Source organism: Parasteatoda tepidariorum, chromosome 5 (genome assembly GCF_982258835.1).
Source record: "Parasteatoda tepidariorum strain Cologne lab strain chromosome 5, Ptep-v5.0, whole genome shotgun sequence".
In the NCBI taxonomy this organism is placed as follows: domain Eukaryota; kingdom Metazoa; phylum Arthropoda; class Arachnida; order Araneae; family Theridiidae; genus Parasteatoda; species Parasteatoda tepidariorum.
The window spans coordinates 112,849,113-112,971,008 of NC_141759.1; the positions used below are offsets into that span (position 1 = coordinate 112,849,113).

General features: G+C 30.2%; 2 protein-coding genes across 22 annotated transcripts in view; both read left to right on the top strand.

The window, feature by feature from the left end:
* Nucleotides 1–15,411, top strand: part of Polr3F (RNA polymerase III subunit F) — a 15,959-nt gene extending 548 nt beyond the window's left edge. The window contains exons 3-9 of one of the 2 annotated variants that reach the window (XM_016065159.4): nucleotides 759–823; nucleotides 3,616–3,683; nucleotides 5,361–5,473; nucleotides 8,628–8,771; nucleotides 10,992–11,096; nucleotides 11,648–11,815; nucleotides 13,177–15,411. In XM_016065159.4, coding sequence (XP_015920645.2) covers nucleotides 759–823; nucleotides 3,616–3,683; nucleotides 5,361–5,473; nucleotides 8,628–8,771; nucleotides 10,992–11,096; nucleotides 11,648–11,815; nucleotides 13,177–13,254 — 741 coding nt within the window. In that variant the 3' untranslated portion in view covers nucleotides 13,255–15,411. The remainder of the gene's footprint in view (nucleotides 1–758; nucleotides 824–3,615; nucleotides 3,684–5,360; nucleotides 5,474–8,627; nucleotides 8,772–10,991; nucleotides 11,097–11,647; nucleotides 11,816–13,176) is intronic. The other variant, XM_071185724.2, reaches the window with a different exon arrangement.
* A 21,734-nt stretch (nucleotides 15,412–37,145) lies between these two features.
* Nucleotides 37,146–113,257, top strand: LOC107449585 (uncharacterized). Of its 20 annotated transcripts, none has more exons than XM_016065142.4 (23): nucleotides 37,152–37,454; nucleotides 52,042–52,184; nucleotides 55,959–56,034; nucleotides 56,113–56,215; nucleotides 61,969–62,008; nucleotides 62,087–62,143; nucleotides 64,464–64,575; nucleotides 66,890–66,996; nucleotides 70,476–70,517; nucleotides 71,998–72,042; nucleotides 73,584–73,675; nucleotides 75,235–75,397; nucleotides 77,333–77,383; nucleotides 81,572–81,923; nucleotides 84,564–84,635; nucleotides 89,963–89,998; nucleotides 92,312–92,359; nucleotides 94,958–95,875; nucleotides 97,052–97,223; nucleotides 100,064–100,211; nucleotides 105,091–105,180; nucleotides 108,923–109,073; nucleotides 112,079–113,257. In XM_016065142.4, the coding sequence occupies exons 1-22, from the start codon at nucleotides 37,325–37,327 to the stop codon at nucleotides 109,055–109,057; spliced, it is 3,132 nt and encodes a 1,043-aa protein (XP_015920628.3). In that variant the 5' UTR covers nucleotides 37,152–37,324; the 3' UTR covers nucleotides 109,058–109,073; nucleotides 112,079–113,257. The 20 variants fall into 20 exon arrangements, with proteins under 20 accessions (XP_071041525.2, XP_071041534.2, XP_071041535.2 ...); XM_071185422.2 differs by having other exon boundaries at nucleotides 84,564–84,629; XM_071185428.2 differs by having other exon boundaries at nucleotides 75,295–75,397.
* Nucleotides 113,258–121,896: the final 8,639 nt, after the last annotated feature.

The following is a 121,896-nucleotide window of genomic DNA, read 5'->3' on the forward strand; positions in this document are numbered from 1 at the left end:
GGCTTAAAAATTTGTCAAAGACAAAAATTACTTGTCAACAAAATAAAATTAGTCTTATATGCTGTCTAACTGTTATCTTTTCGTTCTAAAAAACAAAGCACATTCTAGATCAATGGTTATGTGTTTTTTTTATTCAGTAAAGATTTTTTTATTCAGTGTAATGTGTTGGCTTTTCTATGTAATTATGTAATGTGTTGGCTTTTCTATGAAATTAAACGATTTAAAAATATTGAAAAGAAGAAATTATATTAAGGAAACAATGAGAATTAAATTGTTATAAAACAATAAATTGCAAAATAAAATTAAAAAAGACATTTAAAATTATGAAAAAGATAAGTTAAAAGAATCACGTTAGTATTTCCGATCAGATATTCAAAACAAAACAACTGAAATCAATAATAAGAAAGTAAGCTTCCCTTATAATTATTCTTTACATTTATTACAGCTCTTATTCATTTTAATTTCAATAAAAATAATTCATTTATTTTATTCTTAAAAAAAAATATTTTTCATTTTTCCCGATCAGATATTCAAAACAAAACAACTGAAATCAATAATAAGAAAGTAAGCTTCCCATATAATTATTCTTTACATTTATTACAGCTCTTATTCATTTTCATTTCAATGAAAATAATTCATTTATTTTATTCTTAAAAAAAAATATTTTTCATATGGTAAATGCCATTGCATAAAATTACAATATGCTATTGCATCCAAAACATCTTATTTTAACATTCTAAATCTTTATTATTATTTAGGACAAAATACAGATTTTTCATAAAGGGAAGCAGTTGGTCTATAAAATGAAAGAAAGTGTTGCTAAGTGAGTACAACATAATCTATAAGCTTAAAAAAATTTAGAAAAATTCTTTGTTAAATTATTCATTGATTAACTATAGGTATACCTATTAAGTTATTCATAGCCCACTCGATTGTATTGAAATATGATGATTTGAATAGAATATCCCACTTAAAATTCACTCAATTCATATGTTTTTTTAATTTTGAAATCAATTTTTGCATAATTTTTGAAATAAAAGATTTTAAAAAAAAAGTATTTTACCTGTTTTATCCCTTTATTTTATTCAAATCTTTTCTCTCTCTTCAATTTTTTATTCATAGTTTGTTTAAGGGATGCAATAGATCAGGGTTAGCAATCTGCTTGCTAGTCGAACCATTTTTCAAAATTGAATAGGTAATTTCAGCAATTAAATAGGTATATTTAAAAGGTATGCAAAAAAGGTATTAATTATTTTTTTTACAGAAATTGTATTTATTGAAAACATATATATAAAAGTACAAAATATGTATATTGAATTTAAATATTAAAAATTAAACACCTGTATTTTACTTCTCTTGATAATTCTTTAAAATTTGGTGAATAATTGGTGACAGCACTTCTCAGTAATTCTTTGAGATGCTGGCTAGTTAATACTGATCGGTGTTTGGATTTCACGAATTTTAAAGTGGAATAAAAGGATTTACATAAGTACGTTGTTCCGAACATTGAAATAATTTGACAAGCAGACTTTTTTAATTCAGAATACTTTGATTCTGGTTCAAATTTCCAAAATTCAGTAATCGGCGTCGACTTATATTTTAATTGTAGAGCTTAATCTTCTTGCATCTCTATTAATTCTAATTTTTCAGATGCTTTTTGGGTCATAAATATATTGGAAATGGAAAATTCACCTTGAATTATGTTAATTTCAAATGAATTCAGAAGGAAAATCAAGATCAAATTTAAAGTATTTCAAGTCTTGAAATCTATTTTGAAATCTATTTCACAGTTTTCGATGAGTCATATCATTCTTAACATTGACAGAAATGAAATTTGTTACATACAACGTTGCACTTAGTCTTTCATATTTGTTGTCAGTAATTTAAACGACATTTTGAAGCACATACGGAACAATAATAATTTTTAAAAATATAATAGCACAAAAAGGGAACTCGTGAACATTTATCGAGAGCCACAAATAATCCTTCAAAGAGCCGCGGGTTGCCCCCCATCCCCCTGCAATAGATCTTGCATTTTCTGTGGATGACTAGTTATCTGGTCTGACTTTGAGCTGGATATTTATTACTGGCAACAGAATCTTTCCTTTTCTTTAAGCATTGATATTTAAAAGTATGAGACTAAAATAATATTTTCTTTTTTGTTCATATTTCTATCTATTTGTTTTAAATAAACTTTTAATTTAAAGTCTGTATATTTTAAATCTCTAAACAACCTCAATATGCAAATATAATCGTAATTAGATTATTTGATGACATAAATTATTAAAATATATTAATTATTCGATTGGCATGCAATTTAAATTTTAAATGCATCCGTGAATTTTATAAAAAAATATGCACATATTTACTGTTATTAAAATAAATTTGATATTTGTCACATTTTATATTAGTCTCAGTAAAAAGTCTTTTTTTTTGTCATTGCTAAAACAGAGTTGCTATTCCACAGGGAAAACCTGAAAAATACAGGAAATTTATTAATCAGCCAAAAAAAAAAAAAGAAAAAAATGAATGCAGGGAATTTTGACTTTTTCCTTACAAACTGGAAAAAACAGAGACTTTTATTTCTTATTTTTGTCTTTTAAAAAATGCAGGCCTCTCAAAGCGAAATCTGTGGGATATTTAAAAATGATAGTTCAGCTATATTATATTTAATTTATTATAACATTATTTGTTTTATGTGCAGCTGTTTCTTATTTCTCCAAGTTTTTCCTGCAACTAAAACTGGCATCTTTATCATAAAATGGTTTACAAGAGCACAGTGATTGTGTGTTTCCTCTCAATATATTGTGTATAATGTGTACAGGGAAGGCACAGGGAATATTTATTTACAGATATCTGTGGCAACTCTGTCAAAGAATTTCAGTGCAAATTTTTCAGGCATCTACACCGATTTTTGGCACATTCTTATTCTTATAGTTATCGAAAGTGCTATTGAATGTATAGAATAACAGGAAGAGGTGACACCAACCTTCCTGTTATTCCAAAAAAAATGGCGAAACACTGCTGCAGAAATTGCCAAAGTAATGTAAACCAAAAAAATGTTAGAGTCCTTTTTTAAGTAAAAACTTCTTAATTCTCGTGAAGTATGCTCCTTAAGTGTTTTTAAGTAATATTTTTAATTATAATGTGAATTGTATGTGGTGTACTCGTATAAATTTTGTATTTGTTAAGTATAATACATTTATACCTACTCTTTTTCTTTCCTTTTATATACTCTTCAATCGAGTTTTTTGGTTACCCGAGTTAGTCATGCTCCACATTCACTCGGATAATTGGGACCCTACTCTATTGGATAAAGATTACATCGATGGGAATATTTACATCAGTGGCTGTTTTAATCATAGAAGAAAAAATTGAGAAGAATTTCTCACCTTTTTCCAAAAACAGAGTGAGATATCTTAAAGTCAGCCAGTTTCAAACACTCAAAATAAAATAAGTGAAAGAAAATCATGATCCTGACATTTATATTATATTAACCTTGTTTCATATGAACAAATGAGTTGTTAAGAGAAGGAATCTTAGTGCAAAATAAATATAATTCTACTTAAAATTTTTTATGCATAATTGTTATTATTTGCTCTAAAAATGTTTCAGATCTTGTAGAAGTGCAGATATTGAAGAAAAAGTTATTTACCAATTAACAGAAAGAGCGGGTAATAAAGGTAAATTTTTTTGCAGCATTTTATTTTACTTATTATTTAGTTGGACATAAGTAGTCGTAAACCCAAAAAATTGGATCTGCTGTTCGACGACGCTTTTAAAAATTCAGCCAGTAAAAACAAATATATAAGGGAAGTATATCACAAAACTCAGAAAAACTATCCATAGCATGAATCAATTCAATAAAAAAAAAACCAATTATGTTAAATTTTAACTCTTATCATTGTCAAACAACCCAAAAATGTATGTAACCGATTTAAGAATTTCTGTGTGTGGATCCACACTCAGCGTGCACGCATACGTCTACGTTAACTAGCTCGGAACAACACTATGGTTTCTTTGGTAAATATAACTAAGTTTCAGATTCTAATTTGTGCAATCATTATCAGTTAATCATTTATTTGAAATGTTTTATGATGTCAAACTGTATTAACAGGGCTGGGGAAGGAATAGGTGCCAGGTTAGGGGGCTGTGCCGAACTAAACTCAGATTTAACGTTCTTTAAATCATTCACTTCCTCTCCTTTTTTCAAAGTATATTTAAAAATATATTTATAGGTATTTTTTTTCATTCATATATTTTTAGAATAATTTTATTTATGGTTAAGTTTCTCTAAATTTGTTTTTGTGAAGATAGAAAGAAAAGTGTATAGTAGAAAAATTAATTTTGTGTCAATGGAGTGTGGGTGTCGAATGTGCTCTTAATATAATTTGAATTTGCTGATACAAGTCTTGATGTTTTATATAAATTTAAGTTTTTCATCCAAATCTTGGCAGATTTTTTGTGAAAATGGGACTATTTGTAAACAAGACCAAAAGTTTAATTTTCAAAATAATTACCGAGATCTTAATAAATTTTCTCTTAACAACAAGGAAACATTTTTACATATTTTGTTCTTTAATGTATAATTAAAATAGTAGTTATAAAAAAAGATTTTCTGAGAAACTGATGTAAGACTTTTTTTCTATATAATAGCAGGCTTGATAACTTATTTATTCCTCTGATTTTGTTCTTTAATATATATTTAAAATAGTTATTAAAAGATTTTCTAGGAAACTAATGTAAGATGTTCATTCACATGTTTACCAAATCAACATTGAGATTTTATAATTCTCCGATATAAATATTGTAATAGTAAATATAAAAAGCATTTTTCTGCTGCATTATGACTACACCAACAAGACAATTCAAGGATATTTTAAGAAAATTTGAATTCCTTTTCCAAAATTGAGTGAAAGGCTTTTTTTTCAATATTGCTTGGTGACTACGTCTTCTTCCGAGACTTTATATTAACTGTCCCAAAACTTTAACCAGTCTTTTGATGAAAATATTGTGACCATATATACAAAATTAAGGCTACCTCGTTTACTTTGGACGTCATAAATCAAAATTACGCAGAAAAAAAATGAAAATAAGGGAAGTTTTTGTAATTATTATTTACTCCAGTTGATTTACCTATTTTAGATGAGTTTATTAAGAATGCACCATAGTACCAACCATTAGATCAAAGTTTATTCGAAGTTCTTTATTTTGCTTACAGCTCATAATTCCATTAAGATTGATATTGATTCACAGGCGAGTAAATAAATCTTATTTTGAGCTTCAAGTTATTAGTAAATAATAGATTCCATATTCTTCTACAATATTTTGTTTCATTAACTAAGATTTTTTTTATCTAGGCATATGGATAAGAGATTTAAGGCTAGCCAGTAACCTGCCTCAAACACAAGTTAACAAAATTGTGAAAAGTTTAGAAAGTAAAAAGTTAATAAAATCTGTGACTTCTGTAACAGTAAGTAATACAATTAAATATATATTTTTTCCATCATGGTTCATGTTAACTATACTTTCATCTCTGATTTGTTTATGTAGTTTGATTTGTATTAAGTGCTTTTAATAATAGCATTAAACGATAAAAACATTGAATTTTTAAGGTGGCTTACAACAATAACATGGTTACTTATTTAATCATGCTCTAACTTTTAAATTTGTTTTGAGTATGTACAGTGCGCAAAATAAAAAACAAACTGCTCTGAGCTTGATCTAATGTATTCTAAACATACCTCTTTTTTGGAAGAATGAGGATTTCTGATCCATTGGCCCCAATCTGGGAAACATAGTCCTAATAGTTTGGTCAGAAGAGCAGTCCAAAGTTTGGACCCCTTAATGTTAATTTTATTTTTTGAGTATTTCGTCTTATCGCGAGAACTTTTTAAGCGAATTAAAAAAAATTTCATACTGTTTTGAAATTCAGTTATCCAAACATAATTCTATGCAAAATATCACTTTTAGTAATTATTTCTTATATTTTATTATTTTATTTAATAATTGGCAAAAAAAATTTGAATTGTGTTGTATAAAAACTTTTACATTGTTTTAAAGGATTTAATTTTACAAAGTTTGAGTGAAATCGCTCAACAGTTGCTGCGAAATTGAATTTTTAACTTAAGATTATTTTTCACTTTCGATGAATTTTTAACTTTTCGATTTCTCAGGCACTACTCGACCGATTTCTGTCAAATTTTGTATTTTGCCATTTAAATTTACATTCTTTAAAATGATGTAAAAAAATTATATACCTTACAATTCAAAATCTTTTCGACTATTATTAAATAAAATAATAATAAATATTTAATAAATATTGAATTATCTTTAGATGAGCTTATTTTATAATTGTGTAAAAAAATTCTATTTGCTTTGAAAATTCTCGAGATAAGGCAGAATGCACAAAAAAATAAAATTAATATTAAGGGGTCCAAACTTTAAACTGCTTCTCATGAGCATACTATGTGGACCATATTTTCCAGATCCTGGCTACCCCTTATACTTTGGAAGTCAGAAAATCTTTATCCGTTGAAAAAAGGTATGTTTATTCAGAGAAAATACGTTTTCGTGTCTGATTTTGTAACTTAAATATCGTCTGCACTAATCAGTACACTGTACATTTAAACCTCTTTTTCTCCAGATTTAAGCCCTAAACTGCTTTTGGAAGGAAAAAAACTTAGTACTAATGATCCAAAACTGTTTTTAACTGTTAAAGTGTGTATTCAAAATTATAAATGTTGAAATCTTGATCTTATTACTTAAAAAATATCTAACAATGTTTTTTTTAAATTTTTTTCTGGTGTTTAATTTTAAAAGTTATTTCAGTAATAATTAAAATCCCATAATTCGTTGTGTGATTATATTAACAAATTATATAACTATATGGATATGGCGCACAAATTAGATTAATGTCTTTACAAAGCGCTTTGTACTTAAAGTTCATAATAGTTTTGAACAATGCTTACAAAATGCGAAATTCGTGCGGAAACAACAGCGGAATTCGTATCGACCAGCTATCTTTATTGTCGAGAGTTCTATTAAAATAGTTTTGTTATATTGCTGTCTTATCGTAATTTAATAAATAGGGGAGCTTGTTCAGTTAGTCACCAAATCATTAAATTACGATAAAATGGTTGATAATAACTATTTGAAAGCAGTTTTTGAAAATAATTAATAGAAAACAATGACAATAATTGATAAATAAAAGTACCTCATGTTCGATGCCACTCAAAGTGACAGTCCTTAATAGGAAAACGCCCCTAGCGTCATACGATAACATTTACGGATATGGTTTCCTTGGTGATTCTTAATCCTTTTGATGTGTCTTACTTCCCCCAGCAACATTTAAAGGACACCCTGTATGGTTACATGGATGGTTGACTGAATATAAACAATAACAAACTGTCTAAAACCGGAAGAAATTTAGAAAACTTCTGGTGTATCCCTCCGCTTCCCTGCAAGTTGCTTACGAGGCGATGCGTGAACAGGCTTAATATTCTAGGAAGTTTAATTGACGTGATTTGTGTTTAAATTCACACCTAATTTTACAACTCATATGAGTTTTCTGTAATTTATAAATTCTAACTGGTAGTGAGGGTAAAACAAAATTTATATTACAATATAAATTAAGTGTAAGGTTTGCCATGTTTTGAGTGTCATCCATTATTTGACTATAATTACGTAAAATATCACCGTTTGTTATTTTTTGGGTAGTATCATAGAAAGCTTGCCGGGACTTCCAAATTCATTTGTCATTTGTTTCATTGATATTGAAAGAACACATGATATTGAGAACACTACGAGTATAATAATATTTAATGGCTTTCCAAGCTCAGTAATACAAGGTGCTTTTTTCATTGGGTGTTTTTGAAAAGTGCTTAATTTTCCCATTTTAAAAATGAGATTTTTTTTTCATTACCATGTCGATTTTCGCCACGTATGCAAAAGTGTACTTTTCACATTGTTCTATTCAACGTTTTCGCAATTCATTCAACCACAATCTATTTCAGCATACCATCGGTCCGTAGCATATGAAAGCGCCATTAATTTTACATGTTTGATGAACTACTTACGAGTTCACATGTGTATATACTGAACTGGGTTCGGTGAGATTCTTGCACTCTCATGTACAGCTCTGCTGCATTTTGCAAGACATTCTCAATTTCAGGCTTCATTTCTACCCTTTGACATCAAACCAAAAAATCTCTTGATCTTTTTATGATGGCTAATGTAATCAAGAAAAGAGTTCTTTGTCAGAAACTAGTTATTTTGTCATGATCATTTAAAGTCTTTGAAAATTATTTTGTATTTTGTTAATGTATATAGTGCTTGAAAATATTTTTGGGTGCTTAAAAAGTACTTAGAAAGTGCTTATTTTTTGTTGGGAGATCTGGATCCGCATACTGAATAATCAATCAGGCATATCTTAAAGTATTCTTCGTATTTCTGACTTTTTAAATCAATCAGAAGTAGTAACCCGGTAGTCTTGCGCCATCTGTTCTTAGCTCTAAGTGGTCAGCCATCCATACATTTTGATTCACCTTATTTTTTGAATTTTATTTAGGGACATTAATTCATAGAAATGAAACAAATTGTTGATTGTGAAATGTTTGTTTTAATAGGCTTCTAAGAAGAAAGTGTATATGCTCTACAATATTGAGCCAGATCGATCTGTTACTGGAGGGACCTGGTATAGTGATCAAGAATTTGAATCAGAATTTGTGGAAGTTCTAAACCAGCAATGCTATCGCTACTTGTCTCAGGCAGTGAATATTTCATATTACTATATAATACTAGTTAAGACTTCTACTAACCAAAACAATTATTATCTAGTTTTCAACACAGAAATTGTAGCATTAAAATTCCAAAATCATACCTGCCAAGTCTCCTGTTTTTTGATGAAGACTCCTGTATTTTAAGACTATCTCCTGTTTACCTGTATATTCTCAAATTTCTCCGTATTTGTGGAAAAAGTTTTTAAAAAAAATTAACAACGAAATGTCTGTGGGTGTCAAAAATACTTCTCTTAATCCTCTACAGATAGTGCTTTTGCCAGTACTGCAGTATGATGAATGTTTATAGTATAAGTAATTATAAAAAATGGTTTACAAAAATCTTCATACATATTAAGATTTTTATACATATTTTTTGCTTCACTAAATGTAAGTGCTTATATTATTTTTGTTTTTTAATTTCTCCTTTTGACTTGCATTATTATGCATGACGTATTAAAACTTTACTCGTAAAAAAAATGTTGCAAGTGAAATCTCCGTCATTTTATTTATCTAATGTTGGCAAGTATGCAAAATGCATACTTCAAATGTCAAGATATTTAAAATCATTTCATCATCATCAATGGCTCAACAGCCTAGGATGGGCTTTGGCCTTCTCAAAAGGTTTTTTTTTCCAGGCTAATTTTTTTCTTGCTTCTTTTTGTTGCTTTTTTTTTCTCTTTTCCACTATTAAAACTAATAAATATAGTTAGCCCAATATAGCTGACACTAGAGCACAGTAATTATTGTATTCCTCTTAATATATTGTGTATAATATGTGCAGGGAATTTTTCTCTCCAGATTTACAGAGGAAAATGTGTGCCAAACTTTAGACCTCAAAATATAATACTTTTTAAATAATCTAATTAAACCTATACAGTTTTTGTTTTAATAATTTTTAAGACAAATTCATATTTTTCCGAATAAACTAAGAAATCTTTACATTACTAACTGACATAAACATTGAGTTTCATTGTGGTTTTTAAAAGATAAATTATTTTTTCTTGTACCTCTCCACTAAAAGCAATTAGATATTTCATACAACTCAAGAATCTTGATTTTAAAAACTGTTAGTAAAAATGAATTGAAACCATTTTCTATTGAAAATTTTGAATTTTAGTTAATAATTCAAAATATATTAAAAACCTAGCATCAAATTTTTATGTAAATTGCAAAAGCTGCTCTGCATCTATTCCACACTGTCTTTCTTCTCTGAGGCTCAAATCTTTTACACTTTGAAAATGTATATGAAAATTTTGTACCTTTTTAGAACTACTTAAGTTTCCACACATGTGAGGATAAGCCTTCCTTTCTTGCTTGGACGATACCATATAAAATTTCCTAATCCATGTTGTAGTTCATTAATTAATACAAAATATAGGATGTTAAGTATCACACAGTAAAAAAAAATTATAATTTTCTTCTATTTCAGATTTTTTTGACCTGATAATGTTAAAATAATTTATTTCAGTAATGTTCTCCCCGTGGCAACACGACACTGTCACAAAGCGTTACCGAGTTCTTGCAAAGAGACTTTTCCCTTTGGAAGTAAAAAATTTCTGGTTTTCTCTTTTGCAGAAGTTTCCATTCTATTTTTTAATGTAGTTATTACTATTGATTTCCACATTGTTTTTAAAATCCTATATTTTTAATTCGATATTATTTATCACATCAACTGAATCTCGAAATGAAAACATCCATGCAAGAATATTGGCCGTAATATTAAAATAAAAAAATATTAAATGTTCAAATAAGAATTTTATATTATTTTATTTTAACCAACAAGTTTTTTTTTTTTTTAAGTTGATGCCTCTGTTGTATTTTAAATTAGTGGCATGTATGTTTGTTATTTTTAAAAGTATTTTGCAAAGAGATATTAGTATTAGAGGGAATGTCACAGAAAGCCCAAAAAAATTCTGCCTCATTGACTGTTCTACTAATTATTTGAACAAGGAATGCAAATTGAGAATATGTAAAATCTTCAGCAATTTAAATTATTTTTTCAGCAATTTAGTTGCGAAACTCTTACATTTTAAAAAAAGAGGTTGGCATTCAAATAATAATAATAAATATTTTTAAGAAAATATTGAAGTAAATTTATTGTCAATAGTAAACAGAAGAAAATTGATGTAAATTTATAGTTAGTTCATAATAAAACACTTGCAAATTATAAAAAGTGATTTAACAGTGAATTTGTTCTGTATAAATTTTCAGAAGGCTATGACTGATAAAAGCTTGGATCCCATATCTCAACGTAAATCTTCATTTAAAACATCTGAAGAGATTTGCGATCACATAAACAGTCTGAAAGTGAGCAAAGTAAGTGAATACATATTGTCATGCCATTTTAGATGGCCTAACCTTTTAATTTCCTTTTTTTAAAATAAATTTACTTGTAAATTTATATTGTATTTAAATATTCCTATTTAATCATTCCTAATGCAGAGTTGCAACTCCGCAGGGAAAACCTGGAAAATACAGGGATTTTTAAAATCACCTGAAATAGCAGGGAAAATCCAGGGAAATTTGTTTTTTTATTTTTGTCCTATAAAAAAAATGGTGACTACTCAAAGCGTAATCTATGGGGTGTTTAAGGATGATATTTCAGCTGTACTAAACTATTTTATTTGCTGTAGCATTATTTAAGTAAGTTCAGCTGTACTTTTTTCCCCCCAGCAATTAAAACTAGTATAGTTAGCCCAATATAGGTCACTCAATAGCACAGTAATTGTTGTGTTTCCTCTTAATATATTGTGTATAATATGTACAGGAAAAACACAGGGAATTTATTTTACAGATTTGAGTGGCAATCCTGTTATTAATAAATGTGTATCTCATTTATCAAAATGACCTTGTAAATGTATTTTCAGGTTGTCTTAAGCATGCAGGACATTGAGACCATCTTGGATACTTTGATTTACGATGGTAAGGTTGAAAAGTGTCTTTCTCCTTCCAGTAGTGACAGATATGTGTACAGAGACGTCAAACCTTTAGTCACAAGTTGTGGTCTAATGAGGGTACCCTGCGGAGTATGTCCTGTAAGTAATCCTTTCTTTACATTCTATATGCTTGGAATTAATACACTTGCAAGTTATACCGATCTATTGCCAACACAAGCTTTTGTCCCCATAACCGATAAGTATATAAGTCCTATAGCTGATTACTATATAAATCCTATAACCGATCGGTTTTAGAGACCATGTATTTCCGATCTATCGCCAACGGAGACATTTGTTCCTTTAACCGATAAGTATATAAGTCTTATATCCAGCCTGCCGAAAACTCCACCTGTAGTAAATGGTGACCGGTGCACCCTAAGTCTGTCAAAATTGCGATCACACCCTTTGCCTTAATGGTCTACTACAGCAGCAACAACCGATTAGTGCAAAATTAATTAAACCAACTTATTTTATTTTTAGATAGGTCAATATTTCTGTTACATTAATAAAATTTCTAACACTGGTTTATTTAATAATTAACATTACATATGAGACTCGGACATGATTACATTTGATAATAATGACCGAGACATTTTCATAATTGATACGTATTGTTATCTTTAATGATGGCAGTATGACCCTATTTGGTATTCCTGTATGTATTATTGGTTGCCTGTGTAAACCAGACACGTTTCTACATGATGACGAATCTTTGCTTCATGGTCCCTGTAGCTGATTGGCACACTTAGATAAAGTGGAAAAATTGCTGCAACTGAAAGCAATTTGCTGTCTATCGCCAACGGAGGGAAGGCCTATGAAAGGGTTAAAAACTAGTTTTAACCCTTTCATCCCCACTTAATTTCAATGAAATTACTTTTTTTCTTCTTCCAATTAATCTAACCTTTATCAAAATCTAACCTGACAAACAATAAATAAAGATAACAATAAAAAACAACAAATAATAAATTAAATGAACCATGAAATAATAAAGAAAATGTGTTAATGCAAGGTTGCTACTCGACAGGGAGAATACGAAAAACCTGGAAAATGCGGGGAATTTCGTTTCTTATTTTCATCTTTTAAAAAATGGTAACCACTCGAAAGTGCAATCGTTGAGTTATTTAAGAATGATATTTCAGCCATATTAAACTAATTCATGTACTATAGCATTATTTGTTTTATATATGTTCAGTTATTCCTTTTTTCAGAAGTAATAACTGGTATAGTTAGCCCAATGCAGCTCTCACAAGAGTGCAGTGATTGTGTTTTTCCTCTTTATTTATTGTGTATAATATATACTAAGGTAAACACAGAGAATTTTTTTTCCAGATTGGAGTGGCAACCTTGTGCAAAAAAAGTAATGACTAAAGTCATTTTGTTCCTCGAAGCATGTTAGTTTCGACAAGTGCACAAAATTAAATTCTTGTTACAAAAATGACACGATTGTGTTTATTTTTCAGGTGTCTGAAGACTGCCAGGAGGGAACAATTATTTCACCCTCCACCTGCCCCTACATGAAAGAGTGGTTAGACTTTTAAATACCTACTTTTAATGACTTTTGAGTTATCTTCTCTCTCAGTGAACACTTTATACAAGGTTTTAACCTTGGCAACTGGGACTCAGTGGAGTGAACTGTCATAGTGGAGAACTTATCTCGAGTGGCCGTTTAAACCGCTCTGGATACCTGGTTGTCTGGAAAGTAAAGTGGTGCACAAAGATGATCCTACCGCTGGTCATAAAATTGCAGAGACATACCCTCTATGACTCACTAGATATTTCAAAAATGATTTACTTAACGCTGCAATGAAACTGAATAATATTTTCTTTATACTGCAACTTAGTAGAAGAGCAGATATCGACTTGTCTTTTTAACATCACTGACGAAAGGAACTGAAATTTATATTAGCTGGCAGTCCAGTGTGGTGTTGTCACGATGTTTCAGAACAACTTAGCTGTATTGAATGTGCCAGTCTGTGTTTCAGATCTAATTGATTTTGTGTCTGTGTGTTGCAGATCAAATCGTTTTTATCTGTGTGTGTTGCAGATCAAATCGATTTATGTATGTGCATTGCAGATTGATTTGATTTTATGTGTGTGTGTGTTGCAGATCAAATAGATTTTATGTGTGTGTTGCAGATCGAATTTATGTGTGTGTTGCAGCATGCAATATCATCAAGGTCTTCAGGGGGCCAGTAAGGAACATTAATTGTCCATCAAAAGAGTTGCAAGGTGGTAACGAAATTAATGAAATTTTATCACTGGCCAGGTATAGCTTTTTTTAGCAGTTGTCATTTTTTAACGTATGTGGCCATTTTTAAATTATCAAACATTTTTTAAATGTTAATTATTAATGTATAGCATTTCTCATAACATAGTTAACATTAAATATCGTGAAAAAGTAATTTTCCAATATTATAAAATATCCATAATGATTCCATATTTTTACAAAGAAATAATAATAAAACGTGCTTGGAGTGCTGCATTTTCATCAAAAAAAGTGGTGATTTGCAGAATTAAATCGCCATTTGTTATATTTTGTTGCCCTATGACTGATGGTCATTTTAATTATGCCCTGTACACAGTTGAAGGGAAAAGTATTCAACAAAGGAAGCCAAAATGTACCATCCAAGTTTTCCTTGTATTAGGGAAAAAGGGGATCAATTAGGTTACTTGATTTCTAAGATGAAGGTGCCACTTCATACACTATCTGTCCAAAAGTATGGGGTCACCCAGTGGTATAGACTTAGAGGCGCATAGTAATAGGATGTTGGTTTCCCTTTTCCATCGATGACAGCCTTATGGGAAGACTTTACCACCAGTTTATGAATTCCATCACAGCTGTGCTTGCAGTGAGGATGGTTACGTGATCTGCTCTCTTTAATTCATCCCAAATGTGCTCTGTGGGATTGGATATGTGAGAAGGCCTTTTGAACACCCATTTCGTCAAACCATGTCTGTGCAGGCCTCGATGTGTGAATGCTGGAAGAGAAATGGGCCCGAAATATTGCCATAGAGTGCAGCATTGTCTACATGTACATCTCAGAATTCATGTTTCCAACCACAGGAACTAATGGACACAGGCCAAACCACAAGAAGCACGCCCACACCTTTATGCTCCCACCACCTTAACAACCGGGTGTCCGGATACTTTTGACCGGTTAGTGTAACATTCACATTGATTCTGTTCTGGAGATTTTTCACGCTTTAAACCATTCTAGAAAGGAAAAGAGCTAAAAAATATCCTATGGCTTCCAATAACGCAGAGGTTTCCAATTTTTTTTACCCCCTCTGAAACAGCAAATGATTGCCCTTCTTTTAGCAAAACTCCAACTTCATAAATTAAGTTCATGACCCATTGTTAACATATTAATAAATATTTTTAAATGTTAAATATTTTTAAGTGTTTTCCAAAATACTTTTAAAATTAGATTTAATGTCAGACAGTTGAACTGGTTCTTGTCTGGTTCTGAATTTGTTTTTGGTGTATGCAGTTGATGAAAATAAAGTTGAATAGTGTTCTAAACATTAAGAATAGTTAACATGAAAATTTTAATTTAAAAGTTTGACGAAAGGAAATTTTAAACTTGTAAAATTCAATAGTAAAAAGTGATGCAATTTCTTTATAAATGCATATCCTGCTCTTAATTTATTCAATTTATTGTTATTAGAAAATAAACGCATGTTTTTTTTTAAAATGCATTTTTTTTTTTGTTCTTACTGCCATTTTTCTTAAATATTTTCTTAAAAATAACCGAAAGGATATTAAATAAATGATTATTGATTAAAAGTTATTGATTAAAAGTTTTTGATTAGATATAAATTGAATGACGGGTCTACAAACTTGGAAATAAATAAAAAGTCCTAACTCGCCTACAAGGGTGCCAATCTTCAGTCCTGGAGAAAGGGGACTGAAATCAGTCTTAAGAAAAGATCAGTAGACTAATTTTCGTCAATTAATATTGCTTTTCCATTTGTTTTTTGCATTAAAATCTTGCAGTAAATACTTTATATTAAAATAAAATGCCTTTTCATGAAAACATTATTTTTTTAATTCTTGCGAAATGATCAAGTAATGACATAATCAACAATGACACAAGTATTCTAAAATAGTATTCTAAAATTACACAAATATTCTAAAATATAAAAATTATACAAAAAATGAGGGTCTATGAGCACAAAAGTTGTACTATTGTTGTGTTTAAATTTGCTTTAGTTTTCGCTTTACCCCAGTGTTTTGAAATGCTGACCAAAGTTAAAATATTTGTTGTTTTTTTTTCCCCCTTAAAAAAATGGTGTTCCACAGAACATCATTTTGGAACCACTGTTTTAGAGTTACAAAACTGCTCTATGACATAAAATAATTCTTGTATAATATATATTTTTGTATAGCATTATAATTTTTATGTTGCGTGTATAATAATTATTTATATGCATATCCATAGAAATTTGCATATCCATAGACAGTTGACTTACTTTATAAATATAACTTTTTTAAGAATTGTTTTTCAGTAATTATTTGTTTAATGCAGTGTTCCCCAACCTTTTTATCACCGCGGACCTGTCAACGTTTGATAATTTTACCACGGCCCGCAGGGGGGGGAGGACGTTGATTGTTACGTTGCATTAAAAATTGCATTAAAAATTGGACGTTGCATTAAAAATTATTTTAGATAATTTTTAATGACATATATTAATTTTAATATATAATATTTTAATTACATATATTAATATTAATTTACATCATATTAATTTTAATTTAATTGTTGTTGTTAATTTACGTCGCACTACAGCTGCACAATGGGCTATTGGCGACGGTCTGGGAAACATCCCGGAGGATGATCCGAAGACATTCCATCACAATTTTGATCCTCTGCGGAGGGGATGGCACCCCCGCTTCGGTAGCCCGATGACCTGCGCGCGAAGTCGAGCACTTTACGGTAGCGCAGTTTAACGAGGACCAATACCGCACACCCTCGGTCCCTACGCAGACTGATCCAATTGGTCACCCACCCGCACACTGACCGTAGCCAGTGATGCTTGACTTCGGTGATCTGCTGGGAACCGTGTCTTAACGATCAGTCTACTGCGGGACTAATTTAATTGTATTTAAACATGTCTTCAAAACAAAATACAGTTACACCAAAAAATAAATATAACGTTATTTAGCATTTTAACTTACTAGAACATTAAATCAGTGAGAACCCTAAGCTTGTTTCTTTGCAATGAGACGGTTCCATCTGGGGGTAATCGGAGACAATGATACATTACAAAAATTTATGTCACTATTTTCGGGGGCCCCTTTTTTTTAAATAAATAAAATTTTAATGGAACACAGATATTTTTAATTTGGGGTATAAATTCAGTTTCAATGAAATGGGCGGCCCGGTACCATTTGATTTACGGACCGGTACCGGTCCGCGGACCGGGGGTTGGGGAACACTGGTTTAATGTACAAAATAATCAGTGTAAATTTATTCTCTGCCTTCACCAGTACTAAATGTAATATTTTTTTTAGTAGTGCAGTAAAAGATCTTTACAACACAACTCTTGAAGCTTTGCATTTTGTGTTACCATTTCACATATCTACAAACTTCTTTGGGTTGGGGTTTTGGATATCCTAAACTGGTTTTGGGCACAAGTCCAAAACCTTAAACATTTGAAAAGGGAAAAAATTCTATATGTGTAACCATTGTGCACTTAATAATAACATATATTAATAAATATTTGATACTTTTTATACAATTTAATTTATTAAAGGAAAATTATATAATGTAATAGGAAAAGATTAATAACTTTTGAAACTGCGCAATTCATTAAATGACAAAAGTGAATACCTAATCCTTTAAATGTGCTTTTAATTCTGATAAAGTTTTTGCATAAGGATAAATAATGCAATTTTTAAAATAATAGGAACGTTTTTAATAAAACAAAAACTTGTCTTCATTTTGTTTCTTGTTCAAAAATTAATCATTTATTTTTCACAATTATTTTTTTTTAAATGTGTCATAATTTGAATAAAAAGGTTTTGGACTAGATTAAACCATTCTGTCCTAAACCTTGCCAACTCTGCTATGAAGGGATTAATGTTATAAAATAATTTTTAAGTAAAAATAGTTTAAAAAATATGAGTTTAAGCATTTATTTTTACAGAAAAACTTTTAATTTATAAGAGCATTTGAACTAAAAATGTACAAAATTAAGGTTTTTTTTTTTTTGCTTTTAAGTTTGCGAAAATAATATGGTTTATGGAATTATTTCTGTCATAAAAAAGAAACACCTATTTCAAAATTTTTTTAAAAAACCTAACCCTATTATTTTTTATTATAAACAAATTAATATGCTTTTATCTGCTAGAGAAAACTGAAGTCGATAATTTAGAATTACTCTACAAACTTCAATAATTTATCTTATTTCTTTTCTTTTAAGCAATTAATAATGTTTTATTATTTAATTACAATAGAAATGAATCATTGCAAATTAATGTCTTTATCTGTAAGAGAAAACTGAAATGGAGCTTTTAATACAGCTACAAGATTCAATAATTTATCTTATTTCTTTTTTTTTTTTAATAATTAATAGTGTTTTATTATTTAATTATATTAAAAAGGAATCATTGCAAATTGATGTCTTTATCTGAAAGAGAAAAATAAAATCGAGCATTTAAAATTACTCTGCAAACTTCAATAATTTATGTTATTTCTTTTTTTAAAAAAAAATGATAATGTTAAAATTTTTTAATGGAAATAAATTATTACTAAGTATTTATCTCTTTAACTGCCAGAGAAAAAGGTATAAAATTAGTCTTCTTTAATAGATTATTAGAAGTCTTGTTCTTAAAGTCTTTAATAGATTATTTGTTTAATATAAAGAATTTATTAATGTTTGTGTTAATTTATGATAAAATTAGTTAAGTACACAGAAATAAGCTTTCTAGAGAAGATTGAAGTAATGTGTTTTAATTTGCTCTACTTTAGTATTTCCCATAATATTTTAAATGTTGTATTTCAATTATGAAGTATGCACGTAAATATGGCTTTTATCGACTCACCAAATATTGATTCTCCAAGCTCATTTTAAGAAATGCTATTGTAGATTATAAAAGTATTTATTTTAAGTTTTACTACTTAAATTTCATAAAAATTCATTATGAATTCAAAAATATTTCTGAAATATTATCTTGAATGTTTATTCGATCTGAATAAAAATATTTTTGATGCATTGTTGTATTTTATTTTCAGTTAATGCAGAGAAATGTTAAAAATATTTAAACATTTATCATAGTATTTTTTGTTACATTATTTCACTCCCTATTTATTGCTATTATTTTTTACAGTTTTGTAATGACAGTAAATGTGAAAACTAAGCATATATGTTTTGCTTTTTAAATGTTTACGTAAGTATCAAACACGTCTATTTTGAACACTTGTCACTCATATTTGTAAGTTGCATGTAGCTTTTCATGTGTTTGCGCCAAATACTGAAGTATCAACCACTCAAGATTTTCTTCATATTCATCTGAGTTCCTAATACAGGGGGGAAGGGGGTATAAAAAACATGAAAATGAGTGATTTCTGTAAATGTTTATTATTTTGACATACTTTTTCTGAGCTTGTGATAGATTTGAAAAGCAAATTATAATGAAAATAGTAAATTCAAGAAAGAATTATATATCATTACAATATGTTATTTATTTATAGATTAATTAAAATTCAGTAACAATACCTTTTTTTCAAGTACTTACAAAGTTGTGAACTATATTTATTAAAAATAATTATTAAAAATAAAAAAGCAAATTGATCACAGATACTTTTTTTCCAATTTTATTTTGAATAAATTGTTTAAAATGAATGTTTTAAATCAATAAATTGTATTATCAAAAGAAGTTCAGTTCAAAAATGAAATTATATCATTTTTGTGCTGTCTCTTTGTATTGCTAACAAACTTAAAGTTAGAATTATTGTTTATTTACATAGCTCTTGTTTATTTCTTTTAATGTGAAAGTTTTTTTATGTGAAAGTTAACTATGAAAACTAAGTTTACTATGAGAGTTAATTATTTTTTATTGAATGTTAATTATGAACATATTTTTAATGTGAAATTTAATTATGAAAACTGAGCATTATAAAGAACAATTGTAAATGAGAGAGACTTAGTATTGTATAAAATACTGCTATCTTGACAAGTGAGGTATTTTTCCTATTTTACACTGCATCGCATGAGATCAAACTCCAGTCAATAAGACTAATAGTTTAGCTGTAGTCAATCTCTTATGTGTAAAAAAATACATCTTTGTACTCATACCTATATTTACGCAGATAAGCAAGTTGCTTTCTCTGTATTTTTTTTAATGCTGAATTGAGTAATCAAAACAAAGTTGAAATATAAGTACAAAATTATGAATGTTTTAAGAGCATTTGCACACAAGCTTGCTTTAGAATAGTGGTAGTAGTTTTAAAACCCACTATTAACCCTTTGAGGTTGTGTGTCTACTCTCAGCCACCAACGCTCTTTTACTATTCCAGTCGTATATCTGCTCTGAGCCACAAGAACCATACTGATCTTATATTAAGTCAACAAGCTTCCAAGATACGGAGAATTCGAAATAATATTTTATAAATTGTGTTAAAGTAAATTAATTCCGACCAGCATGACAACCAAGTGTACACTTAATACGACCGCAAAGGGTTAACTGTGTTTTCGCCAAACAAGCGTCCCCTGGGAGTTTGCCCTTTTGCTTTCTGACCCCATGTTGTGTGAAAGTTTGGCAGTTCTAAGAACGATAAATTTTATTTCATCCTCTTTATTAAAGCTTATTAAATTGTTCGAATAGAAAACACTAAACTTTCATTTTGAATATTAATATTATTAAGAAAAATTACTATATTTCTGTAAATACTCTAATAAATTGTAAAATTCATCCCACCAAGCAGTTTGTATAAAGTTTTTTAAATAAAAAGTATATTTTATTATACATATTTTTTTCTATTCCTACTACTAGTTCACATTCTCTCTATACTCTATATCTTGTTCAAATGTTCAATCGTTAATAAAATACTTTTTAGTCATCCACTCAACTTCAAATACATTTTTTTAAAACTTCTACTGGATGACACTTGATGTTAATACACTTTTTTCAAATATTAATTCATTCATTAAATAGGGAAACGAAATTGGAATTTTCTGATTGGTTAAGCGTTAGTCATTGTTTTAAATTTAACTATAAGCGATTCATTATTTCACATATTTGAAAGATAACATTAGTGATAATTTCTAACTTATAGCTCTATTTGAAGAACAAAAAAATTAGTTTATTGCGCATATTTAAATATTTGATTATTGTATCAGCTGTGTCAGATAAATGCAGTAAAGAACATTACGTGGTAGCATGTGTGGGTAACTGTCACCAAATATATACTTTTATAGTTGTCTATGACCACATGCCTTTTTTTTTTTTTTTTTTTTGTTAAATTTCTACTATTAGTTCACACTTTCCCTATATATATTTATATATCTTCATTTCCCCAGATCTTTTAGAAACTTTTCTTTTGTTATGTAAACTTTTAAACAGTTAAAAATTGAATTTATTTATCTTAGACAAAATTTATTTTCTACAGCAGTCAACATAACAATAAACGAAGTTTTTGCTTCCTTTTATTATGTAAGGTAGATTCAGTTCTTGATGATAGTGTGCAAGCTTGACAGTTACTGAGCTGACAATTTGATATATTTATAGTTTGTTTAGGGTAAGAACTCCCCCCGCCACAAAGTCTGAAGACGTCTACTGCTATGGAAACAAGAATAGTGTATTTCGGGGAAGGTAGCTTTTCTTTACTCTATGGCAAACACAATAGACGGAAGAAAAAGACCCTTTCTCTCGCCGAACCGGGTTAAAACCTTTCCTAAACAATGACCCCACACTTGAAATAGTTATACCTCGTTGTCACCGTCACTGGTCCAGACGAATGGCTAGGAAAGTTCTTACTTTACACAATATATAACTGTATTTATTTTGTTTTTACACTCTTTGCAGGGTTTCATTCAGAATAACTCTTGATCTAATGATCACTTTCTAGGACTCAATGTTTCGAAGGATAACCTCAAATATGCTAATTAATTAGGGCAGGCGATATTTTAAATTACAAAAACTTACTTTCTCTGAATGAACATACCTTTTCTTTGGACGGATTTGGATTTCTGATTCCCTAAAATAGGAGCCGTAATCTGGGAGATGTCCCAATAGTTTGGTCAGGAGGACGATCCAAAGTTTGGACCCCCCTCAATGTAAATCTTACTTTTCGAGTATTTCGCTATATCTCGAGAACTTTTAAATCAAATTGATAAATTTTTGCACACATTGATGAAATTCGCTTATCCAAAGATAATTTCTTTACAAAAACCCACTTTTAGTGAAGATTTATTATTTCATAATGGTCGAAAAGATTTTGAAATGTAAGTTATGCAACTTTTTGCATAATTTTAAAGAATACATTTTTGCATGATAAAATGCAAAATTTGAGCATAATCTGTTAAATAGTTTCTGAGAAATTGAATTTCAAAAAAGTCAGTTATTTAAATTATCTTTGAATAAGTGAATTTTATAATTGTGTGCAAAATTTTTTGACTCGCTTAAAAAAGTTCTTGAGGTATAGTGAAATACGCAAAAACTAAATTAACATTAAGGGGTTAAATTTTTGGAGCGCTCCCCTAACCAAACTATTGGGACCCGATTTCCCAGATCGCTGCTACTTCCTATATTTTGGAGGTCAGAAATTCGAATCCGTCGAAAAAGAGGTAGAGGTCCTATGTTTATTCAGAAAAAATACTTTTTTGTGCCTGATTTCGTACCTTAAATTATCCTCTGCACTTATTAATTAGCATATTTAAGGTCAAACCATTAAGATTGAGTCCTGGAAAGTGAAGATCGAATCATTACATCAAAAGTTATTCATGGTGGTCTTCTTTTTTTTTTGTGTACACTGTACATGTTATATGATCTGCGTATGAATATGTTCAAGGCCACAAACTGTCCCATTTTCCCGAGGCGAAATAAAATGGGACACAAACACAATTCGCGTACAATAAGGCATAGATAGTTAACATGCAATCACCATCTTCATCAACACCTGCGCTATAACTAAAAAAAAGAAGAGGGATTGATGAAATATCGAGTTTCACCATGACCCCGAAATAACTGTTATGAAATTTTTTTTTATTATCTTTAGCATCGTTCAGTTTTATTACTTCTAGTACGTATTTTGGATTACCTCCGGTTGGTGTAGTGTAGCCTCATCCTTGTAGCCAAGCAATTGGTCCACTTTCCGGTTCAGCGGCAAAATTTAAAATAAAAAAAATAAAAAAATTTAATGGAAAAAATATTCCTTGATCCAAAGTTCCAATAGTTACTAATTTTTCTATATATTCTCTATATATTTTTCTATTCAGTATATTGTTTATTTTTGATAACATCGTTCAGTTTTATTACTTCGAGTACATGTTTTGGAAAATTTTTACATCGAGTTTGGCGTACTAAAACAGCATGCTGCTCTGGTGACATTAAATTCTAGATTCAATAGATCCTTTTTCAGAGCAGACGCACATTAAAACTAAATGGCTTCAGAGCAGTGGCGTAAATAGCACCCGTGGTGTGTGTGGGGGGGGGGGGCTCATGAGGTTTCAGGGCCCACGATCCAGAAATGATATGCTAGCTATATGATGAGGATGCGCTACCTACCGCCCGAAAGCTCTTGATGAGCGGCCCGTGGCAGCATCTGAAAGTAATAATAATAAAATACTGTAATTTGTTTTGAAAAAAAGAAAATATCCGAAATTTTTTGGATTTAAGTTTTGGATGCGCCAAATCTAAATCAATGCAATTTTTCGATCGTTTTTTTTTTCCCCCTCTTTTTTTTGGTGGTTATCACTACGAATTTCTATAGTCTTAAGTTAATTTCCATAGTTTTCGAACATTTAGATAGTTATAATAGTTCGATAGTTAGAATTTCTATAGTCTACAAATTTCCATAGTTTTTCATAGTTAATTTCCATGGTTTTAAAAATCCCAATGTTTTAAATACGAGAAAATTAGGATGCGTGAATTTCGAATTTTATTTATCACTTTTGTAGCTCTTTATTTGTGTATTTATAGATCATATAATATTTTATAGTTGATCCAAGCGACTTTTCAATCCTGCTTCTTACCGGATTATAAATGCCCGAGTGTCTCTTCATTGTGTTCGTTTCATATTATAATTTAAAAGAAAAAAAAAATTATAAGTCTTTTTTTTCTATCTTGTAGAGGGGACACTTAAGTCCCCTCTACACGATAGAAAACGTCACTGTTTCTTCTTTTTACCCATTGGCAGAATGGGTTTTAGTTTGGATTTGATGGCGTCCTCACTTTTCAACTACAATAATTCAGAATAATAGTAAACAGTGCGCATGCGTTGTTATGGCTATCTCTGCCATTTGATAATTTTCTTAGAATTCTTTTTTTCACTTTTAATTTTGTTATGCATTAAATGGGTGAGTTTATTTTTGAGATAGGGGACCAGAGAGATCCCATAAATACTTCTTGAGTTGTGAATAAAAGAGAATTTCATCATTTGAACGATATTTTTGTTTTAATTAAGAATCAGAAATTCTGACCTATTTTGATACTAATTCAGGTGAATATCATAAATAAAGAGGGTCTAAACTGATTGACAATGTCCCAAAAGTTAGAGTGGAAGCAAGAAAAAAAACGATGCCAAGGCCTAAACTTACCGAGGCTGAAAAAGCCAAAGAATGTAGACGGGAATACCTTAAGCGTTACACACAAACGGAAAAACGAAAGGATTCCGTTCGCAAACGCAAGCATGAAGCCCGTCCCTAACAAAAGTACCTAAGTGGTTGAGATAATTGAACCCAACCGAAGAGCGAATAGTGGCTCTCCGAATCCCTTTCGTGCAAATGCGAGAACTGGGTGTTGATCACCAGTTAGGGATAAAAGGATCCATTTTCAAGCTATGCGAAGATAGCCCCCGAAAATGAGGAAATTCAAAAATTCAAACTGCATTCGTTTGACCATTTTTTGACCACAAATGACCACCTTTTAAATTTTTTTGACCACCTTTATTTTGGACATAATCCAGAAAATTAAATTCGGGGGCTAACTTCGCATTTTCACGCCAAATGAATAAAAATCAAATTTTTATATTCTATTCGTTTGACCACTTTTTGACCACAAATGACCACCCTTTAATTTTTTTTGACCACCCTTATTTTGGACACAATCCGAAAAATTAAATTCGGAGGCTACCTTCGAATTTTTTCGAAAAATATATAAAAATCCAATTTTTATATTGTATTCGTTTGACCACAAATGACCACCCTTCAATTTTTTTTTGACCACCCTTATTTTGGACATAATCCTGAAAATTAAATTCGGGGGCTAACTTCGCATTTTCAAGACAAATGAATAAAAATCAAATTTTTATATTGTATTCGTTTGACCACTTTTTGACCACAAATGACCACCCTTTAATTTTTTTTGACCACCCTTATTTTGGACATAATCCTAAAAATTAAATTAGGGGGCTAACTTCGCATTTTCACGCCAAATGAATAAAAATCAAATTTTTATATTGTATTCGTTTGACCATTTTTTGACCACAAATGACCACCTTTTAAATTTTTTTGACCACCCTTATTTTGGACATAATCCAGAAAATTAAATTCGGGGCTAACTTCGCATTTTCACGCCAAATGAATAAAAATCAAATTTTTATATTGTATTCGTTTGACCACTTTTTGACCACAAATGACCACCCTTTAATTTTTTTTGACCACCCTTATTTTGGACACAATCCGAACAATTAAATTCGGAGGCTACCTTCGCATTTTTTCGAAAAATATATAAAAATCCAATTTTTATATTGTATTCGTTTGACCACTTTTTGACCACAAATGACCACCCTTCAATTTTTTTTGACCATCCTTATTTTGGACATAATCCTAAAAATTAAATTAGGGGGCTAACTTCGCATTTTCACGCCAAATGAATAAAAATCAAATTTTTATATTGTATTCGTTTGACCACTTTTTGACCACAAATGACCACCCTTCAATTTTTTTTGACCACCCTTATTTTGGACATAATCCAAAAATTAAATTCGGGAGCTAACTTCGCATTTTTTCGAAAAATAAATAAAATTCCTATTTTTATATTGTATTCGTTTGACCACAAATTACCACCCCTTAATTTTTTTTGACCACCCTTATTTTGGACATAATCCCAAAAATTAAATTCGGGAGCTAACTTCGCATTTTTACGAAAAATAATTAAAAATCTAATTTTTATACTGTATTCGTTTCCCCACAAATGACCACCTTTTAGTTCTGGTTGACCACCCTTATTTATGCCGTAATCCTAAAAATAAGACTTGGGAGAAGCATGAATTTAGCCCCCGAAAATAAGAAAAATTACTTTCTTAACAACATTCGTTTGGCCACAAATGAACCATTTGAAAATGAGAAAAATTAAAAAATTTCAAGTGCATTCGTTTGACCAATTGTTCGTTTGATCAGTTGTTTAAAGTAACTCCATCAGCAATCGAAACTGGCATGTGTCCTCACTGTGGAATTTTGAAGAAAGATTATACTTTGATTGAAATTCCTTATGATGAAATTATTGAGCTATGTTTGAAGGAGTACATTGAAACCTTTGTGGAACAATATTTCTTGGATAAAAAACTGAAATGTCCCAATTGCGAATCAGATATGACAAAGAAAAAAAAGCCTGGTATCCATATATTCTGCGACATAAACTGCTGTTTGTAGAAAATGCAACACCATGAAGGAATCATCAGAATCAAATGAAATTCGCAGCAAATGTCAATTATAGGATATTATGCAAATTAATAAAGTTTCAGAGCCATCGCGCGTGCGTGGCGCGCGCAGCGCCCTCTGAATTGATGCTGAAAGCGTATAAATAAAGTGCTGTAGCGGGACGTTGAAAATAGTCTATGATTATTTGTTAGTGGTTTAGTGAGACCTGAGTATGCCTCCACGACGGAAGAATAAGAAATTCAAGCAACTTACGGAGTTTGAACGAGGGAGGATAATCGGCCTTCGAGAAGGAGGATTTTCCTATCGCGCAATAGCAGCTCGTATGCAGCGGAACAGTTCCACAGTGATGCGAGTTTGGAAGCAGTGGACCGACGAGCACCGAACAACTCGAAAAACAGGCACTGGACGACAGAAGGTGACGTCAGAGCGCGATGATCGACACCTGCTCCGCATGGCGGTGAATGATCGCACAGCTTCCTCCAGGCAGCTGGCAGCACATTGGTCTACTGCTACAGGTGTACAATTGTCGGCTTCGTCAATTCGTCGTCGTCTGCTGCGCCGTGGATTGCGTGCAAGGGTGCCATTATACAGGATTCCCCTCACGGCGGATCATCGACGGCTGCGTCGGCAGTGGGCTCTTGAGCACAGAGACTGGCGAGCTGATTGGCACCAAGTTGTCTTTTCAGATGAATCACGCTTCAATTTGTGGACCCATGATGGCCGTGTTCGTGTTAGACGTTATGCCGGTCAACGCTGCCTTCCTGAGTGTATTATTGAACGACATAGTGGTCGAACACCCGGAGTTATGGTCTGGGGTGCGATTTCGTATCATGGACGATCCAATTTGATACGAATTGAGGGTAATCTCAATAGCAACAGATACGTCCGGGAAGTGCTACAGCCCGAAGTCGTTCCTTTCCTTCAAGGCATCCCTGGAGCTATCTTTCAGCAGGATAATGCACGCCCACATGTTGCGCGGACTGTTAGAGACTTCTGTTCAGCACAACGCATGCAACTTCTTCCTTGGCCTGCTTATTCGCCGGATATGTCGCCTATTGAGCACGTGTGGGATATGGTTGGTCGGCGTCTCACTCGTGATCCGCGTCCTGCAGTTTCCAAAGACGAACTTTGGTTGCGCATACAAGCGATATGGAATTCTCTTCCTCAAGCAGATATTCAACATCTGTTTGACTCCATGCCACGTCGTATAGCAGCACTTATTGCAGCGCGTGGTGGCTGCACCAAATACTGATTTCGGACGCTTAATTTGTTTCTTTTGTTTTGAAAATTTCATCATTTATTTGTATCAGTACAAGTCGTTTTTGCATTAAATTTCATTTGATTCTGATGATTCTTTCATGGTGTTGCATTTTCTACAAACAGCAGTTTAGAAATTGTTCAACAGTTTCGCCAACATCACAATGAACAGACGGTACTTCAAGATATACCAGAAAAAATATTGATTCAGAAACAGCAGTATATATTAGCTGGATTCGTACAGTATATGGGACCAATCGAACACAATTCAATAGGACATTATATTTCCTTTTGCAGACGAATACGGAATTCCTGGGAAATACGAGATGATATGCTAGGTGAACGTAAACTTTTAAATGATTCATTAAATAAAAAAATTAATCCACATATTTTGGTCTATACAAATTATGAAGATTAGTCGAATTAATCTTTTTAAATACTGTTCGAATTTTTCATAAGTAGTTGTTTAATGTAGTGCACAGAAAGAAAACATATTTTCTTAATAGCTAATGATCATTTGATCGGATTTTCAATTTGATCATAAGATCAAAAGATTTCAAGGTGTTCGCTTTCTTAACAATTGAAAATTATTTAAATTGTAAAATACGAAAAAGAAAGTTTTGTTATTAAATTATAAATATTAAAATATTTGTCTTTTCTGAAACTTAAATTTCAATGGGTCTACGAGACTTCGAATTTTTCAATTGTTAAAATAGTAACGAAATGATTCATAAAAGAATACCTTTTGAAAAATGTGTTAATACACGATTGGATTTACTTCTATTTCATGTTTTTTTTAGTGCTTTTAACAATCTGTCTTTATCTCATTTCATTTGTACATACTTTACATATGTTCTTACTTGTATTAGAGTAATTATTTAACACATTTATTTGGTTACAACATTGTGAAAAAAATACCTTTCTATTTGTAATTGCTAAAATTCTAATAATGATTAAGACCCGATTGTAAATAGTATTGGTAAGTTTTGTGCAGTTTGTTTGAAATTGTTTTCTCCATTGTTTTTGCATAAATTAAAGTTATGTCAGTTTGAGAATGTAATTTAATATAGTGATAAGATATGTGTTTCTATATTGTATATAATTATTTCTATATTTTACAAAAATCAATGTTTTTAAAAATAAAATGCCTAAATGCTAATGAAGAATTCTTAGCTACTCTAAGATTTGAGAATGTAATTTAATATAGTGATAAGATATGTGTTTCTATTTTGTATATAATTATTTCTATATTTTACAAAAATCAATGTTTTTAAAAATAAAATGCCTAAATGCTAATGAAGAATTCTTAGCTACTCTTAGATTTGAGAATGTAATTTAATATAGTGATTAGATATGTGTTTCTATTTTGTATATAATTATTTCTATATTTTTCAAAAATCAATGTTTTTTAAAATAAAATGCCTAAATGCTAATGAAGAATTCTTAGATAGTAAAGCTAAATAATACTTGTTATTGTATGCTAATTTAATATATAACTAATTTTATGTACCATGGCTAAAGAAGAATAACTATTTACTATCTATATATATATAATATTGATGAGAGCTAATACACTACTGGAGAAAAAGGTGTTATGGTTGGTTTCTAAAATAACTTTATTGCTATGAAACTATTTCTACTCTTTTATAGAGGAAATATGTTAAATTTTATATATCATTATTGAGAAAAATGTTTTTAAACAGTATAACTACTTAATTATTGTTTTAGAAATGTTTTAGATTTACTACATCTTATTAAACTTTCATTTTTCTACTTGTAAAACAATTTTAAAATAACATTGCAGAAAATAAAGATACGATTAATGTGAACAAAACTAATACATATAGTTTTTAGCATTCCTCGTTTTTATGGATTATAATCATTGCATTTGAAGTACATAGTCATTTTGGAATTTATTTTTAAAATTTTTATATTGCAAGAAAAAGTTTTTGATCATTACTACGTTTAGATGTCAGCTATAATTTAAATATATTATATTGATATCGCTAAAAGAAAGACTGAAATAAGAATTGTCGGAAAAACTTCAAGGTCGTCATTTGTAGTCAAAAATGTTGTGCAGTTAAACGAGTTGAACGAGTTCAGTTGAAATTTGTTATTTTCCTGAATTTTGAGGACTAACTTCACGCCAGTTTTATCTTTAGGAATATGTCCAAAATAAGGGTGGTCAAAAAAATTAAAGGGTGGTCATTTGTGGTCAAACGAGTACAATATAAAAATTGGATTTTTATATATTTTTCGAAAAAATGCGAAGTTAGCCCCCGAATTTAATTTTTGGGATTGTGTCCAAAATAAGGGTGGTCAAAAAAAATTAAAGGGTGGTCATTTGTGGTCAAAAAGTGGTCAAACGAATACAATATAAAAATTATATTTTTATTTATTTTCGTGAAAATGCGAAGTTAGCCCCCGAATTTAATTTTTAGGATTATGTCCAAAATAAGGGTGGTCAAAAAAAATTAAAGGGTGGTCATTTGTGGTCAAAAGGTGGTCAAACAAAAACAATATAAAAATTGGATTTTTATCTATTTTTTGAAAAAATGCGAAGTTAGCCTCCGAATTTAATTTTTGGGATTGTGTCCAAAATAAAGGAGGTCAAAAAAAATTAAAGGGTGGTCAATTGTGGTCAAAAAGTGGTCAAACAAAAACAATATAAAAATTGGATTTTTATCTATTTTTTGAAAAAATGCGAAGTTAGCCTCCGAATTTAATTTTTGGGATTGTGTCCAAAATAAGGGTGGTCAAAAAAAATTAAAGGGTGGTCATTTGTGGTCAAAAAGTGGTCAAACGAATACAATATAAAAATTATATTTTTATTTATTTTCGTGAAAATGCGAAGTTAGCCCCCGAATTTAATTTTTAGGATTATGTCCAAAATAAGGGTGGTCAAAAAAAATTAAAGGGTGGTCATTTGTGGTCAAAAGGTGGTCAAACAAAAACAATATAAAAATTGGATTTTTATCTATTTTTTGAAAAAATGCGAAGTTAGCCTCCGAATTTAATTTTTGGGATTGTGTCCAAAATAAAGGAGGTCAAAAAAAATTAAAGGGTGGTCAATTGTGGTCAAAAAGTGGTCAAACAAAAACAACATAAAAATTGGATTTTTATCTATTTTTTGAAAAAATGCGAAGTTAGCCTCCGAATTTAATTTTTGGGATTGTGTCCAAAATAAGGGAGGTCAAAAAAAATTAAAGGGTGGTCATTTGTGGTCAAAAAGTGGTCAAACGAATACAATATAAAAATTTGATTTTTATTCATTTGGCATGAAAATGCGAAGTTAGCCCCCGAATTTAATTTTCAGGATTATGTCCAAAATAAGGGTGGTCAAAAAAATTTAAAGGGTGGTCATTTGTGGTCAAAAAATGGTCAAACGAATGCAGTTTGAATTTTTTATTTTCCTCATTTTCGGGGGCTATCTTCGCATAGCTCCATTTTCAACGTACCCAATAACTTGCACAAGACCGTGGACTGTCTTCCACGCAATATAAGTCCCGCAGTGGACTGATCGGTAAGACACGGTTCCCAGCAGATCACCGAAGTCATGCATCACTGGCTGCGGTCAGTGTGCGGGTGGGTGACCACTTGGATCAGTCTGCGTGGGGACCGAGGGTGTGCGGTATGGGTCCTCGTTAAACTGTTCTAGCGTAAAGTGCTCGACTTCGCGCGCAGGTCGTCGGGCTACCGAAGCGGGGGAGCCATCCCCTCCGCAGAGGATCAAAATCGTGACGGCATGTCTTCGGATCATCCTCCGGGATGTTTCCCAGACCGCCGCCAATAGCCCATTGTGCAGCTCTAGTGCGACGTAAATTAACTACTACTACTACTCCAAGCAATATAAATGATTCATTCACTGTTCAGGGGCCCCCTTAAAATGGATTCTTTAAAAATAAATTTTAAAAAATTAAGAAAAACAATGATTTTTCAAATTTTTTAAAAATGTTATGATTATTTTTTGGTCCTAATTTAATAAAATAAAGTAAAATTTAATTTATTATTATTTATTTTTATTTGAAATATGCTTTCTTAAATGAAAAGATGTATAAATACTTTTATATTTGAATAAATAAAAAATATACGAAATTTTTTTTTATCTAAGGATCCTAAAAATTTTAATGGCCTAGGGCCCCGCTTACGCTTAATCCGGCCCTGAATGTAGTTATTTGTTATTTTTTTTAAGAAAAAATCTTTTTTTAGGAGGAATTTTGGAGGGAAAAAATACCTGCGATTACACGAAAATTTACGCTCATTTAAAAGGGGGGGGAGGGAATTGAAAATGTGGCATATGGTTAATTGTCCTAAATCTTCAGTTAGTGAATTGAATTATGAACGAATTTAAATATTTATTAATTTTATCGAAAGTTTATAATAATTAAGTTTCAAAATTATAAACAGAAACGTACTATCTTTGAATCCCCCCCCCCCTTTTTCTTTGTTGTTGACGGATTTGAAATCTTGGGTTTTAAAATACTAGAGCAGTCACAGTCCTGCAAAGTTTATTCATTATTAGATTAGTATGGTTACTCTTCACATTTTGAAGGTAAAAAAGTGCGCATTCGTTGCTATGGCAATCTCTGCCGTTTGATAATTCTCTTATAATTCTTTTTTTCACTTTTAATTTTGTTATGCATTAAGTGGGTGGGTTTATTTTTGAGATAGGGGAATATGCTCGAACCAATAAGATTACGTCGTAATACTGAAAATCCAAGCAGTAGAATAAAATTCTTCAACATGATATCATTTATTATTATTTCTTTTTTGCTGCCTGTTTGGCAGGGCGCTGGACTCACGCTCGTGAAAACGGGTGTTCGAATCAAACCGGCTGAAGACTCCTCGTGTAGTAAATGGTGGCAGGTGCACGTTAAATTTGTCGGGTCACAAAGTTGTACATGTTTCCATTACAAATTATACTTCTGGGGATACTGAATTGGAGATGAATCGTTCTCTGGTTCAGGTCAAAATTACGATATGTGGATGAATGTAGGAATGGGTCAGCCCTATAAACGGGTGTGACAGAAATTGAATTCTTCGCGCCACAGATAGATGGCGCCATAGAAAAGCAAGAACATTTCTTTTTTGCTCACTGAACGCTAAAAAGCTATTATTGAATAAAATGAATGTTTAAGTTTTGGGACAGTTTATAAGACAGCCATTATTATATTTAACTGTGTCCTCAACCACCTAAAAAAAAAAAAAAAAAATATTGCTATTTATTTGTCAGTCATACCGAAGAAAAAAAAACAGTTGGCGAATTTAATGTGATATAATGATAATTTAATTCAATTTAGCCGTAGTTGAACAGCCGTTGTTCTTTGTTCTAGGGCCAACACCGAAGAAAGATATTCCCTTTGTCTCGCCGACCCGAGCTAAAACCTGTCCTAAACTATATGAAACCACACCCCTAATTGAAATAGTTGTACCTCGTTACCATAGTCACCACCACGGGTTCAGACGAATGGTTAGGGGAGTTCTTACTTTAGACAAACTATAAATGAGTAAAATTGTAAGCAAATTATGAAGCCCACTCTTCTATCTTTCTAATAAGATTTTAAATTTAGAGACACTTAAAAATTTGGATATTCTCATTGGGTTAGCGCAGCGGTCGGCAAACTTATTAGCCAAAGAGCCAAATATGAACATTACAACAATTTTTAAAAAAGTTAGGAGCCAAATCTGCTTGTTTAGCAAACTTTTATTACATTAAATAAGTAGTACACTAAATAAAACTAAATTTCATACTTAATAAATATTTATTAATGCGAACAATGTGCTTGCATCTTCTTGGAAAGTTTGAGTAAGTCAGGTTTGTATGTTGTTTTTAATTTTAAGCCAATTTGTACCCCCACTACTTTAGAAAAAGTATGCGCGCATGCTTGTGGTACCTTTGTATCACACCGGAGTACGCCGAAAACATACAAACAATTTAAGCCGGTAGCTAGTACATGGTTTGCGTTTACGTTTACGAAAATTAATAAAATTAAACTCGATGTTCGTTACGTATTTTTACAACAATATAAAATTCTAATTGCCTATCTATCTTTTAACTTAAACAAAAAATTATACATGTTCTCGATTTATGGAAGAATTTTAATTTATCAAAATAAGATGTAATTTTTTTCTTACTAAGTTTTTTTTTAATATAGATATAATTGCGCCTTCCGTGGATATTTGTGCCAGAGCCGCACTTAAGGAGCCAAAGAGCCACATGCGGCTCCGGAGCCGCACTTTGCCGACCACTGGGTTAGCGTAATCTATTGTTTTAAATTAAGCTATAGATGATTCAGTTTAGTCACTGATGTTAGCTAGCTTTTAGCTCTGATAAAAAAATACAAGCAACTTTTTTTTAAGCGTTAAATAAAACTTTTTTCTTATTATTCTTTTTATGAAAGAATTATTCTTTTATTCGTTTTGTCAATTTATCTAACTGATCAAAGTGATAGTGGTAAGAGTCCTCTACTGTAGATTCAGGTCTGACGATTCTACTATGGATTTTATTTTATTTTATAACCGTCGTTGAACAGCCGACCCAATTTTCGGGTTTAGGACTATTAATGTTCAACTCCGTAGCCTTGTAATTTTGAACTCAATCTAGAAGACAAGGGAACTCCTGGATCAAGTATTGGGAGGAATTAATCTTCGCGGAGGATTTTTGCATTTGCGTTACTTCGAGAGGAAAACCTCGAGAACCTCCCATGGTTAGCCTGACCGGAAGGGGAATCTAACCCATGATCCGTCTACCACTAAGTACATTTTAAGTCTGCACTGTGGTCGGTGGAAGCCGAATGCGGAATTTGTATCGACCAGTCGTCGCTGCTATTGGAGCCAGGTTCACCTCTCACCGGAAGGCGAACGGTTTATCCTATGAGCCATTATAGCTCTCAGAGAGAGAGATTTCTAATTATTGAGGCGGATCATATATACCCTCCAACCATGTTTCTGAATACTCTAAAATTATGAAAATAATCAACTGTAATAAACATTTCCCGCTATGGAGCAAAGATTCAAGAAAAATGCACCAGTTACTGCAATATAAATATGCGAAATAAATAAATAATATAAAAGAAATAAAGAAATACCGATCAGTTAGCGGCGCTGCCTCTCACACTAAAGTTCGTAAAATAAGAAGTGGAAAACTTTTGATTGAATTCTCGGATTTTTGCGTACTGAGACTTATACTGAACTGTTTGAGGGCCTAAATTTATATATGTTAATTAATTAGCGTAGACGATATTTTAAATTACGGCGTTTAGAGCAGACGATATCAAATTCATATATAAAAATGGACTTTCTCTGAAAAAGCGTTTCTTTTCTCTATCGATTCTTTACCCTTATAATATGGAGGGTAGCCGCAATCTGGAAAGTATGGTCCTAATAATTCAGGAGAGCGGTCCAAAGTTCGAACCCTTAATTGTTAATTTCACTCTTTGCGTATTTTTTGATATCTCTGATGAATTATTTGAGAGAGTAAAAAAAATTTTGTACTGAATTATAAAACTTATTTACCGATGAATATATAATTGTAAATAAAAAATAATTTTTATTTGAATTTCATATTTTTTGGTCGGAAAAATTACCTATCTATATTTGCAGGACCGTTGTTTTTTGTTTGTTGTTTTTTGTTTGTTGTTTTTATCGTATATTTTTTATTTATTCATATATAAAAGTATTTATACATCTTTTCATTTAAGAAAGCATATTAAACATTGAAATAAATAGTAATAAATTAAATTTTACTTTATTTTGTTAAATAAGAACTAAAAAATAATCATAACATTTTGAAAAAATTTTAATATATATTTGAAATTGATTTTTTTTTAAAAAATCATTATTTTTCTTAATTTTTTAAAATTCATTTTCAAAAAATCCATTTTAAGGGGGCCCCTAATCATTGGGGGCCCCAGGTCATGGCCTAGTCTATCCTAATAGGTAATCCGGCACTGTATATTTGTAATCTATTTTTTACGTAATTAAAAACAAAGTAATTACAAAGCTTAGAGTTTGAACAAAATCGGTTAAATGGTTTCCGAATTAAAAATCTTTAAGAGTCACGTCTTAAAATTTTTATTACTAAAGAACTAATCGACTGATTTCGTTGGAATTGTGGATTTTGGCATTTAAAACTATTTAAATAAAAGTGACATAATAATTCAAAAACTTCTTGACTATCAACTAAGTTAAGTAATAAAAATGATTATAAAATTTTTTAAACAGATTTATCTTTCAATAAGTGTAGGCAGGGCCGGGAAAGTCTGGTTGGTAGGTACTTTTATTTACGTTGCACTACAGCCGGTAGAAAGAGTTGGGTATAAGAGGTCGTGGGTTCGATCCTCGCCGGCCGAAGTAAATTGTTCCCCGTATAGTAAATTGTGACTAATGCACATTAAATCTGTCGAATGACAAAGTCCTCATGTTCCCATAGCAAATCATGACCCTGGGGGCATTGATCCAGGAGTGTCCTTGTCTTCTGGATTGGTTCAAAATTACAAGGCTACGGAATTGAACATTAGTTGTCGTTAACCTCAAGTTGGGTCGGCTGTTCAACGACGGTTATAAAATAAAATGAGTGAAGGCAAAATCTTTTTATTAGCTTATATGTTTTGAGAAGTGAGTAAAAAAGTGTAGCGAACAATAAGAGACTCAAAATTGAGCCATCTCTCTCGACTAAACTATTCGGACCATATTTTCCAGCTTGCGGCTATCCCCATAAATTGAAAGTCAAAACTCCTAAGAGGTTAAGGACCAATAAAAAGCATGAGTATTCAAATAATGAACGTTTTTTGTGTTTGATTTCTGTAATTTAAAATATCGTCTGTGCAAATTAATTATTATATTTAAGGTTAGGCTCTCGAACCATTAAGATAATATATTAGTACTTGAAAAAATAATTATTTTCTTCTCCAAAATAATTGGCTGAGTATTACTTCTTACTACTTGAATTACTATTTTCCTAGCATTATTATGCTACAAAAATGCTTTGTTCTTACTCTTTGGGGGATTGTAATATTCGTGGACTTCCGTTTTATAAATTGAAAAGAATTTTTTATTTTAGTTAATTTTCATTACAAAAATATAAAGAACTTAAAAAAAAAAGATTTTTATTTTTACTTCAAGACAGAAAAAATTGTTTTAAATTTTTTTCAAATTTTTCCAGAAAGTTTTCATTTGATTCAATAATAATCTTTGTAAATCTTTTTTAATAGAAAATTCATCTTTCTTGGGCTAAAAAAAAAGAAGAAAAAAAAAACAACTTTTTATTGTTTATTTCGAATACAAAACCGAAACTAAATTTGGCATTTTCATTGGCGACTTTTACCGAATCGGAAACATTAACCCTAGAGCTGACTGGCTCTTTTCCGCCATCTTGTAATTGCCATTAGTTTGATTTCTGCGGAATTCGATGTGTATTGGTGCCGGTTTTGATTGAAGGTTGTTAGTCGTGGGGCGTTTGGTTTATGATTAAGCGGGGTTCAAACACCCCTCAATTGTTCTTCTGTACATAATCACTTTCCCAAAATGTCGGGACAAACTTTAAATGACAGATTAACTGCTGCAAGGCATGCTCTTGCTGGTCAAGGGCTCGCCAGGATAGTCTGTAAGGCTACTACTGAAGAAGTTATAGGACCAAAAAAGAAGCATTTAGACTGTAAGTACTTCGAATTATAGTTAAAATTAAGTGCAACATTATTCTTAATTAAGGTTAATACTAAGTACTTATAAAACTAAGTGACAAAGTGATAGTTCTCTAACACAACAGACATTTTACATGTTAAATAATGTAACTTTGACCTTGTACATTCAACACAAAAATGCATGTTTTTGTTATAGTTGATTATTTATTTTTGACTGCAGTGCATCGGATATTTTATTCCGGAAATAGAGGGAAGTTCCGCTGAAGTAATTCTGCGTAATTTAATGCACCGCCCCCCTTCCAGTCCCTTTATAATACTCATTTTTTTGACCTATTTAATTTCATACTTTTTAAACTTTCATTTAAAATTGCTAAATATGAAATTGAATGTAAGCTAAATTAGTCATAGCGCTCTATCTTTTTATCAATAAATGTGAAAATTGCAATTTTTGTTTACTAACAATTGTGTGTATACAATTGATGACATTTTAGTCATTTGTGTTTATATTATTCTATCGAAATGTCGCGTAGTTTTAGTGAAAAGTAGCCAGCTTATGAAGATGATGTGGGTTTTTATTTTTTCATTGAGTGTTTGGATAAAATTATTATTCACGTGTGTTAAAAAGTAGTGACGTTTCTAGCGTATGAAATATTTTATTTTTTGAGTCTTTTTTAAGAGTTTGCAGAAGTTTTGAAATTGTCTATAAAAACGTAGAAACTAAGTTGTAAGGTTGGATAAATTTCAATTTTACACATGTTTATTTAGAGTTATTTAATAATTTCTACACCAAAATTTGGGTTTTTGACAGTAATTGTCAAAACAAAGAGAGTGATATCAAAATAATTCAAGCAAGAATATAATTGATTTTAGGTTTGTAATAACTATCAAAGGATAAAGCAGTAATTGATTATTATGTCACAAAGATGCTTCATTTTATGTATTTGATAAATTTTAAATCCTGCAAATGAGGAAGATTGAGCTTTATTGATCTAAGACTTATAAAGATTTAGATACTTGATTTGTCTTATAAGAATGAATTTTAAAGTTTTTTTTTGACCAAACTTGAATTCAAAAGGATTTTTTAACAAATGTAAACAGTTATAAGTTACATAAAGAAAAAATTAATAATTATGAATGTGAAGGAAACGTGAGTTGATGACTGTGAAAAAACACCCATAAAATAAATACCAGTTTTTTTTACTCCATTCATAATTTATATTTTAAAAATGTTTCAAAATATTTTATTCTGCATAGAGGATTGCTTCGGAAAAAGTCCGGAATTTTCGCTAACCGTGAACTGGAAATCCAAGGTCCAAAAGTTTTAAGAAATCATTGATCACGTTTATGAATAAAAAGTTTTGGATATTACATTTAAAAGTATTAGAACAAGAATTTATACTTGGAATCCCTTTCATTTGTAAATATTTTTTTTTGTAGAATACTAAATGTGATTAGAGATGAAAGTAAACTTATACGTAATTATTCATTTAAATTTAATTTATTCAGAATTTAATGTTTTGAAAATATTAATGGTTAAAATTTATAAAGACATAATTTTTTTGAAATGCTTCATTAATGATTTTACTCAGGAAGTTTTCATGATTTTCTATTTGGGCTCACAATCACCCCTGATTTTATATAGAATTGTCAAAAAAAAAAATATATATATAATATATAAAACATTTAAAAAATTCATATTTTAGTTATTTAACTTTTAATTGTTTCATATTAGTGTGTGTGTCTGTATACTGGGTAGACTTATAGAATGCAAAATTTAACTTGAAACTGAATGAGTGCAATTGCAAACTTTTTACGAAACTATATTTTTGATCAGATTTTTAAACTCTGAAACATTTCAGAAATGGAATTTTCTCATTGGCTTAGCGGAATATATAGCAGAATATATAAAACATTTAAAAAATTCATATTTTAGTTATTTAACTTTTAATTGTTTCATATTAGTGTGTGTGTCTGTATACTGGGTAGACTTATAGAATGCGAAATTTAACTTGAAACTTAATGAGTGCAATTGCAAACTTTTTACGAAACTATATTTTTGATCAGATTTTGATCAGACTCTGAAACATTTAAGAAATGGAATTTTCTCATTGGCTTAGCGGAAGCCATTGTATCATATTTTTAAGATAACACCAGTGGTGTTTGTTATCTTATAGCTCTGATCAAATAAGTTGTTTATTGTGTGTTCTGCAATACTTATTTTTTATTCGTTATGTCAGGTTATCTGAAAGATCAGCATGATCAGGCTAGCATAAGCAGACTATGTATATTTATTAATATTTTTAAAGTTATCTGAAACCATGTGTTTATTTTATTTATAGCTATGCTTTTAAATCTTGATTTTACAAAACTAAATAATTTTAAATAGTCTGTAATTGAAATAAAATCAAAAGTTTTGTACTAAAAGACAAAATTATTGGGGAAATGGAAATAATTCACTGAAGAATAAGCAAAAGAAAAGAAGAGAAAAATTTTTAAGTCAAGGATAATTACTTCGGCAAATTACTAACTTAAGTACGATAATAAGCCATGTACTAAATGGCCAAATTAATGGAGAAGTGTTACTCAGTTCGTTTAAGAGCTTAAAAAAATCAGCAAACTATTATTGATGTTAATGATGCTTAATTTTGATAATAAATGACATTAAAATATACTCGGAGCTAAAGAGAAATATTTATTTAAAATACAGGATACCGTAATGTAATACCGAATATGAGATTTAGGGGTATAGTAAAAACCTGACTGTACCGTCGACATACTATTATTGACACCAATGATGCTTAATTTTGGTAATGGGCACTATTGGCATTATGATAATAGGTGAAGTTTTTATAGATACCAAATATACTCTTATACTGTTATAATGTATTACAGCTGCAACAAGACTGTGTACTTTTATGATAGATTTCTGAGGTCTGTTCAGATGAAATTTGGGTCCGTTAATGCACCCTTCACAAAATATCTTTTCATAAAAACGGACCCTTCACAAATTTGTTTATCTTCGTTATTGTTATGTTAATCCAATAAACCCTTCCCAGGGCAAAAAAGAAGAAAGATGGATGTAAAGGAATTAAGTTTTGTCTTCGGCAGACGATTATTCCATTGTTCCTCCCAAATGAATATTCTACGTTCAGCAGTATAGGCTAAATACCAAATATTTGTATGTTGCATCTCTCATTTAGAAGCAGCAATTGCTGTTTATTTTTTGAAAGCGTAATTTTTTTATTATAATTTTACTTTGCTGAGTGTAATCTTGTATCGATTTACAATTTAAAAACTCCCTGAAAGTTTTTTGCAATAACCAGACCCAGTTTTCACAATTTCACGAAAACCGGATCTTTCACAAAATGTCTGGACAGACCCCTGGATTTATTATATATATATGTTTTTGTATGAGTAGCTTGACTGTGGCAAATCTTAAATATCATGAGGGACCTTGGGCAACAACATTATGCCAGATGGTGCTAAATACAGTTAGCTTTTACTAAAAATGCATTTTGGTTAATCTAATAATGTAAAGTAACTGAGAAGGGTGGTAAATAATAATGAATAAATAAAAAAAACATTGACATTGTTGTGAGTTAGTTATTTTTGTTAGCATTTCTCTGAAAGTTTTGTGCATGATTTGAGAGCGTTGTTCGGAACTGATTAATTGATGTTTTTATTTTCACCTCATACGAAGAACGGGTATTCAGCTAGTTTTTTTTAATAAAATGCAATGGTGGGGCATAAATGATTTTTACAATTATAGAGCTTTCTGCTAGGTTGTCAAAAGTCATGTTATTTTGCATTTATCAATAAGATTGTATTAACAGTGCTTCATATTAAAAAACTGTAACATAACCTAAAAACTCAGAATATTTAATTAAAATGGTTAAATTCAATGAATTTTTACACACTGATCCCTGAATAAATAAAATCTTAGTCATTTTTGTTCAAACTCAATACCTTCATGAATTCGTAAAGACTGACGTATTAGAGTCCCCTTGCGAGTCCCCTAGAGAGTCCTTGAGGCTAACCATGGGTGGTTTTCCTCTCCATCTAAAGCAAGTGTGGGTTAGTTCATTGTCTTCTGGATTGGATTCATAATTACAAGGCAAAATTGGTTCGGCTGTTCAACGATGGTTATAAATAAAGTAAAATAGTGTTTATGATCGCCTTTAACTAATACTACTCTCGCTTTTATATTTTATGCTACTGTGGACCTATCTCTTCTGGCTAGAAGTCTTAAATAACGGTCTTGAGTAGGCGTTGTTTCCCTTTTTTGCTGCCTTGACCTGGTTGGTGAACCCTTGTTCTTCACTCTATGAACTGTTTTCATAGCTCGGCCACCACATTCCTCGATACGACGCGATCCTTATAACAGGTAGTCTGCGATTGTACCTCCTTGAGTCTTCCAAGTGTCAGACATCTTGTGGCATCGTCTAGATGATGACTTCTGGCCACATTAACGATGATAAACAAGACAAAACAAAAAAAGCAACCAAGGATTGGGCTAACCTACAAACTTCGACAAACAAATGAGGTACATCTGCACAAATGCGATCAGAGCACCACTACTTTACGATGTCACTGGCCATTGCGTGGCAGAGATGTCAGCGATCACCTGATACCTTATTTGTCTATATGCGTTGCTCATCTCGTTCTTACAGAGCCGGATTATACCTTTCGTAGGCCCTAGGCATAGCCGTTTTTGGGCCCTCCCCTCCTTCCCCCACTCCTCCCCTCTTTTCAAAATATATGCTAAAATTTTCTGGCATATTTTTTTTTTACATTTTTATTAATATGGATTTTAATTTACAAATTTGTTTATCGAACTTTATCTGCAATACCGACATACTGCCGATATTGCAGTTGATATCGATAATAACATTATGATTATGATTAGTTCGATCGATAACTATGTAAACACTTCACGTCAACAATATAACAACAAACCAGCAAAGAAAACAATGAAATTGATAGTGAGATTAATTACAAGAAATATTTATACTACAAATAGCTTCATAGTTTTCATGATACTACTATGATAACTAAGTGAAGGAAATTAACATTGCATCGCTCGCACGTTTGGCATCGCTTGCACTTACGTCTATTGAATACGACATTTTGCGTAGTTTGGAATTCGACAGCATAATACAAGATTTCGTTGAGGCCCTAGGCACGTGCCTAGTGTGCCTATAGGTTAATCCGGTCCTGCGTTCTTTTATATATATATATATATATATATATATATATATATATATATATATATATATATATATATATATAATTAAATAAATACAAGAAAATACTGAGAAAGTTAAGAAAAACAATAAGTGTACAATAAGTTAAAACAATAACTTTTTATGATCTATTTTATTTGTAGTTATTTTATAAAAAAAATTTTGAGTGCTCCTCACACTATTGTATTAATATATTTTGCTTTGGCTTTATTGATACAATATCAGAAAGCACTCTGTTTTGCGGATATAATCGTGTGGGCTGAAGAAAAGATTATATCTTTTTTTTCCGGCTTTTTTTCCGGTTTTTTAATAAGCATTTTTTTTTTAAATAAAATGTTGTTTGTTATTTTTTTACTTATTATTTCCCACCCCCCTTTTTTCATATGTCTATAATTTTTCTTAGTTTTATTCTTCATTTCGAACTTATATATATATATGATGTGTGTGTGTTAATTAGTTTATTTATATCACATATAATTTGATCCAAATCTTCTACAATAAGTCTAAGAACGGATCTGAAATCTTTAATTATATCAAACCAGAGTACTACATGTAGATATGTTTCTCATTAAAATTATAATTAAAGAATGTATTAATATTTTTTGATAATTAGAAATTTATTTGATATAAACAAGACATTTAATAGCTAATGAATTTTATTGGTAAAACTATTAAATTCAGTTCTATTTTCGCAATTATTATTTTTTTTTTTTTTGCATGTTTATTCAATCATGCAGGTATTAAAATTAATCGATCGATATTGTGCTTTTGTAATTTTATTAACTTTGTCTTATTTTTCAGAATTATCATTATTATCAAGACGAGATTATAAACTAAAGATTATTTTACTATTTCGAAATATGTGGTTGAATAGAATGTTTTCACTAAAGATTCTATATTCTATTTCATGCGTAGTCAAGCAATCTGCGACAAACTCTCTTGCACTAATATCTTTCTGAGTAATGGTTTTAATCATAACAAATGTATGTGCTACTAATTTAAAATAACAAAAGCGCTATGTTTCCAAAAAATATTCTAATTTTTTTTAATTGAACATGTAGTAATTTTTTATTCTAATATTATGGGTGATATTCTCACATTTTGTTGGTGGTGGGGGGGGGGTGGAACGTATACATTATTTCCTTTGCATTTTGTAAATAATCATCACCGTAAAAAATAATTAAAAATCATGATATCCGCGCACGCACGTAGTAGTAATTGTATTATAGAAAGAAAAAAAAGATCGAGGACGATATTACGCGAATCAAACTCCTCCGGACTTAGTTTCAAGATTAGGTTGTTGTAATAAACAATATCGCATAAGAAATAACGTATTTAGAAACTATGGAGAAATCAATGGCAACAACAGCCTAAAATTCGATAGAATTATTGCCTTAAAAAGTAAGTACTCAAATATGCACGATTCGAACTATACATATTGTTTGAAATATATCTGGATATTTAAAATCCACGTGAAAATCATTATCAATAACTACCGAAAATACAATCGAAACATCGCATCATTTACGATACTATCGGCGTAAATTAAGCGCTTCAAAAAGTGATTATCTAAATGCGTGATTCAAATATTACGTGCAAATTTCTGTAGAAAAGAAAAGTAAATTAATTTCTGCAAGAACTCTGTAACGTTCTGCGAAGGATTCATTTGTGCCATCTCATTTTCCCAATACAATAATAGCTGGTTCTATTACCAGACCCATCGTTCTTCTCTGTTAAATGTACATAGCTGCCAACGTGGATACTAAAAATTCCAGTAGATTTTACGAAATAATATAAATTTCATGATAATTGTTCCATAATGTACTAAATATTTTTCTTATAGGGAATTTTAGGGATTTTTATTGAGATTTTTTTGGGAACCTTACTCACTTTTAGGGAATTTTCTAAAATGTACAAAAACCAGGAGACCACTTGCGAAATCCAGTAGTCTACTGGAAAATCCAGTAGAATTGGAAGCTATGAATATGTATATATATTATGTAATCCCACAAAGAACCTTTCCCACAAAGAAAGTAATAATATTGATCTAATTATCTCAGAAAATGTGATCTGTCTTTAGTAGGTTGGGAAATTGATCAGTCCTACTTTGCTAGGACTTATTAATATTTAAATATATTGTCCAGAAAGATATAAAAACCCTCTTTCCAAGGTCAAATGTGCTCTTCTCTATCCACCAACATGTAATGTTCTCATTTGTAGGTCTCTGGCCCTAACTTCAATAAAATGATTAGATTCCTGCATTTTCCTGTATCTTTTTCAGTAAACACCGGCCACACTACGAACTTACTATGTTTATGCTTTCAAAGGTTAACAAATATATTTTTTAAATGCTTTTCTTATTTTCGAAGTAAATTTAAGTTATTACAAAAGATGCGCTGGGATTTTAAAATGAAGTAAAAACCTCCGCGAACCTTAGTTGCGAGAAAGCAAATCCGTTTTTTTTCTTCCCCCAGCTGCTCTATGAGGTCGACATACTTTTATTTGTTCTTTGGCACAGTCTTCCTTTTCAAGGTCTTTCTCATCAAGTGCCTTGAGAGAGAGAAAGTATTGACTTCTCTTGTATCAAACCTGTTTTGTTTTTCTACCTGTCTTTAATTCAAACGGTTTTTTTTAAAAAAAATCTAATGCTCATAGTTTTTGAAAATAGCGAGCTTCATGCGGCTTTTGAATCCTGAATAGCACGATCTAGTGATCGGGTTTATTATTATAATTAAACAAAATTGTATATTGCCAATTTTTATGTATTGCAAACACAAAGAACAAGAGTTTTTAATTCATTGCTCTAAGCATTTTTTACTATGCAGAGTTTTTCCGTTACACATTTTCCGCAAACATATTTCTTCTAATTATTATTTCTGTAATTCTTATAATTATAAGAATATATAATTTTTATAATTATTCTTCTAATTAATATTATTTCTTCTAAGAACTTGTGCTGTCTTGATTGTTTCGACATTTTTTTGGCTAAAATCTAAAACAGTTAGAGATGAAGTAAAGCTATCAAAATAAAATATAAGCTACTTACCAAAATGTTTAGTTTTTGTCACTTTTTCTGACGCAAAAATGTCAATCTAAAATGTTAGGTTCTTTCTTGAAATTTGATTTCTGATTGAACTCACTACGCAACAGTCTTAGCAGAAATGTGCAACTTTTATAATGCAATACGTTGAAAACGCATGACATTTCTGATCCGATAACCTTATAAAGCAATAAATAGTTCTCCCGGTCAAATGACTGGTTGTGGTAGAAATAGGTATACGGTAAGTATTATTCGAAAGAAACAAAATACGAAAAAACCAAGTAATAGATTGTTATTTGTATATAATTGTTAGAAAAAGTCATGAAGTCAAATGTGCAAAAACGATAAGATGATAAGAACATTTTCGATGGAAAAGTTCTTAAACAGTCATTTGACCGGTTATGGTATGTTTAGTGTTAATAAGTGCAGTGCAGACTATACTTAAAGTTACGATATCAGACGTAAAAACTCACTTTCTTTGAATGAACACCTTTTTTTTACAATGGATTGGGATTTATGACCCCCAAATTATGGGGGGTAGCTGCAATCTAGGAACTATGGTCCCAAATAAGACAGATCTAGAGAGCGGTCAAATGTTTGACCACTTTTTGTTAATTATTTTTTTTTTTGTATTTCACCGTATCTCTAAAACTTTTTAGAAAATTGAAAATTTTTTGCGTACAATTATAAAATTAGCTTATCCTGAAATAATTAATTACATGCAGAATAAAACTTTGAGTGAATATTTATTATTTTATTTAATAATAGCCCAAATACTTTTGAACTGTAAGGCATATACAGTTTTCTACGTAATTTTAATGAGTACAATTTAAAATGGGAAAATACAAAGTGTGAGCTAATTCGAACGATCTCTCAAATTTCTTATTTTGCCATTTAAACTCCTCACACTATTGTGTTGATATATTTTGCTTTGGCTATATTGATACAATATTAGATAGCACTTTTTTTTTTCTCGTCCCGCAGTGGACTGATCGTTAAGACACTGTTCCCAGCAGATAACCGCAGTCAAGCATCACTGGCTGCGGTCAGTGTGCGGGTGGGTGACCACTTGGATCAGTCTGCGTAGGGACCGAGGGTGTGCGGTATGGGTCCTCGTTAAACTGTTCTACCGTAAAGTGCTCGACTTCGCGCGCAGGACGTCGGGCTACCGAATCAGGGGTGCCATCCCCTCCGCAGAGGATCAAAATTGTGATGGCACGTCTTCGGATCATCCTCCGGGATGTTTCCCAGACCGTCGCCAATAGACCATTGTGCAGCTCTAGTGCGACGTAAATTAACAACAACAACAAAAGCACTCCTTTTTCCGGATATAATTGTGTGAGCTGATATCTTTTATCTTTATTTATAATTATATCTTTTTATTTTTTTGGTTTTCCGGCTTTTTGATATAGATTTTTTTTTAAATATTTTGTTTCAAAAACTTTTTTTTTCTCTTTTCATTAATCTTTTCTATTTTCTATGTTTTCTCTGTTTTTAAATTTATGTATCTGTGTAAAATTGTACTGCTTGAAAATTGTAGTTTTTACGATTTATCTTGGATTGTGTTTCAAATAACCTTAACTTGATAACGCATTTAAACTCTTCGGTGCACCGAATTTTGTGAGATAATGATTTACGAATTGTGAAAGCGCACCTTTTTCTTGTCTCGACATTTTTATCAGATTTTTAACTTCCGAAAACAGATGGGCGATTTTCCCATTTTGCTGTTTAAGTTTTGTTTGGGGAAGAAATTGTTTATTGAATTAATAATCTTAAATGTTTTTTTTATTCGTCTTTTTTCAGCTATTCCCGCAAGTTTTTTATTTATTTTCAATTTCGAAATTTTTAATACGATATTATAGCTAGAGAATATAGTGTTTTAGAAATGACTTGTTTTACGCGCTCAGTGCTCGACGATTGCATAGTGAATCCACATTAATTTTTGATCGCTTTTTCGGCAGTTATCTATTTGTTTTTCCACACACACACACACACACACACATATATATATATATATATATATATATATATATATATATATATAAAAATATCGACATGGTTTAAAAATCTCGATATTTTTACACGTAAGATTTTAAAATCCGAGAATTGTCCTCAATTTAAAACCGATTTATAAATGTACGAATTTTATTATATAACTGAGTATATACTCCTTTATAAAAAGAAAATACAATTAATTTTAAGTTGAACTTTAAAAAAAAAAAAAGCTATTTCTGTTTAGTGATTAAATTAAGAATTTTGTCTTAAAAGCTATGCAAATGTTAGTGAAATACAATACAAACCTAACTAAAAATTAAAAAAAAAGGATAAATATTGTGATCAAATATGTAATTTTAAAATTACTTCCCACTGAATCGTTTTTGCAACTCTGAGAAAAAAAATACAGTCTGATTTTTATTTAACGAACTTCCATTTTGCGATTTCCTCTAATTTGCTTTTTTCGAGAAACCAAAAACAGTTTGTAAATTTCTTCCTAAAATAACTTTCAAATAGCGAAGTGAATTTTCTATTTAACGAACTTTTCTCTGAGATCCGCTTTCTCTATTTCCCAAAATATTTCAGAGCATTTCAAACTTGTTAAAGCATTTTATGGGGGATATGACCTTGAATTTATTTTCGAAGCCACGTTTTAGATAAAGCTGTAAAATCCCTTTTTGTTTTCATTTCAAACTAAAAAATTCAGACAAAATTAACAGATTTTATCAGTAGCAATGAACTTACGCATGTGGTAATGGTTTAAAATTACTTTTATAATAAATGAAGCTATAGTTTTATGCAAAAATTTAGCTTTTTTTTTTTTAGTTGAAGATGTATGTAGATAAAGGTGTATTAATTACTATTTTAATTATGTCTAGTGTTTATGAATCTAAAGCTTGTTTTGTGTTCAAGTATTTCAAAAGGTAATTTTCTATATAACGAACTTATTATCGGGATTTAGCGACTTCGTTAAATAGAGGTCCGACTGTATGTAAGCGCCATTGATTGTTGCATTTTACTTCCTAAAATTATTTGAAAGTTAATTACATCATAATTTCAGCTAGTTAATACAAGCACATTTTGTTGAAAAACCTGTAAAATACGTACTTTAAGAGAAGGGGGGGGGGAAAGCTTTGCTAAAAATTGTATTTATCGATTCTTTCTTTTTGTGCTCTTCTGAACTTTTAAGGTTAAAAAACAAAGTGATTTACCATTAGAGGAGGTGGAGCTTTGTTGAGTTGAAGATAAAGCTATTTTTTACCGTGGTGATTTTTTTTTTTTTGATAGTGGCTTTTTGGTGATGACTTTAACTATGTATCATAAAAAAAATTGATACTTTAAATATCAATCGCAATTGATATTTTAAAAAAGAAGTATTCTTGTAATAGAATTGAACGTGTGATCATTATAAACTGTGAAAATGCCGCGTAAATACCGTGAGTATAATCGACAAGGATAGTTATTATGATCAGTATTGAGAACGATAACATTTGAGGACGATAGTTATTGAATACAGTTTTATGGTGTGTTTAGGGAAATTTCACTTTTTTAATAAAAATATTTATCAATGTAAAAATGTAATATCACGGCGTGGCAGATAATAATTTTAAGATTTCTTATTTATAAAATTTCTTTGCTTCTTTAATAAAAAATAAAAAAAATCCCTAATCGTTAAGTACTAATCTTTAATAATCATATTATATCGTTGTTTTAATATCTCGCATTTCGTGTGATATTCTATTTTTTCCCTTTCATTTTCATGTTGAGTGTTTACAGGAATATTGGAATCTACCGAATTCGTGATGTACTTGTCCCTTGTTAGCTTTTTCTTTTCTTTGGTTTAAGAGCAGGTGTTTTTAGTCATTTTCTGCTGATGGCTGATTTCTCATATTACTCAACAAAAGGCGTTCCTAATGACGATTGAGTTGGTGTGTTTTGAATTTCATCTTCAACTAGCTCAGTTTTTTCCGTACTTATTTTCTTATAGAAAAACACACACACACAAAATTGCGATAGTACATTAAGGAGATTTTATAATGTTAATTATATCTTTTTTATCAAATAAAATACAGTAAAACATATAATAACATAATTTTATAAAGCAAAACTAATTAAGCAAGAATTTATTACTTTTTCATATTTGTTTAATTATTTGCTAAGAGGTTAAAAATTCATTTACTAAGCAAACCAAAATTCATAATTTTTTTATTAATTGTAATACTCTAGAAAATAGCGATTTTTTTTCAGTGGGTAAATAATAAATACATAAGCGTATTTTGTGTTTTTTATTAGTTGCATTTTATTAATTTTAAGATACATTTGTTTAATATTGCCTGTTTAGCAGATCTTTAACAGAAAATTACATGCAATTCATAGCCTTGCATTATTTATATTGAAAATTATATTGAACTTATATTGAATCTACATGCATTAAAAGAAGCAGGTATTTAGTGGGATATCTGCAAGTTATGTAGTGTGGGGTATCTCGATCCTAATCGGTTGCTAACATTTGTTTACGTTAGCAACTGTTCTTTCCATTTTATTTCTAGTAAGCCAAGCCCGTCGAATATTAATTCTCTTAAGTGACACATTTTATATTTTTACGCAGATTCTTTTACTATATTTTATAATATTTCCCGATTCTTTCCCTGCTGCGCTTTTAGTTAAAAGAATTCACCCTGTTGCCCCTGAAGTAAATTAGTGCCCTGATGTAATAGACTCCATACCCTTTTTGCCCTTTCTTTCCTCAACCCTTCTTTACTTTTTCCCCAAACTCAACAATGGATTTCTTAAACTGTTATTTTTAACTCTTTTTATTTAGTTTGTCATTGCTGTCAATACGTAGATTTATATGGGAAAGGAAAATTGGCCATCACAACCCATTGTTGCCCTTGTCTTTAAAAGTTTGCAGTTACTTCTATCATTAAATCATAATTATTATGAATCATTTTAATTATTTAATCATGACTACGTACACTTAAAAACATTTATCATTTTATTAATATATGCATGCATTTTAAATAAATTACTAAGCTAATTAGCTCATTAACTCCATAGGATGTTAATTTATTAATGAAAATAAGTAATTAATGATTGCTTTGCTACTTTTAGTTAAGTAAGAAAAAAAAAATTCCTTTTCTAAATGACAATGTTTTTTAATAGAACGTGTAAAGAATTCGTGTTTTTAATAGAACGTGAAATTATTGCCTTTTTAGAATAATAATGCCTTTTTTTTTAAACTTTTGCACCCTGCCCTTTTTTCTGCCTAGAATGAGCTCTGTTTCACTATATACTTGCTTAACACAGAGAGGCATAATACCTTGTAGAACATAAACTAATTATGCATAAAAGCTATGCAGCCCTGCTAAGGCCCTCTTTTGTAGGAGGCCTTGCTGTAACACTCCATCTTATTTATACATGATCAGCTGGCGATGAGGTCATAAGTCACGTGTGGGTGTCCGTGATCTTTTCTTCAGTTATTAGTTATTCAACTTTTTTTCATTTTCACATAGTTTTTGAAGTACAATTGAATACTATACTACACTGCTCAAAAAAATTAGGGGAGCCATGTGCTCCTCTAATTTATTTGAGCAGTGTATATTTAATGTATTTTGGTAGCATTATACACTGCTCCAAAAAAATTAGGGGAGCCATGTGCTCCCCTAATAATTTTGAGCAGTGTATTACGACTTGCCAATTTCGAATCTGGCATTTGAATTATAAGTTTTTTACAGTATGTCTGCATTTTGAAAAATAATTCACTTAACAGTTAATTTAATTAAATTTTCCATGGAAAAAACTAATCACAAAATATTATTAAAATTTGCCTTTGGTTAAGACTTTTCTAATTTGGTTAATAATTTGAATATATATATATCTGATTTACTGGTTAATAATTTATAATATTATTTTATGTTATAAAATTTAAAATGAAATTATACATTAATGCAATAAAATGAAATAAATAAAATGAAATTATACATGATTACTTGTAATAATAATAATGATTTTTTTTACAATTTTGAAGCAAAATTATTAATGTCCTTCTAATGCAAAAAGTGGCCACCCATAAATTTCCCAGTCTTGCCCTTTTTATTGAAGCTTCAATATAAACAACTGTTTTTATTTATATGATTAGTTTCGTAATAATTACATACTTAGTTGCACTTTTTTTTAAATATGTAGTATTAAGCATTAATAAACTATTGGAGTTTTGATATTTGTAAAAAAATGAGATTTAAATTTAAAAAAAGAGAAATATTTTTTAAACGTTTTATAATTAACGGGTTTTTGAGTTGAACTAAATATATTTTCTATTTTCAGATCTGCTGCACTGTACGAATGAGCCAAATGTATCTATTCCACAACTAGCAAATTTACTAATTGAGAGGACTCAAAACGCAAGCTGGGTCGTTGTATTCAAAGCTCTCATCACAGTTCATCATCTCATGTGCTATGGTAATGAGGTATGATAGATTTCCTTCCATCTTTTAATAACACATGAAATTGGTATACTGCATTTATTCAAATACCTGATATTTCCTAACTCAGAGTTGCCAACCCACAGGGAAAACTTGCAAAATGCAGGGAATTTTATAAATCACCTAAAATAACAGGGAAAATGCAAAGAATTTTGATTCTTTCTTCACAAATTAGGAAAACACAGGGACTATTATTTCTTATTTTAGTCTTTTAAAAGTGATGACCTCTCAGCACAAACTATGGGGATATTTAAGGGTGATATTTAAACTATACTAAACTATTTAATTTACTATACAAGGTTCCCACAATCCTTAAAAGTCCTTAAAAACTGCTTAATTTTTATTTTGGAAAATAAGGGCCCTTAAAAGTACTTAATTTTGGTATAAGTTTTTTTAAAGTCCTAATTTTTTACCATCACTAAGGATAAGCAGAATGTTACATAAAAATTTAAACCTACTCAACTAAAAGATCCTTAGATTTTAATAATCATTTTATTCAGTTAACATTGCAACTTAATATACTGTTTTTTAATTTTTGTTCAATTTTTGGTTGCTTTAAAATTAGTTCATGTTTTTCACCAAAATGTGTAACATTATGTAAAGTTAGTTCATAATAACATGTTTGGCTGGAAATAATTTTGTTAAAGTTCATCATAAAAGTAATTATAACATGTTTGCTGGTCTAGTAGCGAAATATAAAAACTTCCTGTAATAATTTTTCAATGTTTTTGCCAATTTTCTTTATTTACTTTTGTTTTTTAGTATACATGAAAAAAATTGCTTTTATACATGAAAAAATTTCTTTTTTTACTTTTTTTTTAGTATACATGAAAAAAATTGCAAATCTTAATTTCTGCACACTTAATTTTACAATTCATTTTCAATGAAATCATTAAAAATGGAATACAGATTAGTTTCATGTGTTAACTTTTATAATCTAAATGGCGTTAAATTTTAACAATCTGAAATTTTTTTCTTCAAAAAACCCGACCCGGGTTTGAAAAAATAGCCTGGTACTTCTTTGCCGAGCCCTGTTAATTAATACAATTATATCAGTGCTTACATTGTGATAAAATTATTTATTATTATTTTTTTATTGGTGTTTTTAGAAAGGTAAATAATTGGCACTGTCACTGGTTGCATAAGTTCTTAATTTTTCAAAAAAGTGCTTAATTTTTTTAATGAAAAGTGTGCTTAATTTTTGCTTTGTTAAAAGAGTGGGAACCCTGCTATAGCATTATTTAAGTATGTTCAGCTATTCCTTATTTCTTTAAGTTTTTCCAGCTATTAAAACTAGTTTAGCTAGACTAATATAATATAGATCACTCGAGAGTACACTGATTGTGTGTTTCCTCTTAATATAATGTGTATAATATGTACAGGGAAAACACAGGGAATGTTTTTTCCAGATTTGAGTAGCAACCCTGTCATTTGGGCATAAGGATTTAAACTTTTAAATTAATTTTGCTCTTAAAACTAATTTTTTTATTTTTTTAAAGATGTTTTTAATCTATTTTTTGTTGGAATGTAAGAATTAAAAAAGTTATACATAAGAGTGGTTCACATAAAAGTTGCAATAAACTTTAGAGGAGTTCAAAGCATGTCACCAGGCTTAATATTTCATGGAAACCTTTGCCCGAAAAAGTAATCGTACGTGGTTTGGAGTGCTTCCCCCATTAAGACCTGTTCCAGCAGCATGAGAAGAAACAGTTTCTGATTTCAGAAACACTTTTTGCATATTATATTGTTTATTTAAACAGCAGAAAAATAAATTTTCATTGAAAAAAAATACTTGCAATAGGTTGAAGGAGCTGTTTTCCCTTCAATATTTTTCAATAAGGAGCTTTTCCCTTCAATATTTTTCAATCCTTAACAAGAATACAAATAGTAAAATAAATGACAGGAATAAGAGAATAAGACTAGCAATTTATTTTATACACTTTTTGGAACAGCAACAAAAACTTGATGCCATTCACCACAAAACAAATGCATATATTTACAAGAGGTTGGAAATTAAATTAAAGAGGGAACATAGAGGACGCTACAAGGTGAATGCTAGTAATTTTTAACCTATTATAAACATAAAACTTTTGTACCTTTTAGTATTTTGATAGTAACTTAAAAACTTATCTCGATAAGACTTCTCGTAATATGTTATACTCGTTACCTTTAGCTTTTAATGTACAATATTTTGAACTACACTATGTGGCTAAAAGTATCTGTACACCTGGTTGTTTTGGTGGTGGAAACATAATCTCTATCAGCAAATTAACTTGGGCCATCATTGGACCTATATTCACGAATCTTGACTCAATAAGGGTCCAAAGATATTTTTCATATATTAGGCCCAGATAGAATTGTCCGATTTACCCGATATTTTACCGCCAGTTTACTACCAATATTGGCCCTATATAGAATTATCATATTTACATGATATTCATTAATCAGCCAATAGAGATCCTATATTGGCCCCATAAAAGCAGAGATTGCTACTATATAGGACCCATATTAAAAAATCTGGACATCCCTGTATTGGTTCCTCGGCGCATGTTTATTATACAGCCAATTGTGAGCCCACCTGGAGCCAAGGTGAAATTGTTGCTAGGGATGGTGTGGGGCCGTTTCTCGTAGTTTGGGATGAGTCCGTTTCGTTCTTGTGGCTGGAAACATGAATTCAGAGAGGTATATGGATAATGTTGCCCTCACAACTAGTATGGGAATATTTGGGCCCCATTTCTCTTACAGCATTCACACATCGAGGCTTGCACAGATGTAGTTTGACGAAATGGGTGTTTAAAAACTGCCTTCTCAGAGCTCCAATCCCATAGGTCACCTTTGAGACGTATAAGAGCTCAGATTCCAACCAAATCCTCATTGCAATCGCTTCAGCTGTGATGGAAGTCCTATTATAAACTGGTGGAAAGTCTTCCCAGAAGACTGTCATTGATGTAAACATCCTATTGATATTTGTGCCTCAGGACGCTCCATACCACTTACTTTTGGCAAGATAGTGCATTATCAACATGGCAGAGAAAGAAAAATATTGTAGGTTCAACTAATAAATTTTATGTAAACTATTGAGTAGTGGCACAGTTTTATTGCATGTTTGGAGTGGGTTCTGACATGCATATATATATACACACCTGCCAACTCGTATGGTCGCTGAAAAATATTTATTAATAATTAAAACAAATTAAAAATTTAAGAGCTAAGTGAGCTAACAAATAGATCGTATTTGCATATTTTTTAATGTTTAATTAATGTTAATTTTAGTGTTTAATAATTAATAGCATATGTTTAATTGCTATTATATATTATGTTTAATTTTATTTAATTAATATATAATGTTTAAATTGCCAAAAAAAATGAATAACGAAAATTTTATGTGTCTTCATCTTACTTACCGAACCGAATAACTCATTAATCAAGTAATGTATAATTTCAGAGGGCGTTTTGCCCCCCCCCCCAAGCACTGAAACACTCCCCAAAATTACGCCACTGCTATTGAGCACTGTTATGAAATATTCTTGTATGAAACATTACAGATTTTTTATATATATATATATATTCTATGATGGAAAATAACAATATAATATATTTCGTACTACAATTTTTTGTTTTACATTGTTTCAGGTGTCTTGTTTTTCAGTGGTAATATTCTATATTTTTTGTTTTCTTCCAGCGAAATTTTTAAAATTTACCTCAGGAGTCTTATAAAACCTAATTATTATATTAATGGTTTCTTTTTCTTTTCTTCAGAGATTTACACAGTACCTTGCATCGTCAAATTGTACTTTTCAGCTTGGATGTTTTTTGGACAAAGTTGGAGTTCAGTGTAAGTGTAGTGCATTTCAACAAGATTTCTAAATATTTTTTTAAAAATATTTTTAATAATTTTTATTTATTTTTTTAGCTTATGATATGTCTACTTTTATCAGAAGGTATGCAAAATATCTGAATGAAAAAGCAGTCTCCTACAGAACTGTTGCATTTGATTTCTGCAAATGCAAGAGAGGGTAAGTTCCACATTTTTATTGATGTAAACTTTTGCATTTGCTCATCTGTAATTTTTTAAAATAGAAATACTTTCTATCATTGTAATTCATTATCCCTGTGGCAGAATCGTGACGACAGGGCAACATTGTCGCAGAACGATACGGAGTTCTTGCAGAAAGATTTTTCCTTTGGGGGGTGAAAAACTTTAGTTTTCTTTTCTGCAGAAATTTTCAAAATAATTTTTATTTTCTTCAGAATTATTTTCAAAAGATGCTTTTCTCACTCATCGGAGTGGAAAAAAATTCTTGTGATTTTTCTATTTTCATTTGAGAATAATGAAAAATAAAATAAAGAATAATGAAGTAAGAAATTTGGTTTTCCCTTCTACAGAAACTTTTGTTCTATTTTTTTATTTGCAGTTATTACTTTTAACTTCCGCATAAGTTTTAAAATCCTATATTTTTAATACAATATTATTTATTACAACAACTGAATCTCCAAATGAAAACGTGCATTTAGTAAAACCTTTTGGAAGAATCCGAACATCTTTCTGTTCTCATTTGAGAATAATGAAAAATAAAGAGTAATGAAGTAAAGTTTTGGTTTTCTTTTCTGCGGAAGTTTTCGCTCTATTTTTTTATGCATTTATTACTATTGATTTCTTCTGAGCATAAAATCAAATATCTTTAATACGGTATTATTTATTACAACAGCTGAATCTAAAAATGAAAACACGCATCTTTTGAAGAGTCTGATTTGCATGGTTTTGCCTTCAATCTTTTTTTTCGGTAGTTACTGCTACGCATTTCCCTATCTTTTTTTTTAATGTGATGATGATTTATAAAGGACGAAAAAAAAATAATTTGTCTTTTCCCCCTACAAAATGCAAGAATATCAACATAATATTATAAAAAAAAAACGTTAAATATTCAATTAAAGTTTCTTTTCTTTGAAGCTTCTGTTACTTTAAATTAGTAACATGTATATTTGTTATTTTTAAAAGTATCTTTCAGAAAGATATTATTATTAGAAAGGTATGTCTCAGAAAGCCCAAAAAAATTCTGCTACAGGGTTCATTGTATACTGCACAAAATAAGGAACAAAACTCTAGACAAATTTTTGATTTTGTGATGGCGTTTTCATATTGCGAAATGCAATCTTAATCTATTTTAATCTCTTTTTAATCTTGTTGTAATATTTATTTATCTAATTTTAATTTATTCCAAGAGTCTAGCCTTAAGCTATGCTAGATAATTACACAATTAAACTATGCAAATGATATTTAAATCACAGAGAAAAATACATGTTCTCTGATCAATAGGTTTCATAGCTTCCTGATAAAAATTGTTTTCTTCTGATTTTAGGCCTTTTGTCCTAATATTTCTGTGTTCAGATCACCCCTTTTATTACTAATATTAATGCAGGTCAGTGTAGAAAGTTGAAAGATTTAAATTCTTGATACAACTTCTTTCTTTTTCAGTTAATATCAGTAATAAAAATCTCAGTACCTAAAACTGTCCTCAAATTATATTCATTGTTCAGGTATCTATCCTTCAGAATTTATTGTTTTAAATGTTTTGGGGATTCAGATTTATCAAAAAGAAACATTTGACAATTTTACATTGTCAAATTTTCATGGTCATGAATTGGGGGGGGGGTCACATGTTTATTTTCATCTAATTCAATAACCATTTTAAGGTAACTCTGGTGACAGGGAAAACTTGGAATTCTCGAGGAAATATACTTTAAACTCTGGAATTATTTCTGCAATGCCAGTAATTAATAGTTTTGTTGATCATATTAGTTACAATGAATACTATATTCCCGGTGGCAGAATTATAGCGATAGTCTTTGCAGAAAGATTTTTCTTTTGAAAAGTGAAAAATTTTACTTTTCTTTTTTACAGAAATGTACACATAATATTTGAATCATGCATTTAGGTAATCACTTTTTGACGCTCTCATTTTACACCAATAGTATCGTAAATAGATTTAATGTTTTGATTGTATTTTTGGCAGTTATTGATACTGATTTTCACGTGGTTTTTAAACATCCTGATATATTTCAAACACTATGGAAAATTTGAATCCTGCATTTGAGTATTTATTTTTTAATGCAATAAATCTATCAAATTTTTGGAAGTTATTGCTATTGATGTCTTCATAGTTTTTAAATCAGATATTTTTTATGCCATATTATTTATTACAGCAACCTAATCTCAAAACGAAACGAGTTTGTGGAGTCGGATTTACATGATTTATTTATTTATTTATTTTTTGGCAACTAAGAATTTCATGATATTCAAAATTTTTTTATTGCGATCATTTACATAACACGAAGTAAATAATATGTGCGCCCCTCTCAACAAAGTGCTAGAATATCACCCATAATATTAGAATAAAAAATTATTACATGTTCAATTAAAAAAATTAGTTTTTTCTTCTTTTTTTGTAAACACAGCATATTTGTTATTTTAAATTTGTAACATATATGTTTGTTATTATTAAAAGTATCTTGCAGAAAGATATTAGAGCTAGAAAGTTTTGTCACAGGTAACTCAAAAAAATTCTGCCACTGGGACTATGTTATCATTACACAGAGTGTTTCAGTCTATTATTGGGCACATGTAACCAAGTTTTTAAAATTTATCCTGTCTTACTTCTATTTTTTCTGTTTCCAGTAGATTACTGAAGTCATGAGGTAAGTCTAAGTGACTGACCACCTTGAGAAACCTTAGAAGGGACTTGGGTATTGCTCTTTGTTAAACTGTTCTACCATTTAGTGCCCAAATTCAACTGTAGGGAGCCATCCCCTCTGCAAAAGATTAAAATTGTTAAAGCATGTGTTCTGATAGTCTTTAGGGATGTTTCCCTGACTGTCACCAATAAACCTATTGTACAGCTCTAGTGCGTCTACTTATTTTTTTTTGTCGCCAGTGCTATTTGAATAAATAATTTATATTTAAAATGTTCTTTTGAATAATTTCAGTTCTCTTAGCAGCTTAAAACATTAGTACAGTAATCATTTTTGAAAACTGATTCTAAGCTGAGTCTGTCTAAAGCTTGGTCCCTCAGTGAACTGATCGTAAAGACACTGTTCCTAGTAGAATACTGAAGTTACGCATAACTGGCTGCGGCTATTTTAAGAGTAATAAATTCCAATTAATAATAAAATAGTTGATATTATAAAATTTTTAAATTTAGAGTTGAGGGCTCATCCACAATATTACTTTAGAACAAATGTTGAGCAGTATGCTCACTGTTTTTATTTTGAAACCCCTCTTTAAAATTATTTGATTATTGAGCTCAATCGCAAATTTCGATTATTGGTGTAAGAAAATATTAATTTATTCTGTTTATTTATTAATTTATTTTAGTTATCTACAAAATTACTTAAGAGCAAATGTTAAGCAGTATATTCGCTGTTTTTATTTTGAAACCCTACTTTAAAATTTGATTATTGAGCTCAATTACAAATTTTAATTATTGGTGTGAGGAAGTATTAATTCATGTTATTTCTCGTTTATTAATTTATTCTGGTAATATTACATTTTTCTGCTTATCCACAAAATTACTTTAGAACAAATATTGAGCAATCTATTCAATGTTTTTATTTTGAATCGTTACTTTAAAAGTATTTGATTATTGAACTCTATCATAAATTTTAATTATTGGTTACAAGAAATATTAATTTATTCTGGTTATCCGCAAAATTACTTTGGAATAAGTGTTAAGTAATATATTCACTGTTTTTATTTTAAAATTCTACTTTAAAATTATTTGATTATTGAACTCGATCACAAATTTTAGTTATTGGTGTGAGGAAATATTAATTTATTCTGCTTTTTCTTTCAGTAAACAGTACTATAAAAATGATCTATATATTCTCAAGTTTTAGGGAGTTGTTCAGTGCTCTATTAATAAAATTATAACAGAACATGCTAAAACTTTCTTTTATAATTACAGTAATTCTAAGTTTAGTAAAATAAAATTTTTTCCCTAAAAATAAAGTGAAGCAAGTTTTTTTTTTTTAGTATTCTGATTCATGTTTATTATTGCCTAAATATCTTCATTTTCGTTCTGATTTTTTTGGAAAATATTGTACTGATTTTTAATTTGGCCTACTATGATTAACTTGTAACCTAATTTGGGATAGTTAACTTTTATTTAAACAGATTTAAATTTTTGACCCTCAAAATCTGAAATTAGTTACCATCTATAAAATGTACTCCAAATAAATCACTGAAGAGAATGTTTGGGAGTGTGGTGTAACTAACCATTACGATTATTAAGCATCAATTCATTAATATGTAAGAATGTAATACATGCTAACTAGATTTAATCTTGGGGCACTTTTTGATAGATGAACGTTGGTTTAGTCAAAAGCTCTTTACCCACATTGATGACCTTTGGACGTGATGCGAGCACATATAATTATTATAGATGATCCACAATGAATTGTTTATTTGCTATTTGTGACTGCCTCATTGTCCTCCTCGCTCTTGCATCTCAGTCTCATTTATGCACAACGGATCCTGCATACACTGAACTGCTAATAGCTACACAAGAGAGATGACACACAACCGTGAACTTAATACAGCGCTCACATCAAGCGCTCAAAAACTTTGTGAGCTTAATACAACTCTTACCATAAGGTCTCACAATCCAGTGAACTTAATGCAGCTCGCTCGGTCTTTCACAAATACGGCAGCTTGTGGTATCCATTCCTCAAATTCTATCCCTGATAAAATTCTGGTGGGGGAGTATTGTGGTATTAAGCATCAATTCACTACTATGTAAGAAATCCTAACTCCAATCTATTTAGGGGTACCTTTTGATAGATGGAGGTTGACATAGTCAAAAGATTCTTTCCCCACAAAAGTTTCATCCTTTTAATTCAGTCTTATCTCGTCCCGCAGTGGACTGATCGTTAAGACACGGTTCTCATCAGATCACCGAAGTCAAGCATCACTGGCTGCGGTCAATGTGCGGGTGGGTGACCCACTTGGATCAGTCTGCGTAGGGACCGAGGGTGTGCGGTATTGGTCTTCGTTAAACTGTGCTACCGTAAAGTGCTCGACTTCGCGCGCAGGTCGTCGGGCTACCGAAGCGGGGGATGCCATCCCCTCCGCAGAGGATCAAAATTGTGATGGCATGTCTTCGGATCATCCTCCGGGATGTTTCCCAGACCGTCGCCAATAGCCCATTGTGCAGCTCTAGTGCGACGTAAAATTAACAACAATAACAATAACAATCAGTCTTATCTCTGGAACTATTCAGAAAGGGAAACGAGTAAAAATTGTACAGAACTTGTTTATTTTTTTAAAAAAAAGGTAAATAAATATAAATTTAAAAAAAATGAGTGCGCATTAATTTTTTAGGATTATTTAAAGTATTGAATTAGCATTATTAGTCCCTTCCCCTCCCAAATAAATTTAAAATGGTGTAGAAATCTTTGTATGATTATATTATTCGTATGTAATTTTAGTAACAAGATTTGAACTGAATTGGTCACATGTTAAGAAAGTAAAAGTATTTTTTTTTTTAAATTTTGTTACTTAAAAACTATTTGACCAATATTGTATTCCTTTAGTTTTATTTTGCCACTTACTTTAGCTGTTGTAATCATGTGAACTTTATTAAATTAGTTTCTTGTCAGCAAATCAGTTTTACTAAATTTCAGAAATTTTTCCTTTTTATTACTGTAATGGTTTTGAACAACCTATTTCAGAAACATTTTATGTCATATATTTTAAGCTGCATTATTTTTTTAGGAAGGAAGATGGCATTCTAAGGCAAATGAACACAGAACAAGTAATTAGCTTTTGAATTATATTGCATCACTACTTCTTAGTCTATATCTTAGTTTTAACATATTTTTTCTCCTTTTAGCTTTTGAAAACTCTCCCTGCATTGCAAGCACAATTGGATTCACTATTGGAATTTGATGTAAGCTTAATTAGTATATAAAATGATTATTAAAAATACTGATTTCCATTACAAAAATTTTTTTTCTACTCATTTCTACAAATTGAAAGTTTTTTTTTCATTTCAAATATACACTGATCCAATTCTTTTTATTGAACCAACCCACTCACATCTTGCAAAGTGCGTAGCGTTTTTAAAAAGTACTTAAAGGTGCTTATTTTCGATTTTTAAAAAAACTTGAAGATGTTTTTTTATTGGGTGTTTTTAAGAAGTCCTTAATGTTTCCTTTTCCAAAATGAGATTTTTTTTACATCATGTCTGCCTTTATCACGAATTATGCCAAAAGCGTTTTCACACTATTCTATTCAATGTTTTCACAATTCATTCAACTACAATATTATTAGGATATGTGCACTGATAAATATTTTTTCCTCTTATTATTGAAAGTTCTTATGTATGCATGCATGTATATATATGTGTATAGATCTTATATTTGAGGAGATTTTCGTATGGTGAACTGTGACAGAATAAGATTTCAAAGTCTTGCCGACTTCCAGGCAACGGCTTGCGAGAAACTAAAAAAAAATTACAGAAAGGGACCAACTTCATTCGTAGCCACCTCCGGGTAGCATCCACATGTTTTTTTTAAATTTGCAAGTTTAAAATCTATTTGTCGTCACCTTGAAGATTGTATTTGGTGTGATAGATCACGATTTGGAAATATCCCCTTATATTTTTTTTTTAAATATAAAGAGTTTAAGAATATTTTTGAGTGCTTGAAAATTGCTTAAGAAGAATTTTTTTTTGTTCAAAAATCCATCTTGTTTACAGGGATGAGTTTTTCCCACTTTTTCATTTAATAAGAATAAAAATTTCTACCATCCAACCATATCTGACTCTTTTTATTTAACCAACTGACTCTCATCTTGTTTACAGGGATAAGTTTTTCCTACTTTTTTCTTTTAATTCAGTAAGTAGAAAAAAATCTGCCTCTTCAAAGAAAGTTTTGCTTTTTTTTGAATTCCGGAGAAAGAAAAATTGTTTCCACTCTTTTTTCTACTGATGCAAATGAGAATTAAAATTAAAATCACATTCTGATTTGTATTTGCATGATTTAAAACCAGAGATTGTAATTTGTGATTTACGGTTATACGATTTAAGATTACACAGTTTCGTATTTTCTCGCTTTTATATGAAATTCGTATTCATATCTTTTGTGAATCGTGTTCATGTGACTAAATAATCAAACAGAAATATTCAGATTTGTAAGATTTTGGAATCAAACATAGAGTCCGTATTCACATAATTTAAAAAGATTTTTTGTATTGATAAAACGTTGATAATATTCTATGGATAAATGACGCATTCACTTAATTTAAAATAAAATTTTGGTATTGATAAAATGTTGATAATATTCTATGCATAAATGATTCCTCCCTATTTTTTTCTTGCTTCAGTTTCTGGTATATTTTCACCTATTTAAAAACTGTTGTGTACATAAAATGTTTGGATACGTTTTTTAAAAGTCCTTAAAGGTGCTTTTTTTATTGGGCGCTTTTAAAAAGTGCTTAATTTTCTTACTATGAAAATGAGATTTTTTTCTTTACCATGTCGATTTATGTTATGCATTATACACAAGCCTTTTTTTAACATTGCTCTACTCAACGTTTTTGCAATTCATTCATACACACTGCATTTCGGGGTACTGTCGGTTCATTGCATACGAAATCGCTTATCATTTTACATGTTTGAAACATTTGCAGTTCTGCATATGCGTATACTGAGCTGTGTTCTGTGAGATTCTTGCAAACTCATGTGCAACTCTGCTGCATTTTGCAAGATATTCTGAGGCTTCATTTTCTACCCTCTGAAATAGAACCAAAAAAATCTCTCTTGATCTTTTTATGCTAGCTAATATAGTTAAGAAAAGAATTCTTTGTCAAAAACTAGTTATTTTATTATGATCATGTAAAGTCTTTGAAAATTATTTTGAATTTTGTTAATGCATATAGTGCTTAAAAAGTACTTAAAATGTGCTTATTTTTTGTTGGAAGATTTGGCTACGCACCCTGTTTAAGTGGTCATTATGAAAGTTAGATATTTCATAACTATTGATTGTGATGCATTACAAGTATAGTAACACTTCAAGTAGAACGAACAATGATAGGATGGTGCAAATGTTGATTGATGGGAGTTCATTACAAGTGTTGATTGATTGTGATGATTATATAAGAAATTGAATGATAAGGGTGCAATTGATTATGGTACATTACAAATGTTATTTCATTATGTTGAATTACAAATGTTTGATTCCTGAATGCTTATTTACTATTTCCCACAGTGTTCTACAAATGATCTCTGCAATGGAGTTGTAAATTCTTGCTTCATGTTGCTCTTTAGGGATCTTGTGAGGCTGTTTGCCTGTTACAATGATGGAATAATTAATCTATTAGGTAACTTCTTCAAATCTTTTATTTAAAATGCCTTTTTTTTGTTGTTTACTCTCTGTTGTTTCTAATTGTAGAAAGATTATTGGACTTGATATAAAAAGTTTACTATTCAGTTGTGCTTCAAAATCAATCGATGAGCAAACCTCAAAGAAAGAGAATAATCCGCAATCTTGGATCATGATTGTCAATAGGCTAATCCTAAATAGGTTAATCTATAAAATTAATTGTCACATTAATTATTAATTTTGTGCAATATATTGTTTAAAGAAATAGTGCATACTTTAATACTTTGCATACTAACAGAATTATACTTTAATTATACTGCATATGTTATTTGATTTTGGTGAGTGTAATATTCATAAAATTATTTTTCAGATGTTGCATCTTCACAACAGTGATCTTGCAGTGAATGTTAATAAAACAATTTGTTTTTATAAATTAACATTTATAAATTAACATTTATAAATTAACATTTATAAATTAACATTTATAAATTAACATTTATAAATTAACATTTATAAATTAACATTTATAAATTAACATATATAAATTAACAAAATAATTGAAAGACAGTAAGAATGAACCTTACCTTGATGCGGACTCTTGCTTGTTTACTGGATTTCGACTGGGTGCATTTGGATTCGTAAAATTTTCTTAAACTTTTTTTACTACTTTTAATCAAACGTTTGGGTCAGTTATTAAGTATAAGAAATGTAAAATTCATAAATTAAACAATATTAGTTATCCGCTACATCTGCTCAGTGGTTTTGCTTTGTGAGACTAATACTAATTTTATATATTAGTGATAAAAAATGTTTCCAACTTCTAATTTCCTGGTTCAAATATATACATAGCTGCCAACTCTACTGGATTTTCCAGTAGACAACTGGATTTTGCAAGTTTCTACCGGTTTAATAAAAAAATTTCTGATTTTTCTAAATTTTAGAAAATTTTCTAAAATTGAGTAAGTTTTCTAAAAAAAATTCCTATTGAAATAGAATTTTTGCACAGATTATTGCTTGCTTGAATATTTAAACTAGTATTACCATTGTATAATAAAGCGAGACTCATTTATAAAAATCGGTTAAAAAAAAAATTCTAAAAATCTTAAATATTTTTTATGAATTAAATGCCTATTACTATTCAAAATTATGAGTAAATATAATACACAGCATTTCAAGCACATTTAATTCTAATCATGATTACTTATAAGTATTTATTGATTAGTATTTCAACTACTGATTAGTATCTCAATGTTATCCTAGAGCGCCAATTTTTGTGCACAGAAATATTGCTGTGTTTTAAGTACCTAGGATGTTAGTGTGTAGCATCAAAGCTTCTATGCTATTTTATTACAAATGTATTAGAGTTGATTACCATTATCAAAGTATGTTATTCTTAACCAAATTTTTTAATATTATGTGATATAGTTTAATATTTATTTATATATTTTTATTTATTATAAAGTTATAGGACATAAATTTTTTATGTTGCGGTACATTTGATAAAAAAGTGTTAGGATATTTTGCATTTATATTAATTGCACGGTTGTATATTACTAATTGTTCATACAAGACAATTCCATTAGAAATATTTATATTTAAACTTCAGACAAGTTTAGGTGTCTGAAATTCAAGTATAAATACGGTGAAACCTCTGTTAAGCGTACACTCTTGAGACCGAAAATTTTTCTTGTTTCTGCGAGTTGTCTATTTACGGGAAGGTTACCCTAATAACGAAGCTTAACTCCGTAAATTGTTTTTAGAATATTTTCAATGATATAGAAATAATTAAATAATCTTCAATAAGACTCTACTAGGATATTTATTTAAAAACAATATTTCTTTTCAAAAAGAATAATTTCTTCTTTTAGAAAGTTTGATATAAATACATAATTCTAGGTAATATATAAGCAAGGTGACAGGAGAAAGGTTGATTTTTGAGTAGCGGAATAGCTTAACAATATTTTTCGTTACACATGCTAAGGCAAAAAAGTTAAATGCTTTAAAAATGAAAAAAATGTTTCTCTCAAGTTTATTTTTTTCTCTTGTAGAAAAAATTTATTTCGTCAAATTTTGAAAAAATAGTGCTCGATTTAAAGAGATAGAAAATAAAGTTTTAGTGCAAAAATGATTGTCGTGTCCGGTTATGGGAGTGTCTGTTTTGCGGAGAATGTACATAATGGATTATTAATTGAAGATTCACGGGAAATCAAAAATATATCCGTATTGAGACTTCAGTTTTGTAGGAGTTGAGTCGAAACTTGTATGTTATTTTTAACATGAGTATCACTACAAAGATAATTTTTATTTTTCAGGAAAGTATTTTGACATGAATAAAAAACATGCCAGAGATGCATTAGATATTTATAAGAAATTCCTAATAAGGATGGATAGGGTGGCAGAATTTCTAAAAGTGGCTGAGGTAACATTTCATATTTCAATTAAAACCTATTCACAAAATTGAATTTATTATTGTGAAGTTTGATTTCCTATGGCAGCTTGAAGCCCACCCAGCTTCAGATCGATGGGTACCAGCTTGTCTGGGAAGTAAAGACTGCCTGTGGGGAGGGATGACAACATTCATGCCATTAGTCGCAAAATTTCGGAGCCTTATCCTCCATGACCCCCCTGGCCCACAACAGGCTGTTGCTGGAATGCTTTAGTTTTTACCAAAATTAAGCATAGTTTTCATTGTTAAAGTATTCTGATTTTCATTTAAATGAACATTTCATTTAAATGAATTTTTTCCTCATCAATAGTGCTTTTCGGCACATATCTTACTTTCTTTTATTTACCTTAGATTTTAAATTATTTAGTTTTATAGAAACATTTAAAATGTATAACTATAAATGAAATATACAAGTGGTTTCAGTTAGCTTTACAAATACCCGTGACCTCCTATACTTCCATTTAAGTTTATCTGGCACAGCATATAAATATTAAAAATCATGCTTTAAACTTTTATTTTTTATTAATGAGAGCTATCAGAAATCTATGGTGCATTTTAAAATTCGAAAAACTTGTGAAAAATTCACTTTTCCAAATTTCTCTACCAAATGATCTTATTCAAATATTTTAATGCTTTTTAGAATCAGGGCTAAAACCACTCCTCCCTTTTAACCACTTTCCAAAATTTGGGACCCTAGTGGAATCTACTAATGATCTCTAGGAGAGAAGCACAAACTCTTCATTTTATTATTATAGATATATATTAGTGACACAAGCCAAGTATATGAAGTATATATATTTGCAAATAATTTAGATTTGAACAATCTGGTGGTAAAAGTATTAAGGTGTTTATTTTTTGTTCAAAGAATTGGCTACACACTCTGAACTCCCTTCTGTACTGGGAAGACAAGGTCATAAACTGGAAAAAAGTAAAAATAATAAATTTGAGCTGTTATAGTTTTATATCTTTCGAACTTGGGATTTTATAACTTTTTTTTCTCTGACAAAAACAGGTTCGTGAATATATAGTTACGGCTTTGAGGAGAACTCCAGACACTAGTCTTGCGTCGTGGTGGGTATTATGGTTACAAAGAAAAGTTACTTCAAATAGGGGTGTGGGGTGAATAGTTTTGTCTTGATCTTGGCATAGGTCGACGTGAGAGTAAACCTTCTTTCCTCCATTTCACCCCCCCCCCATTATAGATCAGGGCTCCCACGTTACTTGAAAAACCTTTAAGTCCTTGATTTTGGTTTTAAAAAAATCAGGGTCCTGAAAAGTCCTTGAATTCTGCCATAGGGTACTTGAAAAGTACTCGATTTTTTAGGAATTAAAATACTACTAAATTTTCTTACAAAAAGTAGTAAAAACATACTAAATAAATTCAAAGGCAAATTATAGAAATTATGATTGATGCAATTTTTAATACTTAAAGTGAAAAGGAGTTTTAAAGAAGATGCAAAATTTTTCTCTCCTAGATTTTTCAAACTAGATTATTGTTCATCTCTCTGATGTTTTGAAAGCAGAAATTTCTAGCAAATATTAGGTTTTGTAGTCATAGTTTTCAAATGATATATAGTGATAATTGATTTAGAAATATGTTTAATGTGTTAACTCCATTTTTACGACAGGTTAATATTGTTATCCTATTTGTTCTTTTAATTTATGTGCGAAGAATAATTAATTTTTTATAATTTATAATCAAGTTTTTACATTTAGTTTTTACTGCTAATAAATAAAATTTAGTTCTACGGATTTCATTGATTATGAATAAACATCGTGATTCACATTAAACTAATTCTTGATATACAGATCGGAATTCATATAAAATGTTCTACGAATTGTGGTTTAACTGAAAGTGATTAAGGAATCACATATCGAATATTACTTTGAAATAATTTGCAAATTACTCATCAGAATTCATATTAATGTATTTTGTAAATCACACATCATGATTCACATTAAGTGATTTATCAATCACATATCATGATTTCAATTAAAGTTATTTCTGAAATATATAACGTGATAAATATTTAAGTAATTTCAGAATCATGCCTCACAATTCTCATTCTAGTAGTTTGCAAATCACACATTGCGATTTATAAAAGAAAAATTTAAGAATTACCTCCCACAATTCTCATCAAAATGATTTAAGAATTACACATAGGTGTTCTTTATTAAGAACCTTTCGAATCAGAAATTGCAATTTACATCATAATGATCACTATTCACATGAAAACTATTAGCTAATCACGCAACAGAATTCACATTAAAGTGATTTATGTATCTCACATTTTGATTTATGTCTTGTTAGTTTGTGCATTTTGTATCATTTGCTATTCATATTATTCAGATTTAAAAAACATACGCTGCAATTTCATTTTAATGTACAACGCAGTCTTCGAGACTTCACCTTTCTTATAATTTTGATTTACATATAGCATATCTAGATTCGTATAAAAGCAATTTAAAAATTACGCTTAGTGAAAATTACATATATTCGCTAAATTTTAAAATTCACGCAATGTAATATGCATTATACATTCATTCAGTTTCATTAATTTTAATTTACTTCATTAAATTTTTCATAAAGTTTCACTGATGCTAGTTTTAAATGTTGGCTAGTATCCTATGTCAATTGGAGTTTTTTTTTTTTTTTTTTTTTTTTTTTTTTTTTTTTTTTTTTTGTTAATTGGAATTTTTCAAAGTGATCTGAAACAGCTATGTAACTATCAACCATTGGTATTAATAGCTGATAAATTTAATAAATATTTTTTGTTGTTGTCAAATAAGCATTGTGATTTAAAAATATACAATTTCTAGGCAGGGTAAAATCTGGTTGACATGTACTTTAGCATATAACAATACCAAATGGATCCTTGAAAAATTTGATTTTAGGTCCTTGAAAAGTCCTTGAATTTTTTTATTAAAAATTGAGTGGGAACCCTGTAAGATGTACTCTTGCTTGTTACCATAGTAGCAAACAGCCTCAAACTTTTAGTGTAGAGGAGTTCTTTAAAGCTTCACTATTATATTTAAAAAAAAAAATGAAAAATGTGTGTAATTCATGTGTAATAATTAGATTTTCCTTTGGGAAAATTAGAAACTTGCTATAATCTAAATTAACTAAGTATGCAATACTTTGAGTGTTTATTTATTTGAATATATTATGCAAACATACCCTGTCTTATGTTTTTAAAAACATATTTAATTCAATATAAGAGCAATATAGATTAATTAAATTTCCAATTGACATAAGAACTGAGTTCAATGCAGTCTTTAAATTCCAAAATGATTTTTCTGTGATCCTTCTCAGAAAAAGATTGTGCACCTCAAAAGTGGTTTCAAAATTTTTAATAAATTGACTTTTCTAGTGTTCAGTTGTATTTCAACTGTATTTGAAAATATTGCCAAACTTTAATGAGTTGAAATTTATAATTTTGGATGTTTTGCAGAATATTGGAATTGACAAAGGTGATATACCAGATTTGACCAAGGTATGTTTTGAAAAGCTATTTAATTTGTATTTTTCTAATGTTTTTAATTTTTGGTTTTAATTGGGCCATTCATTTGAACTTCTGTGCTTAGAAATAATTGAGTTTATAAATTCTCTATTAATATTCATAAGTAAAATTCTTAGAAAATGGCCAAATTTACGAAAGCATGATGAGAATCCCATCGTTGGCTTCCCATTTATATTTACTGTTTTAAAAATTTTCAGATTTGCAAGAAAACTTCTATTATAAGTAAAATGTTTTAAATTTGTGAATAAAATTTTAATTTTTTCATTATAATTTAGATTAGGATTCATATGCCTCAGGGAGGACATAGAAAATTAAGGGCATTTCAAATCTGCTTTAAAAAAAAATGGAGGCTTACTTAAGAAAAAAAGTAAAATATTTGCAAAAAAACTTAGAAAAAGAGGTTAAGAATTCTGAAAAAGAAAGAAAAATTTCAGGTTTTATTTATTTCTTAAAGATTTTTTTAAAATAGAATAACAACTTTTTAAACACCCTTGTTACAAAATTATTAATTTTCTATCTTAACATTGTTGAAATTTTTAGAAAATTTGTTTAAAGTGATCTTTGACTATTTTTCAATCATGCAATTGTTTTTCACTGTTTGCAGGTAGTTAATGATAGTCTTTTGAGATTCTTTAATTTGAGAACTACGATTTTGATTTGTATTAACATTAATACATTGTATCACATTGTAAAATGCAACCACATAGTACATAGAAAGTATAGCGATTTTATGTTGAAATTAATGCATATGACTTAATTTTTTGTTTTTAAGAATTTTTGTGTGTTAATGTTATATTTCAGTATCTGAGTTAAATAAAACTGTGTGCATAATTTTTTTTTAATTGCTCCTGTGTATAATACGGGAAAACTAGATGCATTTTTCCACAAATTAAATATAAACCATGTAGATACTTTATGGAAAATGGTTTTAAAAATTGTATTGCATTTTTTTATTTTTATGGTAAACAATATGCAAATGATTTTTTTTTTTCATTAGATAACACATGGGCCACTAGTAGGCCATTGAAATCATTAAAGCAACACATTTGGCCCTTAGGCTGATTGTTTTATATCCATGTCTTTAATTTTTTTTTTTGGTGCTTGTCACATATTGAATGCTTTTTTTTTCCTTCTTAATTTCACAATTTTTTCTTTTTACCATCAGATGCCTATGTGTAGTGATGTGTATAATTTTTGTTTGAAGCTTGGGTATTTTAAGATAAATCTCTTTTGTAATTAAGAAAAATAAATTTTTAGGTCATGCTTAAATTGCCTGCTATATTTTAGTGAGTTAATTGCAAAATGATGGATTGGTTTAAGTGAAATTACTTTAGCTACCCTGTCTTTTCATTATAAACATTCATAAACAAGCATGTGTTTTGTTTCTGAATTGCATGAAATTTTTTTTAATTTTTGTTTCTTTTTGTTATGGCACTTTTTACCCTCCCATTAGTTGGCACAACGCTTTGGAAATCTCCCTATCTTTAGTTCTACACATGTGAGTTACTTTCTTGGGTTATTTTATTTTTTTAAAAGATCTTTTTCTTTCAGAATTTAATATACTCTTAAATGTTATTTTAACGTGTCTACCAAAATATATTTCAAATCTATCTACTAACATATCTTATTCATACTAAAAATTAATTATTAATCTCTTTTCTGAAATCTAACCTAAGTGTATCAAAAATTTCTATCCATTAAAAGTAGCACTGCAATTTGTTATTTTTCTATGCTTTATCATCTTGTTTGTTATATGAAAGCATTTAGTTAAGGGTTTAAATCTTGTGTTCATTTATTAAGAATAAAGTGTATGAAAAATGAATTGTAAAAATAGTGGATTTTCGATCGCCACAAATTCTATCGATTCAGGAATTAAAATTAACCTGTATCTTCCTGTGGTCTGCACTCTTATGCATGAGATTTCTAAAAGAGTGAACTTCTTTAATAGGGTTGTCACTCCACAAGGAAAATCTAAAAAATACAGGGAATTTAAAACTCACCTAAAATAACATTAAATTGCTGGGAATTTTGATTCTTTCATTTACGAACTGAGAAAATTCAGAGAATTTTGTTATTTTTGCCTTTTAAAAAATGGTGACCACTCAGTTTAGTATAGCATTATTTAAGTATGTTCTGATGTGTTTTTTCAGCAATTAAAACTAATAAATATGTTTAGCCCAATATAGCTCAGTGCAATGATTGTGTTTTTCCTCTTAATAGATTGTGTATAATATGTACAGGAAAAACACAGGGAATATTTTCCAAATTTGAGTGACAACCCTGTTTTAATGTTACAATCAATTATTGAGCATGTATGTATGAAGGTTGCCTAAATACAACAGTAGCCACACTATCTCCATTTAAAAGCTCTGCTGTTGGTGGTTCAACTTTCAAATTCCTATCAAATTGACTACCTCAATTTTCACTTTATTTCTCATGCCTGTGATGTTCCTGAACTGAAAGTGAAAAAGATTTAAACAATCAATTTCTGATGCCTGGGATATTGATTATTTCTCAATCCATACACCAGATGGCAGTACCAGTGTAATTGTAATGTGTTGAGAGAGAGAGAGTTTATTTAAAACTAAATGTCAGTACTCATAATGATATTTGCAATAAACCCAAAAATACATGTATTATACATACAATTAGTTTTATGATTTTTTTAATACAAAAATAAAAAAAGAAAAAAAATAGGCAATTTTATAAGTTTTCATTTAAATTGTGAAAACCTAGTGGATTTTATTGACACGTTTTACGAAAAATTCCTGCACTTATTTTTAAAGTATCCTAAAAATTTAATCTTTCTGGTGCAGTGAGGCTACTTACTCCAAAAATATTATCAACTGGTAGATATGTAAAACTTTTTACTATTCAATGAGCACAGATTTCTGGAAAGTGTTTAATTTTCTATTTAATTGCAAAAAAGAAAAAATAATCTTTGTTTTTTTATAACATTGCAGACTTGTTTAACTCATGAAAGATATATTTGTTCTTTACCCATTTTAATTAATAATTTAAAACATTTTAAATTGAAAGGCTCCAAGCAGTTTACTTGAAGCTCTGGAACAACATCTGGCTACTCTGGAAGGAAGAAAAGGTTCCACATCTGCTGCGTCTGCTGCTGCAAGGTATTTAATTTAGATTCTTTATTATTGTGGGTTTCATTTTCATTTGTTCTATTTCTTTAAAATTGAATTCTATTCTGTTAGGTCTATTTTTTAACAGTTTACTTGCCAATGTTCCAAAAATAGGACAGGCTTTGAGTTCAAAATTGTTTTTCTGGTAAATCTATTTTGTTAATTCTATTCTGTTAGTTCTATTTAAGTTGACATGTTAATGTTCCAAAAAATAGGACATGGACTTAGAATTCAAAATTGCTTTTCTGTATATTCTATTTTTTAACAGTTTACGTGCCAATGCTTCAAAAATAGGACACAGGCTTTGAATTTAAAATTGCTTTTCTGTTAATTCAATTCTGTTTATTCTATTTTGTGAGTTCTACTTTTTAACAGTTTATGTGCCAATGTTTCAAAAATAAAACATGGGCCTTGAAATTTTCTTACAAGTGATTCTTCCTTAATTTTCATTTATTTATTTATTTTTTTGGTTTATCAGATTTGCATTGATTTTAATATTTGAAAACAGAGCTGGAATCGCTAATATCGCCATTCATATTCTCTCTATTTTAATATCAAACATCGATTTTCGTATTTACCTGATTCGAAAGTTACTTGTTGTGAATCATATTCGTGCTCAAATCTCTGTTTTAAAAGATATTAAGTAATTCTGGTGAGTTAGAAGTGTAAATTTGTTTTTATTATTTAGAAATGTAGTGTTGAAAAGTGTGACATGGCTGCTAGATTTCTGATTAAACCTCTTTTTACTTGTTTATTACTGTTTGCTTTTGCTACTCCATCATACACTAGTGTTACCATATTTTCCTAGCAGCGAGATTAAGTTCATTTTACAAATTATCACTTAGGTTTAAATTTTGAAGTTGGTATTTTGTTAACAAAGTAAGAAGTTTTTCATAATTAGTCTTTTTTCAAATTTTATCATTCTTGCGTCTTGAAATGACAGGTTTTCGAATGACAATTAAATGACGACTTTTTTTAAACATTAGTAATAAATCTGGTAAATATACACACATATGCAAGAAATACTACTTGAGTTTCAAAACACAATGATCACTGTCTGAGCCAAATGGCTTCAAGACTCACCAAAAACAGTAACCCAGAAGTATAGGCATTCAAGAGCTTGCCTCTCTTCCTAGTGTAGAAAACACCTTCCATGCTGAACTATAAAATCTGTTGTCAATGTTAATTAATGGATGTGACAATAATTGATGTAGTTATAATGTAAACTATTATTTGCACTGTTAAAATTATATTTCTTTTTAAGATACATCGTTTAGTTATTAATTTGTATCAGTTCAACCATTTTCTTTTAATTTTCTACCCTCTCTGCTACCTCTCTGCTTTGTTTCATAGAGGTTGCTCATCCTGTCTTAGTTGCAGCATGTTTATTTCAAGTCCAGTCATTTCTTTTGTTTGTATGTTTTATTTATTTGCATGATTTTTGATTTGCATGATGCATTTAATTTATTTGCATGATTTTTAATTTTGTTTTCATTTTTATTTGCTTGGTTATTTTTTCTGTTTGTCTGCCTGCGATTACCAAATATAAGAGCGACCACGTTTCAAAATGCTGTTAATGCTTTGTCCAATACGAGCATTGCCTTCTGTAGTGCCGGTGAGAACTCTCCCCAGCAAGAAATGAATGGAGTCAAGGTTGATGAATCTGCCCGGAAGGCTGTCGAGGAGGAAGCCGAAGTTATGAATCAGCTGAAGGTGAGTATGGCACTTTTTAATGCCATCGTTGACATTTAAGCGTGAAATTTATTTTTTGAAATTTCTAACAGAATTAAAGTTAATCAGTGATATTTCGAAATCAGGGCCCGACTCAGTCTAATTGGGGCTAGGGGTAAAAACTTCTTAGGGGGCCCCACGGATTCACTACTTCAGTAATGAAGATATTTAATATGGTGGAATTTAAATGTATTTAATTTTGAGGTATTTAAAATTTTCACCTCATTATAGATAACAAGAAAATTGACTAGAATCTAAAATAGCTATAAAGTCGCACCCTCTCCAGTGATCAAACAAAATATCGTACTGTTCACTTTATTAATTTTCTGATAATTCTATGTCCGAATGCAGTTTTCTGATTAACTTTGTCATCTAGAAGCGAAAAAATCATCCTTGCTGACAGTAGGGCTAAATTTACGCAATTACGATGGCTCAATTAAGCCAATCGGAAACCTGTATTTTTGTAAACATACCGCATTTTGCAATATGTAAAAATGCAAGCATTTGATTGGCCAAATTTGTTCATCGTTATTGCGAAAATTTAGCTGAATTCAGCCTTAGAAAGCCATTGATTTGCGAAATATGGATTGTGTTCATACAATAGATTAATGAAGAAGCTAACTTAAAACTGACGGATTTTACACTGTACTGATAATTTGTTTAAAAAAGTTCATTAAGGAATGTAACGTAAAATAAACTTTCTATTGGATTTGAGGGCCTGGGGACAGCTGTATACCCTTGCCCCTAGTCAAGCTATGGTCGAAAATGAGACAAATGGTCCTATGTGTTATAATTTTTGCAAAACACTAGGATGGATTACATTTTTATTTAACAGGGTGGCCACTCCACAGGGAGAACTTGAAAATACAGGACATTTAAAAATCGCCTAAAATAACAGGGCGAATGAAGGGAATTTTGAGTTTTTCTTTACAAATTGGGAAAAAAACAATGAAAAGTTAGAGTTCAAGTTTTCGATCGTAACTGTCACGGTTACAATTAAGTTGAGTTGTTCCAAAAGAGCCACTAATTACCTAAAGTAGATTAATATTTGGTCTTATAATTTAATAATGTAAAACCAGAGTAAAATAATATAAAAAAATTTAACATAATTGAGTAGATTTTTTTAATGAAAACATTTAAAAGGAAATAAAGCTTTTCTGTTGGTGTACTTTTCAAACACTATTAATATTCATATTTTATTCCTCAACCCTTAAATTTTCCCTAAACTGCTCTTATCTATTTCATGTGTTTATTGAAGCAGAAAACAGCAAAGAGAAGAAAGAAAAATTATTAGAAAAAAAAACTGCATTTTCTTAAATGTTTTGGTAAATGTAGCTTAAAAAATTGAAGTTTTAGGTTTGCTACTCTACAGGGATAACAGGGAAAATCTCAAATACAGGGAAAATCTCAAATACAGGGATTTTAAAAATCAGCTAAATTACAGGGGAAATTCAAGGTACTCAGGTTTTTATTTTCTTAACAAACTGGGAAAATACACAGGGAATTTTGTTTCTTATTTACGTCTTTTAAAAAAAAGTGACCACTCAAAGCGTAATCTATGGGATATTTTACCATGATATTTCATTTATTCTAGTATTATTTAAGTATGTTCAGCTGTTTTTCCAGCATTTAAAACTAGTATAGTTAGCCCAATATAGTTAGCTCACACAAGAGCACAGTAATTGTTGTGTTCCTCTTAATGCATTGTGTATAATATATACAGGAATTTTTTTCCTCCAGATTTGAGTGGCAACCCTGAGTGACACATATCGGTTTTATCATCATTAAAATTTTATTTCTGTAAATAAAATTCTCTCTATAAACTTGAATGTTTCTGAAATGCAGTTTATGGGTGTTGTAGTTGAAAAATGCTTTTTACTAATTTAATTGAATAAATTAATTGCTTTTCTGCTTTAGTTTGACAATGACTCTCCTCTTCTTTGGGAACAACCTGCGTGGGAGGATTCGGTCAGTATGCTCTTCTTCAAGCTTTCTTCTTGCTTTACTTTTTCTCTTTCACAAAGAAAAAAAAGATTTCAAAACCAGTTTACTTTATAATTAAATAGATAATATTGATTCTTTTAAGCAACATTAAAGGAATCATTGCCTTCTTCCATTTATATAAGTGTATATAATATGGTAAACTTAATGTTTTAAAAAGTCTGTTTAACCCTGATTCTATGTGCAATGTTCAGTGTGCAAAAAAGAATGGTCCACCATCAATAATTTTTGATCTAATGATCTGATCTTCACGTTCTAGAACTCAGTAGTGACCTCAAATATGTTAATTAGAAAATAAAACTTTTTTCAGTTTCGATTTCTAAGTAATTATTCAACCCCTTTTACACAATATTTTTATTTTGCCATTTGTAAAAAATTTCATTGCTTACCATTCAAAAACTTTCCAACTATTAAATAAAATAATGAAATATTACCTGGTCCAATTTTTTTTTCTAATTAAAGCCAGTTAAAATGTATGACCTGACATGTGAGTTTGCAACAATAACTGTTCGCATTTTTATTTTTAACCTTAACAGTTTTTCTGTTATTAATGTTTGAAAACTTTCTGCCTGATTTCGGACACCCTGTAATAAGTTTCTGCTAAAATTTTGCTTCAGACCTGTGTAAATTTCTGCTACAATTTATCTTTGAAAATTTGAAATCAATTTTTTTTTTTAAATTTGGCTAAAATCTTATTTTTTGCATAATTACGAAAAACAATTACAAAGGAAAAAAAGATATTCCTATATTACAAAATTTTTAACAATCATATTTTTGAAAAACCTCTCAAAATCTGTACGCTTAATTTAAAAGACACGTAAGAAGCCTTTTATATTCTGAACGCAAACTTAGATATTAATGTTCTGAATTTTTTAATTATAGAATTCAGAACACTTCAACCACAATTTTGAAATCTTTTTTTTGTATTTATTATTATATTTGCATGCATCATAACAATATTTAAATTTCATGCCTAAGTTTCATTGGTTTTGTGGGAACTTTAATTAACAGCACGTACTGTTTGGTATTACTAATAGTTTCTTTGTCATAACATCTAATGGGATTACAAGTTGTAAATAAGCACACAATTCATGCAGTGATGGAAGTACAGTATCTGCTGAACATCTTATTGTAAACCCTATATAACCAAGTAAGGAAAAGTATAGGTGTAAAATTGATGTGAACAAATTGCTTTGTTTTAATTACACAACTCCTTAACTCACTGGCAGTTTAGCAAGTGGGCAAAATTAAAAGAATAATGACGCCAATGGGTTTAATGATAAAATTTAGATGAAGATTTTTTCTGAAATAAAAGGAAATCATTTCTATTTGTTTAAAAAAAATAAGATTTAAAATTTATTGTTTAAATTTTAGAGAAAAGCTACATAAAATTTCATGAATGCTTGTTGTGAAAGCACCAAAGCTAAGAAAGAGGTGCTTAAATGAATTTTTAGTTTTTAAGTTTGTTCAATCAATGGTTAAGGTAACATTTTTCAGTTTTGCCTCTGGAGAGAAGCAAAATTATTGAATTAGAAATAGTTCATTGCATCGTATCAAAGTATAATTATTATTATATCCAAATCTAACGACATTCTCAGATAAATAAAAAGTATTGTTAGTGTATTCTTGGTAAGTTAGTGGCTCCACCTATCAAGCTAAAAATTGGAACTAGAAAAATCTCATGATAAATTTATCTCTGATCACGGGTGATTGATACTCTGAGGAGTATCCCAGAATTCCGTTCTTTTTTTTATTCTTTATTATTATCCATCTGGGTCTAAATATTAAGAGCAGGACATACTGGGAACATCGGGGAATTCCATGTTTCTCAAGACAATTGGTTCTTGGACTTTCGCTGATCAAAAGCTTCTAATCCGAAGAAATTTTAATGAGATTTCACCATCTAAAATTAAAATTTTGAAACTTTTGATCATTTCAGTTATAGAGAATTTACATGCATGTTATTCTTCCTCCAATGAGCAGAGATCCAATTTGATTCTTCTGCTTTGGCGAACTTTTGTCATTTTGAATATTTGGAACTGTGCCTTTAACCGCTAATATTGCAAATCTTATTTACGCGGTTTAAATGTCAAACATAGACTTGTATTTACCTAATTTAAAAGCTTTTACCTAATTTTTTAAATATGTGATTCGTATTTACGTGATTTAAAAATCTTTCATAGCGATTTGTACTCCTACAATTTAAAAATTCCATTACACGATTTGTATTTACACATTTTTAAATCTATTGTGCGATTCGTATTCACGGGAATTTAAAATCCAGTGTCATAATTCGTATTCATTAGTTTTCAAAGTCCGATATTGCAATTTGTATTCATGCGTTTAATATCAAACGTCGATTTTTGTATTTTTCTGTGATTTAAAAGCTACGCATAACGATTAGTATTATCATTGCTTTTAAAATCCAATATCACTATTCATATTCAAGCGATTTTAAAATCCAATATCACAATTCGTATTCATGCAGTTTTAAAATTCGTGTTTCTAAAAATCCATGATCTAGATTCTTGTAAGAACTAAGTTCTTTCCTAAATTAATTACTATAAAAGTTTGATATTCTTTATTGGTAAGTAATTTAATTATAAATCTTATTTTAGAAAATTATGTTAAATACAAAACATGTGTGGTATATTAATTGACATAGATTTTTTGTACTTAAAATTTTCAGGCTTTTTCACTTGTCGTCACGATCCTTCATATGATATTCCCATATATTAATATAAATATAAGTTATTATTTTAGCACTTTTTTCTTGATGTTTTATTATACTTTGATTTTACTATTTGATAATGTTGCTTTGGAGTATCTGAAGTAAGTATTTCAAAGTGTTATTTTATTTGCTGATATTTTTATTTAAATGATCAATTATTTGGAATAATGGAGCTATAAAATTGTTTTCAACATTTTTATGTTTGTAGTGAAACATTTCAGTTTATGTGTAAATTAAATATAAAAAGCACTTTAGATTTCAGCTATTTTTCCTCTTAAAATCTATTCATGAATTTTGCATTTTATTTCAACAATGTCTGGTTTTTTTGGTTTTTAACTTTGACAAAATATTGGTAATAAAGGTTTTTTTTTTACATTTAATAAAAATTAATATTCCTATTTTTTTAAAAACAAAATCTTTATAACAATATTCAAAAGAAAAAAAAGAGTGAGTGTTGAATGGGTTAGACTATTTTTTGAACAAACATTTTTAATTACAAATAAAAATTTAACATAATGTTTAATAATTTAAAATCACGTTAATCATTAACAGTTACTAATTACTCATTTTTTCACTTTAATTTGTAACTGTTACCAAAATTTATCATTGACAAATTCGTACCATTTTTTTCCTGTAGTTTAGCATTTCAGCTTGAGTCTTTTTTTTTTTAAATTTCAATAACAGTTTATTTTAAATTATTTAGTTTTATTGTAACATGGTTCAAAGTATAACTATAAACAAAATTAAAGCTTGGTTTTACATAACCTTAAAAATATTAATCCGCTGTCGTCGTATGCTGATGCTGGCATGATCACGATCTTACGTATAACCTGGCATAATTAATAAAAAATAATTAAGTATTTCATAACTCTCAATAAACAATGTTTTTGATTTGAGTTATAAGCTAACCAACACCACTGGTGTTGTCTTTAAAATATTTTACAAAACTGAATCAACTATGGCATATTTTAAAACAATGGCTTCCGCTAAAATTCTGAGAAATTTCAATTTCGTAAATGCCTTTAAATTTAAAAATTGATATAAAATCAAAAATTGGGTTTTGTGAAAAATTTACAATTGTACTCATTCGGCTTCATGTTGAATTTTGTATTCTTAGTCGACCATTCACCCACAATCCAGCCTACAGACACACACTCTTTATTTTATTATATGAATAGATTTTCTTTCCAGTATTTTAAATTTCATGGCATAATCTAGGTTTGTCTGAACTTATTTTTTCTTTGTTTTAAATTTTAAATGAGTAATAAAGGAGAAACAGAATTTGCAACGAAGATTTTCTTCCCTGGCATGACATCCTCTTAATGCGATTTACCATTTGTAATAAGTTCTTTTGTTGCGTCAAAAATTAAAAAAAAAGCAATTTAGATATTTTTGTTTTATTCTTACATAAATTTTGTATGTAGGAACGACGTTTAAAAGAAATGAGTGCCTCAACTGACTTAAAATCTCCGACGTCTGCTGCAGCAGCCAAGACAAATCCATTTTTGTCCTCTCCCTCTGAACCTCCTGTGGGTGGTACAACTCCTGTGGCCAATCAAAAAATCTTAGACTTATTTAATACTTCCTCTACTGACACAATGCATGTCAATGATTCTCCTGCAATGCCAAGTGACGACCTCCTTGGTTTGAATAATATGAGCGGAAACCCTTTCGCTGACAGCCTCTTTGGTGGAGGAGGGGGAGGAAGCAGTGGGGGTGGTCAACTGACACCACAGTCTCAACCTCAAGACACCAATTTTGCAACTTTCACAAATGGTAAGTTTCATGGCATCTATTTTTTACTAAATTTTTTATGTACCTGTCAAATCTCTTGTTTTTTAAAGAAGACTTTTGTATGACTATCTCCTGTTTATCCAGATATTCTCAAATTTCTCCTCAATTGTGGAAGAAATGAAAAAAAAAAAATTTGCTGATAAAATATCCGTTGAGGGCAAAAATACTTCTTATTCCTCAACAGATAGTGCTATTTCCAGTACTGCAGTATGTTTAGTATTTAAAGTATAAGTAATTATAAATATTGGTTAAAAAGAGGTCTTCTTTAGATTAAAACAGGGCTACGCGTCAGGGAAAACCTGAAAAAGTTAGGTAATTTTTTTTGTAAAATTGAGTGGGAACCCTGTTAAATTTTATGTAAATATTTTTTACTTCGCTAAATGTGATTATGCATGATGTATCAAAGCATTACTTGTAGCCTTAAAAATGTTTCTCGTAAAATCTCTATTTTATTTCTCCAATGTTAACAGATATGTGTATGCAAGTGAGGAATATTGCAATCAGTATTTCAGATACTTCCTCATCAGTTAAAGCACTTAAATGTTACTGGAAATTCAAACCTGGCGGAAAGAGTTTTAGGGGTTTCTTGGCTGTTTTAAAAAAGTTATTTCCAATCAAAAATTTGACTACTTTCTGACGAGCTAGGGTGTTTAAACTTCAATTTACGCTCTGTCTTATGAAAGTTTGAGTTACATTGTTACCAAATGCTGCAAATTAGTTGGAACCTAAAAAACTACCAAGTCTCATAATTGTCTTGTTATGCTAGATTTTCCTGTATTAAAAAAAATTTGTTTTGTAAAAAAAAAAAAATTCCAAAATTTTAGCTTTCCTCCCTGATATTTCTAGTTTTGTACGTGTATTCAGAACATCCCCTTATCTACTATCAATTTTAAAATCTATTTGTGGAATTGAAAAATTCAGATTTTTGGTCAAACCTTTTTTATTTTAACTAATGCATAAAATCAAAAAAAAAAAGAAAAAATTTGTCAGAACTTAAGGAATGCTTATTCCTTTATATACATTGTCCAGGCATATTGCCTAGCCTGCATTGTTTCAAACTTTTTTTATAAGTGAGTCATTTTATGAAAAACTCTATCAAAACCTGTTGGTGATGAATTCAGGTGTCATACGCTAATTTGCAGCAATTGCTGTAAGGAATATTGTGGGATGGGGGCTCTTTTATGGTTTCACATTTATTAGTTCTTTTCTAATTGTGAATAGTTCAATTATTAAATGATCATTTTTAAAATCATTCCGTTGATATGAAGAATCGAATGAAATGGTAACTAACAAACATCTGATTTTAAAAATGAGATTCCTATCAAGAATACAGTAATTATAGAATTTTTAAACAGTAAATTTAACAGGGTGGCAACCTACCTAGAATTATCACAATATATATTTACTCTAGAAAAACCTGAAAAATCAGTAAAATTTTGATAAAAATAAGGGAATGTTAAAGAAAAACAGGAATTTTTTTTTTTTTAATTTTCTCAGTTTCTTTTAATTTTTCATTTGTCTTAAACATTGAAAAGGAGTTTTCAAGAGATTTCTAATTATTGAGGGGGGCATATACCCTTTGCTCACAACTTCCATGAGCAAAACAATTTGTAATTTTTTTTTATTTTTAGCAGCGGCACTTGATACATACATAGTTTGCTGGAGTGTGCAAACACTTAGTGCAGGCATACTAGAAGAATTAACATTGACCATTAATTGACATCTAATAAAATGTAACATTAAAAGATTATAAACACTTAAAACGTTAGAGCATTAAAAACATAGAAAAAGTATACAAAAATATCATCAATAATCATAAATTGATTTTCATTGGTCATAACTTGATATCAAAACATAATCAATAAATTGATTTTTGGCATGAATTTCTGAATAAAATGCAAACAAAAAGGGAAAGGGATATTGCCGCTTTCTTTAAAAGTTAAGTGGCTTCGAAAATCAATTCAAGGTCATTTCCCCCATCAACTGTGGTCATTTCCCCCATCAACTGTGTTTAACAAGTTTGAAATGTTCCAAAATATTTTGGGAAATAGGAAAAGTGGATGTTAAAAAAAAGTTCGTTAAATAGAAAATTCATATCGATATTTGGAAGTTATTTTACAAAGAAATTTCCAAAAGGTTCTTGGTTCTTCGAAAAATATGCAAAATGAAAGTTTATTAAATAGAAGTCAAACTGTATATTATGTGGGAGGGTACCCAACCCACTGCAATAAAATATTCTTTTTTAGCTGCAGAAGTGACCCTATATTCTCTTTACAGTTTTTAATTCTATGAGAAGCAAATTTTATATATTTTAGTTTGTACTTAAAGTAAAAGTATTTATCCCAAAATAAGTACTGATTTTTTTAAGGAAAATGTCTTGATTTTTTTCTTTAGCTCACTGTGAGATTCAAAATAAGCATTTCTTTTTTTAAAAAAAGAAAAAAAAAGAAAAAAAAAGAAAAAACAAGTTTAATTGCTTAGATTTAGAAATATAAAATTTTTTCAGGCTCTCTATTTTAAGGTGTGTTTTAATTTTTTTTTTAAATATGACAAAAAAAAGCTTTTGCCCACTTTTAGTTGACTCAAAAAGGCATTTTAAAATGTATCTTTATTTTGTTTTAGGATTTGGATCTGCTGATGCTTTTGCGTCCGATGCCAATTTTGCTGCTGCATTTGGAGATAGTCCGAGTACTGGTAATTCGTATTTTAATAAAAATCCGATCATTAAAATTGTCCTTCACCAAACTTCAGGGAATAAAAAAAATAACAGAACTATTACAGTTGAACCTCGATTTAACGTACTTTAATTTAAAAAGTTCTCTGATTTGACGAATATTTTTTCTATCCTGACAAAAAGAGTGCTAAAATGCTATCATTTAACACATTTTTAGCTTTGATTTAACGAAGGACTGGTCCTGGCAAAAAATTTGCCCATCCTAAGTAAAACTTTGAATTTTTCACGTTTTAAAATTTTGAATATTTCACACCTTAATCCAAGTGTGTAATTATATGTATGTATTAAATTTTAAAAGCAAGTAGTATTAAAGAATTAAGATAATTTTAAAGTTGATTTCCTAACGTATAACTTGTAATTTTTAAGCTCGTAGTAAACAATAACTTTTTTCCATATCATTAGTGTTTTTTATACCTTACTCTTCACAAAAATTTATATTTGATTTAACGAATTTCTTTGATTTAACTAACGAATTTGTCGGTTCCAATCAATTTGTAAAATCAAGGTCAAACTGTACTAAATCATTCTTAATACAACCAGCCAAAATGTCCATATAGTCTGAGGTGTTTTTTTTTAATTTTTAAATTGTGCTTTTTAAGATTTCTATCTTTAAAAATCGTTAAAACATATGTTTTGTTAAGCAATTTTGCATTAGCAGAATTGCTGAATAAGCTTTTTTAAGGTTAATGCTATTTTAAGGTATATACTTTCTTAAACCAATTAACCAATTTTTGGCCAACCATAGAAATATTAAAAAGTGTATTATTTTCATTGAAATATACTAAAATTATATTCATTAAGACATAAAATAAGTTTTGTACATTACAAATAATACTTGAGTAAATAAAATGGTGCATATACACACTATTAACCAAATCAATGAATAAATCATTTAGTTAAACATTAACAGGGTTCGTACAGACTCCTTAGAAACTCCTTGGAAATAAAAAGGTCTCCAAGGAGTACTTGGAACTACTTAGATTTCCAAATTAGTTCTTAGAAACTCCTTAGATTATTGTGTTGCATAGATGAACTTACTAAGTCTGCTGATGAATTTGCTGCCCGTGCAGGGAAACGAAACAATATAACTTAGCTGTCAAAGTTTAATGGTTTAAGAAAAACTTAAAAAGAAAAAAAAATTTAATTGGAAGAGTTGAAGAAAAAAGTAACAGCAAATAATTTTACATATTACAAGCAAACTTAATTAATGATTTACTGTTTCTTTTTCTTTGTATAAATGCCTTAGATTTTATGTATTCAAATTTTAAAATGTAAGATTGGTAGGTTTTTATGTTAATCTTTAGCATCTGTACTATGTGCTTTAACAACATTTATTGAAATATTTGAACCTGGAAAATGAATTTATGTGTGAAAGTGATAACTTTCACACATAACTTATAACTTTCATACATAACTTATAACTTTCATATTCTTGATGAAGTTTGACAAAGTCAAAATTTATTTCAAAAAGGCTAGAAAATAATATCTTATGCAAAATATACATTTTTGCAAGTTCTTTATAGTAACTGATCTTTGATTTAAAAAAAAAAAAAAAAAAAAAAAAACTCTCTGGTTATCTTTTACGCAAAGTTTTTAAATTTTGGACTCCTTGGATACTCCTTGGATTTCTTCTTCTGATCTCTGTATGAACCCTGCCACTAAGTTTTTTTTTATTTTCAGAACTCACAACTTTAATCCATCATAAAAACATATGATTAATCCAAAGGTTAAATAGTTACACATTTTGAATAAGTTTAATTTGTCAATAACAGTTTCAAGTTAAAGAAACTAACATACTTATGAAGGTTTTTGAGCAAAAAATGTTTACTACAATTGAATTACTAATATTTTATAAATATTTTCTAAACCCTTAAAGTTAACAAAAAAATAAAATTAGTAAAAATAATATGGCCGCAATGTTAATTAAAAAATAATAGTTGAAATGGTGCTTTTACGTGCCTTTGGCCAAAAAATGGGTTAAATAAAAGTTATTATTTAGACTAAAATTTTAAGCATATTAAAATTTTAAAAAATTGTGACCTATCTGTAATGCAAAATTTTTAGTGTTTCTTCTCTAGTTTGCAGTATGAGTTTGGCTAATATATATTCAATAAAAATATGATTAGGCACTATTTTCTGTTAATTGAAAATTTTTACGCATAAATACTTACGAGTTGTAAGCATGAGGTTTATTGATTTTGAATTTATACTGACAGCTCCCTACCTAAAAAGTAGTCTGGGCTATATTCTACCAATTGCAACTACTGAATGTTATTTTGGTATCTTGCTGATTTTTAGCTTAGCATTAGATTTTATTTTGAATCAAAGTGCATCATTTTGCATTTAAAGTGTCTGTCATCCAGTTTTGTTTTGTATACTTTTAGATTTTATAACTATTACAATACAGTGGAACCTCATTAACAGAAAACCGCTTAGCGTGAAATATCGCTTCCCATGAAATACATGTTTGGACATGTGAGTCAGCAATCAATTGTTTTATTTTGCATGTTTAACATGAAATTTCCAAAGCTGTTTATCGCTTAACATGAAAGGAAACTGGACACAACAGATAAGCATGTGAATAAAGTGCTTATCAATTGTGCCAAACTAATAAAGTGCCAATCATTCATTTTGAGGAATGCTATTTCTATTTTCCACCTTTGTTAGAAGTAGCAGATGGGCAAATAAATAGTTAAATAAAGTTAATAAAATTTTAAGCTTATTTTAATTTGTTTGGTACGTAATAGTATTGTTAAGATTTATAAATGTAGTCATTAATATGTATTTATAGTGCGTAATAAATTGTTTGCATGATGTATCAGATAAGATGAAATCTGGTTATCATAAATAATGATGATAGTCCCGCCAATTTTACGTTAACGAGGTTCGACTGTTTGTACTGTGAATTTAAAGAGGCGAGCCTTAGTTGAAAAATTAAATATAAATAGAGAATTCTATATAGAAAATAAATAGTGAACTGTAGCAATTTTTAAATATCTAATATATAACACACAATTTTACTTTAACCCATTTTAGACCAAGTATGGAAGTTTTATAAAATGTATTTTCATTGAAATATTCTTACATTAAGACACAAAAATTTCGTGTTTGAAAAATCAGATCTTATTTAAGAAATAAAATGGTTTGTATAGGCAACCAATGGACTAACCATTTAGTTGAATGCTAGTTTTTATGAAATTTATTTCATTTTTTTTTATTTACTGACTTAAGACTGTAATCCATCATAAAAACATATGATAAATCTCAAAAGAAATAATTATACATTTTCAAAACATTTCATTTGTGGATAACCGTTTTTAGTTTAAAAATTTCGCAGCAGGAAATGTTTACTCCAATTGAATTACTAATTTATGGATTTCTCCAGAACCCTTGAGAATATCAGAAAAATTAAATTAGTGAAAAATATTCAAATTTATTGAAATGGTGCATCTTTGGCCCAGATTGGGTTAAATTAATGATGGCTTTTACTCACCAATTTAAAACATATATGAAAGAAATTATTTTTTAAAAAGTATCTTGCTGTAATCAAATGATCTTTCACTTCTCTGCCTATCCAGTTTTATAATGCTAAATCTCCCAGCAATGTAGAGTAATGTTTTTAGGCAAAAAATGCCTTGTTTATTATTCAAATTTTTTAGTTTATAACATTTTGCTTTAAAATGCTACGATAGCTCTTGATATAAAACTTTTTATTTGCATAAATGACTGTAAGAGTCTATTTTCAATAATATGTACTTATAACTCTGAAATACAATTTTCTTTTATTTTTTTAAAAAATTGTTTTTATTTTATGAAGTGATAGAAAAGGCTTTTTTGCTTAAATGAAAGTAGTATGTAAATATTTGAAATGGTCTTGGGTTGACACATTGCTCTAGTATGAATTTGAGACAAACTCTTGATAGTTATGGATTTTTATATTTCATTTGCTAAAAAGGTTTCTTTGAAATACCATTGGCAAAAAAATTTATTTTGGATGCAAAACTTCAAAATATCTTTTCTTTCTTTCTGAGCTCTTTCTTTCAATTACCTCTTGTTGTTCAAAAGCAAATAATAAAGACAGTGTTACAATCTTTTTCAAATGCATTTAAAAAAAAACTTTATTTTAATAAATATTCCTTAAATCAGTGTTTCCCAAAGTGTGGTATGCGCACCGCCAGGGGTATGGGAGCAGTTTATCGGAGGTACTAATTCTTATGCGAAATATCTTGCAACAAACGAAAATTTCAAAAAATTTTATTGAAGAACAAAGCTAGCCATGAAAATTTACGATGACTTGTTTTTCTATTGGCTATTTTTTGCAGGGTTAACAGTTATTAATAAATGGTGTCAACAGCCAGTTGTGATTTTTAAATTTTGTGCAATTTTTTTGTAGTAAAAAATATTCATTTTTTTTATTAGTGGTACACAGCGTTACTAAAAATTTAGAAAGGGTACTCAAGTCATAAGTTTGGGAAACACTGTCCTAAATCACTGTATATATTAATTAATGTAAAAAAAATGTTTGAGTGGTTGTTACTGCACATTAGATTATATTTATTTTGGTAACAATAATTTGCATTCATTTCACCCATTGACATGTAAAGCATTTAGTCCAATCTTTTAATGGCCACGGTAGTAGTCAGGTATATAGTATCAGTATTGCTAAATGATGAGGTAATGTCACTCCGCAATGAAGGAATCGGATTGATTTAACTTCAACATTTGGTTGTAAAAATAAAATTTGTACTATTGCTGAACATGAATTCTGATTTTGTTTACACTTTCTCCCAACCTTTCTAAATGTTAGCCAAGGTTAAATTAGAATTAATTATTTATTTATTTTAAAGAAAATAGAACAAAATTAACTATTTTTTTTTTTTTTTGCTCTAAATTAAAATAGTGTATATTTAGAAAGAATAAACAAATTATTGATTTAATATAGTGGCCATCATCATGGAAATGTGCATCTTGATGTCAGATAGCTATAAATTCTGGTTAACAACACTAGACTGTGTTAATTAGTCAAAAATTAAGTTCAGTCATGAAATTTTTGTTAGAGTGGCATGGGATAAGTGTTTGTTTTTGGAGTACATACTGATACAATACTATTTCCAAACGATTTGTAGGGTTGTTCTTTTTGTTGGTGCTTTGATATACAGTTCAAACTAAAGTTTTTAGTTAGTCTAATGCTTAGGAGGGCAAATGTATATTTTAATTGAAATGACTTATTTGCTTATTTATTTGCTGCTTTTAACCTGCCTTATATTTTTTTCTTTACCTCACCAAGCTTACCCAGAACCGATTAGTGCTGATGTGTCACCAGGTGTGTATTAACTAATTGGTTGTAAATGTTATTTTGAAAGAAGTGTGTGTGTGCTTGAATTTTTAATATTTTGTTGTAGGAATATTTTGAATGTAATATTCATTGACTTTAAACAGGGTTGCCACTCCTCAGGGAAAACTTGGAAAATACGGGGAATTTAAAAATCACTTGAAGTAACAGGTCAAATACAGGAATTTTTTTTTCTAAACTGGGAAAATACAGCAAATTTTGTTTCTCATTTTCAATACTAAAGTTTACCAGGGTGTGTAATGTTTTTAAAAAGTGCTTAGAGGTGCTTATTTTTGATTTACGTTTTTTAAAAGCCCTTGAAGGTAGGTGCTTTTTTTTTTTATTCGGGGTTTGTGAAAAGTGCTTCTAAAAAGTGCTTTTAAAAAGATTTTTTCTTTGCTGTGTCGATTGTAGTCATAAATTACAAAAGAATGCATTATTTTCATAATTTTCACTGCAATCTTTATCAGAAACTGGTTATTTTATCATAATTATGTAAAGCTTTTAAATTTTATTGATTTATATTTATAAATTAAGAACTTTAAAACGATAAAAAAAATAGTTTTTATTACTGTACAGATCCTAATTAAGATATTTTTTTGGAAAGTGATTAAAAATATTTTTTCAGTGCTTAAAAGGTACTTATTTTTTGTTGAAAAGTGTGGCTATGCTCCCTGTTTACTCAAAGTGCAATCTATGGGATATTTAAGGATGATATTTCAGCTATATTAAACTAGTTCATTTATTATAGCATTATTTAAGTATGTTCAGCTGTTTTAAGTAAAATTTTTCAGCACTTATATTACTAGTGTAGTTATCCCAATACAGCTCATACAAGAGTGCAGTGATTGTGTTTTTCCTCTTCCTATATTGTATGTATTGTGTAAAGGGAACACACGGTTTTTTTTTCTTCCTCTCCTGACTTGAGTGGCAACCCTGTTAAATGTGCAGCTATTTAATACAATTGAGAACCGATTGTCCGGAATTTGTGAGTTTATTCTGGATTTGTGAGTTTTATGGGTCACCAAATTATATGAAACACAAATTTAAAGTTATTTATAATCCTTTAATAATCAATCTCCTAACAGATAAGGACAAATATTAATATCACTTGGCATACATTTGCTTTGAAACTATCTAAACAGTGATTCTCAACCATTGTGCACTTTTGTATACCCCCAAATTCTTAAAGTACGTCACCAAATTTTAGAAATCATACAGTCAAAATTATAATGCTTTTTTTTTTATTTTGAATAAAGTTTAAATTAAAGAAAAGTATATATGTGTGCACTTTTTATAATTTTTCCACGTTTTAACGGTGTCTTGGACGGCAATAGTCTTGTCTCTGACAATCTTAAAATTTGTAGGAAATTTAATGACTATTAAAAATTTTTATTAACAGAAGAGAGCAAGCTAAATATTAACTTACAAAAGGGAAATAAAAGTTAACAATTAAAATAAGCTATGCAATTAATTGTTATAAAAGCAAATCAACAAATAGCAAAAAAAAAACAAAACAAATTAGTTATTAACAAAAAAAAACAAGTTAACAAGGAATCACAAAATAACAATGTAAAAGAAACTAACATTCAATAACTATAAAAAAAACAAGCTAACAATTAATAACTAGAAAAAAAGCGAAAACATTTTTATGACCAAATATAAATTAAATTATCAAAAAACATCAAGGTCAAATTTTTCATTTAAAGTATTCTTATTATTAACTTATCCCTTAATAAATGTACTGTTTTTGTTATTTTACACTCAAAATTATCATAAACTATTTTACACAGTGTATTATAGGTAAGTAAGCAGCTTTAGACTTCTTTTTTTTTTCTTTGTCTGCCGTTGAGTTTCGAAATCGTTAAAAATGTGCCCCAACAAAAAAAGAAAATCAAACAAAAAAAAAGGTTGAGAATCTCTGAACTAAAGGGATATATCTAATAGGAATCAAATGTGCCATTTAGCGTAACATGAATTGTTTCATGTAAAAGTCGTGCTAGTTTTATCGTTTCCAGATAAAAGGTCCTCTACTGTATTAAAAAAGGTGGTATGTGTGGATTGTAAAGACTGTGCACTTTTCTCTCCAGAAATCTCACCTCATGCAAGTCACTTTTTTTCCTTGTAATTTAGTTTTCTTAAGAGTAGTCACTTTTGCCAACTAAAAGTTTCTAATATAACTTTTTTGGGGGGGTAAAAAGATGAAAATCTTAATTGTATTTTAAACGATTGAAATAAATATTATTTGTTTGCTTATTTATTTGCTGCTTTTAACTTGGCTTATATTTTCTTTGCCTCACAAAGCTTACCCAGAACCGATAAGTGATAATGATAATGCTGATGTGTCACCAGGTGTGTATGTCTCTTGTAACTAATTGGTGTTGCTTGTAAATGTTTTTGTTGAATGAAGTGTGTGTGCATGAATATTGTTTTTTCCTGAGAAAGGATGATCCTCACCTCTTATGTGTACAGTAGAGCCTCGATTGACCTTCCGACTGAATACTTTCAAAGTTTTCTATTAACTTGTGCAATTTATTACCTTTACCGTATTTCAATAATATGCAGTGAAAATTATTTTTTAAATTCATAAAGTAATCACTGCAGGGTGTGTAGCGTTTTTCAAAAGCGCTTAAAGGTGCTATTTTCGCTTTTTAAAAGCGCTTAAAGGTGCTATTTTCGCTTTTTAAAAGCACTTATAGGTGCTATTTTCGCTTTTTAAAAGCCCTTAAAGGTGCTTTTGTTTGTTGATGATTGCTTGGAAGATGTGAAATATAAATATCAGTACATCTTTCTTTTATATAAATCATTCTTTTATATTAAGCTGACAATCTAACAACAAACTCCGAAAAGCTTATTCAGAAAAAAATTTTAAAACTGGTTATTAAGAACGATTAAAGACTGGTCGAGCATCTTTTTCAAAAGGTGGGCGTCACCGGGAAAAACGAAGTTGAGCGAGGTTCTTGAAGCTGCAATAACTCCGAAAAGATCGACCTCTTAAAAGGCGGAGAGAAGACTGTTCATTCCCAGCAGTGGTTATCTTAAGTGTTTGTCCGCATGTACCCTTCCGGGTAGGAACTACACTGTTTGATCTTCTTACCTCCGGCCTTCAACCCAAACCTTGATCCTCCTACCTCGAACTTCAATGGTTTTTTAGCTGACGCAATAAAACGCCTCTACCCTTTTTTCATTGGATGTTTTTAAAAAGTGCTTATTTGTCACTTTTCCAAAATGAGATTTTTCTCTTTACCGTATCATTTCTTGCCATGAATTACGCAAAACGTGTGGTTTTCGCATTGTTCTATTCACTGTTTTCACTGTTCATTCAACCACAATCCATTTCGCTGTACCGCTGCTCCGTAGTGTAGGAAAACTCCAATCATTTTAAATGTATGATGAAATACATCCATGCGTCCACATGTGCGTATATTGGGCTGAGTTCTGTGGGAAGAATTCTTACATACGCATGTGCAACTCTGCTGCATTTTGCAAGAGATTCTCTATTTCCTACTCCATTTTCCGCCCTCTGAAATCAAATTTTTAATCTCTCGAATTTTTGCTAATCACATGGACCAACTAAACATTGCCAATATTTTTTCTTACCTAAAGGCAACAGAAATTTTTTATTTCTCTTGCTAATCTCGTCGTTGGTGAAGCCCAATCGTCTTCGTCACTAGCAAGCTAATGACCTTCTTGCACTCATCTATTTATAGATCAGTTCCATAATCCTTGAACTTGACTTGGGATCATTCACTAATTAAGTATTTTCATGTGGGTCCCCAGAGTAGTACAGAAACAGTTTTATCTCAAAATTTCCATCTCCTTTTTATCCATTTAATTTAATAAAGATAAGAATTAATTGAGATTTTAATTGATAATATGCTTTGGATTTCTTTTTTAAATGTGCTTATTTTTAGCTGAAATATTTAACTACACACCCTGTAGTGACTAAGAAAAGACCAATCTATCTTAGTAAATTCGTGAAAATAAAGGGCAGGTTTTATTACAACTACTTCGAATAATCAAGGTCCTACTGTACTTTTAATGGGGAAATTATATTTCAACCTAGTCTCCTGAGAATTCTAACTTCCTGTTGTATACTGGATTTTCGTCCTTTTGTGTTTGCAGCTATGTTAATAACTGTACAATTATCTACTGATTTCTGATAAGATACAAGGTTTAAATTATAGAGCATTGATTTGTTTTTATCGAGTTAAGTAGTTCTTCCAAAATCTTTTTAAATTTTAAAGAAGTGTTTTTATTACAGATGTTTCAATGGATTTTTACAAAAAATAATCTGATTAGAAATTTGCTTGAATTGACAAAATTACTTGAATTGCAACATCCTGAAATGTTGTACATAGTTGCTTTTGCTGCATGTGATGCTTTAGTTGTGTATTATTGACTGACTATAACATTCTTTTTCATCATTTCTAATCTAATAACATCTGCAGGGTGCATAAAGTATTTTAATGCATAAATCACACAGAAATCAGGTTGAGATTTTTAAAAATATTTTAATATATAGTGATGGAAAATATCTGTTTTCTTGAAGTATGCAATCAATTTTTTTTACAAGATCTTAAATAAAAATATTTTGTTTAATTTCATAGACTTGAAGAAACTGATTTTTAAGCAATGCTTTATATTTATATTGGATTATCACAAAGAATTGAAGCGTTTGCCGAAAATTCTTTACTTTTAGAATTTTTAAGTTTATGTATATGTAGGAATCAAGGAAGGGATATGTCCTCGTTGTTCTTATGGAATTTATTACTTAATCATTTGGAATTAATTTTTTAAATTTTAAGAAATTAGAAAAATTAGATTGTACTTGAATTGTGCACAAAATTAGATTGTACTTGAATTGTGCAAAAATTGGATTGTACTTGAAATGTTTTATGCACCTCTTTCACTATTAACTTTCCTGGATATAACTAATTTTCTTCTCAGCTGTAGAGAAAAGCACTACAAAACTAAGTCTTCCTGTCATGGAGCCTTTTGGGGGTCGCTCCACCTCTCCTTCTCCTACCACAGAACTAATGCGGGGTGCCGGTACCACTCCCATACTAGCCAATGTGCCAGAGGGAGGCTTTGGGGAAGCAGTAGAAACTGCCGAAGAAGCAACTGTCCCTGTCACATCGGCTGCAAGTCATGAGGCAACTTCAGACGCATGGGGTAGTGTTACATCCTCTGCAATCACCACAACAACTACAACCGCAGTTGACGATTTCTTCGGAACTTCTTTTGAACCTTTACCAGCTGCTACCACTGTACCAACAGCTGTTGTGACTCCTTTAACTGTTCAACCTCAAACAGCTGCTGCTCCCGAAAAGGACTTGTTTGGTTTCGAGAGCAATGAAATAAATTATTTAAACGATCAAGCACCTCTGTCTGCACAGCCTGTTGCTCCTCCGCCATCCCCTTTCGGAGGTCTAGACATCGGCTTGACGTCTGTCGGACCGACGTCCGACTTACGGGCACAAGCTATTGCTAATGCTGTTGGAGTTGCATTGCCTATGCCAGCCCAGCCAAAACCCCTCAGCTCTACAAGTGGACTGGAAGATTTGAATTTTGCCATCCACCAGGCAATGCAGCCAAAACAATCGCCCGTTTTAGCAGCTTCTCCGACTATGATTCCCTCGTTTCCTGGGCCTAGACCAGGTATGGTCGGGCAACCGATATCTCCTGCTGTTGCACCTGGTCTTCCCTTTGGCAGTGCCACCCCACCTCCTGCCTCTCTGACACGGCTCGATAACGCTGCCGGCACCCCCACCGGCAGAGCATCTTCTACTCCTGGATATGGAACACCCCCATCCGGAATGAGTTCTCCCGCAAAATCTGTTACAGGATTTGGAGCTGCTATGCCAGGTGACAGTGCTCTCTATTATACCCCCACCCGTGTGTCTCTTATGCCTTTTCCTGCATGTCCAAACACGCATGTTTTTTTCTTCTTCCTATAACTTTGTCGTTGTACCTTTTAAATGTTATCATTCCTAATATTTAAAAAGAGTGGGAATGTCACCATATTTGTGCTGCTGCAAATTTGCCCATTGCTAAAGTGGCAGATTCGTGGTTGTCGCCTGTGATATTGAAGGTGGTAAACTGTTTCTGAAATAGTTAATTGTATATTTTTGTGTAACAAACTGTTTTGTGATAAAATGCTTAAAATACATATAAGTTTTTTTTTTTTTTAACTGAAACTTAGTGGAGAGAATTTTTTTGTATTAAAGTGTTTTTATGAAGCTGTCATTTTTATTAATTTGATCTTTGTCGAGAGAGAGAGAGAGTGTGTTAAAATTTGCATAGAATATCCTCTGAAAACAATTCTATTGCAGGAACATTGCTCACTATGAGATTTATAAGCGTACTATATTTGCGGTTTCCGTTCTATAGCAAAACATTTGTAAGTGATGTAATGTCATGAACTTGTTCTATTAAAATTATCCTATTTTAAACTTATAAATTTCAGTGTTGTGAATAAAATATCACTTAATGTTTCTATAAAATTCTAAACTTTTCAATGTTGAGCTAATTATTCAGTATTTAAAAAAAATATTTTAATTGAAATTAAAAGATCTTATTACAAAAATAGTAATATAGATACATATAGTATGATTAAGAAACCCATAGTATGATAGTATAACACAAAAATCAACATTTTGCTAGATTTACTTTTATAAACTGATGTGAATCATAAACATAAGTTTAAAAAAAAGCTATTAATATTATTAATCAAATTTAACTTATTATCAAGATTAGATACAACAATGGTTCCCTATTCCTGATGTTTAACAACTTTTTTAATTCAAATTCCACTCCTCTTTGATGTGGTTAATAAATTTAAAGGGTCCTGTAAACTTTGAAACACTGTAAACTTTTAAAACAGCACTTAACTCATGGGTGTGAATTTTTTAAAATTTATCATCTATGAAGTCCCCTCCCCAAATTTCAGTTAGGTGAGGCTTTAAAACTGAGTTATTAAAGGAATTTTTGTCATAATTATGTTGCGTCAAATGTGTTATTTTATTTTTAAAACTATCCTAGGTGGATTTGATGCATTTGGAGACACGCTTCAACCCCAAGCACAAATAGCAAAGCAGCAACCTGTTTCCGAAAAAACATCTGGATCAAGCATATTAAAAGGCGATCTGGATTCAACACTTGCAAGTTTAGCTTCCAATCTTGATATTAATGGTCCCAAGCAAGCCATCAAGAAGTAATTATTTATTTTTTAAAGTTTGTAACTTGGGTGATAATCTTAGTAATAAGTGTGTTAATCTTATGAATGCAGTGAAGGAGAAGGTGAGAGTTTTCACTACTGACAATGTATAGCTGATTAATCAGTTCACGTGAAAGCATTTAAAATGAATGCAAAGGTGAGTTAAGAAGGGCACAGTCTGCACGTGACATGGGACAGTAACATGATTTTTGTCCATTTGTAGCATTTTTTTCCCACTGAGGAAGAAATTTGTGATCCCTAATTATATTAAGATTTAATTTAAATATTTTTTAACAGTTGTATGAAATCTTGTTGTTGGTTATTAAAATTATACAGTTTTTGCTGCAGCAGAAAGGAGGTCTGTTATAATGTCGATAAGCTTTATAAAAGAGAGATCGGATATTTTAGAAATATCTTGTGGAGATATTTTTAAATAGATGGATAGTTTCTATTTTATTTATATGTATTTTAAATACAGTTTTTAGATTTTCTGTGAATGATTAAAATCTATCAATAGATTAGATCGCTTCAATACAGTCGCAATGGTTACAATAGCATATTTTTTGCTTATATGAGATCATCATATGAGACATAGCACCATATGAGACATTCTATTGAATAAGTCGCTTACTCTCAAACACTCATGATTTCACGGCAGTTCAGATCAGGGATTTTGCATGTTTTACACATATTTATTATTACCCCTGGGGAATTTTAAACCTTTTTGGTAAAAAAATTTTTTTCCTTCGAAATTTAGCTTCTTTGTTCAACTTGCAATGGATTTATTAGTATTATCGAAAAATAACTCTTTTATTCGAAAGTTGCCTTCAACCGTAAGGCCTCATCCTGACATTAATATTTGAAAAGTCAAAGTTTTCCACAGTTAAGTGATTAAAATATATTTAACAAAACCCATCTATCATCGAGAAATTTAAATTATTCAAAGTAGGTGTGGTCCCAATTATTTTGGATGCACCCGGTCCTACTGCTTATAATGCTGCGGAAGTCAGTTATTTTACAAATTATCAGATTTGCTTCCAACCTGTCATTATCAGGGATTTTTTTTTATCTTGAAAACATCAAGGAATTTTTTAAAAAAGAGCTGAGTTTTTTTTTTTAATTTAAATTATTTTACCATCTGTTATATCCTCTTTATTTAGACGAAAATTTATCACCCAACATTTGAAATGTCATCAACTTAGCAATACTTTGTCTGCATTAAAATTCTCTCCATTATTTACCCTGCTAAACTAGAATACCATATCATACTCTCCCATGTTGCTAATAAATGGAGAAATCTTTGACATCTTTGGAGATTATGAGACTATGCAGTTTAGGAAAAGAAAAAAACTGTGGTGGTGGTGAAAAAGATTAACTAATTAGTAAGGATATTTGCTTCTGTTTTTAAAAGTAGTTTTTTTTTTCTTCTAGTCCTCGGCTGAATCCATTTATAGTTCAAGTTTGTTCCGATGCTTTGAGGCTATTTTTTTCTTTTAACAAAATTATTCAAAATGTTTTAGTATTTTTAACTTTATAAAATTTTCCAAAAAATAATTTTTTTATAATTTAATAAATTTTATCTTGCACATTTTTTCTGACATTCAAAACAAACATTATTTAAACATTTGACTTTAGAAATTGGTTTAAAGAAAATTAATATCAGTAAATTTTTTAAAGAGCATTGTTTGGATAAAATACAGTATAAAATAGCTCTATATTGAAATGTAAATAAATATAAAAATTTATTGATGTATAATCGCCTGGAGTTATTTTCTTTTGTTTAATGAAAATATAATAAACAGTACTTATCCGAGAATTATTATTTTAGTCTGTATTTGCTGTTTGGTACATTTTGTGCAAAAATTACTTAACACTTTTAAAAAAAAAATTATTCATTAAAAGCAATATATTCTACAAACTAAACATATTTTCTCCACATCTATTCAAGATGTAGTTTAAAAAAATAAAATTTTGAATAAAATACTATTGACACTTTTCGTTATGAGGAAAAGAAAGCACACTGACCTGGAAATTTTAAGATTTTTATTGTAAAACTTGGAAAATCAGGAAAATGTGAACCCTGATTATCAAGTTAATATGTAGCTTAACTAGAGTTATCAGTTAAAGTGCTGATAATTTTTTTAATTACTTGGTAATCTAGTCATTACCTTGATAATATACACATTACTGTTAGGGTTTTTTAAAGTGAAAATACAATCTTTGCTGGAACAGCAGCATTTCTGTACATTTAAAATAACATGATTCTTAACTGCCAACTCTACTGGATTTCGCCATTTTTTCCTGATCTACTGGTTTAATAAAAATTCTTCTGGTTTTTGTACATTTTAGAAAATTCCCAAAACTGAGTGAGTTTCCTTAAAAAAAAAAACCCTATTGAGATAGAATTTTAAAATTTTTAAATATTTAAATAAGTATTACGAATACGTAATGAAGCAAGCCTTACTTTTAGTCATCAGTTTCAAACCTTTTTTTTTTTGTTCTAAAATTTTCTGTTTATATTTACCTTTTAATTAATTAAAAAAAATTATTCTATTATGAATAATAAATTGCTTGTTTATCAGTACTCAAAACTATGAGTTAACATAATAAACATTTCAAGTTTATTTAATGTCAATCATATTGACGACCATTTATAGTTTTTAGTGAGAAAGTTTTTGTATATTGATAAAAAAAAATAAATAAAGCAAATATCTTAATCTGCAGAATAGCAGAGGTAATGTGCACATGACCAGCTTTTTAGGGTAACATGTAATTTAGTTGAGTTCTCTATTGGTTGCTCATAAATGTTTAAATAATAGTTTTGTTAATCATTTTAGAAGCAGTGGTCATCAATGGGGCTCACCAAAACCTCCAGTTAAAACCACAGGTCCTACTGGTCAGTGGACTGCACCAGCCTCTGTTGTACCTGTACCTCCTGGTAATGTAGGATGGTCTGCCTCTCCTCAACATGGGTTCCCTCAAATGGTAATAAAAGGATCTTATTATTTTTTTATGGTCTGTTATTATTAAAAACTCTGCCTTTCCTCCGCTGGGATTCCAGCAGATGGTTAAACATATATACATTATACAGGGTTCCCACGGTACTTGAAAGACCTTAAAAGTCCTTGAATTTGGTTGAAAATAATCAGGGCCCTGAAAAGTCCTTGAATTCTGCCATAGGGTACTTGAAAAGTACTTGATTTTTTAGGAATTAAAATACTACTAATTTTTCTTACAAAAATGTATAATAAAAACAAAAGAGTTAAAATAATATTAAATAAATTCAAAGGAAAATTAAAGAAATTCTGATCGATGCAATTTTTAATGCTTGAAGTGAAAAGGGGTTAAAGGTGATGCAAAACTTGTCTCTCCTGGATTTTTCAGACCAGATTCTTGTTAATCTCTCTGATGTTTTGAATGCTGAAATTTCTAGCAAATTTTAGGTTTTTTAGTCATAGTTTTCGAATGAAATATAATTAATTGATTTAGAAATATGTTCAATGTGTTAACTCCATTATTATGACAGGTTAATAGTGTTATCCTATTTGTTCTTTTAATATATGTGCGAAGAATAATAAATTTTTTATAATTTATATTCAAATTTTTAAATTTAGTTTTTACTGCTAATAAATAAAATTTAGTTCTACGGATTTCATTGATTATGAATAAACATCGTGATTCACATTAAACTAATTCTTGATTTACGTACCGGAATTCATATAAAATGGTCTATGAATTGCGGTTTAACTGAAAGTGATTAATGAATCACATATCGAATATTACTTTAAAGTGATTTTCAAATTACTCATCAGAATTAATATTAAGATATTTTATCAATCACACATCATGATTCACATTAAGTGATTTATCAATCACACATCATGATTCACATTTACTGATTTATCAATCACGCATCATGATTCATCTTAAGTGATTTATCAATCACACATCATGATTTCAATTTAAAGTTATTTCTGAATCATATAAGGTATGTAATTTCAGAATCGTGCCTCAATTCTCATTCTAGTAGTTTACAATTCACGCATTGCAATTCACAAGAGAAAGATTTAAGAATTACCACCCACAATTTTCATCAAAATGATTTAAGAATCACACATAGCTGTTCTATATTAAGCACCATTTGAATCCCAAATTGAAATTTGCATCATAATCAAGGGTCTGTCCAGACATTTTGTGAAAGGTCCGTTTTTGTAAAATTGTGCAAAGATTACTCGTAATTTGTGAATATAAAATAAACAACCAGGGTCCGCTTTTATGAATTTGTACAAATAGGGTCCGCTATTGCAAAGAAACTTTTTCAAGGAGTTTTTAAATTGTAAAGACATACAAGATAATGCTCAACACTGTAGAATTATAATTACAAAAATTTTATTTTAAAAAATAAACAGCAATTGCAGCTATTAAATTAGCAATGCAACATACAAATATTTGGTATTTAGCCTAAATTGCTGAATGCAGAATATTCATTTCGGATGAATAAAAGAAGTGTCTGCCGAAGACAAAATTTAGTTCGTTTACATCTATCTGTCTTCCCCCCCTTCCTGGGAAGGGTTTATTCGATTAACAAAACGATAATGAAGATAAATTTGTGAAGGGTCCGATTAAGAGATGAAATTATTTTGTGAAGGATCCATTTTTATGAAAAGAAACGGACCAAAATTTCTTCTAAACAGGCCCCTGATAATGATCACTATTCAAATGAAAACTATTAGCTAATCACACAACAGAATTCACATTAAAGTGATTTATGTATCTTACATTGTGGTTTATGTCTTGTTAGTTTGTGCATTTGATATAATTTGCTATTCACATTATTCCGATTTAAGAAACGTACACCTTAATTCAATTTCAATTTACAAATTGCACATTGTGATACGTGATTTACGCAATCTTCGAGACTTAATTCACTTTCCACTGTGGGCCAGAAAACTATGATCTTTGGCCAAAAGTAAAAAATTAATTTTTCAACTAAAATATGTGTAGGCAGTTTTAATGTATCCCAAATTAAGTATTCATAATCTTTCCAAACATTATAATTTACTTTTTGGACCGACAAGAGTACAATTTAATGAAAAATATGTTAAAAAAATTTTTTAAATGTAACTTTTAAATTTTTATTTCAGAAATATATATAGGAATTTCACCTTACTGTGACATTTGTATCAGAGTAATTAGTGTTAAATTATAGTTCAATTTTTCAATTTGTTGGATTAGTTAATACTCTTGACACACTTATAGTTTATATCTTATCATTTGACATTTTACAATGTTTGAATGACTTTCGAAAATTAGTTCCAAAAGGTTTCACGAGGTATTTAGTTAAACTTTTTTTTTGTTGTCTTCTTTGATGTTTCTTTCTAAAAAACGTGCCCCATTTTGCTCGTATTACAAAGGTGGACTATATATACCAAAAAACAAATTTTGTTTTTTTTTTCCTTCATGTTTTTGCGTTATTTTGTAATATTACTTCAGAAGTATAATTTGCTTTTCATTTTTAATATAAAATTACGAAAATTATTATATTTTCATTGCTATATTTAATTATTTAAACCTACCAAATTTTTTTATTTATTTTTGCTTGCCATATTTCAACCGCCATTTTTTTTTGGGGGGGGGGGGGTATTTTTAGTGTATTTCAAAATTTTAACTATGAATTCAATTTACCTGCACATAAAAAATTTTGAAGCAAATTATATCGAAATACTAATTTTGGCCACAAAACCCACTGTGCTTTCGTATAAATGAGATTTAGTGAAAATTACCCATATTCACAAAATTTTAAAGATCCCGTTTCACATTTTATCTATATATTTTAAGGAATATAAAGCTTGGTAAGTCTTAGTTAGTTATCTGTAAAATATTGCTCTTCAATAGATTTTATGTTCAAAATACATTACTGTTATTCTGAAGTAACAAAATAGAAAATTTGCTATTAAAATTGAAACAGATATGTTAAATTGATAATTTAGCTAATTATACACATTTTCAGTTAACTAACATTTGATCTAACATATTAAAAAAAAAAGCTAAAAGAAGTCTATATATTTTAATAACCATGCAATTACACAAACTTTATCAATTATTTACTGTGCTTGTTTGAAAGAAACTGAATGAATGTATAATATGCATTATACATTAATTCAGTTTCATTAATTCTAATTCACTTCGTTAAATTTTTCATGAAAAGTTTCAGTGATGCTAGTTTTTAAATGTTGGCTAGTATCTTATCTCAATTGGAGGTTTTTTTTTTTTTCAATTGGAATTTTTCTAAGTGATTTGAAACAGCAATGTAACTATCAACCGTTTGTATTATTAACTGATAAACTTAATAAAAAAAAATTTTTTTTTTGTCGAATAAGCATTGTGATTTAAAATTATACAATTTCTGCTTCTACGTAATTGTAAGATCTGGTTGACATGTACTTTAGCATATAACAATAGCGTATAGGTCCGTGAAAAATTTGATTTTAGGTCCTTGAAAGTCATTGAAAAGACCTTGAATTTTTTTTAAAAAAATTTGAGTGGGAACCCTGTTATAACTGTTATAAAACCGACCCAATTTTGAGTTTGACTTCTAATGATCAACTCAATAGCCTTGTCATTTTGAACTCAATCCAGAAGACAAGGGAACTTCTCAATCAAGTATTGAGACATTTTGCCTTTGTGGAGGACTTTTTAATGCAACTAACCCACATTTGTGTTACATGAAGAGGAAAAGCTCCCTTGATTAGCCTGACATCAAGTGGACTCTAACCCATGATCTACCACTACCACCGATCTACCGTTTACCACTGAGGATATTTTACTTCAGCACTGTGGTCTGTGCAAGCCATCGCTGGTTCACCTCATTGGAAGGCAAACGCTCTATTCTCTGAGCCATCATGGCTGAAACATGTATACAGTTAAAGTCCATCATAACAATTTATGATCAATGGTGTTTTCTACACCAGGAGGCGCAGTAAGCTCTTGACTATCTATACTTCTGGGTTTTGGTGTGTTTTGAAACCATTTGTCTCACAACGTGATCATTGTGTTTTGAGACTCTCCTAGAGTAGTATTTCTTGTATACACATACCTGCCAAGTCTCAAGTTTTTTTAACAAAGACTCCTGTATTTTACGACTATCTCCCGCACACCCGTATATTCTCAAATTTCTCTGCATTCGTTGATAAAATTAAAAAAAAATACGATAAAATATCCGCTGATGGCAAAAATACTGCTTTTATTCCTCAACAGATGGTGCTATTGCCAGTACTGCAGTATGTTGAGTGTTAATAGTTTAAGTAAATATGAATAATAGTTTAAAAAAATCATCTTTAGATTAAGAATTGTGTACATATTTTTTTACTTCGCTAAATGTAAGTGCTTGTATTATTTCCAATTTTGATCTTCCCTTTTTGACTTACAATATTATGCATGACGTATCGAAGCTTTACATGTAGCCCAAAATATGTCGCTTGTAAAATCTCCGTTATTTTATTTCTCTGATATTGGCAGGTATGATATATTATTTCATTTATTCTTTCATTATTTGTTTTATGTTGAGCTGTTTTCTTATTTCTCCAAGTTTTTCCAGCAACTAAAGCTAGCATCTTTATCCTAATATTGTTCAAACTAAGGTAAACAACGTTAAAGAGCACAAAAATATTATTAATAATATTTTTGTGCTCTTTAACGTTGTTTACCTTAGTTTGTATTTTAGCACAAAGGTCGCCCACTTGTGTATTTATTTCCTAATATAGTTCACAAGATCGCAGTGAATGTGTGTTTCCTCTTAACATGTTGTGTATAATCTGTACAAATATCAGTGGCAACCCTTACACTGAATTCCTTTTATTTTTAGACCCAAAATCCACTATCTGGAGGTCAATGGAGTGGAGGTGCATTTCCTCAACAGCCTGCTGTACCTGGTGTCTTTCAGCAACCTTATATGGTAAGTAGTACCCCTCATACTTTGCTGCTTCAAATATTGTTGTATGAATTCCCATTTATTTGTAAATTGGTGTCTTTTCAGCATATATATATGGTAAGTACCTTTTTTAAACAAAGTGATAAATGACTAATATTTGATGTTAAATATAGTTTAGCAATTAATAATGTAGCTCAATTCAAACTTTTTAATTTTTGTGAACAATTTTAATTTTACTAATTGTATAATAAGAACTTTTCTTAAAAGTTTTATTTTTTCAATCGCCTTACAGAAATAAAGGTCCCCAAACATGGTCATTTCTTCCTCTGATACAGTAGCAGAATCCCAGTAAAGCTAGTTTAATTAATTTTCATATTTTTTGAAAAGTGTTTTATTTTACAACCGTCATCGAGCGGCTGACCCGATTTCCGGTTTACGAGGACTGATGTTAGACTCCGTGATCGGGGGTCTGTCCAGGGTGAATTTACTGCCGTTTAGCTGTACCTTCACAAATTCAACTTCAGGAGAAACAGTAGTTTCACAAAATACTTTTAAAAATGCAAGTTCTCTCGCAAACTCCGTTCTCGTTACAGTCTATGGAAAAGAGCATTTCTGCCAGCTGTCATATACGAAAAAGGTGGCACATGTTGGGTCAGATAGTGCAATATGGTAAGCTTAACCAATCACTTACGCCATATCAAATTCTGTTTTTTTCGGCTGAGATTTTTAAAATTAAACAACAGTTGGTCAAAATTCGAACATTATCTTAAACACTATTGTAAATTTATTCTAACCGACCTTTATTTTTTTATACCTTTATTATTTATGGTAAGCTTAACCGGTCACTTACGCCATATCAAATTGTGTTTTTTTTCCCGCTGAGTTTTTTAAAATGAAACAGGAGGTCAAAATTCGAACATCATTTTAAACACTATTGTAAATTTATTCTAACCGACCTTTATTTTTTTATAAACCATTCTTTTCTCTGTGAAACTTTTTTCTCTATAACCCAATTGTAAATGTTCTCATATTTAAAATAGCTTTTACTGCTGGTACTGTTTAATGCATGTTTTTATTAATTTTTAAATTCAAGTTGAAATTTAACTGTAGACAATTTTTATGGATTTTGAAATTTGTATAAAATTTTTTAATAATAGCAAAATTGTTTTTGAATGTACGGGGAAAAATACATAGAAATTTACCAGTCATAAATGATTTTTATTTGAAGTGACAAATTTTTATAATATTTTCTTACTTTACTATATTTTTGTGCTGATTTTTTAACAGAATTTTTAATTTTCACAAATTATGTTAAAATTTTCGCAGTCAATTTGCAATTTTTCGAAGCATCAAAAATTGCGATTTACCGAAATGTGTGGTGTTTCACGATGCGTTGTTGACATCCATGTCTCAACACTCGATGGTGAGCATTATTTATGCGCTATGAGCCCTTTTTCTGACTGCAGGGATGTGATTCTTCCGCGGATCCGCTGATTTCCACTTTTTTCAGATTTTTCCATATCTTCCGCTCTTTTTTCATAAATTTCCGCGCGGAAATTTTTTTTATGCAGTGAATGATATTTGTTGGAAAATTTTTTTTCTTCCTCGGAGCGAAAGTATTGAAGCCTCCAATAAACCTTTCTTCACATGTCAATCAGCTGGCTGGGGTGAAAGTGGTTGACCTTGGTAAAACAAAGCAGTCTCCTACTCCACTACTCTCTTATCTTTCCAGGGATGAAAGACTTTTTAAAATTTCCGACCATGTTCCAAAAACTTTTGGGGAGTCGAACTAACGATATAGTCGGACTTGCGACGAACTCTCCCCCCCCCCTGCAGTAGCCTCCTGAGAAAATGATCTTCAGAAGAAAATGGATAGAATTTCGGCATGTACGCCGTTGCCTTGACAACTGCGACTTCCGCTATAGATTGGAAAAAGGAAAAAAAGTCCTTAGCAGTTTCGTTTCGACCGCTGATATTTGATTTCCTTTGATTGGCTGATTTACAGAATTTTAAATATAAGGAACTGGGCCAGAATCTGCTAAAATTGCGATTCTTATTTAGATGATTTTTATGTAAATCATCGATTTTCGTATTTAACTGATTTAAAAGTTACTTGTTGAGATACGTTTTTACACGATTTAAAAATCATTACTCGCAATTCCCATTCACGCAATTTAAAAATTCAATATCGCGATTTGTATTTAAACGTTTTTAAAACCCAATATCGCGATTCATATTCCCGCTAGTTTAAAATCCAATGTCGCGATTCGTATTCATATATATTTTTAAATTTCAATATTGCGATTCGTTATCACGCGGTTGTAATATCAAACATCGATTTTCGTATTTATACGCGGTTTAAACATTACTCGTTGCGATAAGTATTCACGGACTCTAAAAATTATGCACCGTGATTTTTATTTACGAGATTTAAAAATTCAATACCGCGATTTGTATTTTCCTGCTTTTAAAATCCAATATTGTGATTCTTTTTCACGTGATTTTAAAATTCAATATCGTGATTCTTATTCACCCTATTTTAAAATCGAACATCGCGATTCTTATTCACACACTCTTAAAACCCAACATTGCGATTCTTATTCACCCTATTTTAAAATCGAACATCGCGATTCTTATTCACGCAATCTTAAAATCCAACATCGCGATTCTTAATCTAAGGCCTCTAAAAATTGTGTGCGAAATAAACTTTCTTGTCCTATCAACACTGATGATCAAAAGTCTGCAAAACGCAGTCTACAGATCAGTCATGTTAAAAAAAGACCATCGAAAAAACAAAGAACTGATGAGAAAGTCCATAAAGGTCCTTTGACCATTAAAGAAATGTTTTTTAAAATGATGTGATACATAAAATCGTGCTTATGCATAATTACTCAAAGTTATCTAAATTATTAAAAAAAAATTACTTTAATCAAGATTTTATTTAAGAACATAATTACCATTTATTTATATTATTTTATTTAAGAACATAATTACCATTTATTTATATGAATAGATAATAATGTAATCATTATCAGATTGGCTATGGAATTCATATCATTTTTTCTTTTGCACGTTTAATGCTACAGTTATAAACTTCCTCTTTTTTGTGTTTTTGTCAATCACATCCCTGTGACTATGAAATGGGTGACCACGAGCTTTGCGCGAAGAGTTTTTTTTTATTTTTATGGATAGTAATGAACTAAATTTAAGATAAGGACTGAAGGAATTTAAGATAAGACTGGGAAGTTACGTGCATTTTACGCCAGCTGCTCCTAAGTTTTCGGTTTTTATTTTTGTGTTTATGAAGATTTTTATAAAAGATCTCAATGTGCATTTTGATTTTTATCCTCATAATTTAATGACATAGGCAGCAGCAGGCTGATTTTTGATGTTAGTCTTCCCCCTTCCTCTCTCTTGTGCAAGTTATTCAATTTTTTATTTTTATTTTCAATACATCAAGTCACTATTATGATTTATTGATTTTTTTCTTAAGAAAAAGATTTTTTTGTTGATAACTAGATTTATAGCATTTTTTGTAAGGTAACCGAGAATTGAGTTGATTGCAAGAATATAAGTACCTCAATTTATCAATCAAAAAGTGCAAGAATTCGAAATGACACAATACCAAATGCAAAATATTGGTGTAACGGAACATCACAATGTATCAAAATCACAATGTTAGTGACATTACAGCGTCTTAACATTGTCCATTGCTATCTACTCATTTTATAGTAATGTTTTACTTAATTGATATTTGTATTTTCAGGCAGGGGGTGTGCGCCCTGTTGGGCAGCCTGCATATGGTAGTGGATTTGTCCCTCAGGTGCCTCTTATGCCAACTGCAACCTCTGGGTTGCCCACACAAACAACATCTGTTAATGACCCCTTTGGTGCACTCTGAAAAGATTTAAAAAAAGGTATGTATGTTAATTGTTTTCCATCATAACAAGGAAATTATGAAAACAGGGTTGCCACTCCACAGGGAATTTAAAAAATGACCTGAAATAACAGGAAAATTTGTGTATTTCTTTACAAACAGAGAAAATACAGCGAGGAATTAATTTTTTTCTTTCAAAAAATGGTGACCTCTCAAAGCACAATCTATAGAATATTTAAGGATGCTATTTCAGCTATACTAAATTATTTCATTTACTGTAGCATTATTTGTCTTAAGTATGTTCAGCTGTTTACTTTTCTAATTTTTTCTAGTAATTAAATAAAACTAGCCTAATATAGCTCTCCGGCAAGAGTATAGTGATTGTGTGCTTCCCCTTAATATATTGTGTATACTATGTATAGGGAAAACACAGGAAATTTTTTTTTTACTTATTGAGGATCAACCCCATCTGGGAACTCCATCATTCAGGAATTCGAATTAATTTAAGTTCAAGATACATTAAAGTCAAAGATTTTTTTTCTTTGAAATATTAGTTTTGTAATATTTTTTCTCAAATTCATACAATTCTAATAGTGAGTATAAGTGTTATGTAGTATATTTTATATACACAAGGTATGACTGAAAAATTAATAATAAAATTCAAGGCATTTTGAATAACAAATATCAGGGAAAAATTCAATAAAATCAGTAGAAGGGGGAATTTTTTTAAGTGTTTGTAGCCGCTCTAGTTTCGATATTTTAAATTTTCTGTTTGGAAGGATAATGGTTAAAAAGACTCAAAATGAAACTTCATTTTGGTTCTGTTAGAACTCATTCTTAATTTGCAAGTATATCAGTAAAAACTGGATTCTGCATAAAATTGACTATGTGTAGAAAGAATAGAATAAAGGCATCAATGATTAAAATCAATAAGTTTTTGAACAGATAATAATTGATGAGTAGATAAATTGATAAATAAGGAAATCAAACAATTGGTGTATTAAAAAAATCAATCAGTGAATTAAAAATCACAAAATAAATGAATCTGTCAAGGAATAAATTAAATAAATTGGTGAATAAAAAATTTGAAAATACAAATCAATGAATCAGTTTAAGTAATTTAAAAGTCATCAAATGAATCGGTTCAACTAATGAATGAGTTAAACTTTGTTGCTGGAGAAAAAAAAAATTGCGATTATACAATTAGACCTGCCAACCCTCCGGTTTTTTAAACAATAATTAAGCCTCCGGGGTTTCATCAAAAGTCTCCGTTTTTTATTGTTATTTCCTCGCAGAATGAGGATTCTCTGCGCAATTACGATAAACGTATATGCGGCACCGACCCGTACCTCTCATCCAATCCTTTGAATTCGTCATTGCTTATGCCCCGCCTTTCTCTTTGGAAGCATTGTTTTCTGATTGGTTGTTCTTTTGAGTTCGGGAACGTATCTTCAACAAAGATTTAAGATCAATCTCTCGCATTGGGAAATTAATTGATTTTTTGTTTGTGCTTTAAATTTCGTCTCCGACCTCTATTACGTTTCATGTGGTGCTGGACTTTTTTTTGATTTTGCCTGAAAATATTGACTGAAATGTCTGAAAAAAAGAATAAAAAATATGCGACATCATTCAACAAGACCTATACTGAGTATTTCCATTTATTACTTCATCTAAAAGTGAGTATCTGAACATTTATGTGAACATATATCTGAAATACACTTTTTGCTGGGCTTCTTTGTGATGTTGAATTTTAGACTGATTAGTCATATCCAGATTTCTTTTTTAAAAAATATATTGCACATATTTTTCGATAGAAGGAATATTTAATTATGTTTTCAATAAGAGAAAAGAAGTTCTGAAACAATGGCTACAGACTTGTCATAAAAATGAAGAAACTTTAACATTTTTTCTGTATAACTACCTGCGACTTTGTTATTACTCTGAGTTGTTCGGAGACAATCACTGCATACCAGCAAATTACATAACTCTGCAGAGTCGAAAAGGACAAATATAATCATTAAACCATTTAAAGTTCCATAATTGAACAAAATTGGGTATGGTGACTCTAATAGTTCCCCGCAAAACCTTAAGATAAAAAAATATCCGGAATTAGTTTTTTTTTTTAAAAAAAAAAAAAATTTATTTTTGGAACCTTAACGTTATATAGATTCAATCGATTGTTTAATGTATATTTCGGTTGCCAATGTAAAAAAAAATTGCTTTGGTATTTTCCATTGTGCTTTTCAAATCCAAATAATTAATAAAAATGTATAAATTCATTAATAAAAATATATAATGGCAATTTTCAACGTTTGTTCCCTCCCCTCTGTAAGCCTGTTTCTAACTTGTTAAATTATAGATCCTCCTTTTCAATGTTTAAATATCTTAAACATGGTGCTTTGCGTTTTTAAAAAGTACTCAACAGTGGTCATTTTCCATATTTAAGGCTCTTAAAGGTGCTATTTTTCATTGGGTGTTTTTAAAAAGTGCTTAATTTTCCCTTTTTAAACATGAAAATTTTTTTTCATTACCATGTCGATTTTCGCCACGTGCTATGCAAAAGCGTGCTATTCACATTGTTCTATTCAATGTTTTCACAATTCATTTCGACGTACCATTAGTCCATAGCTTATGAAAGCGTCAATCATTTGACATGTTTGATGAAATACTTGCAAGTCCGCATGTGCGTCTACTGAACTGGGTTTCGTGAGATTCTTGCACTCTCGTTAGCAACCCTGCTGCATTTTGCAAGATATTCTCGATTTCAGGCTTAATTTTTCACCCTCTGATATCGAACCGAAAAATCTGTCAATCATTTTATAATAGGCAATAAGTCTTTAAAAATTATTTCTCATTTTGTTAATGTATATAGTGCTTAAAAATACTTTTTGAGTGCTTAAAAAATACTTAAAAGGTGCTTTTTTGTTGTAGATAGATTTGGCTACACACCCTGTTAAAATTATCAGCTAGTATAGCACACAAAATAGTCTTTAATTGTTTTTCGTACTCATTCTTGTCCTATAAAATGTTTCCTTTCTTTTTCAGGGACTTTACTGGACGTTAAAACGTAATCTGGATTTGCTAAAGAGCTTCGGCTTACAAATGAATCATTGCCTTTATTTCTTTAGCGTTTACCAGTTGATAAAAAAAAGAATGTGATGAATTTATCTTGTAAAATATGATTTGTTGCATTGTATTTGTAGCTATTATAAATGTCTTTGTTTATCAATGTTAGACATCTCCCCTTAATTATACATAAATATATTATATATATATAAATATACCTGTGAATATACACTATTTTGTTCCTAATGTGTATAGCTGCTGGCAGTCTCGTATTTTTCTGACGTCAGGAAAGTGGTCGATGATCTCTTTTGTTTTAAAACATTTTTTATTTTATTTTCTATTGAATTATTTTACTAAACTTAGAAGTATACGAATAGGAAGAAATACTCCCATTTAAATAGCAGCATTCATCAAGTTAAATTTTATGTGTTCAAACTGTAGGTGATATCACTAAAAGTACATTGTTGAGCAATCAGAACCGTGTATACCAAATTAAAATACACGGTTTATCAATCAAAACTGTAAGTATAATACCAAAAGAACATTTCGATATTGTTTACCAATAAAGGAGTTTTAAAAGTCAAGAATGTTTCCAAACGAAACAATTTTGCCTTTTTAAATACTTTGGTCACCCCCATATAATTGTGTACTCTTTAGGGATTCTTATTGTGTAGTTATTATTGTGTATCCTGCATTTAATTAGGATATCTTCCTATTCGTGTATGATGGCGTGTAAGATAAATATAAATTTAGATCTAACATTGTATTATCCAGATGTTCCAAATCATAACTAAAGTATATCTATAAATGAAAATGTCGTTGTTGCATGAGAAGTTATCTCTCTTTCACTCTATTGTTTTTTTTATTGTTGGCTGTGTAATATACTTTAATTCAAAATGAATAAAAGAAAAGTTTTTGTTGTTAAAATGTACAATTGACAGTTTTGTTTTAAATTGAAAATCTTTTTTTTTTATTGTTAACTTTACATCGATGCCTGTTGCGATGTTCTTTGTTTTATGTTGCCAAATTATTGTTCAGTCCTTAAAGATATTTTTGTTAAATCTTGCATCTCCCTGAAAGTTCTGTGTCTTCTAATAGAATATTAAAAACACTTGAGAAAGCACCAGGTGGGTACATAATAAATTATTTAAAAGTTGACTGGCTGTCTCTTTCTTATTTATTTATTAATTTTTATTGCAAAACATATGTATTTAATGAAGTCGCTAAATCCCAATAAAAAGGTTTGTTGTATAGAAAATTCGCTGAATATAAAATTACCTTTTCAAATACTTAACAACATAAAACAGGTTATAAATTCATAAACTCTAGACATAATTAAAATAGCAATTGATGATAGTATCTACTATTTATTTTATTAATCTTAGCAAGAAATCTGCATGGAAAGCTAGAATATAGCAAAACATTATCCAGTGTTACACTATCGTGCTACATATATTTTCAACTAAAAAAAGCTTAATTTCTGTATAAAATTATAGCTGTATTTATTAAAAAAGTAATTTTAAACATTACGTTCCTAAGGTTAATTGCTACTGATCAAATCTGTTAATTTTGTCTGAGTTAATCGTTTGAAATGCAAATAAAAAGGAATTTTACTGTTTTCTCTTAAGTTTAGTGGCTTCAAAAATCAATTGAAGTTCATTTCACCCATAAAATGTGGTTACAAGTTTGAATTGTTCTGAAATATTTTGGAAAATAGTGAAAGTGGATCTCAAGGAAAAGTTAGTTAAATAGAAAATTCTCTTTGCTATTTGGAAGTTATTTTACAAAAAAATTTCAAAATTGTTCTCGGTTCCTCGGAAGAAAAAAAAATCGCAAAACGGAAGTTTGTTAAATAGAAGTCAGACTGTATATATAGAAGTCGGACTGTATATATATATATTTTAAATAAAAGGAGTAAAAAGATTTTAATGGAATGTTTAGAAAATAGTAAAGAAAAGTATTTCAGAGAACTACTTTTCATGAATGTAAAATAAATTTTAGTTACGCTTTTGTCAACTCTTCATATCTATAAAGGAAGGAATTTACAAACTGAACTTTGAAAACTTACGCTATAGCTAAAACAGGGAAATTTCTCCTGGGTCCTGATTACAAAAGTTTCAATCAATTCTTGAAAAGCAGAGTTTTTTTTTACAAGATTATCCAAAAAGTAAATTTAAGTACAGTCTTAATTTCAACATGATGAGCAAACACCACCTAGAACAGGGTTTCTTAAACTGTGGTTCATGGACCCCTTAGGGGTCCATGGGTACTAATTTTTAAAACGTTTGGATCAATAATATTTATGTCATTGATCTTTTTTTTTCTTCCTAAAAGGTGAAAATACATACAGTGGAGCATCGTTTATACGACGCCAAGGGACCACCGAAAAACGTCGTATAATCGATTTTCACTTCTAAAACTTAAACTAATTCTGTTTTCAGTTAATTTTAATGTTTAACGTGCTGATTTACATAAATTTCTAAATTAGACAAAGCAAAACAAACAAATTACCAAAGAAGAAAAATTGCAGTGAGCAATTTGAATGTATGTTACCTTTAATTATATTTTCTTGCTATTAGTCTCTACAATGCTTTGAATAGCGAGTTGAACTTACTGCTTTCTATGATGCAATTTTAGATTTCTATTCACGGCCAAATCTAATGGCTGAAGCGCACTTGTGCAATTTGCAGGATAAAAGAGAGCTTTTACATTGGACGATGAATAGCAAAATTTTTCGTTTTTGCCTCTTCATAACATTGTCAAGTTTTTTGAGTCATCTAGTAAAAATTATGGTCGTCATCCAAGCATTCTTATTGGCACCCTTTTCTGTTTCATTCATGTTGGCAAATTCCGCCCTTTTTTAAAATACACAAGAAAAAATTAAATAAACATGAACAAAATCTAAAAACCGACGTATAACCGATATATTTTTACATTAAAATGAATAGGAATGATTTGGGACCACACTAAAACGTCGTATAAGTGATCGTCGTATAAACTATGCTCCACTGTATTTGAAACTATATGATCGAGATACCCCAAATTCAGTGCGGACTGCACACAGCCCTCTAATATCCTCCACTAACCGGCTTTCAGTTTGAACAATCAGGGGAAAGTTACATATCGTATCGCCAAAAGCAAGAAACCGCATACTATTGGAGAGACGTTAATTAAGCCATGTGCGCTGGAAACGGTTGAATTAGTTTGTGGACTGGAACAGAGAAAAAAACTTGACGCAATTCCATTGTCAAATGATGTGATACATTCAAGAATAGTTGAAATTTCTTGCAATATCTTGAAACAGATCATCGATGAATTGAAAGCATCACCATTTCCCTTTAGTATGCAACTGGATGAAACTACAGACATCACGAATTGTAGTCAACTTCTTGTTTTTGTTCATTACGTGTCTCTTGATAATATCAAAGAGGAATTCTTATTTTGTGAGTCTCTTGCAAACTACAAAGGCAGTTCATGTTTTAGCAATGTTAAATGTTTTCCTTGCCAAACACGACTTCGACTGGGAAGCAAAACTACATCCACTTTGTACGGATGGAGCACCTGCGATACTTGGCAATAAATCTGTCTGTAAAAATAGAGTCTCCTAATGTTCTTGTTACTCATTTTTTTTCCACATAGACATGCACTGGCTACAAAAACTCTTCCAACCAGCTCAAACGAAGTTTTCCCAATAGTTATTAAAACTGTGAATTTATTCGAAGTAGGGCTCTTAATCATCGTCTTTTTAAAACACTGCGTCAAGAAATGAACGCAGTACATGTGGTACTTACCCATTGCTTGTAAAGCGCGCTATGGCTGTCCTAATTCCGCTAGCTATAGTGCATCTTAACAATAACAAAGCAAGATTTTCCACACTTGTGACAATAAAATCAAAACATCGAAATCAATTGAATGTTGAACTTGATATGCGCGTTGCTTTGTCGAAAACCATCCCTCATTTCTATTTATTAATTAAGGAAGAGCAGCAACTACCTTCGCATTAAACATTTTGTATACTATTAAAATAATAAAATTAAATATTTTCTAATAACTGATGTTTTTGCAATTATTTTTTTCACTGAGGGTGGTTCCTGACTTTTTAATGCGGGTCCATTGTACCAAAAAGGTTAAAAATAGATCTCGACAATCAGCAGTAGAAAACTTCAAATCTCTTGAAGTAGCAGCTAGTAAATTGGGACAAACCATTAATGCTGACAAAACTAAATATATGGAGATAAACGGAGGGCTCACTAAGGCAATGCCGTTGCATTTGAATGATTATGAATTTGAAGTTGTTGATGAATTTTATTATCTTAGGACTACTGTAACCTGCAAAAATGACATAAATACCGAAATGGATAGCCGTTTAGCAATAGCAAACAAGTGCTACTTTGATTTAAAAAGCCAACTAAAAAGTAAATTTCTTAAACAAAAGACAAAAATTAACATATACAAAACACTCCTATGGCCTGTGATCCTATAGGGTAGTCAGTGTTGGACTCTTTATAAAAAAGAGGAGAACTAATTGCTGATTTTTGAGAGAGAGATACTTCGAAGAATATTTTGGAGCAATCCATGAGAATAACAAATGACGCACCCTTTTCAATCAAGGGTTATATGAAAAATATAAACAACCAGACATAATTCATGTTATTAAGGTCAATCGCATTTCATTACTGGGACAACTTTGTAGATCTGAAGACCAAAACCCCGCAAAAAAGCAACTTTTTTTTAAACCAGAAGGTACAAGAAAAAGCGATCGTCCACCGACTAGGTGGCTGAACGCAGTTGAGACGGATCTGAAGATAATAGAAATAACTGACTGGAAGGCCATGGCAAAGAATAGATCAAGATTTAAAAAACTTGTTGGAACGGCCTTGGCCTATCATAGGCTGTTGTACCCAAGAATAAGAGTTAATGTTGTGTAATATCAATATTTTCTATTGTGGCGGCATCTATTGAATTACGATTGAAGCAAAATATCGAGAAAACTTTTTATTTTATTTTGGAATATTAATATTTGCTATTGTGGCGACATCTATTGAACAACCAAGGAGGCGTAATATCGAGAAAAAAATATTTATTATTTATATTTTGGAATATTTATATTTGCTATTGTGGCGACATCTATTGAATAACAAATGAAGCAAAATATTGAAAATAAATATTTATTATTTATATTTTGGAATATTAATATTTGCTATTGTGGCGACATCTATTGAATAACCAAGGAGGCGTAATATCGAGAAAAAAATATTTATTATTTATATTTTGGAATATTTATATTTGCTATTGTGGCGACATCTATTGAATAACAAATAAAGCAAATTATCAAAAAAATATTTATTATTTATATAGTGGAATTTTAATATTTTCTGTTGTGGCGACATCTACTAAATAACAAATGAAGCAAAATATCAAGAAAAAATATTTACTATTTATATTTTGTATATAATTTTTATAGTATTAAGACTGTAAATCTTTTTATTGAGATTAAGGTAGCGTACGAGAGTATCAAGAGAAATTAGCTGTATGAAGCAATGGAGAAATTTGATATTCCCCTGAAGCTTATTAACTTGAGAAAGGCAACACTCAGCAGAGTCAGGTGCAGAGTTACCGACTAGGTAGAAGGACGTAGATGAGAGGTACCTCAAGAAAATAGGAATAACTAACTAGAATGCCATGGCACAGAGTAGAACAAGAAGGCACAAACTTATTGGAATTTCATTATCCCGTCAGAGGCTGTAGTGCCCAAGAAGAAGAAGAATTTATATTTTGTAATATAAATATTTTTTATAGTGGCGACATCTCTTGAATAACAAATAAAGCGAAATATTAAGAAAAAAATATAAAAAAAGCTAACTAAAAAGTAAATTTCTTACGCAAAAGACAGAAATTAACGCTTACAAAACACTCCTACAGCCTGTGATCCTATATGGTAGTGAGTGCTGGACTCATAATATCAAAGAGGAGAACAAACTGCTGATTTTAGAGAGAGGGATACTTAGAAGAATTTTTGGTGCAGTCTATGAGAATAACAACTACCGCATCGTTTACAATCATGACTTATATGAAAAGTATAAGCAACCAGACATAGTTCATGTTATTAAGGCAAATTGTATTCGATAGCAGGGACACCTCTATGGATTTGAAGACAAAAACCCCGCAAAAAAGCAACTTTTTTTAAGCCAGAAGGAATAAGAAAAAGCTGTCGTCCACCCACTAGGTGACTGGACGCAGTTAAGAGGGACCTAAAGATAATTACTGAAATCGATAGTCGATTAGCAATGGCAAAAGGCTGCCACTTTTGTTTATAAAGCAAATTAAAAAGTAAATTTCTTGAACAAAAGACAAAACTTAGCATTTACAAAACTCTCCTACGGCCTGCAATTCTATATGGCAATGAGTGTTGAACTCTTTAATAAAAAAGAGGAGAACAAATTGCTGATTTTTGAGAGAAGGATACTTACAAGAATTTTTGGAGCAGTAAATGAGAATAACAACTGGATCACCGCTTACACACACGAGTTATATGAAAAGTATAAACAACAAGACATAGTTCATGTTATTAAGGCCAATTGCATTCGATGGCTGAACTGCACCTTTATAGATCTGAAGGCAAAAACCCCGTGAAAAAGTACCTTTCTCCAAACCAGCAGGAATAAGAAAAAGCGGTCGTCCACCGACTAGATGGCTCAACGAAGTTAAGAGGGACCTAAAGATAATTACTGAAATCGATGGTCGTTCAGCAACGGCAAAAGGGAGCTACTTTTGCTAAAAATGCAAACTGAAAAGTAAATTTCTTAAACGAAGACGAAAAGTAACATTTACAAAACACTCCTACGGCAAGTGATCCTATATGGTAGCGAGTGTTGAACTCTTTAACAAAAAAGAAGAGAACAAATTGCTGATTTTTGAGAGTGGGATACTTAGAAGAATTTTTGGAGCAGTGAGCAGTCTCTGAGAATTACAAATGACGCACCTTTTTCAATCATGGGTTATACGAAAAATATAAACAACCAGACATAATTCATGTTATTAAGGCCAATCGCATTCCATGACAGGGACAACTTTGTAGATCTGAAGACAAAGACCCCTCAAAAAAGCAACTTTTTTTAATCCAGAAGGTACAATAAAAAGCTGTCGTCCACCGACTAGGTGGCTGGACACAGTTGCTATGGATCGAAAGATAATAGAAATAACTAACTAGAAGGCCATGGCGCAGAATAGATCAAGATTTCAAAAACTTGTTGGGACGGCCTTGGCCTGTCATAGGCTGTTGTGCACAAGAAGAAGAATTTATGTTTTGTAATATCAATATTTTCTATTGTGGCGGCATCTATTGAATTACAAATGAAGCAAAATATCAAGAAAAAATATTTATGATTTTGAAATATTAATATTTGCTATTGTGGCGACATCTACTGAATAACCAAGGAGGCATAATATCGAGAAAAAAATATTTATTATTTATATTTTGGAATATTAATATTTGCTATTGTGGCGACATCTATTGAATAACAAATGAAGCAAATTATCAAAAAATATATTTATTATTTATATTTTGTAATATTAATATTTTCTATTGTGGCGACATCTACTGAATAACAAATGAAGCAAAATATCAAGAAAAGATATTTATTATTTATATTTTGTATATATTTTTATAGTAATAAGACTTTCCATTTTTTTATTGAGATTAAGGCAGCGTAAGGCAGTATCAAGAGACATTAGTTGTATGAAGCAATGGAGAAATTTGGTATTCCCCTGAAGCTTATATATTAACTTGACAAAGGCAACACTCTGAAGAGTCAAGTGCAGAGATACCGATAAGTAGCTGGACGCAGATGAGACGTACCTCAAGATAATAGGAATGACTAACTGGAATGCCCCTGCACAGAGTAGAACAAGAAGGCAAAAACTTATTGGGATTTCATTGGCCCGTCATAGGCTGAAGTGCCCAATAAGAAGAAGAATTTATATTTTGTAATATAAAAATTTTTTATTGTGGCGACATCTCTTGAATAACAAATGAAGCAAAATATCAAGAAAAAAAGTAAGAAAAGCTAACTAAAAAGTAAATTTCTTACGCAAAAGACAGAAATTAACGCATACAAAACACTCCTATAGCCTGTGATCCTATATGGTAGTGAGTGCTGGACTCATAATAGCAAAGAGGAGAACAAACTGCTGATTTTAGAGAAAAGGATGCTTAGAAGAATTTTTGGTGCAGTCTATGAGAATAACAAATGGCGTACCCGTTGCTATCATGAACCCGTTGATATATGAAAAGTATAAGCAACCAGACATACACTGTGGACAAAATGAAGAGATGGAAGACATTTTCCCAAATATCTCAAAAAATACTGAATATAAAAAAATGAAACTTGGTATGGATATAGCTTATTCCATGATAATAAAGTATGCAAAACAAAAATGAAAGTGCCATTCACTGGCAAGATCTATTGCCAATAAATCCAATGTAGTTTGAACTTAAGGATAAAAGTGAAGCTTGTACAGTGTGTGTTGCCTCTAGTACGGTGTATGGTCACCCCTGACAGACAGGCAGCATGCACAACGACTATGCATGCTGTTAATAAGGGAGTTAAGGAGGACTCGTGAAAGACCCTCCCATTCTTCCACCAGAGCAATTTTTAACTCCAGAATGGTTCTGGGGAGAGGTTGGCGCATCGCAATAGCTCTCCCAAGAGCATCCCTAGCATGTTCAATAGGATTCAGGTCAGGGGAATGGCTGGCCAATCCATTCGTTGAATATCCTCGCTTTCCCGATACTCATCAACCATGAGAGCCTTTTGTGGTCGCTCATTGTCGCCCATAAAAATGAACTCAGGGCCAACAGCGCCCCTGAAAGGACGCACATAGGGGTCTAGGACCTCCTGCCTGTGCCTCTGGGCAATAACGGAACCATTGTCAAGCACATGGAGCGGTGTGCGGCTATCTTGCATGATCCCTGCCCAAACCATGAGTCCTCCACCAGCGGTATGATCCTTTTCGATAATGTTGCTGGAATGGTATCGGGTTCAAGGTTCCCTCTATATCAATAACCGTCCAGAATCAGGTTGTAGACTGAATCTGGAGTCATCGGTGAAGAGAACATTTAGCCATTGAAGCTGTGTCCAATGCTGATGCTGTCTGCACCATTCTGCGCGCTCTCTTTTGTGGGAGGGAGTGAGTGAGATGCAAATAACGGGCTTCCTGGCAAACAGCCCTCTTTCGTGGAGTCTCCTGGAAACTGTCTTACTCGAAATCGATGCTCTTGTAGCAGCCACGAGGCTCCTAGACAATTGAGTCGCTGTAGCCATCCTCTGGCGCTTAGCTAAAAGGAATAAATACTGGTCTTCATTGGCCATTGTAGCCCTGGGGCGCCCTTGTCCTGGTCATCTGTATACTGTCCCACTAGTTTTAAATTGACTCCACAAATTGGAAATGACGCTTGGTGTTATATCCAATTCCCTAGCAATCTGAGCTTGGGACTGGCCTCCCTCAAGTCTACCCACAATTCTCCCCCTCATACCCTCGTCTAAACAATGATGTTCACTCATTTCACCTAAAAACCAGCAAGAAACAACAAGATTATTCAAAAAATTCATTAAAATTTGCAACTGTGTTGAAGAGTGGAATGAGATGAACAGCTCGATGCTGACTTTTATACCTCCTGCTGGCTTAGCAACGCCCACAAGAATACGTTGACTTATCTCAGGGCCAATAGCGCTACAGTGACCATATATGGCAATCAACTGTCCAGGTTTTGTGCGGTATTTTCAGAGAAATGTGCG

What these genes read in the sequence shown, in the direction of transcription:
- LOC107449585 (XM_016065142.4), top strand. Translation starts at nt 37,325, where the DNA reads ATGTCGGGACAAACTTTAAATGACAGATTAACTGCTGCAAGGCATGCT. An exon ending in TTCTGCAAATGCAAGAGAGG is followed by an intron (nt 56,216 to 61,968) that starts GTAAGTTCCACA and finishes TTATTTTTTTAG; the next exon opens with GAAGGAAGATGGCATTCTAA. An exon ending in TGGAATAATTAATCTATTAG is followed by an intron (nt 64,576 to 66,889) that starts GTAACTTCTTCA and finishes TTTATTTTTCAG; the next exon opens with GAAAGTATTTTGACATGAAT.